The 115,520-nt window shown below is 51.7% G+C and overlaps 3 protein-coding genes, 1 long non-coding RNA gene and 1 other non-coding gene across 9 annotated transcripts; 1 reads left to right on the top strand and 4 right to left on the bottom strand.

Moving 5' to 3' along the window:
* Window positions 1–38,267: 38,267 nt before the first annotated feature.
* Window positions 38,268–73,154, bottom strand: ARHGAP27 (Rho GTPase activating protein 27). Of its 5 annotated transcripts, none has more exons than XM_032270020.1 (18): window positions 73,038–73,154; window positions 71,020–71,694; window positions 49,336–49,743; window positions 48,814–48,996; window positions 48,445–48,525; window positions 48,289–48,372; window positions 48,114–48,179; window positions 47,885–47,952; window positions 47,475–47,565; window positions 46,574–46,678; window positions 42,156–42,254; window positions 41,240–41,366; window positions 40,992–41,114; window positions 40,814–40,912; window positions 40,555–40,632; window positions 40,331–40,465; window positions 40,092–40,197; window positions 38,268–39,978 (listed from the first exon to the last, which is right to left on the bottom strand). In XM_032270020.1, the coding sequence occupies exons 2-18, from the start codon at window positions 71,674–71,676 to the stop codon at window positions 39,801–39,803; spliced, it is 2,688 nt and encodes an 895-aa protein (XP_032125911.1). In that variant the 5' UTR covers window positions 71,677–71,694; window positions 73,038–73,154; the 3' UTR covers window positions 38,268–39,800. The 5 variants fall into 5 exon arrangements, with proteins under 5 accessions (XP_032125911.1, XP_032125913.1, XP_032125914.1 ...); XM_032270022.1 differs by having other exon boundaries at window positions 41,240–41,351; XM_032270023.1 differs by lacking the exon at window positions 48,114–48,179.
* On the top strand, window positions 73,040–73,956 carry LOC116543968 (ubiquitin carboxyl-terminal hydrolase 51-like). Its single transcript, XM_032270027.1, has one exon. The coding sequence runs from the start codon at window positions 73,151–73,153 to the stop codon at window positions 73,880–73,882; it is 732 nt and encodes a 243-aa protein (XP_032125918.1). The 5' UTR covers window positions 73,040–73,150; the 3' UTR covers window positions 73,883–73,956.
* Window positions 73,957–75,398: 1,442 nt separating this feature from the next.
* Window positions 75,399–75,460, bottom strand: LOC116543976. The gene has a single exon (XR_004265772.1). It is a non-coding gene; the product is annotated as a U7 small nuclear RNA (small nuclear RNA).
* Window positions 75,461–76,717: 1,257 nt separating this feature from the next.
* PLEKHM1 (pleckstrin homology and RUN domain containing M1) lies at window positions 76,718–110,927 on the bottom strand (the record flags this gene model as incomplete). Its single annotated transcript, XM_032270026.1, has 8 exons — window positions 76,718–78,782; window positions 79,970–80,127; window positions 80,648–80,711; window positions 85,762–85,955; window positions 90,293–90,438; window positions 93,032–93,952; window positions 97,870–98,140; window positions 110,377–110,927. Coding segments are annotated over 8 exons (2,417 nt in total), but the record flags the coding sequence as incomplete, so codon positions are not given.
* LOC116543969 lies at window positions 88,959–89,891 on the bottom strand. Its single transcript, XR_004265768.1, has 3 exons — window positions 89,879–89,891; window positions 89,593–89,628; window positions 88,959–89,460 (listed from the first exon to the last, which is right to left on the bottom strand). It is a non-coding gene; the product is annotated as an uncharacterized LOC116543969 (long non-coding RNA).
* Window positions 110,928–115,520: the final 4,593 nt, after the last annotated feature.

Here is a 115,520-nt window from a genome sequence, read left to right as displayed (position 1 = left end):
CGCCCGGCCCTATAAAACTCTTTAAAAGAAAACAAGGGGTTAATCTTTATGACCTTGAATTAGTCCATGATTTCTTAGATATGATAATAAAACCACAAGCAGCAGCTACAAAAAATAGATAAGTTAGACTTCATCAACATTGAAAACTTCAGTGCTTCAAAGGATACCATCAAGAAAGTGAAAGGCAATCCACAGAATGGGAGAAAGTATTTGCAATTCATGTATCTGATAAGGGCCTACTAGCCAGAATATATAAAGAACTCTTACAACTCAATAAAAAATAACCTGATTTAAAAATGAGTAGAGAATCTAAAAAGACATTTCCCCAAAGAAGACATACAAAGGGCCAGTAAACACGTGAAAAGATGCTCACCATCATTAGCCATCAGGGAAATGTAAATTAAAACCATAATGGAATATCATTTCACACCTACTTGGATGGCTGATATTAAAAAGACCAAAACAAACAATAACAACTGTTGTCAAGGATATGGGGGAGAAAACATGATGAGGGGAACATACAACAGTGCATCTGCTTTGGGAAACAGACTAGGAGCTCCTCAAAAGGTTAAGCACAGAGTTGTGTGATCCAGCAATTCCGCTCCAGGTTATGTACCTACCCAAGATAATGAAAAATATACAGACACAAGAACACTTGAATGTGACTGTTCATAGCAGTATTATTCATAATAGCCAAAAATAGTGGAATCAACCCAAATGCCCATCAATTGATGAATAGATGAACAAAATGTGATATATTTATACGAAGTTATCATTTTAGCCTTGCAGAGGAATGAGATCCTGTTACATGCTATAACCTGGGTGAACAGCATGCTAAGTGAAAGAAGCCAGGTACAAAAGGCCATGTATTGTATAATCTCATTTATCTGAAAAGTTCAGAAGACGTTAAAATCTACGGAGATGGAAAGTAGATTAATGATTGCTTAGGATCAAAGCGAGGGTTGGGGAAGCGGGGCATGACCGTTAAAGGACATGGGGTTTCCTTTTCAGGTGATAAAAATGTTCTAAAACTGATTGTAGCCATGATTGCCCAACTCTGTGAGTGTACTAAAAATAATGAAATTGTACACTTTGTTGTTTTATTTTTGATTTAATTTTAATTTTTTTTTGAGATCTTGCTCTGTTGCCCAGGTTGGGGTACAGTGGGGTGATTATGGCTCACTGCGTCTTCAACCTCCCAGGCTCTCAGTCTCCCAAGTAGCTGGGAGACTGGGACTATAGGCATGTGCCATCATACTGGGCTAATGTTTAAAAAATTTTTTTTGAGATGGAGTCTTACTCTGTCGCCCAGGCTGGAGTGAGTGCAATTCAGCTCACTGCAACCTCTGCCTCCCAGATTCAAGCGATTCTTCTGCCTCAGCCTCCCAAGAAGCTTGGACTGCAGGTACTCACCACCCCACCCAGCTAATTTTTGTATTTTTAGTTGAGATGGGATTTCACCATATTGGTCAGACTGATCTTGAACTCCTGACCTTGTGATCTGCCTGCCTCGGCCTCCCAAAGTGCTTGGATTACAGGCATGAGCCACTGTGCCCAGCCTAATATTTTAAATTTTTTGTAGAGATGGGGTCTCATTATGTTGTCCAGGTTTGTCCCAAACTCCTGGCCTCAAGTGATCCTCCTGCCTCAGCCTCCCAAAGTGCTGGGATTATAGGCAAGAGCCACTGTGCCTAGCTGAATTGTACACTGCAGATGGGTGAATTGTATGGTATGTGAATTATATCTCAATAAAACTGTAAGAAAAGAAACCTAGGGATGGAACTCCAGTTGCACCCCCTGACCAATAAAGCTCATCAGCCTCCACACACCCGGAGACCAAGCATGACTCATTACCTCCACCTCTCACTTCCTCTTCCCTCTCAGTGTGTTTCCCCTTGCCTTCCCCATCCCACACGTGACCACACTTATCCACAGAACAGAGGAATACTGGCAGCTAACGTGCTGGCAGCTAATCCTGGCTGGTGCTCAGCGTGGGTCCTCTGTCTTCTAGATTGAGGCTTCTGCCTGCTTTTCAAGATCTCATTTATCCCAACAAGCATTTACTTAGAACCTACGTTCTGCAAGGCACTTGAAGAAAATAAATACCTTTGCCCTCAATGCCAAAGGCATTGCCCTCAAGTTGCTTGCGGTCTAGTAGGAGAGATAAGATCTATCATTGAAGATTCAGTTGACATCAGAGCAAACCCCAAATAGCAATGACTTAAGTGAGATAAAAGTTATTTCCCTTACACAAAATGGAAGCCTGGAAGTAGGTAGTAGGTAGTCCTGGGCTGGTTCTGTAGTTCCTTGGGGTCACTGGGAATCCAGGCTTTTTATGTCTCTCTATGAGGTCCTAGCACGTGATTTTCATGGACCAAGAAGGCTGCTGAAGTAGGTCGAAGAATGAATGGGGACTGGGTGTGGTGGCTCACGCCTGTAATCTCAGCACTTTGGGAGGCCCAGGTGGGCGGATCACTTGAGGTCAGGAGTTTGAGACCAGCCTGGCCAACATGGCGAAACCCCACCTCTACTAAAAAAAAAAAAAAATACAAAAAACAAAACAAAACAAAACAAAAAAATAGCTAGGGGTGGTGGCATGCACCTGTAGTCTCAACTACTCCAGAGGCTGAGGCAGGAGAATTGCTTGAACCCGGGAGGCGGAGGTTGCAGTGAGCAGAGATCATGTCACTGCACTCCAGTCTGGGCAACAGAGTGAGACTCTGTCTCAAAAAAAAAAAAAAAAAAAAGGATAGGAATTGAGGCAGAGAAGCACAGCAATGGCACAGTAGTTTCATGTGCACATGGGTCAGGAGAGAAACTTTAAAAGATGGAAGACAGTCGAGGCAAATGAAATATCTTTTTTTTTTTTTTTTAACAGAATCTCACTGTCGCCCAGGCTGGAGTACAGTGGCGTGATCTTGGCTCACTGCAACCTCTGCCTCCCAGGCTCAAGTGATTCTCCTGCCTCAGCCTCCCAGGTAACTGGGATTACAGGTGTGCATCACCACACCTGGCTCATTTTTTTTTAAATTTATTTTTTAGCAGAGACAAGGTTTCACCATGTTGGCCAAGCTGATCTGGAACTCCTGAGCTGAAATTATCCACCTGCCTCGGCCTCCCAAAGTGCTGGGATTGCAGACATGAGCCACCACACCTGACCAAAACGATCTAATTCAGAGAGAGAGACTGGTGATGGCAGAGGAGGGAGAACATCTTAGGAGTCCAACCAGTTCTTAAGGAGGTGAGAGGAGACAGCATCTACTGCACTTGTGGAGCAAATGGTCTTGGAGAGGAGCAGGGATATGCTTCTAATTGTCACAAGGAAGAGAACATGGCACCGATGGAGAGGTGGGAAGGAAAGGGCATTCCTGAGGAGGGACGGCTTCTGTTTTTTAATTAAAGGTGGCCTTCCTTCCTTCCTGCCTTCCCTCTCTCACACTTTCCTTCAACAAGCATTTATTAAGCACCTACTGCATGCCATGGCACTGGTCTAGACACTGAGATTATAGCAGCAAGTAAACAGACAAAATCCCCTACCCTCCTCAAGCACACATTCTATTGGGTGGAGAGCGTCAACTAGTGAAATGAATAAGTCAGTTTCATTGATGTTAGAAGGTGGCCAACGCTACAGAGAAAACTAAAGCAAGCAAGAGGGTAGGGCATTTTGGTGGGAAGAAGAAAACAAGGGAAAGATTGTGGAGGAAAAGCGGTGGGGTGGTGGGATTGGAGCTCTCCTCACTCAGAACACTGGTACAGTGGGGAATAAGAACCAGAAGGAAGGGTGATGGTGTCCACGTGTGGGGTCCTGAAATCAGGATGTCAGAGGTGGGACGAGGTCCACAGTGTGCTGCGCAAACGGGTGGCTGAGTTGGAGTGCAGCAAGAGGTCTTTGGAGGTGAGTAGGTCAAGTGACTGAGAAGTCAGGATATTGAAGTTCACACATGTGGATGGTGAGGTCACAAGAATGTTGACAGGGCGTGTGGCTGGCGTGGAGACAGTGCCTGGAGCTAAAGTCCATGATGAACAAGGAGGCTGGGCAGGAGGCAGGTGGATGCACTGGGGAGAGGTACAGCGTGGTTCAGCCTGTTCGTGGCACTTCAAAGGAACGAGGGCTTTTTTGAGACAGAGTCCCGCTCTGTCACCAGGCTGCCTGGAGAGCACTGGTGCGATCTCAGCTCACTGCAACCTTGGCCTCCCAGGTTCAAGCAATTCTCGTGCCTCAACTTCCCGAGTAGCTAAGATTACAGGTGTGTGCCACCCTGCCTGGCTAATTTTGTACTTTTTTTTTTTTTGAGACGGAGTTTCACTCATGTTACCCAGGCTGGAGTGCAATGGCACGATCTCAGCTCACCGCAACCTCCGCCTCCTGGGTTCAGGCAATTCTCCTGCCTCAGCCTCCTGAGTAGCTGGGATTACAGGCACATGCCACCATGCCCAGCTAATTTTTTGTATTTTTAGTAGAGACGGAGTTTCACCATGTTGACCAGGATGGTCTCGATCTCTTGATCTCGTGATCCACCCGCCTCGGCCTCCCAAAGTGCTGGGATTACAGGCTTGAGCCACCGCGCCCAGCCTAATTTTGTACTTTTAGTAGAGATGAAGTTTCACCGATTATAATGGAAAAAATATTTGTTCTTCTGTTGATAGTTACTGGAACTACTTCTAGTTTTTGGCAATTATGAATGAAGCAGCTTTGAAAATTCTTTTATGAGTCTTTCTGTGACATATATTTTCAGTCCTCTTATGTAAATACCTAGACATAAAATTGCTGGGTCATAGATAGGTTTCATTTTATAAGAAACTACTTCTTTACCCAAGATGGTTGTACCATTTTACATTCTTACTAATAATGTGCGAGAGTTCCAATTGCTCCACATCCTTGTCAACATTTGATGCTGTCTGTCTTTAATTTTAGCTTTCCTGGTGGGTGTATGTTGGTGTCTCATTATGGTTTTATTTTATTTTCCTGATGACTAATGATGTTGAGCACTTTTTCATGTGTTTCTTGGCCATCTGTGTGTCTTCTTTTGTGAAGTGTCTGTTCAAATATTTTGCCTATTTGTAAAATTTAGGTATTTATCTTTTATTGTTGAGTTGTAGGTATCCTTTAAATATTCTGCTTATAAATCCATTGTCAGATATGTTTTGCAAATATTTTCTCCCTGTCTGAGGCTTGCATGTAATTTTGTTAATGGTGTCTTTTGATGAGCAGAAATTTTTAATTTTGATGAAGTCCAATTTACGAGTCTTAAAATAAAAAAACAATTATTGCTTTCTGTGTGATCTGTTTTAAGATACCTTACCTATTCCCAAGTTCCAAAGATATTCTCCTAATGTTCACTTCTAGAAATGTTAACATTTTAACTTAAAAAAATAATTTTAGCTTTTGATTGATTTCTATGATCTATTCAAAATCAATTTTTGTGAATGACGTGAGGGAGGAGGGGTTGAAGTTTATTTTTTTCCAGGCCAGGCACAGTGGCTCACGCCTGTAATCCCAACACTTTGGGAGCCAAGGCAGGTGGATAACTTGATCTCAGGAGTTCAAGACAAGCCTGAGCAAAATGGCAAAACCCCGTCTCTTCAAAAAAAGACAAAAATCAGCCAAGTGTGCCGGTGAGTGCCTATGGTCCCATCTACTCAAGAGGCTTAGGTGGAGGAATTGCTCAAGCCCAGGAGATAGAGGCTGCAACATAGGGAGAGCCCATCTCTACAAAAAGTTTTAACAATTAGCCAGGTATGGTGTGAAACACCAGGAAAAAATATTTTTTAAAAAATGTTTATTTTTAATTTTGAAACGGAATTTTGCTCTTGTTGCCCAGGCTGGAATGCAGTGGCGCAATCTCACCTCATTGCAATCTCTGCCTCCCGGGTTCATTCCTCCCTCCTGTAATCCTAGCTACTCAGGAGGCTGAGCCAGGAGGGTTGCTTGAGTGTGGGAGGCCCAGGCTGCTGTGAGCTATGGTTACACTACCGCACGCCTGTTTGGGTGACAGGGCAAGATTCTGTCTCAAAAAAAAAAAAGTCCTGAAGTCAGACAGGATAAATCCTTTAACTTTGTTCATTTTCAAGGTGGTTTGGATATTCTAGGTCCTTTGTTTGCATTTCCATAAAAATTGTAGAATCAACACATTCAATTTTGACAAAAGAGTCTACTAGGATTATGACTGAAATTGAGTTGAATCTAGAGATCATGTTGGAGAGAATTGTCATCCCAGCAATATTGAGTCTTCCAATCCGTGAACATTTATTTAGGTCTTGAATTTCTCTCAGTAATATTTTGTAATCTTCAGTGTACAGGTCTTACATATCTTTTGTGAAATTTATTCCTAAGTATTTCATGGTTTTATAAAGAGCTATTGAAGATGGAATTTTAAGAACATTATATTTTAGACAGTCTTACTGTCGCCCAGGTTGGAGTGCAGTGGTGTCATCACTCACTGCAGCTGCAACCTCTCAGCCTCAAGCAATCCTCCTGCCCTAGCTTCCTGAGTAGCTGGAACTATAGGTGTGCACCACCATGCTGAGTTAATTTTTAAATTTTTGTAGAGATGAGGTCTCGCTATGTTGCCTAGGGTGATCTCAAGCGCCTGGGTTCAAGTCATCCTCCTGCCTCTACTTCTCAAAGTGCTGGGATTATAGGCATGAGCCACTGTGCCCAGCAGGAATTACTATTTTTTTTTCTTTTCTTTCTTTTTTTTTTTTTTAAGATGGTCTTGCTCTTGTCACCTAGGCTGGAGTGCAGTGGTGCAATCTCGGCTCACTGCAACATCTGCCTCCCGGGTTCAAGCAATTTTCCTGGTTCAGCCTCCTGAGTAGCTGGGGTTACAGGCATGCTTCACCATGCTTGGCTAATTTTTTGTATTTTTAGTAGAGACAGAGTTTCGCTATGTTGGGCAGGCTGGTCTTGAACTCCTGACCTCAGGTGATCTGCCCACCTCGGCCTTTCAAAGTGCTGGGATTACAGGCGTGAGCCACCATGCCCAGCCAGGAAATTTTTAAAATTTCATTTTCTCTTGACAGTAGCAGAGGTGAACGCAAGAAAAGGCAGTCCATCGGGATATCCTCAGTGTGGGGAAGTCGGGTGGAGGAGCAGCACTTATTTGCAGATGGCCGTGCAGGGTCTGGGACTGTGGGAAAGAAAGGCGGCCATGTGATGAGGGGAGTCAGATGCATAACACTTCAGGGAAGCGTGACTGCCTTTCTCTGCCCTGTTCCTAAGAAGGAATGTTCTTTCTCAACACTCTCCTTGGAGGTGAGGGCAGGGCGATGCCAAGGGCCCTTGGGAAGGTGGTCCGGTTCCCGGCGCCTTCCAAGTTGCATCATTCAGCCACCTCTCTGTGAGGGCTGTTGCCAACGTGGCCTGAGATGAGCATGGTCCTCTAGGAGCACTATTTGGGGGACAGATGTGCCCCTCTCGCATCTGCTCGTAATGTTTGGTATCTTCAACAGAGCACCAAGGTTTTCACCCCACGATCAACACCAAGACTTCAGACGCATGTACCCAACACTAAGACTTCAGATACATGTACCCTGGGGGAGGGGGCAGATCTCACACACAGGGAAATGGATGACTGGGGGGGTCCTTATAAGTCCTTGCAGAAAGGAGGGAAGGACAGCAAGGGGGCCCTGGGCAGGGGCAGACAAGGGAGCCAGCTATTGAAAGGGAGGCTTCAGCTCTATTTTTCAATCAGCTTTATTTTTCAGTCAAATGTTGAGCATCTCTGACTTTTTCTAAACAAACAGACTAATCAAATAGTGTCTGCTTATTAAGCGCTGATATGGTTTGGCTGTGTCCTCAACCAAATCTCATCTTGAATTGTAGCTTCCATGATTCCCACGTGATGCAGAAGGGACCCGGTGGGAGATAACTGAATCATGGGGGCGGTTTTCCCCATGCTGTTCTCATGGCAGTGAATAAGTTTCATGGGATCTGTTGGTTGTATAAGGGGAAACCCCTCTCGCTTGATTCTCTCATTCTCTTTTTGCCTGCCACCATGTAAGACATGCCTTTCGCCTTCTGTCATGATTGTGAGGCCTCCCCAGCCATGTGGAACCGTGAGTCCATTAAACCTCTTTTTCTTTATAAATTACCCAGTCTTGGATATGCCTTTATTAGCAGCGTGGAAACAGACGAATACAAATGCCAACCACGTGCTGAGCACCACTAGCCCTGTATATAAGCATGGTCTGATTTATCTTCCCACAACCTAATGAGGTAGGAACTCTTATTTTATCCCCATTTGGCATAGGAGAAAAGCAAGGCTCAGAGAAATTTAGTAATTTTCCCAAGGTCACAAAGCTTCTAGTCATTCTAGAAAAGCTTGGGTTTGAACCTAGGTATCCAACCTCAAAGTCCACCTCTGTCTCCTTTTCCCCTGGGACACCCAGCATGGCAGAGACATTCAATGCTCACTGATTACCCATGTCCTCCTCCACACTTCCCAGCCTTCCGTGCAGTCAGGCCGGGGTCATGTGACAAACTCTGACTAATAGGCTGTGAATGGAAGCGACAGGTGTCATTTCTGGACCGAAACACTGAAGTGCTGATGTCCATCCCTCCTGTTCTCTCTTGGCCTTTAGTGGCAACCACAGGAGCCATGGTTTGAAATGATAGAGCCACTAGAAGGAAGTAGCCAGTACAAAGGACAGCTGACCTGGACAGTTACCCAACCTACAGCAGTTTTGTGTGAACGAGAAAAATGCACCTTTGTTGCGTCAAGAAGCCTCTGAGATTTGGAGGTAAATGTTTATCTCGGTACACCATGGCCTCTCCTGACCAATACGCCAGAACAGGACACCAGGTAGAGCAGGGTTTCACCCAGTTCGTTATTGGCAAGGTGGTGCTCTCAGGCATTTTGTTTTGTAAACGGTACTGTGATCCAGAGTAAGAATGGAACTGAGGGACTTTCTAAAACGCAAGTTCCCAGCCGGGCACGGTGGCTCATGCCTGCATTCCCAGCACTTTGGGAGGCCAAGGTGGGCAGACCACTTGAAGTCAAGAGATCGAGACCATCCTGGTCAACATGGTGAAACCCCGTCTCTACTAAAAATACAAAACATTAGCTGGGCATGGTGGTTCATGCCTGTAATCCCAGCTACTCAGGAGGCTGAGGCAGGAGAATTGCCTGAACCCAGGAGGCGGAGGTTGCGGTGAGCCGAGATCGTGCCATTGCACTCCAGCCTGGGTAACGAGAGCGAAACTCCGTCCCAAAAAAAAAAAAAAAAAAAAAAAATTAGCCAGGTGTGGTTGTGGGCACCTGTAGCCCCATCTACTTGGGAGGCTGAGGCAGGAGAATCACTTGAACCTGGGAGGTGGAGGTTTCAGTGAGCTGAGATTGTACCACTGCACTCCAGCCTGGCGAAAGAGCAAGACTGCCTCAAAACAAAACAAAACACCAAAACACAAACAACACAAACACAAGCAACAAAAACACAGCAAACTCCCATATGCAGGTGGGAGAACACCGAGGGTCTTATTAGCCTCCTGGGGAGCAGGAGCCCCTGGCCCAGCCTCGTCTCCCAGCTTCCGCTCTGCTCTGCATCAAACTTCTCCCTGTTACTGGTATCTAGCGCTGTCCCCGTCTGGCACAGCCCTTCTGTTTCCACCCCCAGCAGCAGGCTTCCAGAAGCTAAGTCCCAGACGCCACTGGCCCCTCCCGGGATGGATGCCGCCACAGTGCCTGGAAGTCTCCCCACGCCTCACATTGTCATTGCCTCACATTGTCTTTCAGATGAGTCCCTGAGGACTCAGAGCGCTAGCGATTCTGCCATCTGATCCTGCAATCCAGGAAATCACTACTTTCTGGCTCCTGCTGCCTGGAGAGCTAGTGTGGTAGGCAGGAAGCTCCAGTCTGGGCTGTCCACTGCCAGGTCAGGTCTGGGGAGAAGGTGGAGAGTCCAGGGCCTGGGATGGCCTCCTGGCTGGGGAGTGGAGGGCCAGGACAGCGAGTGTGTTCGCTCCTCCCACAGATGGTTCTGCAAACCCTCACAGAAGCTCTCTGTGTGCCTGGCCCTGTACTTGGTGCTGTGGGAGCACAAAGCCAAGAGATCATGCCACCTGCCTTCCAAGAGCCCCCATCTTGCTGGCCCAAGTAGGACTTTAGCCACAGAGAAAGAGAGCAAAGGGAAAAATATTAGTCAGGGAATTTTCACTTGCAAGTGATGTGAACCCAGGGCCAGAGTAAGATCTATAGAGAGCCGGGGGGCAGTGGCTCATGCCTATAATCCCAGTACGTTGAGAAACCGAGGTGGGTAGATCACTTGAGGTCAGGAGTTTGAGACCAGCCTGGCCAACATGGCGAAAACCTGTGCTACTAAAAATACAAAAATTAGCTGGGCGTGGTGGCGCACCCCTGTAATCCCAGCTACTCTGGAGACTGAGGCAGGAGAATTGCTGGAACCTGGGAGGCGGAGGTTGCAGTGAGATCACGCCACTGCACTCTAAGCGACAAAGCACGACTCTGTCTAGAAAGAGAAAGAAAGAAGGAAGGAAGGAAAGAAAGAAAGAGAAAGAAAGAAAGAAAGTGGGAGAGAAAGAAAGAGAGGCCCTGATAGTTCTGGCTCTGATTGGGTCACAGCCCATGCCTGAACAGAACCCATAGCAAGCATGGGGCTCGAGAGTGGAGAGGGTGGGAGAAAAGATGGGCTACTCTACTGTGAGGCTTCATGGAGGAGGAAGCATCTGGGTTAGGCCTTGAAGGATGACCAGAGTTTGAGCGTTGGATCTGGTAGGATGGGAGGAAAGGGCATTGTGGGCATAGGGAACATGAGCCAAAATCTGGATGTAAGCCCAGAGAAGAGCAGGGGCTGAAGCTGGAGGAAGGAAAGGCCTTGAATGCCAAGCTAAGGAGTACGGATTGAATTTGCAGAGCCAGCAATGGGATCATCAGATCTGAGCTCCTGGAAACGCATGCTACCCGCTCAGGGGCCCTGCTCCCCACCCTCGCCCCTGGCCTGCTCTGGGTGCCCACAGATCCCTTTTTCTTTGGTTCAGCTCAGACAAGTCTGGAGTTTTCCAATAGAAATGCTTACTCAGAAATGGAGGAAAACTGAAAACAGAAAGTGTGATTACAGACCTTAGCTTTCTCCTCCCAAAGTAGAGAAGCTTGGGTACCTGTGACAGTCCCTATGCTCTGGGCTTAACCTCCCCTCTTCCCTCTGCCTGCTGAGCCCCAGGCTGGGTGGGGGCTGTGCTGGGAGTAGACAGTGTGCTCTCCCTGTAGGACCCTCAGGCTCTCCAGGGTCCTCTCCTGCCTTGCCCTGAATAGTACTGCCCTGGCTCAGGGCAACGGGGGGGCACCCTCCATTCTCACCCCCTAAATTACCCCCCTCACCCTGGAGCCACACTGCTCTTATGTCACTGGGAGATTTTTCCAAAACGTCTGCCAAGAATCTGATGAAAATCAGCTGAAGGCTGAGTCTGCACTAGTTCTCAGCCCCTGAAGTGTGGGTAGGGCCATGTCCCAGTCAAAGGTATGGACTTTGGATTCCACCTCTGTCCCTAAGATGGGATAGAGAAGTCACGTAGCCTCCCAGAGCCTCAGTTTTCCCTTCTGCAATAGAGAACTAATAAGCTCCAGCTCACAGGATTGGCTGGAGGATTAAACAGGATCCTGGATGTCACTTACAGGCATGGGACATGTCTGCAATAAGCGGTGACGATGATGGAGAAGAAGATGATGGAGATGAAGGAACCACCAGGAAGGAGGACATGGACCAGCAGGGTCTTTCCCTGTGGATTGCTCTGAGCCGACACTGGGTGTGTGTGAGTCCACGTGCCAGGCTGGGCAGATGGATGGGCGGGAGGGCAGGGCACAGCACAGGGCTGAGGGCTGCACCGTCCCAAGCTACACTCCTGGGCTCTGAGCTCGCCTCACGCTGCTGGACTCAGACAACCTCAGCATGAACACTCATCATGTCCTCTAGCCTGGAGCTTCCCAAATTAAGGAAGGGGTGGCTTCTGGGTCATGCCAGAAAGCCCTAGAATTCAGACCGTGCTGACGTTACCCTGGGTGGACTCCCTCTGAGCCTCGGTGCCCCCCATCAGTAAGGGGATCCCAATCAGGCTTTTTGGAGGTCAGAGCCTGCCAGAGGAGAGGGCTTTTAACAAGGTTTCTACAAACCTTGAGATTGCTAGAATGGGCCTGAGGGATGGGGTGGGGAAGGCGGGGAGAGGAGGAGGGGGAGGAAGGCTCCGGCCAGAGATCACCAGGCTTAAATGATCCCCTCTCAGCAAACTAACTTGAGGATGTATTCCAATTGTATTTACTTATTTATGCCAGAAACATAAACTATTACATCAATATAGTATGCTCATTATGAAAATATGTATGAAATGAAAAATGTAAGAGATAGCAATAGGAAACAAGTTAAACAAATGACATCCCATCCATACAATCAACTATGACTGACCTATTTTTTTTTTTTTTAATGGAGTCTCGCTTTGTGGCCAGGCTGGAGTGCAGTGGCGCAATCTCAGCTCACTGCAACCTCCTCCTCCTGGGTACAAGTGATTCTCCTGCCTCAGCCTACCGAATAGCTGGGATTACAGGCACGTGCCACCACGCCCAGCTAATTTTTGCATTTTTAGTAGAGATGGGGTTTTACCATGTTGGCCAGGATAGTCTTGATCTCTTGACCTCATGATCTGTCCGCCTTGGCCTCCCAAAGTGCTGGGATTACAAGTGTGAGCCACCGTGCCTGGGAGACTAACCTATTTTTAAAAATGATGTCTTATAACTTGATAATAAGAAGACAAAGAACTAAATGTAAAAATGGGAAAAACAGGCCAGGCGTGGTGGCTCACGCCTATAATCCCAGCACTTTGGGAGGCCGAGACAGGTGGACTGCTTGAGGGCAGGAGTTCGACACCAGCCCAGGCAACAGGGTGAAACTCTGTCTCTACTAAAATTACAAAAACTTACTGGGTGTGATGGAGGGTGCCTGTAATCCCAGCTACTTGGGAGGCTGAGGCAGGAGAATCATTTGAACATAGGAGGTGGAGGTTGCCTCCTGTTCCACTACCCTCCAGCCTGGGCAACAGAGCGAGACTCCCCGCTTCCCGTAAAACAATGGACAAAAGACTCTAATAGACATTTTTTCAAAAAAGATATATGGGCTGGTATAGCAGCATACTGTGGCTCATGCCTGTAATCCCAGCACTTTAGGGGCCGAGGCGGGGGGATCACATGAGGCCAGGAGTTTGAGACCAGCCTGGGCAATATAGCAAAACCCCATCTCTAACAACAACAACAACAACAAAAAGCAGCCAACATAGTGGTGTGTATCTATAGTCCGAGCTCTTCAAGAGGCTGAGGCAGGAGGCTCTCTTGGGCTAAGGAGTTCAAGGCTGCAATGAGCTATGATCGTGCCACTGCACTCCAGCCTGGGTGACAGCAAAATCCTGTCTCTCTCCTAAAGAAAAAAAAAAAAAAGAATGGTTAATAAGCACAAAAAAGTGTTCAAATTCATTTGTTATTAGAAAAATGCAAATGAAAACTGCAATGAGATACCATTTCAGACCCACCAGGATGGCTATAATCAGAGAGACAGATAATAGTAACAAGCGTGGTAGAGAATGTGAAGAGACTGGAGCCCTCGTCCATTGTAACATGATGCAGCCATTGTGGAAAACAGCTTGGCAATTTCTTAAAAAGTTAAACAGAAACTACCCAAGAGAGGTAGAAACATGTGACCACACGAAGATGTGTACATGAATGTTGATAGCAGCATTATGCTACGAAACCCTGTAAACATCCAAAAGTGCAAAAACTTGTCACTGGATAAACAAAATGTGAAAGATCCATTCAGTGGAATACTACTCAGCAATAAAAAGGAACAAACTGGCCAGGTGCAGTGGCTCACATTTGTTCCCAGCTTTTTGGGATGCCTAGGTGGGTGAATCACCTGAGGCCAGAAGTTCGAGACCATCCTGGCCAACATGGTGAAACCCTCTCTCTACTAAAAATACAAAAATTAGCCAGACAGGGTGGCACGCACCTGTAGTCCCAGCTACGAGGGAGGCTGAGGCACAAGAATTGCTTGAATCCAGGAGGTGGAAGTTGCAGTGAGCTGAGATCGTACTACTGCACTCCAGCCTGGGCAACAGAATGAAACTCCGTTAAAAAAAAAAAAAAAAGGAACAGACTTCTTAAATGAGCTACGAAATAGATGAACTTACAAAATATTATGCTCAGTGAAAGAAGCTAGACACAGAAGACCACATATTGTATACTTCCATTTACATGACATTTCCAGAAAAGGTGCATCTGTAGAGAAAGCAAATCCATCATTGCTGGAGCTGGGATGGGTGTGAGGATTCCTGCAGATGGATCCAACAAGACTTTGGGAGATGACGGCAATGTTCTAAAACTGACTTTTGGTGATAGTTGCCCACCTCTATACATTAAAAAAAACTGTTGAGGCCGGGCACGGTGGCTCAAGCCTGTAATCCCAGCACTTTGGGAGGCCGAGGTGGGTGGATCACGAGGTCAAGAGATCGAGACCATCCTGGTCAACATGGTGAAACCCCGTCTCTACTAAAAATACAAAAAATTAGCTGGGCATGGTGGTGCGTGCCTGTAATCCCAGCTATTCAGGAGGCTGAGGCAGGAGAATTGCCTGAACCCAGGAGGCGGAGGTTGCGGTGAGCCGAGATCGCGCCATTGCACTCCAGCCTGGGTAACATGAGTGAAACTCCGTCTCAAAAAAAAAAAAACAAAAAAAAACTGTTGAACAGTACACTTACAATGGATGTGTTTTATGTAAATTATGTCATATCTAAATAAAGTTGTTTAAGAAAAACAAAATGAGGAAGCTTGTTAGGTACTGGTTTAGAAAGGTCTCCAAGAATTTTTTTTTTTTTTTGAGACAGAGTCTTGCTCTTTTGCCCAGGTTGGAGTGCAATGGCACGATCTCCGCTCACTGCAATCTCTGCCTCCTGGGTTCAAGTGATTCTCCTGCCTCAGCCTCCCCAGTAGCTGGGATTACAGGTACCTGCCACCACACCCAGATAGTTTTTGTATTTTTAGCAGAGATGGGGTTTCACCATGTTGATCAGGCTGGTCTCGAACTCCTGACCTCAGGTGATCCACCTGTCTCAGCCTCCCAAAGTGCTGGGATTACAGGTGTGAACCATCGTGCCTGGCCTCCAAGGTGTATTTTTAAATGGAAAAACAAAGCACAGAATACGCTACCGTTGTGTTGCGTTTTGTTTTGTTGAGACAGAGTTTCGCTCTTCCACCCAGGCTGGAGTGAAGTGGCGCAATCTTGGTTTGCTGCAACCTCCATCCCTGAGTTGGATTCTCCTGCCTCACCCTCCCAAGTAGCTAGGATTATAGGCACGCACTACCACCCAGATAATTTTTGTGTTTTTAATAGAGACAGGGTTTCACCATGTTGGCCAGGCTGGTCTCAAACTCCTGACCTCAGGTGATCTGCCTGCCTCGGCCTCCCAGAGTGCTAGGATTACATGTGTGAGCCACTGCACCCAGCTCCATTGTGTTGTTTAAAGAGGAACAGGCGTGTGTATACATATACATATATACTTTTATACAAATTTATATTTATGTGTTTATACTTATACATGTCTATATGGATTTGCATAGACGTTCTGAAAACTGGTGAGACTAGGTGTTTCGAGTGAAGGAAGCGGACGGCTTGCAGGCCAGGAGGGGGAGTGACTTTTCTACCTTTACATGTTTTCCTTTTAATTGTGGTAAAATACACATAACAAAATTTACCATCTTAGCCGTTTTTAAGCGTACAGTTCAGTGGTGCTAAGAACATTCACCTTTTGGCATAACCATCACCACCATCCATTTCCAGAGCTCCTTCCATCTTGCGAAACTGAAACTCTGTACCCGTAAAAGAACTCCAGCTCCCTTCTCCCTAGGTTCCTGGCAACTCCCATTTCTCTGTGAAGAAGCCTGCTCCGGACACCTCACATAGCGGAATCACACCGTGTTTGTCTTTCTGTGACGAGCTGATTTCACGGAGCATGGTGTCCTCAAGGTTCACCCACGTTGTAGCCTGTGTCGGAACGCCTTCCCTTTTAAGGCTGGATAATCTATGTGTGGGCCACGTTGTATTTATCCATTCATCTCTCCATAGATATTTGGGTTGCTTCCACCTTTTAGCCAATGTGAATAGTGCTGTCACGAACATGGGTGTACAAATATCTCTTCCCGATCTTTCTATCTTTTATTATTATTATTATTATTTGTAGAGATGTTGCCCAGACTGCCCTCAAACTCCTGGTCTCAGGCGATCCTCCTGCCTCAGCCTCCCAAAGTGCCGGGATTACAGGCGTGAGGCACCCGGCCGCTTTACATTTTTAAAGCATATGAAGGCACTACCTATTTGAAAATAAATTTAACTGTAAAAGGATGAAATACAAACAAACACAAATGGAAGCCATACAGTTTCTTCCCGTATTCCCTACCAAGGCTCCTGCACCGCCCTTGGGGACCAGCGGGGGCGTCCCCCGCAGGGCAGCAGCCGGCTCGCGGGGGCAGGGGCCGCGCAGGGGGTCCTGCTGAGTCAAGCGCAGCGGCTCAGCCGGGAGGTGCCCTCGCCTGCCCGCCGCCCACCCGCTCCCTGCCGATTGGCCGGGCCGCATTCCTGCGCGCGGCCCGAGGCAGCCCCGGTGAGTCACGGCGCAGGCAGCCCAGGAACGCCCGCTCGCGGCATGAGGCTGCGGCTCGCCTGACCACGTCCTGAGGCCTGCAGCCGCCGGTTTTCCTATTTGGAAACTCCTAAGACGCCTCCGCTTCCAACAAGCTGGTTTCCTCCCTGGCACCCGGCAGTGGGGGAAGCCTGGGGACGAAGCGCCCTCTCTCTCTGTGCCGGGGTTCGCAGGCCTGATCCCCTAAGGAACCGCGTTCCCCTCTCCTCAATTCCAGAATACTCAAATGCCTGAAAACCAAACGGACAGCGGCGAAATCCGGCCCGAGCCAACCTGAGACTAAGTTGCAGACTTTACTTACCTGGCTGCACGTGAATATTCATGTTTGCGGAGTGGGGTGGAAAAGAAAAAAAAGTATGTATACGCACACCAAGTTTTGTTTCTAAAATCTGAAGAATTCTGAATTCCAAAGCACCCCTGGCCCCAGGATTTTAAGTAAGAGACTGTGGGTCCGTGTTATACCCATTTTACAGAGCAGTCCAGGCCCAGAGAGGGCAAGTCACAGCTGGGAACAAGCCAGTGGGTCTAAGTTTGAGTTCCTGTCTTCCTCGCGGGGCTGTCCACCCTGTCTGTCCACCCTGTCTGTCCCACCCCCTCTCCTGTCCTTCTTCTGGGAAGCTCTCCTTGTCCGCTACAACCAAAGACATTATCCTTCTTGGCAAATGACCAAGGGGAACTCTTGAGTCGCAGAGCCCAGCCCAGTACCCACCACTTATGGGCACTCGTTGGGAGACAAGACATCGTGGTGACTAAGCCCAGACTCAGGGCTCCAGCTCCCTAGGCCCTAGCCTTGGCTTGGCCACTTTTCAGCTCTGTGACCCTGGGCAGGTTACCTAGCCCTTCTGTGCCTGTTCCTGCATCCATACAGGGGTATAATGATATCTCCAGCCAGGAGCGGTGGCTCACAGCTGTAATCCCAGCACTTTGGGAGGCTGAGGGAGGTGGATCACTTGAGGTCAGGAGTTCGAGACCAGTCTGGCTAACATGGTGAAACCCCATCTCTACTAAAAATACAAAAATTAGCTGAGTGTGGTGGTGTACACCTGTAACCCCAGCTTCTCGGGAGGCTGAGGCAGAAGAATTGCTTGAACCGGGGAGGCAGAGGTTGCAGTGAGCCAAGATCATGCCACTGCACTTCAGCCTGGATGACAGTGCCAGACTCTGTCACACACACACACACACACACACACACACGATACCCCCGTCATAGGTTTGGTGTGAAGATTAGAGCATGTGGCCTGGCACAGGGCTGCCAGATAAGACACGGGACACTCATATTGCATGGGACATACTTATGGGAAAATTGACTCATTATCTGAAATTCAGATTTAACTGAGCATCCTGTGTCTTTATTTCTTAAATCTGGCCACTTTAGCCATGCACAGGGTTAATCCCTGGTATATGTTAGCTGGTATGTTAATAATAAATGTTCAAGCGGGCATGGTGGCTCTTGCCTGTAGTCCCAGCTACTTGGGAGGCTGAAACAGGAGGATCACTTGAGCCCAGGAGGTTGAGGCTGCAGTGAGCCTTGACTGTGTCACAACACTCCAGTCTGGGTAACAGAGTGAGACCTTGTCTCTAAATAATAATAATAATAATAGTAATAATTAGTGTTCAATAACATGGAAGGCTTTTTATCATTGTATTGGTACGTGCCTAAACTTTCCCACTAGGTTAAAAATGATTCAAGAGCATTCATTCATTCCCTTAAATTATTTATTGGGCACCTCCTACATGCAAGTCACAGCTCCCAGCCTTAGAGATACAGTAGCAAACCAGACCTGGTCCTGCCTTCATGGAGCTTCCCGTCTGGCAAGGAAGGTGAACATTAGACACCAGTTACCCCAAATGATTAATTACCATTGTTATTGTACTAACTGCAATGATGGTCCATGAAGGTGGCCTAGCCTGGCACCATGGTTCACACTTGTAATCCCAGCACTTTGGGAGACTGAGGCAGGTGGATCACCTGAGGTCAGGAGTTTGAGACCAGCCTGGCTAACATGGTGAAACCCCATCTCTACTAAAAATGTAAAAATTAGCCGGGTGTGGTGGTGCATGCATATAATCCCAGCTACTTCAGAGACTGAGACAGGAGAATCACTTGAACCTGGGAGGCAGAGGTTGCAGTGAGCCAAGATCATGACATTGCACTCCAGCCTGGGCAACAGAGCGAGACTTTGTCTCGAAAAAAAATAAAGAAGGAGGGGGCCTGAGCCCAGCCCAAGACACCCACACTCTCTTCCCATCTCGCCTGTGAATGGAGCAAGTTGGGAGGTGGCAGGTCTAGCTTCGGAGAGGCCCAGCCTGAGGTCATGGTGGATCCGGGCTGACCCCACACTCTCACCTTTAAGAACACCTCTTGTGCATTCATCCAGCCAGGAGGCCATTGTTGGGGGCTAAGAGAAAGAGCTTGGGGTGAACAATCTCTCTGCTGATGTCAGGGGAGGAGAGGACCTTCAAGATCGCCTGACCTGACATTTGATGGATGAGAAAACTGAATACTCAGGAGGGAAGTGACCTATGAGAGTCACAGAAACCTTTCCTGGTGGAGCAGCTACCAAAAGTCAGGCCAGAGTCCCTGCCACACCCCCAACCCACCCCCTGGGGATGGTGTTAAAGGAGAAGAACCTAGTGAATTCAGGCCCTGGGAGTTCATAGCCCTCCCTACTACCCAACTGGGAATCCCCACAGGGAGGGGGGGTGTCATCTGGGAGCCTGAGGCCTCCTTTCTCCCACATCCCCCATGCAAGTTTCAGTGTGTTTCAGGCCCTGGGCTAGGGGCACCATGCCTCTGTCTGCCTCTCTAAGCAGGAGAGCCACTGAACGTCAACCTGAAACAAATGAGAAAGCTGGCCTTGAACAAGTTTCACTTCCCCTGAGCTGTGGTGGCTACAAGCTGGGCAGCCTGCATCCCCAGTGCTCCCTCGCCAGCTCCTTGCAAAACCCAGCCAGGCTCACTGAATGCAGGACCCTCTTCCTCTCTCTCCCTGGCCCCAGGAGACTGATCCAGGGCCCTCATCGGGGGAGAAGGGGCTCCTTGAGTATGTACATCTCCAGCACCCAGAGTTCCCCTTCCAACCCAGCAGTCCCCCAGCCTCTGCATGCCCAGGCTGGGGCGTTCCTGCAGATAGGACAACACTTTGACATTCCTAGCATGTCTCCTCTCCGTTCCATCTCCATCCACACATCCACTGCTTTAGCAAAGACCCTCTCCTCTCTTTCCCTGCAGCCTGGCAGCGTGTCGAGTCCTAGTGTGTAGACTCTGTCATCAGACACCCCTGGTTCACCTTCTGATGCCACCAATCCTAGCTGTTTGGCAGTTCTAAATGTCTGCAAATTATCTGGCTCTCCTCCCATCAAGGACTGAAGTCTGGCTGGGTGCACTGGGTCACGCCTGTAGGCTGGAGTGCAGTGGCGCTATATCGGCTCACTGCAAGCCCTGCCTCCCGGGTTCAAGCAATTCTCCTGCCTCAGCCTCCTGAGTAGCTGGGATCACAGGCATGCGCCACCACACCCGGCTAATTTTTGTACTTTTTGTAGGACAGGGTTTTGCTGTGTTGCACAGGCTGGTCTTGAACTCTTGACCTCAAGTAATCTGCCCACTCTGGCCTCCCAAAGTGCTGGGATTACAGGCGTGAGCCACTGTGCCTGGCAGTCTGTGATGTTAGACCACGCCAGCACTTTTTACTACTTAGCTCTTGCCTCAGTAGAGTGAGCTCCATGAAGGCAGGGAGGTTTCTTTGTATTGTAATCTGCTGCATCCTCATTGCCTACAACAGTGCCTGGCACATAGTAGGCGCTTAATAACCATTCCCAGAAGGCATAAGTGAATGGATCAATAACATGCCCACTACTGTGGGGCCAAAACCAGCTGTAGACTAGGCACTGCTCTCTCCTCTGTGAAATGGAAGCTGCGGCACTGCCTCCCATCAGGGGTGTGGGGAGGTCACTGGAAAGGGTGACCTAATACGTTGCTAATGCTCAGATGGGGACTGCTGGGACTGTTGCCTTTGTCAGTTGTCACAGGGCCACTAGGCGAGTCCCTCCATCTGGAAAGACAAATTCAGGCTTCTTGTTGCCCCTGGCCCAGACTCCATGAAGACACCCTGTGAGCTTCCTTAGAGATCCCACACTCCCTTCCCATTTATACCCCAATTCCAGCTCTGGCCCACTGATCACTTGTTGAAATCCTGGAGTTTTAGGACCAGGCCTCATCCCTTGCATCCCAGGGTCTAGCCCCGCTGCTGCCCGGTGCTGGAGAATGAACAGCGTTGTTTGGAGCATCCCCTGACATCACCTGATACTCTCCCGTCCATCAGACTTTTCCCCGAAAAACCATTGCCTCTCTCTCTCACACAGGAAGGTTTACTCTTCTGCACCAGCCATGACGTTGGACCATGGGGCCAAAAGTCTCCCCACTTCCTGCCCAGAAGGGAGAATCTCCTGCAGAGCCTATCAGGACAAACGAGAGGATGAGGTGGCGGTGGCCCTCTGGAAGACATCTGCTTCCTCCTCAAACAGAGCAGAGACCGAGGGGCTCCTGGTGGATAATCTAGAGCCCCAGGCTCCCCCAACCCTCCTGGTGGTCGAAAAACAGTTTCTGTGCCATTAGGTGGTGCCTCTGTGGTGCCGGCAGAGATTATCTACGAAGGGGCAGGGCTGAGGAGATGGGGCCTGTCCCCGTGCCCTTCAGCTGTTTACACCTGGGTCTGTCCCGGAGTACGGAGGAAGGCAGTGAACTGGGGGAGACAAGTGTTGTTGACCTGGAAAGACCTGGGTAAAAACCTCAATTTGAACAGTTTGGAGGTTCAAGGCCGTCCTGGAAAACTTGAGTAGCCTGCGCGAACAGCTAGTTAACTTTTACCCTCCTGGGGACCCTCCCTCCCCCCGTTGCTGTCTGCCACCTACAACTCACCATCTGCACACTCTTCTCTTGCCCCCACCTCCTACTCTTGTCCCTGGGGGAAGACGTCTTAGCAGCCCTGCTCAGGAAGCATCCCTGTTCCCCTCTTGCTCCAATTCCACACTCCTCTTCCTTCAACGCTTGGTTTCTTTTCTTGTTTTAAGAGGCAGGTCTTGCTCTGTCACCTAGGCTGGAGTGCAGTGGGGCGATCAGAGCTCGCTGCAGCCTTGAACTCCTGGGCTCAAGCAGTCCTCCTACCTCAGCCTCCTGTGGTAGGATTACAGGCACATGCCACCATACTTACCTAATTTTCAAACTTTGTGTAGAGGCGGGGGTCTTACTATGCTGCCAAGGCTGGTCTCGAACTTCTGCCTCCAGCGATCCTTCCACCTCCGCCTCTCAAAGTGCTTGGATTACAGGTGTAAGCCAACTCACCCGGCCCCTGGGTTCCTCAGAACACACATCAATCACCTATGCCCCTGCCAGTGCTGGTGCCCACCCTCCCGGTCACTCCCCTTCACTGGGATGCCTTTAGTCCACCCAGCCTCATTCAAAATGACTCCCACGTCCACACAGTGCCTCATCCGCATCCTGACCGCCTCACCTCCAGACATTACTTTCTCCCTGCGCCCAGCTGTCGGCTCCCACGGCCACACCCTAGACCTTGTCCCCTTTGCTCACAGCACCATCCCTGGATTTTTACCCTGACCACGCCACTTAGCCTTCCAACTCACTTTCTCTGGGGCAGGTTCCTTCTAAAGTCCTACTTTTTCTCTGGCCATCACCCCTTCTTTCCCTCCTTTCCCACCGTAAGGCCCATGGTCTACCATGTTGATTATTGTCACGCAGCAGTCCCAGCTCTGGTTTCCTGCTCCCTTTGTCACCTTCACCTGGCAGAACCTCACTGTGGCAAAGCCCGCTGTGCCCTTTTCCCCCAGTGGCACCAGGGAAGCCCAAATTGCTGAGCCCAGCCCACGGCCAGGCTGCCTGGGTGCACCTGAACCTGAAATGTGTGCATGGCACTGCCTGGAAGCTGTTCTGCCTTCTTGCTGGCCACTGACAGAACTGATGGAATGTAAGAGGTGAAAGGAAGGAAGGATGCAGAAATGAGAAATTTCTGTCTGGGGCAGTAGGGTTGCAGTGGTTTCATTTTCTGAAATGATGGGGAGAAAGAGGTTTGCAAGAGAATCAATGGCTTCTGCAGTTGGTTCTGGAGTTTTACCTCCTGCAGAGACCCTAAGCTAATGCCAGTCTTTCCACCTCTTTTAACTCCAGCTTGGCCGCGTGGTCTTGTTAAAATGTCAACTGGATGCATCCCTTGCCTCTGCAGAGGCTCTCTCAATTTGCATCTCACTGCAGAATTAATCCAGATGTCTGCAGGCCTTCCCCAGCCTAGCCGCTGGCTCCTACCTCGAACCTTCCACTTCCCACTTCATTCCATCAAACATTTCCATTACCTGTGGACACTGAGCACCTCCGTCACCTGCTCCAGTGCCTGAGCACTGTCCCTCACAGGACCTTTGCATCTGCTGTGTTCCCTGCCTGTCATTGATTTCGTGAATAAATGGATGTGTGGATGGACAGATCCCTTTCTCTAGGGATGCGGGTACTGGATGGAAAATCACTCTGGAAACTGCCCCACGTGGCATCACTGTAGGTGTTTTGCCCTGGCACGACACCTGGCACGCAGTAGGTGCTCAGTAAGTGCTGATAAATGACCTTCTGTTACACGAGGCAGGATTTAGGGTGTGAAGGAAGTGTACACAAAGGGCCGGGGCAGTGGGGTCTCGGAATAGGAAGGGGGTGGAGGGCGAGGGTTCCTACTGTCCTGCCCTGCCCGGCCTGCTGGGTTCTCCAGCCTTTGCCTGTCCACTCCGACTGCCTCTCATCCCCCTCACACATCCTACTCGTCCCCCCGCCAGGCCTCTGCTCACCAAGGGCCTCTCTCCTAGAATGCCTTCTGAATGGCCAGCTTTCACGGAGCCCTCCAAATCTAGCTCAGCAATTACCCAATGCCTTTGCAGTTGCTGATTAAACACCTCCTATATGCTGACCATGGTCCTGAGCATTCATAAGTGGGGAACCAGCTGAGGACAAGGTGGGGGACCCTGCCCTCAAGGAGCTCATATTCTGGTGGGATAGAGCAAACTCACCAGCAATTAAAACATCAACCTCCTCCAGGAAGCCTTCCCTACTCCTGTCCCCAAATCTCTGGTCTCCCCCAGGTCCTGTGCCCCTCCCCCGCAACACGCACCACCCTGTGCTGTGAATTTCCATCTGTATCTGACTCTGCGTGGGAGATAAGAAGACCAGGGTTCTTGCAGATTCCATCTCACTCTGACCAGCATAAGGCCAGCACTTGGTGGTAACTGTACCTGTGGGCTGAGTCAACAGGTAGAAAAGGTGGGGCTGAGGGACGGGCGTGGCCACAGCCAGGTGCTGTGTAAGTGCTGCATATTTGGGGAGAGCAAGGGGTGCAGGGGAGTGGGGTGAAGTGACCAGCTCGTTGTGTCGCCAGGTCTTGGAGGGCAGCCCAGGTTTCAAAGGGGTTCTATGGCACTCTCCTTGTTAAAGGAATATGGCCCAATTTATCAGACCATCAAGGGAACTGTGGACTCAGTCATATGCGAAGTCATATCAGAACAAGATGCCCTTCTCTTCCCCTTGCCCTGCTGATGACTTGTAAAAGTTTAAAATAAAGCGCTGGGCGCAGCAGCTCACTCTTGTAATCCCAGCACTTTGGGAGGCCGAGGAGGGTGGATCACTTGAGGTCAGGAGTTTGAGACCAGCCTGTCCAATATGGTGAAAGCCCGTCTCTACTAAAAATACAAAAATTAGCCGGGTGTGGTGGCGTGCACCTGTAATTCCAGCTACTCAGGAGGCTGAGGCAGGAGAATCGTTTGAACCCGGGAAGCGGAGGTTTCAGTGAGCCCAGATGGCGCCACGGCACTCCAGCCAGGGAGATGGAACATGACTCCGTCTCAAAAAATAAAAAAATAAACATCCCTTTCTTATGCAGCAAGTGCCTGGCTTAGGGAACCTGTTACCCTTCTGCAATGAAGTAGAAGTTGGAGGTGTTCTTATGGGTGACCTATCCATATAGGGTGCTAAAGGGAACTGGGATGACTTGGGGACATCCCTAACATTTAAGGCTGACGTCATGGCGATAACCACTCACCCACAACACATCTCGTGGTACCAGTTCTCCATAGATGGATAAGGTCCGTAATGCAGGGCTGCATGCGTGATATTCTCACGAGCACCCAAAAGGAACCAGGCCCTCCCTGCCAGGAAGCTGTAGGGAAATTAGAATCATTTGAAGAGTTGTCCATTTTTCATTTGGCTAGTAAGTAGGTACTGAAAGCCTCCTCCTAGGAACCGAGACCGGTGCCAGCTGCTACAGGAATAGCAAACCATATAAATAACCCAAATAGGATATAATTAGCATCGGGCGTGCGCATGTCACGGGTGGAATGGTGCAGAGCGGGTGGAGTTAACCCCACCTGGGACTGGCATGGGAGGAGGCGCTTGAGCTAGGCATGGAAGGATGAGCAGTGTGACGGCCAGGTGGAGAGGCATTCCGGGGAACAGCATGTACAAACACCTGGGGGTGCGAAGAGGTGTGTGTGAAACAGCAGGGCTGGTCAGGGAGCGGCAGGCAGCTGCGTGTGGCTGCAACTCTCCCACTCACCCAGTGTGTTCAGTGCTGTGCCTCTTCATTCCACTGAGCAAGCCCATCATCCTCTAAGGTGATTGATAGGCGAGGAAGCTGATGCTCAGACACACTGGGTAACTTGCCTAAAGCCCCACAGTCCGTGTCACAGCGGATTCAAAGTCAAGTTTGATAGCTTTACAAAGCTGAGCTCTTTTTTTTTTTAAGCTCTCCTTTCCCAAATCTGTGCTCTTAACCACCAAGCAGTACTGCCTTTATAACAGGCTGCAGGACCCCATAAGCCAGGCATGGCAATTCGGACTTGATCCAAGGCAGAGCTCCCCCAAATACCTGCCATTTGCACTGTACCTTCAAGATAAAGCTGTTAGACCTAGAACTTTCATTTTCTTTTCTTTTCTTTTCTTTATTTATTTATTTTTGAGACAGAGTTTCACTCTTGTCGCCCAGGCTGGAGTGGAGTGGCATGATCTCGGCTCACTGTAACCTCCCCCTCGCAGGTTCAAGCGATTCTCCTGCCTCAGCCTCCCAAGTAGCTGGGATTACAGGTGCCCACTACCATGCCCAGCTATTTTTTTTGTATTTTTAGTAGAGATGGGGTTTCGCCATGTTGGGCAGCCTAGTCTCAAACTCCTGACCTCAGGTGATCTGCCAGCCTTGGCCTTCCAAAGTGCTGGAATTACAGGCGTGAGCCACTGCCCCTGGCCTCATTTTCTTAATGTTTGTCTTTAAATGTTTCACATTAAAAAAAAAAACAAAAAAAAAAACTTACACTTAAGTGATTTTGGTCGTGCACGGTGGTTTACCACCATGGCAAACCCACAACTTTGGGAGACTAAAGCGGGAGGATCACTTTGGGCCAGGAGTTCAAGATCAGCCTGGGCAACAAAGTGAGACTCCCATCTCTACAAAGAATCAAATAATTTGCTGGGTGTGATGATGTTAGCCTCTGGTCCCAGCTACATGGGAGGCAGAGGCAGGAGAATTGCCTGAGCTCAGGAGGTCGAGGCTGCAGTAAACTGTGATAGCATCACTGCACTCCAGCCTGGGCAACAGAGCAAGACTCTGTCTCAAAAAAATTTAAGTAATTTTTTCTTGATGCGTAACATACATATGAAAGAGTACACTAATCAATTATTTTTCATTTGTGTAAGAACACGGTACTTTTTCATCCAAGTCAAAAACAGAATATTATGCGTCTTCAGCAGCCTCCTTCCAGGAACAGCTCCACAGGGCAACCACTCTTCGAGTTTTTTTTTTTTGTTGTTTTTGTTTTTTTTTTTTGAGAAGGAGTTTCGCTCTTGTTACCCAGGCTGGAGTGCAATGGTGCGATCTCGGCTCATCGCAACCTCCGCCTCCTGGGTTCAGGCAATTCTCCTGCCTCAGCCTCCTGAGTAGCTGGGATTACAGGCACGCGCCACCATGCCCAGCTAATTTTTTGTATTTTTAGTAGAGACGGGGTTTCACCGTGTTGACCAGGATGGTCTCGATCTCTTGAGCTCGTGATCCACCCGCCTCGGCCTCCCAAAGTGCTGGGATTACAGGCGTAAGCCACCGCGCCCGGCGTCACTCTTCGAGTTTCAGCAGCATAGATTAATTGCCTGCTTTTGCACTCTATATTAAATGGAACCGTAACCACTGTTCTTTTTCACGCCTGGCTTCTTTTGCTCAACATTTGTGTAGTTATTTCATTTTCACTTTATACAGTATACTATTATGTGAATAACCACATGTAGTTACCCATTCTGCTGGTGAACATACAGGTTATTTTGCATTTTTGGCTGTGATGATAAAGCTGCTATGAACATGCCAAGGCAGGACTTTGGTGAATGCTGTGCACTCATTTCTGCTGGAATTATACCCAGGCATTGAATTCCTGGGTCATAAGGTAGTGTAGATACGTTTAGCTTCAATAGATGTGGCCAGTTTCCAAAGTAGTTGTTACAGTTTATATCACCTCCACTAGAAGTAAATCAGACTTCCAATTGTCCCACACCCCTGCCAACATTTGCTACTGTCTTTTTCACTTTAGCCCTGTGGGTGTATAGTGATATCATGCTGTGGGTTTGCACATCTCTGATAACTAATGAAATTGATCACGTTTCATGTTTATTGGCCACTCACATGTCCTCTTTTGTTAAGTATTAAGGCATTTACCCGTTTTTATATTTGATTTTTTATTTCTATTGATTTTTTAATTGATAAATAAGAGTTCTTTTTTTTCTTGTTTTTTTTCAGACAGGGTCTCACTCTGTCACCCAGGCTGGAGCACAGTGGTACGATCTCAGTTCACTGCAACCTCCACCTCCCGGGCTCAAGTGATTCTTGTGCCTCAGCCTTCTGCGTAGCTGGAATTACGGGCGTGCACCACCATGCCCAGCTAATTTTTGTATTTTTAGTAGAGATGGCGTTTTGTCACGTTGGCCAAGCTTGTCTTGAACTCCTGGCCTCAAGTAATCCGCCAGCCTCAGCCTCCTGAAGTGCTGGGATTACAGGCATGAGCCATCATGCCCCACCAAGAGTTCTTGATATATTTAGGATGATAGTTCTTTGATGGATATGCAATTTGCAATATTTTCTCTTAAATAAATTTATTTTATGAAACATTACTACCATAACTAGAGGCCCCTACTATATGTTACATATAGTAGGTAACTGTAAAGTAAATAAAATTAAGACCATGTTATCTTTCCATTCTAATTAAATATCTTGCCATGGGTGGTTGTGGCCAGGATACTGATCCCTGCAAAAAGGAGAGATTAGCAAGAGAAAAACAGAGTGAAGGACAACAGGGAGACTCACCTTGGCATAATCAATAGGCTGGACAGAGTTAGAGAAGAAACAAGATTCTCCAGGGCTGGGCGCAGTGGCTCACACCTGTAATCCCAGCACTTTGGGAGGCCGAGGTGGGTGGATCACGAGGTCAAGAGATTGAGACCACTCTGGTCAACATGGTGAAACCCCATCTCTACTAAAAATACAAAAAAAATTAGTTGGGCATGGTGGCATGTGCCTGTAATCTCAGCTACTAAAAAAAAAAAAAAAAAAGAAAGAAAGAAACAAGTTTCTCTTGTCGCAACTACTAGAGATCACCCCAGTGCACCACTGGTACATGGTATGGAAGCTCCTTGAACCTCCTAGAATCACGCCATGTGCCACTCACTCTGTGAACCCTCCACTTAGGGAAACACAACTTATGGGATGTGGATGCAACGAGGTTGTTAAGCTGGGCTTGCCGTAATAACAGTGATATTTTAGAGAAATCAAGTGGCAATAAGCACAGAAGTGAAGGTGGAGGAGGGGACCCAAGGGAGGAGCAGTGGAGGAGATCCAGGTGGCAAGTGGGGAGTGTCTAAACCAGGAGTGAGCCAGGCGCTGGGGTGGGGTGGGGTGGGAAAGACTGGAGCTAGAATCTGGGAAAGCAGTGACTGGTTGATGGGTTGATGTGTTAAGTGAGGAAAGGGAGCCATCTGGGGTGACACTGGAATTTCTAAACTGGGGAACCGGGAAGAGAGAAGTAACAAAGACAGGAGAAGGAAATTATGGGAAGAGAGGAGACGACAAAACCAATCTGGGACATGTTGAATTGGAAGTGTTTACAGGACCTCAGAGGGAGATTGACTGAGTGATTCATTCATTCATATTTACCGAGCATGTGCTGGCACCGGGGAGCGGCCGGCCACCAGACAGACAAGAGTCCTGCTCTGATGGAGGTTAACATTTGTGGGAAAGACAGACAAGGGGAAGGAGAGGCAAAGACACGCTAATAAAGTGGTGGGAGGTATGCCTGGGGCTGGGGACTCTGGGCTGTGGGGTGATTTGGGGCCTGGCAGCAGAAGGCCAGCAGTTACAGCTGGGTGGGTGGGTAAGCTTGCCTAGGGAAGGGGCAAAGTGAGCTGAACAGAGGGGAGGGGGGCCTGCCGGCATTAACGGGCTGCAGAGGAAGGAGTGCCCACAAGGAAAACCACCAAGGAGCAATCAGAGGGGGAGCCGGTCACAGGAGGAGGGTTTCAAAGATATGACAACTGGCACATTCACTCATTTATTCGATCCAACTTTACTTGACCCTTTCCATGTGCCAGGCCCCGGGTGAAGCCTCTGGGGGCGGCAGGTGTGTTGTGTGCCAGTGACAAGCCCAGGCCACATGAAGGAGATTCTGTTACGAAGTCCACACGCCATGCATTGTGGGGGCACAGAGGATGGAGGCTCACATTTTTTAAGTGTGATATGTGCAAGGCCCTGGGGAAGGCTTCATGGAAGTGCAGCAGAGGGCAGAGAATGGGGGCGAGGGCATGGCGGTGAGACCTGCAGGGCTGACGTGGACAGCAGAGGCATCGCGGAAGGCTGGGCACAGGCGTGAGAGCAGAGAGTCAGCCAGAGGACAAGGAGCTGAGGATGGGGTGAAGATTGCACAGAGAGCTCGGGCTGAGCTCCGAAGGGCATGAGGGACTGTGCAGGGTTTCAGGAGAGTACCTGCTGCTCAGGAATGTTCCACCAAGAAAACAGGACTCAGGGCGGCTGAATGCCAAGGCCCTTAGGATGCTGGGGACAGGGCATCCCTTCCTGGCTCCCAGCAGTTAGCAGGTGCCAGAGCTCAGTAAGTGCCCACTCTATGCCCTGCACAAGTGCGGGATCCACGCAGCCCAGAGCATGCTGGGTAAGGCCCTGAGTGGGGGGCGGCGGGGGCATCTGGAAAGGCATCTTTCAGGGAGGCAAGAGCCTGGTATGGAGCCCGAGAGCAAAGAGGGGCTATCACACACTCCAGGGTCTGGGAAAACTTATGTTGGGAGAGGGATTATCTTGGGAGAATCCTTGGTTGCTGAGGATGGGAAGAGTGGGCGAGGCAAAGGTGCCAAGGCCCGGCCCAGTGGCCTGAGCCCAGATCTGCCCTCTAATGGGGAACCCCAGGCCCACGGGACCCCCTCTCTGCCTGACCCCAGACCGCCTCCTCCTGGTCCACGCCTCACTTCGCCTTCTCCTCCTCCTCGACTACATACTATCAACCTCATCCCTCAGCCTCAAAGCTCAGGGCTGGCCGGAAACATGGGGGCTGGGGTCAAGAGAGGGCCAAGACGTCAGGGTTCTCTTGGTCCTGATGCACAACAGTGCAAAGCTCCGTCTCAGCCTCCCTGCTGTTCTCTCTCGGAATCGCCCCTTGGGCAAACGGCCTCTGGCGCCCCCTACTGGCAGCTCAGCTTCAAGACTCCCAAACCCCCTTCTGCTTCAACCCTGACTGAAGTGAGGGCCAGCCTGAGCACATCTAGGGCCAGTTCCAGGCTGCAGAGAGGTGGTGTGGGGCGGGGCTAGGATGGAAGTCTTGTGATATTTACCCGAACACAAGCAGCTTCCTAAATGGTCCCCTCCCTCCCTCCTTCAGCCACAGCTGGGAGAGTCTCTTTAAAACCATATTTGTAGAATACCACTAGGCAGTAACAGGTAATGAACTCTTGATACCCACAATGACTTGAGTGGATCCTGAGGGCATTATGCTGAATGCAAAATGGCCTTGCAAGGTTGCATACTGTCTATTTCCATCCATTAACATTCTCAAAATGAGCAAATTATAGAGATGGATAAAGACAAGGTTGCCAGGGACTGGGGAAGACACAGAAAGATGTGAGAGGAAAGGGGAAGCATAAGGAGTTTCTTCTGAGGTAATGGAACATTCTGTATCTTGGTTGCTGCGGTGCTGGCTATACGAATCTATGCATGTGATAAAATGTCATGAAATTATACGCAAAGACAAACAAAAATGAGTGCATGCAAAGAATGGTGAAATCAAGCAAGGTCTATAGTTAGTTACATCACTCTCCTGGTTTTGATAAGGCACAATGGTTACGTAAGATGGCACCACCAGGGGAAGCCAGGTGCCAGATGCACCAGACCTCTCTGTACTATTTATGTCACTTCTTGTGAGTCAATAATCCTTTCAAAATAAAAAGTTTGTAAAAAGGGAAAAGCATCCCTGGTATATTGCCCACCTGATCATCCCCTGGTGGCACCACTGGGCTATTGAGGATGAAGTCCATTCTCCAGCAGGGCCCAGGCGTCCTTCATGGCCTGGCCCCTTCTTGTGGAATGAAATTTGCCATGTCCCTTAATACACCAAGCCCTGCTCTGGGGGCTGGCAACCAAAGAAGAATATCCACTCCTGGAGGACACAGGGGCTGGACCTCACTCACAGCTCCAATTCTACTTGGCAGGGCCTCTCCTATGGAAGCCAGTGGGTCCCCTCCTGTACTGGCCTGAGGGGATGTGATGCTTCCGCTTCTGATGCTCTTGCCCAAACCAGACAAAAGTACGCTTCCCCACAACACTGCTGGGCTGAAGTCTTGGAAAAGGACGGCTCCAGTGCTCTGAAAACAAAAGAGTCACTGGCCCAATGTGCTGTACTGTCCACCAGGAGATCTGGCTGCACCCCAGGGGCTCCTCCACAGTCCTTCTGCATCTGGTCCCATCACAGAGGCTGTCTCATCCCAGGACCCAGGACTATCCTTGGGCCTGAGGAACAAAGACTATCAAGACTTTGTAAATGTTCATGCACCCGGTGCTGGGCCATGCGTGTTACACATGTCTCGTTTTATAATCGTGAGCAGTTTCTGAGGTAGGTGTGAATGTCCTAACTTTACAGATGAGCACACTGAAGTGAACCATTGCCCAAGATCACTCGATAGGAAATGGCAGAGCTGGAGATTGAACTCCAGCTGTCTTCCTTTTCATGTATCAGCTCATTAATGGGTATCTCTTGAACATGTGTTATGTGCCAGGCACTGTGCTAGGGGCTTGGCATATGACGGTGAGCAACAACAGAGTCCCCCCATCCTGGGCTTACAGTGTCATGGCATGGAGGTGCAAACAGCAATAAATAATCGTGATATATGAATGTAAAAAGACACATTTAGATTAGAGAAGCATATGGGTCTCTGATGGTGTGACGCTGACCTAGCTGGGCATTGGGAGGAGCTGCGGGAAGAAGTCACCTAAGCACAGTGCTAAAAGGATGACTAAGCAAGGGAGAAGAGAACTACAAAGAGGGCACAGCACATGCAAAGGTCCTGGGGCAGAGGGGAGTGTGAAACATTTGTGAAGTCCATGGGAGGCCATTGCAGCTGCAGTGCAGAAACCAAAGAGCACGTAAGGCACGGGACCCAGCAAGTGTTTACTGCAGCCAGACCGTGTTCTCAGGACCTTGTGAGTATCATCACACGACATCTTCACAACCACCTGCGAGGTTAGTGCTGCTATTGCCTCCCCATTCTCCAGATGAAAATATGGGGCACAAAGGAGTGAGTCAATTATCCAGAACAATCTGGCAGGGGCAACATGGAGCTCAGATTTGAATCTAGGCAGCCTGACTCGAGAGCCCATGCTCTGAGCCACTGTCTCACACTGGTTCACGAGAGAAACTGAGGAGCGGGCAGGTGCCAGCCCAGGCAGGCCGTGCTGAAGCTTGGTCTTTTCCTTAGATGAGTGGAAAGGATTTTAGGCAGGGTGATAATTTAATCAGATGTGTGTTTTGAAATGAGGCTGGATGTGGTGGGGGCAATGAGGAAGCGGGACAGGGAAGGGGGCTGGGAGCTGCTGCAGGGTCCATGTGGGAGATATTAGCCCCTTAGACCAGGGAGAGGCCCTAGTGATGGAGGCGAGTGGATCAGAGAGAAAGAACTGACAAGACTCGGATCAGTTATGGAGGCGGGAGAGAGAGAGGAGATGGAGGGAGTAGCCACATTCCCAGGTTTCTGGCTCACCTGGCTCGGGGGATGATGGAGCCTTTGCCTGGGACAGGTAAAACCCTGGAGGAGTACAAGGTTTGGGGAAAATCGTGAATCCATTCTTGGGCTGAGGACCATCCCAGAGCAGATGTCAGGTTGTCAGAGGGCACCAGGGTTGGGAGCCTAGAGAGCAGTCAGGCCTGGTACTATGCATCAGTGAGTTGCTGATGCCGAGGTGTAGACACTTTCATCCAGGGAGGGAGGATGGTGAGAGGAGGGGCCGGCCCCAAGGCCTCTGCCTGTACTGGCTGGTGCAGCAGAGAATGAGATGCATGGCCAGAGGTGGGAGGAAAACGAGGAGAATGTGCAAACCAAGAGAAAGGGAACATTTCCAAGGATGGGGTGGTCAGCAGAGGACAGGGTGCCCCGAAAAGGCAATTAAGATACAGACCTCCAAATATCCAGCAGCGATTGATGAGAAATCATCAGTGAGTTTAGGCGAAAAAACTCAGTTTTCCGATGTGTGTGGGGGGTGGGGTTGGGGAGCAAACAGGAGAAGCAGGTGGATACAGTGAGTGCGGACGACGTCTGAGAAGTCTGGCTGCAGAGGGGAGGAGGAGGAGGAGGAGGAGGATGGCAGCAGCTGCAGAGATGTGGGTTGAGGGGGCTTTTCAGAGAGAGGCTCTTCAGCATGTTCCGTGGTCAGGTGATGCAGCAGGTACATGGGCGCTGCTCAGATGCCCTCCCCAGGACTGAGCATGGGTTTCCCAAAGGGCAGGGAGGGGCAGCGGCCAATAGCACTCATCCTCGCCTCTCTCCAGGATGTGCCCTGGGCTGAAGACAGCCCTCTGCTCAAATCCATGCCCTCCCTTCTCCTACATGACAGGGCAGCCCCCATCCAGTGGCCTGGCCCCCTGGCCATAATGGGGCACAAGGCTGTGGCTGTCCCAGCTCCAGAGCTACCCGTGGGGTGCCTGAGGCCGTGGATGGGCCTGGGCCCCAGCTCTGCTCCTCCCTCGGACGTTCCTACTGCCTCCACCCTGCAGGCACTGGTCCCGCGGGCACACCCAGCAAGCCCCTGCCAGCGTCTCTGTTTCCTGGGACATTCAACCTGAGACAGCAGATGAATAGTAAGAAGAGGGGCCAGTGATAGTGGATATTTCCTGAAAAAACAGAGATGAACCGTGCCCTGGAGAAGCGTCTGCCCTGAGGTACCGAGAAAAGGAGGCCAGGGAGGCCGTGGTGGGGGCGGGCTGAGCCTCGAGGTGGGATGTTAAGTGTGTCCGCCGTTCTGTGAGGTGGAGGCGGGTCACCTGTTAAGAGAGAGGAAAGGTCGGGAGGGCCAGGGGATGGAGGGAATGAAGAGCTGAAACGGTTGTTGCAGAAGGAAGCGGAGAGGCGAGCGGAGGCAGAAACCCTCAGACACGGCTGGTGGGAGACTGTGCAGCTGCAGAAAACAATTCGACGGTTCCTCAAAAGGTGAAAGCTGGGGTTACCTTTTAATCCAGCACACTCCTGGGAATCCCACAGGAGAATTAAAACATGAGTCATAGACTGAGGGTTTGTGCCTCCCACCCCGTGACTATGTTGAAGCCCTAACCCTCCATGTGATGGTATCGAGGTGGGGCTCTGGGAGGCGATTCGGTTCAGATGAGGCCATAAAGGTGAGATCGGCATCCTTGTAATAAATGGAGGTGACTGGAGCTCGATCTGTCTGTGCCACATGAGAACACAGTGAGAAGGCGGCTGTCTGCAAGCCCGGCAGAGAGCCCTCGTCAGAACCCGACCCTACTGGCAGCTTGCTCGAAATTCCAGCCTCCAGAACTGTGAGAAATCCATCTCTGCTGTTTTAGCCACCCAGTCTAGGGTAATTTGTTACGGTAGCAATGGCTGACTGAGATGCTGCGTCCACAGAAAAACCTGAGTGTTCATGGCAGCATTATTCATATTAGCCAAAAAGTGGAAACAACTCAAATGTCCATCAGCTGACACGTGGATAAACAAAATGTGACATATCCATAAATGGAATGTTATTTGACAATAAAAAAGAATGAGGGCTTGGTGTGGTGGCTCACGCCTCCAATCACAGCACGTTGAGAGGCGGAGGTGGGAGGAGTTCAGGGCCAGGCTGGATAACATGGTAAGACCTTGTCTCTACAAACAGTACAAAAGTTAGCCAGGTGTGGTGGTGCACGCTTGTAGTCCCAGCCACTTGGGAGGCTGAGATGGAAAGATTGCTTGAGCCGGGGAGGTAGAGGTTGCAGTGAACCGAGATTGCGCCACTACACTCCAGCCTGGGTGACAGAGTGAGACTCTGTCTCAAAAATAAATAAAATAAAATAATAAATAATAAATAAAATAATAAGAAAAAGTAATGATGCAGGCTACACCCTGGATGAAACTTGGGAACTTGTGCCAGCCCACAGCCCAGTGGGGACACCTGGCCACGGAGGCACAAGTGTTTCCAGTGAGCTAAGTGTGATGAGAGAGATACACTGGGAGAACTGAGGAGGGTGTGGGAGGCAGGTGTGAGCTGAGGCTTGGAGGAGGAGGAGGAACTGGCCAGGGGAAAGGGAAGGAGGCAGGGGAACTGTTGGCCCAGAGCTATTAAAGCAAGCAGCAGCCTGGAGTGTACCGGGGCAGCAGGCACAGGCACAGCTGGTGTACAGAAGGGGGAGAGGTGACTGCTGGGTGGAGGACTGAATGGGGAGGGGAGACGCCCATTCAGAGGCCACTGTGATCATCCAGATAAGGGAGACCAAGGGGAGATGGGACATATCTAGGAGTAGAAGATTGGGACTCTGGGGACTGGAGGTGCCATGCTCAGAGACAGGGAGCAGGGCTGCTTTGAGCTTTGTTGCAGATGGGTTGCATGTCCAGTATCTGGCAGTTATCCACATGGAAGTGTGCCTTAAGCAGGTAAATTTTGCACGTGGGACTCGGGAGAGAGCACTTCACGCTGGTGCCAGGGATTTGGGGGACACGGGTGCAGGCTTGGTAGCTGTCTGCAGGGTGGAATGGTTGAGGGATGGTGGAAGGGGAGAGCACAATCTGGGGGTAGGGCATCACCATTTACAGGGCAAGCAGAGCACACAGGGAGCTGAGGAAGGGAGGAGTGGGGTGGTGGAGACTCACGTAAGCCAGGCACAGTGGCTCATACTGTAATCCCAGTGCTTTGGGAGGCTGAGGCAGGAGAATCACTAGAGGCCAGGAGTTTGAGACCAGCCTGGGTAACATAGTGAGATCTCATCTCTACAAAGTCAAAAATTAGTCAGCATGGTGGTGTGTGCCGACAGTCCCAGCTGCTCGGGAGGCTGAGGCAAGAGGATGGCTTGAGCCTGGGAGGCCGAGGCCACAGTGAGCTATAATCGCACCACTGCACTCCAGCCTGGGCAGCAGAGTGAGACCTTGTCTCAAAAAAATAAAAAAAGAAAAGAAAAGGGTGGGGCGTGGTGGCTCACGCCTATAATCCCAGCACTTTGGGAGGCCGAGGCGGGTGGATCACTTGTCTGACCAACATGGTGAAACCCCGTCTCTACTAAAAATACAAAAAATTAGCTGGATGTGGTGGCAGGCACTTGTAATCCCAGCTACTCAAGAGGCTGAGGCAGGAGAATTGCTTGAACCCAGGAGGTGGAGGTTGCAGTGAGCCCATATTGCACCACTGCACTCCAGCCTGGGCGACAAGAGAAAAACTCCGCCTCAAAAAAAGAACCAAAAACAAACAAAACCCCCAAAAAACCAACCAACCAACCAACCAACCAAACAACAAAAAAAAGAAAATGAAAACCCCATGTTGCTGCAGGCAAAGGAACAGTGCGTCTCAAGGAGGACGGCAGGCAGTCCACGCGTTCATTCGCACAGGATTGGGCAACCAAGTGGGCACCATGGCCTTTCTGAGAGTAGTCAGGGGCAGACCTGTAGGCTGCAGGAGGACTCAAGGGCGTCTGCTGAGAGGTGGTGGCTTGGGGAGATTTCCCCGAGGCAGCTGTGCTGCTGTCTCTCCTTTTCATTTTTCTCCCCCGGCCAGACGGAGCTTCAGGAGGGAAGACATTTCTACATATCCTTGTATTTCTGAACACAATCCAATTCGTTCCCAGCCTATTTGATGTGCACCCACAGTGCTTACCATTCGTGTGCTCAGGGCTGGGGCTGCGTGACTGAGCCTTGGGCTTCTGGTGGGGGACACGGTAAGTCCCCAGACTGTGCAAATGAAGCTCTAGGCCAGGCTCTGCCACCAGCCAGCCATGTGACTGCAGGTGACTTACGTTCTCTCTAGAGGTCTCCTCATTGGTGGTGGGTAATTTCTGACACTCCTCCTTGAGGAAAAAATGTGGTAATTCTAGGAACTCTCTGCCTACTGCTATATTATTTGCCCTCTGAGGACTTGGCAGGGTCAGAAGCCTGGGGTGGTGAAGGAGGTGGGGAGCTCCCTGAGTTTCGGCTCCTTGTCCTGGGGCCCCAATGTCTTTGGCACAGGCCCCCTACTCAGGTGATCCCTAAGGCCCCACAGGCTCTGTCCCTTACAGCTCTCCAGCCTCACCTCACACCCATACCCCTTGGCTTTCTGGGCCACGGTCACAATGCTCTTCTCTCAGATTTTGCTCTCCCCACAAGCGTTCCTGCCCCATAGCCTTGGCACGTGCCACTGCCACCAACTAGCACCCTTTCCTTACCCCCTCGCCTGGTCGACTACTCTTCATTCTTTACTGCTTCTCTCAAATGTGGCTTCTGCGAGGCGTCTCGGATCCCTGGGCAACACTCACACCCCGTGACACACCGTCTGAGCATCTACGCTTCTTCCAGCTCTTGTACAAATGTGGTAACCAAGTAATTAGCTGGTGTCCGTCTGTCTAGTTTCACCTTGGACTCAAATGAGAGTGGTCCCTGCCATGGGTCCTCTGCTGGAGAAGGCTCCAGTCCAGACCTGTGTCTGTGGCTCTCCTCACAGGAGGAGGAATCTGGGGGGCTCTCTTGAAGCCTGGATCCTCCCTTTAGACCATGCTTCTGACACTTGGGGCCCAGCATGCCTTGCCCAAAAAGCTCCAGGCACACTCCCTCAAGGGTGGACGACATCACCAGTGGGGTCGCCAAGCAGCAGCTGGCTGCAGGGGGTACGGGCAGTTTGCACACATGGACTACAGTGTCCATGTATGTGCCTGAGAGCCTCTGCTTGGGGGAGGAGGGCTCTGCGGTGCCACCACATTCCACATTTGGGCATGGAACTTGGAAAAATCAAAGAAGTTTAAATTAGAACCTGGCCTGCCAGGTCATTATCAAAGCACATTTGTTAAAGTAGGAGAATAGAACATATTTTATTTAACAGTTGTTAGCTTGATTGATAACTTTTAAATATTTAGACATATGGTATGAGGCCTCCGTGTGTGTACTCTTGCCCTGGCCCTGCTGGCAATGGGGTGGGCTTGGGTCAGCCTCACCCATCAGACCATAAGCTCCACCAGGGCGGGCGGCCCTCGACGTGCCCCTGCCCAGAGCACAGTGCCTGGCACAGAAGAGCAGACAATAAATACCGGCTGTGAGAAACAAATGGGATAATCCAGGCAAAATGCTTGGCACGATGCAAATTCCAATAAATATCAGCTGTCATTGTCTGCTGCATAAATGAACAGGTGGGTGGGTGGGGCTGGGGGCCAAGAGCCGCAAGCTGAGGTGGCTTGTGTCTGAGGAGGTGGCTTGTGTCTGAGGGGGCTGCTGCCCCCTGGGGTTCACGCTTCCTTTTTTGAGGTTGTATCCACCTTCCCCACACCCTGCAGGCCTGCCCAGCTCTTCATGGCAAAGTGGGCCCCACATGGGCATACCTGACTGTCAGAGTGCCAAGAGGGGCTAGCTCCTGCTGGGGCTCTGTCCCCTTCCCCCAGGACAAGACAGCTGTGGCAGGCTCCTTTTTTGCCTTCAGGGGCCTCCTCGGGTCCAGAGGGAACACACCCAGTTTAGTTCTGGCATAGGCCCAAAGGTCAGAGGGGTGGTATCTGAAAGGACTGATTTCCCCTTATCCAGGCTGCACTCTGGTGTGGGAGGAGCCTTTTCTGGGGAGTGAGATCACTCACTGGGCCTTGAGCAAGCCACAGTGTCGCTCCAGGCCTCAGTGTCCCCGTCTGTAAAACGGGATTGTGTGTGGAACTGGCCATGTCGAGCAGGACGCCAGGTGTGCATGTGGTGAACAGGATGAAGCCTTGTGCAGAACTCCAGTGGGTCAGGGGCAGCAGAGGCCCAGGACCCCCAACAGGAAAGCAGATGAAACTGGCCCACAGCCAGCCTGCCAGAGGCCCAGGCAGGAGGTCATCCCTGAGGCCTAAGAAGGGCAGGTTCAGCCGCCCGCTGGAGGCTAGGTCAGTCCTGATTCTACAGTGGGGCAGTGGTCACAGCTGCCCCATAACTGGCACAGTGCCCGCACAGGGCCAGGACCCACAGGGTCTCTGCGAAGGCCTCCATGAGGTGCCCACCAGAAGCAGCCAGGAAGCCCCCCACCAAGCTCCTCCTCCCAGCACCCACCATTCCAGAACAAACTCTCACCCCCACACACGCTATCGCACACGCACAGTAGGCGCGATGCCACAGAAAAAAAAACCTAATTAATCCCAAAACAGGACGTGCGGAGCGGGGTCGGGGGTGGGGTGTAAATCACATTTTGCGAAGTGCCCACTAGGGGTCACCGTACCCTCAGAATCGAGGGTACAGAAGTCACATCGGCCTGCGGCAGTGCGCTGGGGGAGGGTCCCAGAGAGAAGGAGGCCCGGCTCGCGGCCTCCGCCGCCCAGCTGGTGTGGCAGGACTGCGGCCGCCGCCCCAGTCCCAGGCCCGCCGTCAGTGCGGCGGGAAGATGTCGGAGCACTGCTGCAGGATGAGCTCCACCACCTGGTTCTGGAAGACCATGGTCATGGGCATGCTGGTCTCTTCCACCTCGGGCCGCAGCAGCGTGGGCCCGAACACAATGGCCACGCTCTGAACCGACATGCGGTTCTGCTCGCCGTGCTCGATCACCCTGCGGCGAGGGTGGGTGGGATCAGGGCTTGGAACTGCTGGGACACGCAGGGGTTGAGGGGGTGCTCCAGCCTGGACCTGCCTCCCCCTTCCCGCGCAGCCCGCCCGGCTCACCGGCAGAGGTGCTGGAAGAGAAGCCGCAATGTGTCGTGGTTGGGGGCGGGCAGCGAGCGCACCAGGTCGCGTACACAGCGGCTGCGCTGGGCCTGGTCCTGCAACTCTGGTTGAGCGAAGGGTCGGAGGGAGGGAGTCGGACAGGGAGATAGGGGGTGTCGGCCAGGCAAGGGGAGCCTGCCAAAAGGGTGGCCTGCCGCGCGCCTACCCCACCCGCCCCACCTGCCCCAGGTGCTCACTGATGGCGGCAATGAACTGGCGGAAGTGCGAGAAGGGGAAGAGGGGCTCGGGCAGCTCCCGAAAGAAGAGCTTCAGGGCACCGGTGATAACGTGGACGTCCTCCCAGCGCCCATCGTCCAAGTCGAGGCGCTCATCTGTGGCGGAGGAAGGGAAAGGGGCCGAAGGAAGTCAGTACCCCTCGAGCCTTAAGGCACTGGGGCAGGGGAATGGGGACGGGCCTCACCGTGGTCCACTTTATAGCGCAGCTTCTGGATGGTGGCCAGGTTTCCACTAATGCGGTACAGCCCGTCGATGTCCAGACCTGGGGCAGAGGGAGGCACTGACCCCAGGTTCGAGGGGTAGGGTGGGGATACGGGCCACTACTATGAATCCCACTCGGGGCTCCCGTTCTTTTCCCCAGACCCGGTGTCCATCCAGGGGTCTCCAGCTTGCGGTCCTGGCACCCCCAATGCCTGCCTCCCTCACCCCCGCAGCGCACGTACCGCGGGCCTCGACGGCGCGGATGCATTGCTGCACGAAGCGCGGCACTCGGCTCCTCTCACGCTCACACAGCGCGGCCAGCGCGCAGCCGAACACCTGGTCTAGGGCAGAGGCTCGTCAGCGCCCGCCCGGCCTGCGCCACCCCGTCCCCAGTCCCCGTTCCCCGCAGGCCTCGGGTACCTTTGATGTAGCCCTTCTCCCGCAGCGACTGCAGTGTGGGCCGCCTCTGGAGGAACTTGCGGAGCTTGTGCCGGACCTTGCTCAAGTCGCTCTCCAGAACCCCGGGGCCCAGGGCGGGCGCAGCTGCGGCGGAGGAGAACAGGGCTGAGTCAGGAGGCGGCGCCGGGGTAGGCTGGGCAGGTCCCAGCAGTGGTCACCCCCGGGAGAGGCCTCCTGGGAGGCTCCAGCCCATCCCGCCTTGCGCACACCTGCACTCGGCCGCGCGTCTTCCTCTTTCTCCTGCCAGCTTCCCAGGCGCTCACTCGACCCGAAGTCCACGCTGCTGCTCTCGCTCTCCTCCTCAGGAGGCAGCTCTGCGGACTGGATTTCCGCAGCCTCAGAGAGGCGGGGCCTTGAGCCAGCTGCGGGTCCTTCCAGGATGGGGCAAGGGACGAGAAATGCCCTCCCAAAAGGCGTAGCCTGGAGACCCTCAGCGAAGAGTCCTCTCCCCCTAACCCGGTTAACTCCCCTCACCTCCACCAGTGAGCCTGAGAACATTCACTTCCTTTAGCTGCATGGAGCCCTTAAGGTGCAGAGACCTCATTTTCCTCAGCTCCTCTAACTAGGTCAGCATTCCTCAATATGTGGCTCCCAGTTCTGACCCAGTACCTCCAGCTGTGGCCGGACCACTGCCCACAACTGCACCAACGTCACCTCTCTGGCTCTGGAGTCCTACCTCTATTAATACAGCCAAAACTGCACTCGGTGTTGGCTCATAGGGGATTAAGGGTCAAAAAGCCCCAGGTCATTTCCAGGTCAATAGTTGTGAGAGGGGCCCTGTCCTATCCTGTACTTATGCAATTGGTATTTTGAACCTTAAAAAAAATGGTTGACTATTGAAATCAATCCTTTAAAATTTTATCTGTTAGCTTCAGTCTGCCATCGGTTGGCTTGCGGAGTGTATATTTGGCCTCCTGCCTCCTGTGAAATGGGAAATTCCTCTAGTGTGCCCCTGCCCTCACCTGGAGAGTCTTCCTGTAGGGCCAACCCCAGGGCTGGATTCACAGACTTAGGAAGGCAGTTTCCTCAGCGGCCTACCCTGCCATCCCAGCCTAAGTGGGGGACTGCATTTGCACAGTGGCCACCCTCTCCCCATCGCCCCTAGCAGCCCCAGGCTCTGCTTACCAGCTCCTGGATGCCCTGGGCAATGGCCTTGTGCCAGGTGCTGATGATGGCCTCCGAGTCATGCTGGATCAGGTACTCTGAGCCATCTCGGCTCCGCAGCTGGAGGGACACATGTCACTGGGTCATCTCTGGTACCCTGGGTCTGCCCTGGAGGTTAGCCCCAGTTGGGGGTAGGTACAGAGATAGAGGTGACCTGTTTTTGCCCCCAGGCACTCAGAGCTTAACGGGGCAAGGGCCTCATCCCAGGCCAAGTTTTGGGTTTTCTGCGTCACTTAAAGCAGTGGGTGACTGCATCTCTGTATTACAGATGAGCAAACAGGCTCAGCAAGTTTTAGCTGCTTCCTCATGGGCACACAGCTAGTGAGTGATGAGTGCAGAGCTGCGGGGCTCAATTGTCTGGTATACTTTCCCTCCCCCAGCCTGCCTCCCTCCAAGCCACAGAACATGGCAGGCCTCATGCAGAGCACTGGCCTGCAAACTAGGTGAAAGAAACTTCCTAGGTGAGGCCGGGTGCAGTGGCTCACGCCTGGAATCCCAGCACTTTGGGAGGCTGAGGCAGGTGGATCACTTGAGGTCAGGAGTTTGAAACCAGCCTGGCCAACATGGTGAAACCCTGTCTCTACTAAAAATACAAAAATTAGCTGGGCTTGGAGGTGGGCACCTGTAATCCCAGCTACTTGGGAGGCTAAGACAGGAGAATTGCTTGAACCCAGGAGCGGAGATTGCAGTGAGCTGAGATCATGCCACTGCACCATTGCACTTCAGCCTGGGCAAGAGAGCAAGGCTCCATCTCAAAAAAAAGAAAAAAAAAAGAAACTTCCTATGTGAGACCCCTGTCTACTAGACACAACAGTGAATATAGGGAGAGGGGATTTGAAAGCAGATCATGGCTGATTCCAGAGAAAGCAAGGTTTCCCCTTGTCCCTCCCCATATACACACTGAGGACCCAGGAGCATTGTCCCACCTTCTGCAGCCAGGAGTAACTACCACCTCCCACACTCTAGCCTGGGCAACACATCTGATAGCCCACTTCATCACGAAGCATAAATTAAACAAAATGCCAGAGGGAAACTTGCCACTGCAGGACTGACGCTCAGAGTCCTTTCTGAGTTGGATGACAGCGTAGATGGATCTCTCACCCGCCTCTGGCTCTGAGGACCCAGTGTTCCAGGTGAATGTGAATGTTTGGTTGCTGCAGCTCACACCAACCCTGCCCTTTCGGTTCAGCGAGAATCAGAGGCAGCAGAAACTGTCTCAGACCCCAGGGAACAACTTCTAGAATTAGCGTGGAGTGTCTTTGGCTGTCCTTTTAAACTTATACTTGAAGACTATTTAAACTTCTTAAAAAAGAAAGAACGAAAGAAAGAAAAGTGGCATATCCCACCCCCTAGCCTTCCCCTGCAAAGGCTAGAGAACCTTCAAGACGCAGGTAACACAGCCTCACTCTAATCAAAGCAGACGAGAGCCCTGCTCAAGATTATCCCAGAGGATGGCTTGACAGCACTTCTAAAACAACAGCCATGATTGTTGGCAGCTCTCTCAAAACATAATCAGTTCATATTTGCAAGTTTCATGTAGAAGGCAAAGTGTATCATTACACAGCAATGTATTTCACAAAATATTCACCCCCAGCCAGGTGTGACAGCTCATCCCTGTAATCCTAGTGCTTTGGGAGGGTAAGGTGGGAGGAGTCCCTGAGACCAGGAATTCAAGCCTGGGCAATAGAGTGAGACCTATCTCTAAAAAAAAGTTTTAAAAATTAGCCAGGCATGCTGGTGTGCACCTGTAGTTCCAGCTACTCAGGAGGCTGAAGCAGGAGCATCACTTGAGCCCAGGAATTGGAAGCTGCAATGAGCTACAATTAAGCCACTGCACTCCAGCCTGGGCAACACAGTCAGACCCTATCTGTAAGAATAAACAAAACATTTATCCTGTTGAATGCACAGGCAAATGCTAGCAACTCTTGGGGTACTGTTGCTGAAGTTTTCTGTGACTTTGGGGTGACTAGGAAGACCTGCTGTGAAAATTTCCTGGACCCAACAAAGCCATCCATCCTCAATGATATAAAATTTGGGGCTATCTCTTGAGGAAAACCCTGGAGCTGCCTACAGGCTGCCCTGCACAGAGGGAGGATGGCCAGCAGCCAACCAGGAGACAGGGGCTGGTGATTTCCACTAAGGCTTGCCCACCTTCCCACTGGCCTGAACAGCACCTGCCTTCTAGTCCTCGTCAGCAAAGACAACCCAGAAAGTCCTATTCTGAAACTTTCATCAAAAGCCTGTCAGAGGTGACCTTCATCGAGAACTGTTTCAAGGATATCCCTACCCCTCAAAGTCAGGGGAGAAACATGCCTAGCAAAGGTGATGTCTCAGGCTGGGCATGGTGGCTCACACCGTAATCTCAGCACTTTGGGAGGCCAAGGTGGGTAGATCATCTGAGGCCAGGAGTTTGAGACCAGGCTGGCCAACATGGTGAAACCCCATCTTTACTAAATACAAAGAAATTAGCCAGGCATGCTGGCAGGCACATGTAGTCCCAGCCACTCGGGAGACTGAGGCAGGAGAATAGCTTGAACCCAGGAGGCGGAGTTGCCGTAAGCTGAGATTGCACCACTGCACTCCAGCCTGGGTGACAGAGCAAGACTCCATCTCAAATAATTAATAATAATAAAAGTGGTGTCTTTTCTCAATTGAACACCATGGCAGATATTGTTAGTTGATCACAGAACTCTACCTTGTCGAGCCCAGAGAAGGCTTCAGAATTCTTCTCAAGGAGGCTCCAGGCTGGGCACAGTGGCTCATGCCTGTAATCCCAACACTTTGGGAGGCTGAGACTGGAGGATCACTTAAGGCCATCAGTTTGAGACCAGCCCAGGCAACACAGTCAGACCCCATCTCCATAAAAACTAAAATTAGCCAGCTATGATGGAACACGCCTATAGTCCTAGCTTCTCGGAAGGAAGCCTTAGGTGGGAGGATCAGTTGAGCACCGAGACTTGTGGCTTCAGTGAGCTATGACCGCACCGCTGCACTTCAGCCTGGGTGACAGAGCAAGACCCTGTCTCTAAAAACAAAAACAAAAAACAAAACCTCAGAAGACTCCAGACCTACTCATCAGAATAGCTCATGAGATGAAACCAGTTTTCCAACTTTGCTTTGTAGAGATCCTGGTTCTAGAACTGAATGGAGCTTGGTGAATAATTAGGAAACTACACACTCAGGTTCCGTGCAGAACTGCGTTTTCTGGGCTCAGACACGAGGTCATGCTGTTGGCCTTCATCATAATAAAGCTGCCTGAAGCAGCCTAGATCCTGAATTAAGCCTCCCTGGAGCTGTTTTGCAGAGTAACTGCCTCGTCCTTCTAGATCCATGTTCAAGGAGCTACACACAATAAATTTAAGAGTGAAGGGTTAGGAAAAAGCTTTGATTCCCTCAACATCTGGCTATGTTTTATTAGCTTTTCAACGACAAAGAGACATGCACCTGATAGGCCTTCTCTTTTCACCTTACCCAGCAGGAAAGTCGGAGCTGAGTTTTCTTTCGCAACCACTTTAGCACCCGTACGTCGTCTGCCCCCCCATTCCTCTCCATCTTGAGCCCCATCTCTAACTTGTTTTTCATGGTCCTGGCTTTTCAGTGAATTTGCCAGCTCACCACATGTGTTTCTGTTGTGATCTGCCTCAAACCTTCTAGGGACTGAGGTCAGGGTAAAAGTAGTTTAAAAACCAGACAACACATGGATGGTGAAGGCTGTGGCCCTGGGAGGACCCTTCTGGGTCTTCTCTTCCTTCCGGTGGTGGTAGCCTGGTAGTCTTGCCCACTGCCCCAGTTTATTCACTGGGGATGCAGTCCAGTTGGAAATGGGGCTCTGGCTCAGGGGCAGGGAAGGGGACCTAGGGAGAAAGAGGTTTCCCAACCAGACCTGTCACAGTAAGCAGCCAGGGACAGGGAGCCTCCTGTCTTTCTCAGGCGGGGTTGAGGGCTGCCATTCCAGACATGAGAATTTCCTCTCCCAGAGGCCTTACTCCTCACCACCCTCCAGGACAAGGATTATTATTAACTCAGCTCCTGGAGAGGGAACTGCAGAATCTGTGATGCTAGAAACACAGGACAGGTCCCCTGGGGGAGGGGGACAGTATTGGTCTTGAGCCCCGAGAATGGTAGCCCCAATTTTTCCCAGGTCCTCCTTCTTGGGGCTTGCCTATAGTAAGGGTCCCAGAGCACTGCCCACAGCTGCACCAATGTCACCTCTCTAGCTCTGGAGTCCTACCTCTATTAATACAGCCAAAAGCTGCACTCAGTGTTGGATCACAGGGAATTAAGGGTCAAAAAGCTCCAGGTCATTTCCAGATGGTTATCAGAGGGCTGGCAGGCATCACTAAGCCCCTTCCCTCCTTCTCCCCACCACCACCACTCACCTCGAGCACATTCTTCTTACTGGATTTGTCTTTGGGGGCCCAGGAGAGAGAGGCCCCCCTCAGCTCCACTGTGTACTCAGGGGTGGAAAACTTGGAAGGCTGCCTCTGTGGGAGGAGAAGGAAGGTCACAGGCAGCCCTTAGCTCAGATGTGTCTGCTGTGGCACTCTGGCTCTAGGAATAGGATAGGGTCACTGGCATGGCCAGGAAACAACTCTGGGGGAAAGAGCCCCAAGGGTTCCTGGGCCCAGAGACCCTGATGCTTCTTAACCACAGAGCCTGCTGGCTGGCATGTCCACTGCTGCTCGCCCTCCCAGGGAGGACAGGAAAAGAGCACAGCCTGCATCCCCACAAGCAGGTGCATCCGCCCCCAGCCTCTCTGCCCTCCAGGCTGGAGCTGGCCACCCTCAAGACTGTTCCCCATCTCCCAGGGGCTGAATCTGCTTGTCTTGGAGTGAATCTGCCAGCATCACCCCTTCTCTGCCAAGGCCCAGCTCCTCTAACTCATGGACCACTCTCTCAGACCTGGTCATCTCCTAGCCAGATTAAATAGAGCAGATAGGGGCTGGGCACAGTGGTTTATGCCTGTAATCCCAGCCCTTTGGGAGGCCAAGGTGGGTGGATCACCTGAGGTCAGGAGTCCAGGACCAGCCTGGCCAACATAGTGAAATCTTGTCTCCACTAAAAATACAAATACTAGCCAGGCATGGTGGCACATCCCTGTAGTCCCAGCTACTCGAGAAGCTAAGGAAGGAGAACTCAGGAGGCAGAGGTTGCAGTGAGCTGAGATCACACCACTGCATTCCAGCCTGGGTGACAGAGTGAGACTCCATCTCAACAAAAAAAAAAAAAAAAAGAGAGAGAGAAAACAGGATGGTCCCTGCCCTGGGGACCTGGCCTCACCAGGCCGCCTGCAGCCGAGGTCTTTGAGTCCTTGAAGAATGTCAGGACGCCACCCTCCAGCACCGTCCAGGAGGCACTCCAGTGCTTCTTCCTAGGTGGGGGTGGGGAAGTGGGGGTGGCAGGACTTAGATTTGATCCTGGGCTGAGGGCCTCCTCCCACCCCAGGAACAAGCCAGAGCTTAGGAACACAGGCTGGGCACCCCACTATGAGGGCCGGAATCCTGACTCTAACACCTAGCAGCCATGGGACCTCGAACAAGTTGCTTTATCTTGCAGTGCCTCAGTGTCCACAGAGGACCACTCACAAAGTTGATGTGAGGATTAATAAGAGCCTGGCATACAGGAAGTACTCAGTGAACATCATCGCCAGGGCCCACCCTGCCCCAGCCTGGGTGTAGACAGGCTCTCACCGGAGCCGCTTTCCTTTGTCTGCCGTCTTGGTGCGATGGAGCACCCCTGCCTTGTCCAAGGTCTTGGTCTAAGAGAGAGAAGGGGTTAATTAAGGAGTGAGCTATGGGGAGCAGACGCTGGTGTCCTGCTCAGCTGTCACTTTTTATGGTCTGGGCCTGTCTCCACTGAACTCTCCTCGTCAGCCCCACCACCTGGCTGGGGGTGGGGGGTGGGGGCGGTGATGCCTACCCTCACAGCAGCTGTGGCAGGAGAGATTTCCTCCCAGTTCCCAACCTCATCCAACTCTGCTGGGACCTATGAGGGAGACAGATATATTCCACCCAGTTCCTCCTCCCAGGACCTCCAGAAGCCCCCAACTGATTCTGAGGTGGTCCTGCCAGGACCTGAATGCCTCCTCCCCTACCTTCTCCTCTGGAGGGCTGGCCTGGGCTGGGGTATCACTGTCCTGGTTAGATTTATGGATGCTTCGAGGGGCAGGGACAGGGACCTGGGGAGAAAGACACAATCATATGTGATCCCTTCCTCTCTCCCCAGCACCCGCCTTTCCCCAGGTTGTTACCTGGGGCAGCTCCCATCGAACGGAGGAGTCCTCTGGGTTGTAGAAGTATGGCTTCCCATGGGGGTCCTCCAGCCTCACCCACTGTGGGGAGAGGAACTATCAGGGCTCCCAGCCTGGCTCATGAGAGGGAAGGAAAAGGTTCCCTCTAACCAGGTTCCAAGACAGCACCAGGGAATCTGGAGGCGGAAGTGCAGGCGACTGCATTTGGCTGGTTTGCGCTGCAGTTTAGAGCACTAAGGCGAGCTATTAGTGAGGAAGGACTCCGAGTTTAGAGCAGTTTAGAGCACTAAGGCGAGCTATTAGTGAGGAAGGACTCCGAGTTTAGAGCAGTTTAGAGCACTAAGGCGAGCTACTAGTGAGGACTCCTACCTGCTCCTGGGTGAAGTGGTTGGTGTAGACCGTCTGCTTGTCCTGGCTGACGTGACATGACCAGCCGGGGGGTGTGGACAAGGGAGAAGTGGGGCCGGGCTCACTGAAGGAGCCCACGGGAGAATAGTCCTCCTCAGGGTAACTGGTCAGCGACTCGGGGTAGTCAGTCTCGGGGGTGGGGGGCTGCGGGGAGCAGAAGATGGAGTCAGAGGCTCTGAGTGTCAATACTGCCTGCTGGCCCTGCCCTTTTGGACCAGACACACCCCCTTGCCCTCTAGTCCCTGAGGCTGTGGGAGCAGGAGGCAGGGTCAGAGGCAGAGGTAGCCCCGCCCACCCAGGCCCCGCCCCTTATTCTCTGCTCCCTGGGTCTGCGGGAGCAAGAGACGAGGTCACAGGTATTCAGACGTAGCCCCGCCCACCAAGTCCCGCCCCTCACCAGTGTGTCCCGGGGCCTCTGGGAGCAGGAGGCGGGGTCAGAGGCGGTCAGAGGGCAGCCCCGCCCACTCCAGCCCCGCCCCTCACCCGTGGGTTCCCAGGGCTGCCAGGGCTCAGGCCCGGCTGCATCTCCAGCTCCTCCTCGGGCTCGTCTTCGGCCTCGTCTTCCCAGGCCGTCTCGCCCGTCAGCGGGTTGTAGAAGAACACCCTGCGGCTCTCCTCATCCCAGTACTGGCCCCACTCGGTCTCGAAGCTCACGTGGCTGCCCACTGAGGCAGGGGAGGTGGCCGGGCTGGCAGCGCCCTCGGCAGCCTCAAAGGGCGACTCCCAGGTGGTAACGCCTGTGTCCGGGTTGTAGTAGTAAGGGCGCCCGGTGCCCGCGTCCGTGTGCGTCTCCCACACCGGGCTGGGAAGAGGGGCCGCTGAGGCGCCCGGCGAAGTGGCCCGGGGCTGCCTTTCTATGTTCGCGTACACGGGCTCCGGGGGGTCGTCCACCTGCGGGAGGAGAAAGCCTTTGTGTTTTCAGAAGCCTTCCAAAATGCTCACAGAGGTCCCATCTGGGCAGTGCGATTATAGGGGTTTATTTGTTTTTGTTTTGTTTTGTTTTATTTAAGCTTTCCTGCAGCCTCAAAATTTTGTACAATAAAGCTTTTTAAAAATCAGAAGTTCCAAAAGAAAAAACAAAAGACGTTAAAAAAAAAAATCAGAAGTTCCTCTGCTGACTATGACACCGTCATTAAGCTGTAAACTCCTTGAAAGGGGAAGCACCTGTTCAAAGTGGCCTCTCACTGAACGTTAGCCCCTTGGGTGACCTTCAGAAAGTCACACTACTTCTCTGCCTCAGTTTCCTGGGTGTGAAATGTCTACTCTGCCCATTTCAGAAATTGTAATGAAGAGTAAATGAGGAAATGTTATTGAAAGTGCTTCGTAACGTATTTAGTGCCCCAGATGGGTGGGTCAATTCCATTAATTAAATTTATCAACAATAATAAAACATCGATAACCTGGTTCTCACAGAGGCAAGTCAGAGGTTGGGTAGGAACTGAGAAGTTGCCTGGGGTGTGCCCATTAATGGTGCCCATTCAAGGCCATGCTGCATTCTTCCAGCCCCACTGAGAGCTCCCACCCCACCTCCCTGCCAGCCCAGAAAGCTCTGGCAACTTTCCAAGGTGAACTTTGCAGGTGTCAGATTCAATTCCAGACAAGAGAGGGAGAGAGGACAGCCAGATGGGCTGGAGAACGGAGGGGCAAAGAGATGTGAATCGTTTTCCCCCACCCCAAAGGAGAGCGAGGGCAGCTGGGGGTTCCATCACATAGAATATAAACCTGGCCATGCTTAAGTCTCCCAGAACAGAGGCTCTCCTGATTCACACCTCAGAGCTCCCTGCTAGTTGCAGGGCAAAGTCTAAGTAAGCCCTTAACCAGACACAAGAGACAGTCCCTCACTGGCCCGCACTTCCACTATTATTTCCTGCCACTCCTTGCCCCTTGCCTTGAACTTTAAGCTCCAGTAGCACCACTGTGTACTCGGGGGTGATCCCCACCCTCCCTGCTGCATTTCCTCAGGCAGAGGCTCATCTGCGGCCTGCCCAGGCCTGCCTGCCTCCACCCCTTTTTTGCCTGGTCGACTCTGATTCCTTCTTCAGGACTCAGTTCAGGTGCCAGGTTCCAGCCTTTTCCCAAGATTCCCCTTGTCCCTGTGCCTCACATTCAGCCCAGTACCCCTAGCCCTGCAGAGGGACAGATGACTACATTCTCAGACCCCAGGCAGCAGCATGGCATTTAGGGATTACTACTATTTTCTAAGCATACACAACGCTTCAAGGGGAAAGCGGATTTCCAAATTTTAATTTTGTATTTTTGGAAACCTTCCAGAATGCTACCAAAGGTCCCCTCTGAGCACTGTGATGATAGGGGTTTATTTGTTTTTGTTTTGTTTTCTTTGAACTTTTCTGCAGCCTTAACATTTTCTACTACAAAACTCTAAAAAATCACAGAAGTTCCTCTGCTGACTGTGACACCGTCACTAAGCCGTAAACTCCTAGAAAGAGGAAGCACCTGCTCAAGGTGGCCTCTCCCTGAGCCTTAGTCAGATGCCTGAACAAACAAAACAAAAAAACACATTCATTTTTCATCAAACTGATGCTAAAAAAGCAAAGCAAACCAAACCAACAAAAAGAAGGAAAGAAGAACATTCATGCACCCAACACAGATTCATCACCTGCTCTGTGCCAGGCATGGTTGGAGGCACAGGGAATACAGCAGTGAACAAAGGGACACTAATCCCTACCCCGCCGGGCTGGCGCTCAAGTGCACCTGCGTGTCAGTGTCGGCGATGACAACATGGACAGCATGTCAGTGCTGGTCACTGCTAAGCAAGAAATGAAAACACTGTCAAAGAAGAGAATGGTACAGTTTTAGACAGGGTGATGATCCCCAGGTGCCTGGGGGCTGAGAGAGCTGGGGATGGAAGTCCATCAGTTCTTTGCTGCTCTCCACTTCCTCCAGGCTCCTGTGCGGCTGAGAGGGGACCCTCCACCCTTCTCCTTTTGTAGAGGTCACCACAGCCCTCATGTGGCAACCTGTAGTCCAAGCACAGCAGGCCTCTCACCAGCCCTCAACACAAAAGGCATCCTCCCACCTCCATGCCTGTGCTCCAGCTGTTCCCTCAGCCTGGAATTCCCTCCTCTGGTTCTCTGCCTACCCAAACCCTGCTCTCCCGTGGTGCTCAGCTGAGAAGCCTCTCCAGGGAGAGGTCAAACCTGCTGGCTCTCTGCTCACTGCTCTGTTAGGGCCCAATGGCGTTCTGCTGTGGTGGGCAGCCAGTTGTCCAGCCATCTGCCCACCTTCTGTGCCCCAAAAGGCAGGATTTTCTTGAGAGCAAGACTAAGGATAATGTAGTTGATTCCATTTGCCCCCCAGCAGCTGGGCCGACACCCTGAAGCACACAGCAGGTCTGCTACAAACACTTACTGCTTGAGTACACAAGTCTAACCCATGCCAAACCTCAGCAACAAACACGCCTGATGCTACAGGAGAGCCTGGAATGAGCTGGAACTTTCTGAAGAGAAGGGCTGAAACCAGGAAATTCCTGGGGAGGGCCGGATGGAAGCAGGGGCAAGAGGAAGGCAGAGGAACTGGACACACCTCCCATCCTCCCAGCTGAACCCACTGGGGCAGGGTTGAAAGGCCCCACCAGGGGTGGAAGAGCGGATGAAGGAGCAGGAATTCCTCCTTGGGGCAGGAATTTCTACTTGGCAGGCTGCGGGCCATGGCTCTGAGTCCATGAGGAGTCCCAGGCCAGTGAGGCTCAGGGGGTCCCCACACAAAGGAATATCCCCAGCAGGGACAGAGGAGATTTGGGAGGTAGAAGTTTAGGTCCCCAGCATGACAGAGCTGTCACAAGGAAGAGAAGATGTGGCATCACGCTTCAGGGGCAGAGCAGTGCTCCTCTGAAGGAAGCATTCTGGGGACTGGGGCCCCCAGACACACAGGCTGCCTTTGGAGGTAGAGGGGCCCTCACTGGAGGTGACTGAGCAGAGTCCACTCCTGGTTAGGGAAGCGACAGCGCTGTGGTGGGCGTCGAACTGCAGCATCCTTCAGGTCCCTTCAAACTCTAGAGCTCTCCACAGAGCCCCGCATCGCTGAGCTAGAGACACATTCCTCTCCCTGCAGGGCCTCAGCTGGGTTCTCACCAGCTCCTGGGGCAGGGGTGGTCACGCTCTCCACATCTGCTGGCCTTCAAGGACTTACAGCAGCGCCTGCCACCCCTACCCTCCTCCTTGCTCCTGCTCATGGGGGCCCAGACAAGACCCAGAGGCAGCTCATAAGCAGGGCCTGATTATGGAACCAATGGCTCGAGTTGTATCCTAGAGACAAGAAGTGGCCTTCCCACCGCAGGCCAGAGGAGGAGCCAAGAGGCCCTGGCTCTCAGGCCCCAGCTGCCCAGCACCCTGGCACTTCCTTGCAGAGGTTCACCCCTTGTCTCCAATTCCCTCCCTGTCTACAAGCAGGTGGCAGCCCTGCCGCTCTTGCCACTTCTTGGACTGGCAGGGCCTCTGAGAAGGAAAGAGAAAAGGAAGGATGAACCCCAACTTCCAAGAGGCTCACTGCTCTGAGCCCCAGCTCACCCAGCTCCTAACAGGGCTTGGGGTGGAGGCTCACCCGGCACCCCTTGACCCCAGCATCCCCTACCTGTGCCCGCAAGGCTTGACTCTGCCTCCTGGTCACTTTGGCGATCATGTCCACCATCCTGGCCCCTCTGAGTCAGGACAGAGCCCTGGGAAGGTTTTGGGGGTGGAGCCCAGGGGCACTACCCCAGTGCTGGCACAGGGCAAGAGGGAAACAAGAAGTTGCCTTGAGATGGCGGGAGGCTGAGACTCCAGCCCATTTCCTGTCAGGGCAGCGGAAGTGCTGCCTGAGTCAGGGGGGTGGGGTGGAGGGGCCTCAGGTTGGGGGTATTTTTATGCTTCTAGAAACACCGCTGGCTGCCCCACTCAGTGCTCTAATGACCTGTGAGTTGCATCCCAGGCCCAGACACAGCCATGGCGTGGGCTGCACAGGGGAAGATTACCCCCCAGATGCAGCCGTAGTGCGGGATTCACAGAGAGAATCAAGCTGGGCCTGTGGGGGACGGGCGCACCAAACAGGCAGGGCGGACAGAGGGAGCGCTGAGCGCTGGGGGCCTGGCTGGCCTGGAGTAGCTCCTGGGGCGGAAACAGGACAATGAGTGGTAGTCTACTCCCTCCAGGCCCAGGGAGGACGTGATGGGAAAGAGGAAGCTCGTGGGGGGGAGGGGAAGGCTTCCCAAAGAGGAAGGGGTCTGGGCCGATGTGATATCAGAAGGAGCTGGTGTCTGGGCTGTGCCAGCCCCAAGGAGGACAGGAAGGATTCTGACCACCCCACAATCTGGCCGCCTGACCACCTGGGTCTGTCTCCTTCAGACTTGGTCACCAAGATGCATGTACCTTCCCATGCCTGCGTGCCCACATCCACCCACTCCCACCTGCGTGTCCACATACGTGTACAAGTGTGCCCGTGCCTGTCCCCTGGTCTCCAAGGACCCAGAGAAGAGGGCCAGGCATCATCTTCTTCCAGGAGGAAGGTTAGATCTTCCTCCTGGCCTCTCTTCCCTTCACCCCCTCATGTGGGGGTGTCAGACCCCAGCCACGCACATTGTACGCAGCCCTGAGTGAGAAGCTCCAGCACCTCCTCTGAGCCCAGGGTCCCATCTCGTCTTCTCTCCTCCCTTAGAATTGCTTCATCCCCAGAATTAAGAGCCAGACAACACCAAGCCCACCAGCCCACCCCTGCCGAAGCCCACCTCCCTTCCAGGTCAGGCTCTGACTCCCCCCTCCCACCCTATGCCCATTCTTCCTCCTCTGGCCCCCACCCTGGCTCTCTTTTCTCCCCTGCCATGTCCCTCAGCCCCTCCTCTCCTGTACCTACTGTGGGCTGGGGACAAGGACCCCATGCAGAGACAGGGACGGTGTGAATGTGGGGCACGAGACACTTGGAGAGATCACACTGGGAGCAAGACTGGGCCCCATGCCCTGCTCTGCCCACTGAGCTCTCCTACCACTGCCCTATCCCCTGGGCCTGACTCAGAAGACCAGACCCCAGGGGTGGGCTAATCCCCTCCTCCCTGCCAAGGTGGAGGGCAGCGGGAATCACGGAAGCCCGGAGGCCGCATGCTCATCACACGCCTGACCCATTTTACTGTCCCCATCCTGAGGCAGGGATGCGAACACACACACACACACACACACACACACACACACACACACACACTCACACCACACACATGCAGTTGCCTATGACAGGTCACCAAGGGATATGCAACCAGGCCCCAGAGACAGGAAGAGCCTGTAAATTCCAGAGAGGCCAGAAACTCTGAGCCACCAGGGAGAAGCTGGGTGGGGATCGGAGAGAGGAGGACAGGTGTGGAATCCAGGTCCTCAGCACTGCCCTGAAGGTAGAGCAGGAGGGAGGGCAGGGACTCCCTGTGGGAGGGGCCAGGAGTGTCAGTGTCAGGGCTGGGACTGCAGAACGTGCAGCCAGCAGCTTGCCTGGCATCTCACCTGCTTCTCTTACCCAGTAGGAAGCTGGGCCCCCATGATGGGGATGTCCCGGGAGGATCCCGCCCCAAACTATAGGGACTGAGGAAACCCACACAGTTCCTGCCTGTTCTTGGTTGGCTCTCAGGCTCTGTTTGGGCTTTCCTTCCCCCAGCAAGAGGAGGTGATGACCACAGTGGCTCCCCTGTGGGGTCTACCTCCCTCCACCACATGCTCACACCTCTGAGAGGCACAGGGGGAGGGTGAGGAGAGGTTCTAGAACAAACCAGCTGCACAGCACCCATCCTCTCCCTGCCTGACCTTGCTCTTCCCTCCCAAACCCTCATAGGAAATGCTGGAGCAGGAGCAGGTGCACTAGGAAGACCCAGTCCTCTGAGGCTAGAGGCAAGGTAAACACCTCTAAAGCAGGACTTAGCTCAGGAACTGGCTCGGGGGCTGGTAAGGGGACATGGTGTCCTTTGTTGACTCAGTGAGTCTGCTCTGTGCCACCCAGGCCAGGTGGAGGGAGAGCCGGAAGGAATGGTGATCTTCACCTCACGGAGCTCAACCGTGTCCACACGACAGGTCCCTCCCCTGATCACATGGTCTCCAGGTCAGACACTGGGTCTCCCTTTACCCATCCTGGCCCGGCCCAGAGTTGCACATCCAGGGGCAGTATCAAGGGAGCTGGGGGTGACCCGCAGGATCCTGGACCTTGGGCCTCAGTAGCTTTTGGGGAACTGTATGTAGCTCAGCCCTCTGAGATTCTGATGGAAGTGGTTTGGGCTGGGGCCTGGGCAAAGCTTTTAATTTTAAGACTCCTCGGGTGATTTGACTGTGCCGCTGGTGAGGCGCTATGGCTCAGTATAATCTTTCCTTTTTTTTTTTATTGATATGGAGTCTTACTCTGTCACCCAGACTGGAGTGCAGTGGCTCGATCTCAGCTCACTGCGATCTCTGCCTCCCAGGTTCAAGTGATTCTCCTGCCTCAGCCTCCTGAGTAGCTGGGATTACAGGTGTCTACCACCATGCCCAGCTAATTTTTGTATTTTTAGTAGAGATGGGGTTTCATCATGTTGGCCAGGCTGGTCTGGAACTTCTGACCTCAAGCAATCTGCCCACCTCGGTCTCCTAAAGTGCTGGGATTAGAGGCGTGAGCAGCCTGGCTGGCTCAACGTCATCTTATTGCATGAATGCGGGGTGAGATTCCAAACGTAACGGTTTCAGGTGAGACTCTTTTCTTGGGCATGGGGCAGAAGCTTCCATTGATTCAAAGGGAAAAAGAGTGTAGAGCCGGAGTCCAGAACTCGAGCTCTTGTCTAGATTCTACTTCAGCTTCTTGCTGAGCAGCCGCTTGAATTTCTGGGCCTCAGTTTCCTCATCTGTAGAACAGAGCTGTCAACCCTGCCCCATCACAGGGCTGGCTCTGTGAAAGAGCCGAGCCGACCACGGGGTCCCACCCCGTGGGGCTGGGGGAAAGCAGGCCTGCACTTCTGCTTTTCTGACTTTGGGTTTTGATTGAGTGCCCTCGGCTCTGGACTCAGTCCCCAAACTCTGGGTGACCTCATGGGGCTGCCTGCCTGGCCTGCTCCTCCAGGGCGGGGTGGGAGCTGGGGTGGGGCCTCCCCAGGGCTCACATGGCCTGTGCTCTAAGTAAGGCTGGCAGAGACCTAGCAGGGCCGCTGGTGCCAGGAGGGATCAGAAATGGTCCATGAGGTGCCAGGTTCGGTGGCTCACGCCTGGAATCCCAGCACTGCGGGAGGCTGAGGCAGGCGGATCACCTGAGGTCAGAAGTTTGAGACCAGCCTGGCCAACATGGAGAAACCCTGTCTCTACTAAAAATACAAAAATTGGCTGGGCGTGGTGGCATCTGCCGGTAATCTCAGGTACTTGGGAGGCTGAGGCAGGAGAATCACTTGAAGCTGGGAGGTGGAGGTTGCAGTGAGCCAAGGTCAAGCCATTGCACTCCAATCTGGATGACAGAACAAGACTCTGTCAAGAAAAGAAAGAAAGAGAGAGAGAGAGGAAGGAAGGAAGGAAGGAAGGAAGGAAGGAAGGAAGGAAGGAAAGAAAGGGAGGGAAAATGAGACCAAGGAGTGGTCACCTTCTGCCCACTCCCTCAAACATATCTGTGTTTGCATCCACCATTCCTTCGCCCTCCCCCAGTGGAAGGCACAGGGGCCTGCCGGCCAGGCCAGCCTCCCCAGCCCAGACCTGAAGGACCCACATAGCCTCCCCCTTGCTCGGAAGTGGTCTCACCTCAAATCTCCAACCCTTCCCTTCTGACTACCTTTGTCCCTTTCTCATTTCAACAAACTCAAGTCCTCTGCATCTTTTTTTTTTTTTTTTCTTTAAGACAGGGTCTTGCTCTGTCACCAGGCTGGAGGGCACTGGCACAATCACGATTCACTGCAGCTTTGACTTCTTGGGCTCAAGCAATCCTTCCACCTCAGCCTCCCAAGTAGCTGGCACTACAGGCCTACACCACCATGCCCGGATAAGTTTTTATTTTAATTTTTTAGAGACAGGGTCTCACTATGTTGTCCAGGGTGGTCTTGAACTCCTGGGCTCAAAAAATCCTCCCACCTCAGCCTCCCAAAGTGCTGGGATTACAGGCGTGAGCCACCGTGCCTGGCCAACATTTTCTTTTTAACATGTAGAAATCAACTGGGTGCAGTGGCTCACACCTGTAATCCCAGCACTTTGGGAGGCTGAGGCAGATGGATCGCTTGAGATCAGGAGCTCGAGACCAGCCTATGCAACATGGTAAAACCCCATTCTACTAAAATTAAAAAAAAAAAAAAAAAAAAAAAAAAAAAAATTAGCTGGGTGTGGTGGTGGGCACCTGTAGTCCCAGCTGTTTGGGAGGCTGAGGCAGGAGAACTGCTTGAACCCCAGAGGCAAAGGTTGCAGCAAGCAAGATCACACCATTGTTCTCCAGCCTGGGCTACACAGAGAGACTCTGTCTCATAAAAAAAAAAAAAAAAAAGTTTGTTCTGAGGACCCAGCTCTGCATTCCCTTTTTACAACTGATTTCTTTTTCTCTTCCTCCTTTTCGAGCCAACTTCTCTGTCCCCTCACTTAGCCAACCAGCCCACCGCTCAGAGGCCTTCCACCACTTCCTTGATGACAGATCTGGTCCTCCCTGGCCTGACTTCTCTCCAGTGTTTCCTCGTTAAAATCCTCTCCTTCTTGGGCTTCCTCGGGCCAGGCCTCCTGGTTTTCCTTTTCCTTCTCTGCTACTGCTCAGCAGTCGGGCCCCAGGCTCCATCTCCTCTGCCACAGCCTCAAGCTGGGCATTTCACCTGGGTTCCCACTCCACCTCACTGGGAGAGCCCTGCTGGCTGTAGATCAGCACTCACAGCACGGTCTCCAGGCTCATGTCTCCCTGCCATCAGGATGTGCTTTGTACATGTCGAAAGCTGTGTCCCAAATCAAATCTGTCCTCTCCCTCCTTCTTCCCCTGTCTCAGCATCTGAGTGACGTCTACCTCTGTCACTCAAAGTAAAATCATTCTTGCCTCCTGCTTGCTTTGCCTCACCTGTCGCTGAGCCCCATTGATCCGATCAGCCCAAGCCTTGCAGACCTGCCTACCCGGGTTAGAGGAACACGGAAATGGCGGCAAGGAAGCAAACAGACACCTGGCAGGCAGGGCAACAAGTCAGGGTCGAGGCAGAAGTAAAGGGTGGGGCTCTTCAAGAGAGATTTAAGAGACAGCTGGATGTAAGCCATGGCCTTGGACGGGCTCCTGAACCAAATGAATCAGCTGCGAGAGAGATGTTTAGGATAAAGCGGACATCCAATGATGGCTTAGCTTACATTAAGGAATTATTGTTATTTTTGCCAGGTATAACCATGGTAGAGTGTTTATGGAGAAAGACATCACTTTTCAGACATGCATGCTGAAGTTTTCAGGGGTGAAATATGATGCCTAGAATTTATAATTCATCAGCAATAAATAAATAAAAAATAAATAAAAACAAACATGGCAAATATTTTTTTTTTCTCTTGTCTTCTTCCTTTTTAAAAACTAGTAGAGTAGCTAGAAGGGAGCACATATTGTTAAATATAGGCAGTAGGTAATTGTATTCATTTAAAACATATTCTTTTTGGCTGGGCACAGTGGCTTATGCCTGTAATCCCAGGACTTAGGGAGGCTGAGGCGGGAGGATCACCTGAGGTCAGGCATTGGAGACCAGCCTGGCCAACATGGTGAAAGCCCTCCTCTACTAAAAATACAAAAATTAGTGGGGCATGGTGGCGTATGCCTGTAATCCCAGCTACTCGGGAGGCTGAAGCAGGAGAATCACTTGAACCTGGGAGGCGAAAGTTGCAGTAAGATGAGATCACGCCATTGCACTCCAGCCTGGGTGACAGAGCAAGACTTGGTCTCAAAAAAAAAAATTCTTTTTGGCTGAGCATGTTGGCTCACAACTGTAATCTCAGCAGAGCACTTGAGATCGGGAGTTCAAGACCAGCCTGGCCAACATGGTGAAACTGTGTCTCGACTTAAAATACAAAAATTAGCCAGGCCTGGTAGCACGCGCCTGTCCTACCTGTTTGGCCCTCCTCAGCTCTTGGGGCAAGGGTGCAAGAGCCATCCTGCCTTCTCCCGGGTTCCCATGATGGGGCAGCCTGCCCCAGGTTTTCCCTGGGAGCCCCCATCTCAGACACAGCCTCTTACCTGTGCCAGCCAGGTCCCACCTACCCACTGCCCCAGCCTATGCCTGACTCAGGCAGTAGCAGGTCACATTTGGGAGCAGAGAGGAAACGGTGTGTTTAAGTGGCCTTATTCTCAGAATCCCAGTTTCCAGAGCTGTGTCTGACAGGGACAGGAACTCCTTCATCTGTGACACATGGTGCGGGGGGTGAGTGGGAAGGGGAGCTGGGAGGGCAAGTCTGTTTCCAGATGAGAAGAAATGAACAACTTTTTTTTCTTTTCCTTTTTTGAGACGGTCTCGCTCTGTCACCCAGGCTGGAGTGCAGTGGTGCGATCACAGCTCACTGCAGCCTCAACCTCTTGGGCTCAAGGAATCCTCCTACCTCGTCCTCCCACGTAGCTGAGACCACAGGCTTATATGGTAGTGACAGTGAGGATGGTGAATAGTAAAAAAGTGTGAAGGAAATGTTCAAACAGGCTGGGCCTGGTGGCTCACACCTGTAATCCCAGCACTTTGGGAGGCCAAAGCATGAGGATTGCTTGAACTCAGGAGTTTGAGACCAGCCCGAACAACACAGTGAGAGCCCACCTTTATGTTAAAAATAAGTAAATAAATTTAAAACTTAAAAAAATAAAATGTCCAACATGAAGAAAAGTAAAAATAAATTTTTTTTGAGACAGACGCTTGCTCTGTCACCCAGGCTGCAAGGCTGTTGCACCATCTCAGCTCACTGCAATCTCCACCTTCCAGGTTCAAGTGATTCTCATGTCTCAGCTTTCCAGGTAGCTGGAATTACAGGCACAGGCCACCACACCTGGCTAATTTTTGTATTTTTAGTAGAGATGGTGCCAAGGAGGCAGGGAACAGGGAGAATTCCTGCTGATGTTTTGACCTCATGGATGTCCCACGCCCACAGGCCCACTGGCAGAAACCACCATCCCTTCTCCCTTTAGGGTCCCCCACCAAGTGGGGTACTCCTGCAGCCCGACCCCAGCTCTGGGGAACAGACATGTAAACTCACTCTGTGACAGCTCAGCAGGGGGAACAGACAGAACTACCAAACCAGCACTTGACCCCAGCACCACTGGGACGCAGGACCCGCTAAACCAGCCTTGGCCACCAGACCCCAGCACCGCCGGGACCCAGGACCCAGTAAACCAGCCTTGGCCACCAGACCCCAGCACCGCCGGGACCCAGGACCCAGTAAACCAGCCGCCGCCACCAGACCCCAGCACCGCCGGGACCCGGGACCCACTAAACCAGCCGCCGCCACCAGACCCCAGCACCGCCAGGACCCAGGATGCACTAAAGATGCCATCATAAGTCATAGGGAAAGACAAACTTGTCAGTGAAAGGTCACAGGACACCTGGCTGGCCATCCAGAGATAAACAAATAAACAATTATATAAACAAGGAAGGCTCCACATCTCACTCTTTCCATCCTCATTAACCCTCAAAGGATTAAAGATTTAAAATTTTTAAAATGAAGGCATGAAAATAATCAAAGAAGAAAACAAAATCCAATATGCTGTACATATATACATAAGCCTATATATTATATATATATGTCTATGTATAAAACACTTCAATATGCTGTATGTGTATATATATATATATAAATATATAATATGCTGTGTGTATATATATATATATATATATGTGACTTCAATATGCTGTGTGTGTATATATATAAAAGACTTTGTAACAAACACTCAAAATATAAAAGCCATAAAATAAACGATTGCTACACTGGACTACTTAAGTGTGTTTTAAGAAACTTGCCTGGCAAAATGATGCTATTAGCACAGTCAAAAGACAAGCTCAGGGTGGGGGAGGGAATTCCGACTCATGTCATAATAGACAAAGGGCAATTTTCCCTAGTATAGAAAAAGCTACCAGAACTCAACAAGAAAAAACCCAATAACCCAATACACAAACAGCCAAAGGATATAAATAGACCATTCACAGAAAATAAAAAGGTGAAATGGGGGAACAAACAGATCTTAAGTATATGAAAAATACTCTTACTGGAAAGAGAAATGCAAATTTAAAGTATCTTAAGATAATACATTTTATGGTCAGATTGGCAGAAAACAAAAGTTTGACATTAGTCAGTTGACCAGGCCGTGGGGAATAGACACCCTCGTTTGTGTTGGTGAAGGCAAATTGGTATACGCCTCACGGGATATACTCATCAAATATCTATTATTTACCTTTTGACCCCAAAATCCCACTTCTGGAATTTTTCCTACATCTACATGTACATATATAAAAGGGTATATAAAAGAACATTGATTATGGTATTGTTGTGATAGCAAAAAATGGGAAGTGTTCCAAGTGTCTGTTACTAGAGACTGGTAAAATGGATTATTCGTAGTGGTAGGGAAGGAGATACAGTCTCTCTAGATCCAATCTCCACGATACATTGTCAAAGAAATAAATAAAACAAAAAGTAAACAAGTTTTTTTATCTTGTTTTACGCACAGGGCGGTGTGCAATTTTACTTACCATAAAATGTATTATCTTAAGGTACTACCTTTTCTTAAGAGAGAGAGAGGAAACTAAGTGATCAGATATGTAGTTATACTAGTTTGTACTCAGAAACTCTGGAAGAAGGAAGAAAGAATGAATGAAAGGGGTGACTTTTGAGTTGATGGAGGACAGAGCAGGGAAACGGGGTACATGTGAGATTTTTACTACAGACTTTAAAATATTGCTTTGATTTAAAAAAAAAAAAAAACCTAGCAAAATAAACTCAAGGCTATTGGCAAAATAGAGGGACTAGAGAATGCAATCACACCTGGAATATAAACTCTTAAGGACACTCGAATCAAACAGAGTTCTAAAAGACGACTGATTTTTAGAACTGAAAATATCTCATTGGACTAGTGGAAGGAGAAGAAATACACCCCTGAGATTCGGATTTGCAGCCTGGAAGGTCAAGAAGAAATATCAACCCTCAGAGCAAAAGTACACCAAGATTGAAACGAAATAGAGGCCAAAGATGACCTGGGAGGGCCCAGTCCGGAGTGCTCACAGGTAAAGGAAGGAAAAGGTGAAAAACAGCAACCAAGCAGCAGGCCAGGCACGGTGGCTCACGCCAGCAATCCCAGAACTTTGGGAGGCTGAGGCAGGTGGAACACTTAAGGTCAGGAGTTTGAGACCAGCCTGACCAACGTAGTGAAACCCTTACATCTTGACTAAAAATATAAAAATCAGCTGGGCATGGTGGCATGTGCTGTAATCCCAGTAACTCAGGAGGCTGAGGCAGGAGAATCACTTGAATCTGGGAGGCGGAGGTTGCAGTTTGCCGAGATCGCACCACTGCACACCAGCCTGAGTGACAGAGCAAGACTCCATCTCAAAAAACAAATGTCAGGCGAGGTGGCTCTGGGAGGCGGAGGTTGCAGTTTGCTGAGATCGCACCACTGCACACCAGCCTGAGTGACAGAGCAAGACTCTGTCTCAAAAAACAAATGTCAGGCGAGGTGGCTTGTGCCTGTAATCCCAGCACTTTGGGAGGCTGAGGCGGGCAGATCACAAGGTCAGAAATTTGAGATCAGCCTGGCCAATGTGGTGACACCCTGTCTCTACTAAAAATACAAAAATTAGCCAGCCATGGTGGCATGCACCACCATAAATAAATAACTCAGGAAGTTGAGGCAGGAGAATCACTTGAACCCAGGAGGTGGAGGTTGCAGTGAGCAGAAATCGAGCCATTGCACTCCAGCCTGGGCAAGAAGAGGGAAACTCAGACTCAAAAGAAAAAAGAAAGATAATGGAGAAAAAAAAGAATGCTAAGCAAGTGCAAAAAAACACACAAAAAGTATAAGGAGTGGTCATATTAACAATAGAAGGGTGAAATTTAAGGTTAAGCTGTATAATGGAATAAAGAGAGACATCATGTAATGCTAGACGGGCACAATTTGAAACAACAGAACACTGGAAATCTGCATGCGTAGGAAATATAGACAGCAAAAACGAGTAAAAGCAACAGAAGAGCTTTATAGAGAAAAATTGAGTGGAGTGTTTAACACATTTCTAACTGAATTACAGTGAAAGACCCCCGCCCCCAAGCACCAAAGGCTATAAAGGAAATTAAAGTGTGAATAATATAATCAATAAACTTGAGTTGGTGCAGATAGGACCTTCATCCCTTAAGTAGAAAACATGCATTTTTCCAGCCAGGCGAGGTGGCTCACACCTGTAATCCCAGAATTTTGGGAGGCTGAGGGGGGTGGATCACTTGAGGTCAGGAGTTCCAGACCAGCCTTGCCAACATGGCAAAACACCCTCTCTATTAAAAATGCAAAAAGCCAAGTGTGGTGGTGCACATCTGTAATCCCAGCTACTTGGAGGGCTGAGGCAGGAGAATCGCTTGAACCCAGGAGTTGGAGGTTGTGGTGAGCCGAGATAGCGCCACTGCACTCCAGCCTGGGTAACAGGGTAAAACTCCGTCTCAAAAAAATAAAATAAAATAAATAAATAAAATAAAATATGCATTTTTCTTATATGTCCTATGAAAAACTTAGAAAAATCATTTACTTGGTCACAAAGAAATGCATAATAATATTTAAAAGTGGAGAGTTTACACATCTGGTGAAAATGAATGCTTTTCTAGTAAAATGTAAAATGGCCAAAAAAAGTGAGTAGAAACTTGAATAAACTAATTACCACTGATGAGGAAAAAAAAAAAAAAATCTGCCACTGAAAAAAGCACTGGGTCCAGAGGGTTTCATGAGAGGGAACTGTAGAAACCTTTTGAATTCATCTCTGTCAATACCTTCCTCCTCCAAGAAGCACTCCTGGATTCCCCTCTTGCCAACAAGATTCTGGGAGGGCGGCTCCTCCAACATGCCCCCATCAGTTCTTTGCAAATTCATCATATATCATATCATATCATATAATATCATATCATATTTGCCATATCATAACTGCCATGCCATACCATATCATAACTGGATCTGCTGTTCAATTTCTCCTGGACAGTAAGCTACGTGAGGGCAGGAACATCCTTTATTTTTCATTGCTCCCTAGTGTCTAGTACAGCAGCTGACACTCACTGACTAGGTGAATCTGCTAAATGAAAAAGCCAAAGGCACAATCGTCATTTACGATGTGCTGTCTCTACAGGAACTGCCTAAGACATCCACGTAAGAAGGCAGAATAAATGGGAAAAAACCAACATGATAGCAGTCATTTGATTGAGATTTCCTCCTGTTATCCAAATATTTGTAATGGAATTAAGCTCTTTTTATAGGGAGGGAATAGCAATTTGCACATTTAACTGGGCCAAGGAAGAGAAAGGAAGGGGGAGGCTGGGAGGGTTCTGCAGGCAGGCCCTTCTGCTACCTTTGCTTCCTGTCTGTAGCCCAGCCCCTAGACAGACACAGAGGTCTGGACAGGGGCCCCTGCCCCACTCCCTTCATGCCCCACAGGGGACCCCCAGCCAGGAGAAGGCAAGGAGGCAGGGTGGGCACCCACAGGAAACTCAGCTGGACAGAAAGGTCCCGCAGGCCTCACCCAGCAGCTCTGGAAGTTCCCTCAACACCAGAATCCTTCTGCAATCTGGAAACAGAACTTCCCAAAAGTTAGCAAGAGCGCCTGTGCCCCTGTGCCCCTGTCCCCCAGAGCCCTAGTCCTGGCAGCCCCATTTCCCCTCAATATGCTCCAACACCGCTGAGCTCCCACTCCCCGGCACAGATCCAGCTCCGAATCTCCCTAACATTCAGGCAGGGAGCCCGACCACATTCCTGGTCATCGGCTACTCCCTGGTCATGATCATGGACTCTCCCATTTCCCAGGGCCTGGCACGGACCACCTGCCCAGGCTGGCATTCCGTACTGATGCCCACCCCTCCCTCTACTGGACACAGTCAGCTCTAAGAAGGGCAGAGAAAATGGGTCTATGGGAGCTAAGCTATGAGGACACAAAGGCCTAAGAGTGAGACTATGGACTTCGGGGACTTGGGAGTGGAGGAAGCGTGGGAGGGGTGAGGGTTAAAAGGCTAGGCTTTGGGTACAGTGCACACCACTCGGGTGACATGTGCACCAGAATCTCAGAAATCACCACTAAAGAACTTATTCATGTAACCAAACACCACCTGCTCACCAAAACTATTGAAATAAAATTAACATTAAAAAAAAAATAGGTCTAGAGTGTGGTCAACTGCTGGGGCTTGGGAAGGAAGTGAGGGGGCAGGTGGGCTTGTCCTGGGGCCCATTTCAGGCTCCTGGGGGATCAAGGGGGCCAGAGACTAAGAGGTGAGAACCAGGCACAGGCTCCAGGGAGACCCCCGGAGACCATGGGGCCTGCAGGGGATGGGGGCGGGGGGCAGGGAGATCTCTGGGTGGACAGCAATGTGAGGTGAGGGTGAGAGGGGGACCCAAGAAGCTGCTGTCTCCTAAGTCCTAGGCAGGCAGAGGGGCTCCTGGGCCAGCCTGGGGCTGCAGGTGACTCACTGGGAGGGAACTGGGTCAGGTGCAAAGAAACCAGCAGAGCCACCCCAGGGCAGCCGCCCCAGTGGGGGTTGGGGGTGGGCGTTGCTGGAGGAGGGAGTACAGGCAAGGGGCTACCTGGAGTCCCCTCAGCTTGGCCTCAGCTTCCTGCTGTTACCAAGGCCCGTTGCCAAAAGCTCCCTGGCTGGCCCCGAGGTAGGACAGATGGGTCTGCCCCGAGGCCAGTTCCTTTCTCTCAATCACAGCGGCCACGGGCTGCCCTCGGGGTTTGTCCTAGGAAGTGGGTGCTGGGCCTGGATCCAGAGCGGAGGGGCCCCCAGGTGGGTTTTAGGGTTTGGGGAAGGGAGGGGAGAGAGTGGGGAAACTGCTGGGGCCACCATCTTGTCCCCCAGGGGCAACAGCTCACTTACAATTCCCAGCGCAGGAGGAGGAAGGAGGGCCCTGGGCTCCGTCCAGTTGGGGCTGCCAGCTCAGGTGCGGCCTCCAGGGCTACTTGTAGAAGAAGGTGCAGCGGCTGGGCTGGAGTCTCCCTCCCAGCGGCCAGTGCCCCAGCAGCACGGCCGGCTCTGGCTCCACCTGCCCGGGCCTTCCCACCTCTGGGCGGGTTTGGTGACCGCACCCTGAAATTCCAGAGTCAGAACCACAGCCACGGGGTCCCTTTATTGCACCGCCTTTGGCCTGGCTTCCCAGGGCTCCCGGAGTGGCCTCTTTGGGGGAGGGGAGGAGTCATCCCTGCTTACCTCCCCCAGTCTCCCTCTCTCCCCTCTCAGAAGGGTTTGCTTCTGCCCTCTCCTGGGCAGCAAGAGAACAGGAGACGTCCCTCTTCTGGGGCATCATCAACTTTCCCACAACAGGGCTGGACACACAGGATGCTCAGAAGAAGGAACGCATGCCTGCCTTCGGCTTGGACTGTTCCTGCCAAGGGAAACGGGGTGGCCAACCTTAAAGGCCACCTGGCTGAAACTGAACCTGGTGGCCAGGGTGGGGCTGGGGGTCAGTGGGCCTGGAACTGTCCTAGACACAGCCACTTCCTGGCTGTGTGACATTCGTCCTGTCACTAAACCTCTCTGAACTTCTGTTTGTACTCAAGGTAAATGGAGGTGCTTATGGCTGCCCTCTGGGCTGCTGGGAGCTTAACCCTGGGTACAGGCTTTTGAGCCAGAGCCCACAGGACTGTTAGCCCCTTTGGGACTGTGTCTTCCCACACTTTGTCCCCAGTGTCCCCCATGGTGACCAGCACACACCAAGTGCTCAATATGTGCAAGGAGAGTGCATGGGGGCAACAAGGCTGTAAAACACCGTCCAAGGAAGGAGCTCCTCTGTTCTGGGGGTGCCTGGCCCTGCCAGTAGCCTGCCCTAAGCCCTGAGCCGCTGCCTGACAGGCAGGCGTCCCCACACACTCCCCAGGGCCCCTGTGCCACTGCCGTCCCCACATCCTGCCCTCTGTTCCACACCCACCACTCCTTTCTTCCAAGATCCCTTCTCAGCACCAAGCCCCTCCCCACCTTTAGCCTCCCCATCTCCTGCCCACCCCCCTGAACTTGGGGACGTTTCCATCCATGACCCTACACCCACTCTGGACACACTGTGTCTCTCTCCTTCTGCCTATTGTCCACACTCTCAGTTCACACCCTCGCTTCACTCCTGACCCACTGCCGGCTGCCTTCAGCAACCCCTGGCCAGCTGAGCCTCTGGCGGCCACCTGGGTAACTGTTAGATGGCCTTTCTCTCACATGACTTCCTGTGCATCCTTCTAGACACTTCTTGGCCTCTGAGCCAGCACTTCGATGCTTCTCTTCCCTTTGCCTGGCATCTAAATCCAGGCGGGTCCCATCTTTTCCCCACCCCAATCCTCCCTAAGTCGCCCCCTCAATAAGCAGCACCACGGTCTGCCCACGAGTGCCAGCTGGGAATCTAGAACCCAGCCTGAGTTCCCTCCCAGCTCCCTCAGCCCCTGACCCTGCCCATCTACCTCCCAAACCTCCTGTCACTGCCACATGCCCACAAGACCACCAAGAGCTTTGGCCATTTTTGAAGCCCTGGCCATAGGGATTTTTTTCTCAGTCCCACTCCTGTCTCTACTGAAAGCCTTAGAGTGGCTGCAGGATAACGTGCATATTCCTGCAAGGGCCCAGGAGGCCCTGCCCAGGTGGGGCACACTCCACTCCTGAGCCCCAGCCTCAGGTCTTCTCTTGCTGGCCTCCTATCCAAGAGGGGCGAATCCCGCAGGACCATGGCTGTGCCTCAGTCCTCTCTAGATCTGGAGGCTCACCAGGGCTTGGCAGGTATTCAGTTAGTTCATGCCGAATGAATGAGTGAAAGGTCCTGGAGGATCACGGTGGGAAAATGCCTGCTGGGAGAACTAAGAGCAGGGGTGGGGTTCCCTTGGCGGGGGCAGGACCAACTCCCTACCCTGGACTTTGTTGGGGGTGGAGCGCCAGGGAGACCCACAGCTGCCTCTTGAATAAAGCACCATGGCAGGGAAGGTGGTATTATTGCACCCATGGCACAGGGAAGGAAACAGGACTGGAGTTGCAAAGTGACTTGTGGAGGTAACAGCGAATTAGGGCCACGAGTGAGGCCAGGGAGCAGCCTGTCTCTGGCCAATGTCCTAGTTCCTAGCTGGGTAAGTCCCCTGCCCCCATCATCTGTGCCCCTCCCCCCATATGCCCCTGCAACTGGGAACCTGCTGGGAGCTGGAGGAAGGATGGGCAGATGGGCCACCTGGCAGGCGCCCTGGCTGTGGGGGTCATCTGTCTTCTCAGGAGATGTCAGGACCTGGGCAGTCTCCTTCCTTTTTGGTTCTGGGCCCTGGGGTGGTGGCCCTTGGGCAGACCTAAAGAACCCTGGCTCATAGGTAAAGGGCTCATAGGTAAAGGCCGCTCCTCTGCCCTCCCCAACACACACTCTCTGTGCACTCTGAGCCAGACCCTGGGCCAGATGCGAGGTTCAAAGGGCGAGGCTATTCCCACACCTTCAGGGGCTCCGCTCAGACGGGCAGGCACCCTCCCACCGTCACCAGGACAGAGAATGTGGAGAGGCCCGGAGGTGCGCCACCGAGAGCTGCGCAGGAAACGGAGGGACGCCGGGAAGGAAGAGCGCTGGCATCCAGCCACCCATCTCAGAGAATCTGCCTGACCCGCTGGCAGGGGCGTAAGACAGAAGACAGGAACCTGCCGCGGTCCCCAGCCCCGCCCGCCGGGTGCCGTTCTCCACCCTGGCCACAAGGCGGCGGGCTGCCGCTGCAGGAGCCCGAGTGAAGGCGGCGCAGACCCACGGAAGCCGATCCAGGACGACCCAGACCGTCTGGGTGGACCCCCGGCTTCTGCCGAGCGCTTCGAAGCCTTACCTCGTTTACAACGCTTACGACGCTTACAAGGCTTACAGCGCTAATCCTTAGGTATTGTGCTTACACCCGAGGACGCTGGGCCTGGGGGAGCGTCCTCGGGTGTAAGCTAAGTGGCTGTCAGCAGCTGGCAGGTGACCCAGCAGAGTCCAGTTCGCCTTTCCCTAGCCTCAAAACCTGAGCTCTGCATTGTAACGAGATGGGCGGATGGAAGACCCAGCAGCGGGCCTACGGGGACGTGCCTCCTTCGTCTGGGCATTCCGGACTCAGTCCTGGCACATGATAGGCATCAATGTTCGTGGTAACGACATCAAGTACAGCGAAATAAATCAGGGGCTCCCAAGGTTCAGAGGTCATCCGTCCACTCCCTCCCTTTAGGCTAAAGAACAAACCGAGACCCTGAGAGAGGAAGAGAACCGGCCCTAGATCGTCACACAACCAGTGGCAGATGGAAGAACGGTTCTGAGCACACTTTTCCCCCCCTCGGGGTGCCCCTCCCTTTAAAGCTCCTAAAGTTCAAAATGTCAGGGTCGCCCAGAGTGTTCTGAGAATGTAAGGGTGTTTTTAAACGTGCTCTATTTTCGATTTCCCAGATTAACACAACTGGATTCTGAAGAGGGGAATAAACAACCTCACCATAACCGGATTTCTTTCTGAAACAAACCCATCAAGAGTTCTTTTAAAAAAGGAACTAAAATGCTGGAAGCACCCTCAGAGAGAAGCAGACGCCTGACTTTCACATCCACCCTCTCATCTGACCCCAGGGAGACAGGCAAGGCGGTTGAGCAGGCTGTAGGCCCGCGATACCCCCCTTCCGTGCCCAGATGCGCTTCTGAATACGGAACAGCTGGGATTTGGAAAGATAATATTGGGCACACACCTGCTGTAGGTTACATAACCTCCCAGCAGGGCTTGGGGCAGCAGCCGACCATCGAGCTCATTTGCATTTCTGCAGCAAAACCTGAATATTCACACAAGCGCGATAAATAAAGACCATTAACAGCCTCACATCAGTTCAAGCGCAAAACCTTTGGATTTCCAGGGAGCTTTGGAGACTAGGAATAGCACATGAGGGACTGGGGGTCTCCACCGCTCCCGTTTCCCTGTTGGGGAGAGAAGCTCATCCGAAGTCTTCGGACAGAGGTGGGCGTCGTGCCCGACGCTGAGCGGAGCGGGTCTCCTGGTTTCCCTGCTCCGTGCTGACGTGGTCCCCAGCTCGCCTCCCCGCCTCTGCGCCCCGGGGGTCGTACCTGCTCCGCGCTCTTCTCCCGCGGCGGGCCGCGCACGTCCTGGATGGCCTCGTAGATGTTCTCTGAGTCGCTGCGCGCCAGGGGCCGCGGGCACACCCAGGAGCCCGCCACGCTGCAGGCCTTGAAGCTGCCGCTGCTTCCAAGGAGGCCGGCAGGAGGCGAGACGGCTGTGCGCGCCAGGTCGTCCAGGGACTGCGCGGGCCGCACGGGCGCTGCGGGCCGCAGGTACAGGCAGGCTGGCAGGCCCGGCGCCAGGCTGCTGCGCTGGGTCGCAGTGCAGCGTTGCGCAGGGCCGCACAGGGAGCTGGCGCGGCCTCGGGGCTCCGCTGGGGCGCCGTTGGGGTCCCCGGCCCCCGCCGCGCTCAAGAACCGGTAGTCATAGGCCAGCGGCTCGGGGGCAGCGGGGCCCGGGTAGGGACCTGGAGGCGGGGCGACGGCAGGGTTGCCCAGCGCGGGCAGCTCGCGGACGTACTGTGCGGGCAGGTAGAAGGGGCGGCCACCGGGCTCGCGCCGCACGTGCCACCAGTGCTCGGTGCTGCGCCGCAGCAGCCGGTAGCGCTCATTGGGCCGGATGGCCACGCGGCGCCCGTCCTTGCCGGTGTACTCGAAGGGGTGCTCCACCAGCACGTACACGTCCCCCTCCACGTCCGCCGCCATCGCGGCCCCGGCGTTTTCCTGTGGGCAACAAGGAGGAGGGCCGCGGAGGTCAAGACCACCGAGCCCGGAATAGCCCGGAACTCGAGGACAGACTTGGGTTTGAGTCCCGATCCTGCACTCGCCGTTCGCCTTCGGGCCTCAGTTTTCCCATCTCTAAAATGGGGACTTGCATAAAATCACATCTAAGGCTTCTATTCTTACACTCGCATCTAAGGCATCCATTCTTAAACTCAGTGCTGGAATTAGGACAACCCCTTCGTTCCGTGGGGTTATTTATAAGATTTGAGCCTCGCTTCAGACCTGCGGTGGGAGATTATGGCTAGTCTTGGTCCAAATAGACTGTAAGAGAAGCCTTGGCTTTAAAACGAGGGGTGATTGTCCTCTCTAAGGCCGACACCACGCTTGCTTATTAATAGTTGACTGAGCCTTAGTTTTCCCGTCAGTCAAGTGGGAAGACAATCCTGCCGCTTCCCGGGCCTGTCCTGCCTGGAGGCCTCCCGCCCGCAGAGAATCCGCAAAGGGTCCGGTGGCACCGCCTCCCTCCAGGAGCCTGCGCTCCCGCCCCAGGTCAGGGTTGGGATGCGGGCTCTGCAGGCGGCCGGGCCAACAACTCTGTCTGGGGGCTGTCCCTGCCCCGCTTAGTCCAAGGGCCTTGGTGTAGGGGCCTCCGCTGCCAAGGCGGGGTAACCGGTTCTCTGGGTTTCTCTTTCCTTACCCAGCGGCTTCACCGCAGACTTGAGCCGGAGCCCGGCCCGCCCAGCCCGGCCCGCACCGCCCCCTGCTCTCCTGCTCTCAGGCCGCCTCCAAGAAAGGCCCCGCCCTTGCGGCCTGCCCACCTGCCCTGTGACCTCTATAGTGTCCCCACGAGAGTGGCCCCTGGAGAATGCACTCTGAGACAGTGACTATCCGTGCGGAGTCCCAGAGCAGGGGCCCTCAAAGCTCTCCCGAGTGGTCACAAGCCCCGCTCCCGCCCCGGCTCCGGTGTGTTAGGGATGAGGAAGGGCCTAAGTAAATGGGCCTGCGCCCCTCCACCAAAGCCACGAGTCGGTGCCTGGGCCCGCCAAACTCCCACACTGACCACACCTCCTCCTTCCCCCTAAAGTGGCCCGGGCCAGGGGACCGGAGACCACCGCTTGCCGAGGCTGAGGGACCGAAGGAGCAGTGTCCAACGGTGGTCCCCACAGGGCTCCTCCTTCGCCACTTTCTCAAGCGTTCCTCGACGAGGAAAGGGTGTAAACTGAGTCACTAAGCACACCGGACCCCGGAGGCGGGGCCATCGAGCTGCCCAGAGGTGGGCCAACAAACCCCAAGGAGGACACTCCCCCGGCGCCCTTTCCCCCTGGACCCCGCGGCGCACTCACGTCGGCTGTGGGGGCCTCAGGGAGCCCATGGGCTGGGTGGGAGGAGCCGGTGGTGGCGGCAGGTTAGGCCCCTACCATTGCCGTGGGCGGGGCTTCCAGGGGCGAGGCCGGAGATGCTGCGCGGAACCGGAGCTGGCAAAGGGAGCGAAGAGGGACAGGGACGCTCAGGCGTGCAGTCACCGATACCCAAAGCAGCTGTGTCTGGGCAGGGCAAGGAGGAGCCTGAATGCCTCTGCTGGGGACCTTGGGGGGCATTGGGACAAGGCCCGGAGCAGAAGGCCAGGTGGGCTGCGACTGAAGCTGCGCTGGCCGGTCACGAGCGGAAGCCATGGAGAGTGGGGCCGCCCCTGCCCCGCCTTCCCCCAACCCCCCCGGCGATTTGCTGTCCACGCGTCCCTCCGGCGCGCGAGTCTGGGAATGCCGGGCTGGGGCTGGTTGACTCGTCCGGGCGTTCCCGTTCTCGGGGAGGTAATTTGCACCCGGAATCACCTACTGAGAGCCCTTCCAACTGGATTGCAGACCCGCCCGCTCCGGGCCCACCTTCTCCCTCACCAGGGCCTTTCCGGGCGCAGCCCGGCCCGGCCTGGAAAAACTCCGAGCGGGATTCCCACGCAGGGACGACCACCGGAGCGCAGCGTCTTAGGCTAGATAAGAAGGGGACTGGGCCTTGCTCCTTCCCCGACCCTGGGGAAACACAGAGAAGGGGAAGGATTCGGGGAGCCTGGAGGAGCACTGGATCGCGAGAACGCACCCGTCGCCAGGTCCCTTGCGTCCACTGCCCAGGCGACGCAAGCTACAGGGGCGTCAACGCCTGGGTCGGCGCTGAGGGCCTGGGCCGGCGCTGAGGGCCTGGGCCTGCTCGCTTCCCGCCCCCAGATAGAGGGCAGCCCTTCGCCTACCTTCTCCTCCCCGTGGGATGCGGCCCGCGCAGCTCCCGCCCCAGCGCGGAAACAAGGGGAGCAGGCGCGCCGAGCTCCCGGGTGCGGACCCGCCACCTGCCGCACCCTTCCCTCCCCCACCCTGCCCCTTTCCCCACCCTCACCCCACCTCCCACCCCAACCCCCGCTCGGCTCCCCACTCCCGACCCTGCCTGCCCGGGCACCTCGGGGCGTCTGCTCACCAGCGTCGCCTCCACTTGTCCCGGCAGGCGCGCGTGGGATCGCCGTCCCGCGCTCCCTCCTAGACCGCGCGGCTCCCGCGCTACCCGGTTTCCTGTTCAACAATATCACCAGGGAGGCACCGGCGGAGAGCGCCCAGCAGAACTTCCTCCCGGACTGGGGCTGGGCTGAGGTTGCGAGAGACAATCCCCGGTGTCCTGGCTTCCTGTCCCCTCTGGGCCGGGCCGGCGCCTAAGAAGCGAAGACGCCACCCCCTCCCCTGCACTTCCCGGGATCCTGGGCCACACCTGGCTGTCTCCAGGGAGGAGGAGGCCACAGGGCTGAGATGGTGGGACTGGGGAGGGCGGGAGCCAGCCCCAAAGCTTCTTCTGGCCAGATTGCCCTCCCACCATCCCCCACCCCCTCTTGATCCTCGTCGGGAAGGAGGGCCACCCTCCAATCCGTCCTCAGGGTAAGCTCAGAATCCAGCCCCAGGGCCGTCTGCCTTGGGGTCTTCTGTTTGGAACTTATCTGCCTCTCTGGACAGGCAGCCTGGCCCCTCTGCCCTGACCCTGCACTCACTCCAGATATCACAAGCCCCAGCCCCAGCAGACCCCCTACCCTCAGGGGCCCCAAGGATGAAGTTGTGCCTGTGGACCTAGCTGTGTGTGCTGAGAGCTGTCTGAGTCAGGCCCGTGTTCTGGGAGGAAGATGGGCTGCACCCCAGGCCATGGCCCCTCTTGACACCACCTCCTGGGGGTCCAGGGTTGGTTGGGAAGCTGAATCTGGCTATGCTCCTTCTGGAACTCCCTTACTCCTGCATCTTTGCCCCTGCTAGGCATTGCCCACCCGTGAGTCCACACTTCCTCTGAGAATCTCAGTTTGTCTGAGGCCTGGTGGCATCTGGGGATCCTCCAGGAACTCAGCATTGGTCTTTGGTGCCCGACATGCTTAGAAAATAAGTTACTGGAGGAATCTTCTTTCCACTCACTTCACTGGAAGATTAAATGAGGTCCACTAAGCAGTGCTTACCACATGCCCCAGTGCACACAATATATCAGCTTTTTTTTTTTTTTTTTTGGGAACACAGTCACTGTTGCCCAGACGAGAGGGCAGTGGTGCAACAACGGCTCACTGCGACCTCCGCCTCTGGGTTCAAGTGATTCTCCTGCCTCAGCTTCCTGGGTACCAGCCATCATGCCCAGCTAATTTTTGTATTTTTGGTTTTTTAAAAATTATTTGATTTTTTTTGTGGGGGGGGGGGGACGGGTTTCTGGCAAAAACCGGAAAGCCTGCTAGACAAATTCTAAAAGAACTACTGCACTAATTTTTGTATTTTTGTAGAGACAGGGTTTCACCATGTTGGCCAGGCTGGTCTTGAACTCCTGACCTCAGGTGATCCGACCGCCTCCAACTCCCAAAATGCTGGGATACAGGCGTGAGCCACTGCGCCCAGCTATATCAGCTATTATAACTGCTTATATTATGTGATGAGCTCTTAGGGGTTGGATTGGTATTTCCAAAACGCCTGTCCTCCTTCAGGCAGAAAAGAAGTGGAAGTCCCAGGTACTCAGAAGGCTGAGGCAGGAGGATTGAACCTAGGAGGCAGAGGCTGCAACGAGCTGAGATCATGCCACTGCACTCCAGCCTGGGCAACAGAGTGAGACTCTGTCTCAAAAAAAAAAAAAAAAAAAAAGAGGTAGGGGAGAAGGGGAAACAATAGAAGCGCTTTGCTGAGGATGGAGAGGGGCTGAGCTGCCGGCAGGGCAGCACCAGGTTGTGCTGTGGTCCTCCACTGGGCCTCCTCCCCAAGTTTCTCTTCTCTTCTCTGGGCCTACCATCTACTGTACTGGAGGGAGGTGAGGCCCTTGGGGGAAGCTAGGGCAGAGGGTGCTACCCTATCTGCTGAAAGGGGCCTTCAAGGACAGGAAATTACAAACCTGAATGTTGTCTGTTTCTACCCCATTTCACTGCAACCTGATTTCCCTGAGAATTAGTCTGTTTCCTGCTCCTGTTCTTACAATGGACAGTGGTGTGGGCCTCCCCTAGGAGGGGTCCTCTGGGCTTCTCCTGGAACTTCTGAGGAAGATCAGCAGCCAAGTAAGTCATTTTGAGCCCTAAAACTATGACCCCTGAATTGGTGGCTCTGCTTAGATAACCAGTCCTTCCCGAGCCCTCTCTCTCCTTTATTTCTCCGCTGAGAAATGTCCCCTGTATTCCTGAGGTTTCACATGATCCAGTGTCAAGGGTCTGTGCTTTGACATTTAAGTCACAGGAAAAGAAGCCACCAGTGTGGGATCTGCTTGAGTCGTTATATAAGTGTGAGTCCACCTCCCAGAGATCCTGAGTTCCTACCCCAGGGAGACCCCAACTGCTGGGCGTGGCAAGGTGGCTTTCTCACTCTCCCTGCCCACTCCTGGCATGCAAGCTCTCTGCCTACAACTGTTTGCCACCGACCTCCCAAGCCCTCCCCTGTGCCAGGGACTGACTAACAGGAGGGTGGGGGGCCCTGTCAGATAGTAATGCATGGCTGGTGGTCTTCCCCCAGGAAGTGGCAGTGTTAGAATTCAGAAGTCAGACCAGTGATGAGAAAGATCAGGCCTTTACTGCAAAATCATTCAAAACTCACACGGCAGTAATTCCTTCAACACATTGCAAAGACTCCTCAGGGCCAGAGCCCTACTCACTATGAACAGTGTATTGCATAAAATAACATTTTAAAAATAGTGTGGGCACTACCTTTTGCAGGGGGGAAGAGTCAGCGCATCTGAAAGCACTGGCCTCTTCTGGGGAACCGGCCCCCCAGGGCCTCATCCCTGCTGCCTCTGAGGGCACCTTCGGGAAGAATCTGCACAGGCCCAAGCCCTCCCACGTCAGGCTCCTGCCCACTCAGGGATGGGGCAGTGAGGGCTCTGATCAGGCCGGGCTTGTGTTGGAGCATTATGTGGGCCATGGCGGGTGCATAACCCAGCTCCCAGCTTAGGAGGCGTTGGTGTCTGGGCACAGGTGCGCGCCATGACCGGGAGAAGTTGTGTGCAGCCTCCACCTGCCTGCCACCACTGCCTCTGTTCTGCTGCACAGGCATCTAGCTCCAAGGCTGGGTGGGTGACTCAGCAGCTGATCGCCCCCAAGGAGGGGTGGGCGTGGGCTCATCTCTGACAGTGACAGGTGGATCTCCACCTGAGGCCTCAGACTCCAAGCTGAGCACAGGCAAGACAGCCAGACGAGGGCCTGCTGGGGCCTGCTGGGTCCAGGAGACGTGAGGGAAGGTGACAGATCAGCAAACCCACATTTCTCTGAAACCTGGAGGGTCTGAACATCACTTTGCAAACAATTCCAGGCTCCCACCCCAGCCCCAAGGCGCCTTCAAAGGCAATCCTGCTCCAGGAAGTGCTGTCTCCAGTGTCCTGGCTGGGCAAGTTCAGTGATGCTTTGGGAATTCATGGCTTTGTGAGGCCGAGGCTGCATCCGCAGGGCAGCTCCCCACATGCCCTGAACAGCTTAGGGCGATGGACCGGGTCACTTCACAGTGCAGGGCCCGGCTACCTGACATCTCTGGGGTCCTGCCTATTTGTGTTCTGGCAGGGGTCAGTCAGGCAGAGAGTGTGACCCTGAGCGCCCACCAAGGTGGGCCTGGAGCATCTGCGGCAGCGCCCTTGTCTGTAGAGGGGTGAGGACGGCACGGGGATCGGGGGTGGGCAAGGCGGCATCCTCCCTAAACCCAGGAGGGCTCAAAGTGCTGACAGTGCTGGTTTCAGTCATTTCTCCTTCTCCTAATGGGGCCAAGGCCCCAGGCTAGAGAAGAGCTAGGGGCTCCCACGCTGAGAAAGGGATGGGCTCAGAAGGCAAGACGCAGTGGGGTGGGGAGTAAAGAGGAGACAGAAGAGAAGCTGGGTTACCAGGACTGGCCCTGCCCTGCCAACAAGATGTTTGGCACTGGCAGTGAGGGCTAAGGAAAGGCACCGGGTGGGCCCACAGGCCCTGTCCCAGCAGTGGCCTGCCCGCCAGCCACCCACTGCCTCCGGGCCAGGCCTGAGTGGCTCCTGTGCATCCGCTGGGAGTGAGAATGTCTGGATTTCTTGGGTGACTCGTGTAGGGTCAAGAATAAAAAAATACTTTCTATTGAAATATGGATGGGAAAAACCCACCTTAAAAAACTAGACCTTTTAAATCAGAAATGTGGAATTGAAAATGCTCCCAAGTCTCCATTCCACAGTGTGTAAGCGGCCCTAACGGAGGCGCCGGGACACTGGTGAGCCAGGGCCTGGTAAGTAAAAGGCCCGTCTCCCCCGAGACAGGGAGCATCTGGTGGTGTCCTCGCCTCCTGCAGCAGAGGGGTGGTGGGAGGGCCAGGGCACATCACGGGGGTTTCCTGGGCTTTCTCTGGGAGGCCGGTGCTCTGGTCACATCTGAGGGTCTTCCTGACAAGGGGACACAGCTGTGACATGGTGAGTATCCTGAGCTGATGGCAAAACCAGCTGGGATGGCTGAGCCGCACTCACCCCCGGCCTTCAGAGCAGGGTCTGCAGATGGGCATCAGGTGAAAACGTTTTGTTCCTGGTACTTGCGCCGGCGGGCACATCGGGGGCAGCCCTTCTTCACCACAGCCTGGCAGCTCTGGTGGAAGACGGTCTTGCACTCAGCACACCTGGGGAGAGAGCAGCACGCCTGCTGGTGCCGGCTGGGCTGGAGATTACGTTGTGGCCACACTGGCCAGCGCTTTTGACCAGAACCCATGATACAGCTGTGATGTACTGTGTGACCCACGCACGTGCACTGTGCCTCTCCGTCCTGGAACTGGAGAGTCTCGAAACAGTGCTACTCATACATCACACAATGCATACAGATATTCTCTGTCCTACTGCATTTTTCATAAATGCTGATTGAGATTCATTAAAGATTTCTTGCCTATATTTAAAAACATTTACTTACTTGATTGATTGTTGAGGCAGAGTCTTGCTCTGTTGCCCAGCCTGGAGTGCAGTGGCAGAATCTTGGCTCACTGCAACCTCTGCAAGGATTCAAGCAATTCTTCTGCCTCAGCCTCCCAAGTAGCTGGGATTACAGGTGCCCACCACCACACCTGGCTTACTTTTGTGTTTTTAGAGGAGATGGGGTTTCACCATATTGGCCAGGCTGGTCTCGAACTCCTGACCTCAAGTGATCCACCCACCTCGGCCTCCCAAAGTGCTGGGATTACAGGCATGAGCCACTGCATCCAGCCAAGACTGTAAGTTTAGAAACTCAGCCCCAGGCCCATTCAGGGCTGAATCCTGACCAGTGAACACAAAAAGAATGAACGCTCCCAGTTCAGTTCTCCACTCCTACATGGGATGCAGGAAGGTCTGGATGAATTTTTCCATTGAGAGGTTGCTGATAATGAGCAATAATTGGTAACAAGAGGGATCATTTCAACAACAGAGGCAGTGGCAGTGGCAGGTACTACCCACCAGGTGCCCACTTTGTGCCTAGTCTCACACCAACAGTTCAGGGTAGTAACTCATACAACCCTCCTCAACCCATGCATACACTGAGGTGCCAGGAGGTACTACTCAGAGAGCCAGTAGCCACCTCTTCTTTAGGAAGACATGGTTCTGCAGAGGCAGCGGAGTCCTGGGAGGGCTTGTCTGTCCCCTGAGCTGGATCAGAGCTGGCCATGACTGCCCAGGGCATGGGCTGCCCTGAAGAACTGCACCATTCCTTGGCATGGCACAAAGCAGATGTTCAACATACTCCTGCCCAAAGATCAAGGCCTGCTGCCCTGCGTGCTTGGGCCTGGTTATAGGCATGGGGGAGGGTGAGGCTGGAAGGCGGCTGGCTGGGTATCCCTCATACCTGACTGTGGTGTCAAACTCAAAGGGAAAGATGATGTCGTGGTGGTGGCAGATCTGGCAGATGAAGCCGCGCTGGGTGCACAGGTCGCAGTGGTAGACATGCTGGGAGGCAAATTCGATCAGGGCCTTGAGGAATCCTTCATATACCCCGTCTGCGATCTGCGGAGGGCAAGTAGGAATCCTTCATACACCCCGTCTGTGATCTGCGGAGGGCTGGTAAACTGGGGCACCAGGCCTTTCAAACAGCTGCACTGAGGCGTCATGGTTCTCCCTGCCTGGAGAACTTCTGCCCCCAGTTTCCACGCGGGCAAGGAAAGAAAACCTCCCTGAATCAGGCTGAGCATCCAGCCCGTGGGTGCCAAGGTCGCTGGGGGCTTATGGGATTTATAGATGAGACCCAAATCCACTGTGCTCTCCCCTTGGGGAAAGGAGTATTCCAGACTCTCTTCCCTGTGATCCTGGGATTGCTGGAGTGCTTGTTTATTACAGGGGTGCTAGGGGTATCCGTCCCTGCCCAGGAAGCTGGGGTGGCAGGGCAACCCATCCTAAGCTGCAGAGAAGCTAAAGACTGAGGTCTTATTCAGCAAACCACAGACACCCCTGTCCCATCTTCCTTGCTGATTTCTCCTAGAATGAAGTCTCTCTAGAGTTCTGGGCAGGGGAAGCATGACACTCTCACCTGCTGGAGGTCAGCAACGCTGAACCTATGTGGAGACTCCAAGAGATAATTCCTGTGGTTGAGCCTTCAAACAAAACACAAATGATTCTTTAGAAAGGTTTCCAAGACCTGGGCCAGCCTGTACTGTTTGTTTTCATTCCCCTGGCGCTGCTTACCAGGCAGACACCTCCCGCCTGGGTGGGGCAGGGGCTAGGAGTGCAATTTGGCCTGCCTAGGCTTGGGACCTGGTCTTCAAGGTAACGAACTAGCTGGTGGTACCTTGGGCAAGTTACTTAACCCCTCCGAACCTTGGGTTTCCCTCCCTGGGAAATGGAGTTGTCTGGGTTAAGTAACTTATTTAAAGCATTTGGCTTGGTGCCAGGCTCACAGTAAACACGTAATCATGAGGAGGAGGATGGGTTCTGACACCTGGGACCAGGAACTGGCTATTCATTCATTTGATCCTCACAATAATCCTGCGAGGCTGGTACTATCACAACCCCAATTCTGAGAAGAGGAAACAGGTGAAATCACTTGGCTGAGGTCACGCAGCTAGTAGGTGGAGAGCTGGGGTTTGAACCCAGGGGCCTGGCTGCAGAGCCTGCACCTTTGTCCACCTGGTGAATGGCAGAGATGTAGGCTGTTGTCATGACTGCCACCATTACATACCAGGGACAAGGCTGGGGACAGTAATGCACAGGATGTGGCCTCTGCCCTGCTGTGGCCCCTGGCTTGGCTGAGGGACAGACATTCAAGTGTTTGGTTTCAGTGCTACATGAGCAAGTGAGACGTGTCCTAGGTACAGCTCACTTCAGAGCAGATCCCATTTCAGAGGTGGCGGCGGGAGCAGAGGACAAGGGCTGAGCCACCAATATGGCTCTGGTTTCCACCACACCAATGGCAGGGATCCAGTGGGCCCCATCCTGAGAGATGGAGAGGAAGTAGCTGCAGAAGGTCCCCTGGTACAAAACCTGCCTGGCCTTGCTGTGTTTGTGTGGGTACTGGGGGTGAGGGGTTACTCCAAGTCAGAGGACGCTTGGGAACCTGCCCTAGGATGCCCCAGACATCTGGGGACAGGATGGTGCCAGCCCTGGGTCTGGGCCTCCTGGGTGCAAGCTGTGAAGCATCAGGAATGGGGGTGTTTGGCCTTGTCCCAGCTGGTGGCCTCAGCTGTACTCCAGGGGAGCCCAATCCGGGGTGGAGACGGTAAGTCCCACCAAGCAGCCACGCAGGCCAAGATGCCAACTGGCCCCTCAGTTTACCATGCTGGTATCCACAGTAAACTTTCTACATTCTAGGAAGGGGAGCTGCCATTTGTTGCCGAGAAATCATGGGACACAGCAGGCAGTGGGAGGGGGACACAGGTCGGGCCTGAGCTGGCAGGAGGGTGGGCTAATCTGGATACAGAATTAGCTTTGCCATCTGTCCTCTGACCACATTGTGGGAGCCCCTGTGCCCCGGGCCTGTCACCCTCTCAGCAAGGGCTTGCAACTGGCTTCTCCACAGCACTCAGCAAGGCCAGAAGGGAGAGAGCGCTGGCTCAAGAGTGAGAGGTCACTTCCGCTCCTGGCTTCCAGGAGAGAAACTCATGCACTGGGGCACAGCCAGGCCTACTCAGGGCCTCATTTTCTCCACCCATACAACGAGGAGTACCCTCTTTGTCCTCTGGCATGAGGCTGGCTAGCTGGGAAAGAGAACAGAGGAATCTGGAGGGCTTTTCGGGAGAGAGGAAGATGAGGGGAGAGGTCGAATCTTAGCTCCTGGAACTGATGAAGTGATGGGAAAGGAAAGGGCCAGGCAAGGGCTGGAAGATCAGGGGGACATGGGTAAGGGACCTGGGTGCCACCTGTCTCCTGAGCCCTGGATCCTCCTCTGCCCACCCCTTCCTGGCTGTTGGGAGGGACACTGAGGTCTGGTGGGTGGACAGTGCATGAGGCATTTTGTGATGGCTTTCTCTCAAGAGCTGAAGAAGACACTCTCAGGGGCTTCTCTGGCCCTTGGAGACATGTCCCAGGTCTGCTGGAGAGAACTCGGCCAGGCAGCTGCTGCTAGTGCAGGCCAGCTCCTCCCTGACTTCCTGTCCCACACCCAAGACCTGCCCGTGCCTCAGCCCTCTCAACCTCTCCTGTGGCTGACTCGGTCCAAACCCAGTTCCCTAGGTTAATTACTAACACCAGCCGCCACCCAGGGCTCTCCCCTTCACAAACTTTGTTTTTGAGACAGAGTCTCACTCTGTCTTCCAGGCTGGAGGGCAGTGGCAATGATCTTGGCTCACTGCAACCTCCGCCTTCTGGGTTCAAGCAATTCTCCTGCCTCAGCCTCCCGAGTAACTGGGATTACAGGCATCTACCACCACGCCCTGCTAAGTTTTGTATTTTTGGTAGAGAAAGGGTTTCACCATGTTGGCCAGGCTGGTCTTGAACTCCTGACCTCAGGTGATCCACCTGCCTCAGCCTCCCAAAGTGCTGGGATTACAGGCATGAACACCTCGCCCAGTCTTTTCAGAGTGGTCTTTTCTAAGCTGCTGATCAGAAGTGACAGCCCCATGCTCAAAACCCTTCAATGGTTGCCCACAGGTGGCAGATCAAATCCAAAGGCCCTGCACCTGCAGCCCACTGCCCAGAACCCCTCAAGGTCCTCAGTGAGCTGTACTCCTGCCTGCCTGCTACTGGTCCCTTAGCCAGGAAAGCCAGTTCTCCCCTGCCCTTTCTGCTCTTCCTCATTATTCTAAGCCCCAGTTCAATAGACACACAATACCACTGGTGTTGTGGCAGCACGCATGTGTGGACGGAGTGCCGTGCAGAAGCAGGGGTGGTGGGCTCTGACAAGGGCTAACTGAATGGTCTGCTTTATTCCCTTTCATAAATGCCTCTCCCTTGGAAGACTGACCTTTGTAAAGAAGAAAAACATTTTAGAAGAAAAAAGGAAAATAACTCTGCACGCCCTCAGCTCGGATGGCATCTCCTCCGGGAGCTCCTCTGGCCCCTGCCAAGGCTGGATCAGGTGCCCACAGGGCACATATTATGCTGGCCCAGGGCCATCTGTGGCCCAGACTCTGGGTCCCTCATGCAGCCCTTACCACTGCTCAGGAGGCCACAGGAATGGAGGAATCACTGGCCCATTTTATAGATGGGAAAGCTGGACCCAGAGAAGTGAAGCAACTTTCCTGACTCACAGTGCATGAGGGGCTAGGCAGGGGCTGCTCCCATGCTCTTTCCTCTGCCCCATGCTGTTTCCGTGGGACTTCCACAGGCACGGCCCTGCCCTCTTGCAGGCTGAGCGCATAGCAGGAGTACAGTGCTGCTGCCCAAGGACAGAGCAGGAGGGCCAGGGAGAGGCAGACAGGGCTGCCCCTGGTGCCCACAGAGACAGGTTGGTAAAGCTGATGAACAAACTCTCTCAGCAGGGCAGGGACGGGTGAATGGGGCTGGGGCCCACAACCCAGCCCACAGGCCGCTGGTCTACACAGGTCTGCAGGCCTCTGCAGGCTCCTTGACCAGGGAGGGTAATGAGGCCCCACTGACCCCAGAGATTTCCGCCACCTGGTTAGGTGGGCTGCAGGGTAGTCTCTCTGGAGCCCTGGGTCATGGGCTCTCAGAGGTAGGGAGTGAGTCAGCGCTCTCCAAGAGGTGGAGACCCAGTCACCCACAGATGCTTGGGATGGACAGAGCCTCCTGGGACAAAGCCTTCGAGGGTCTAGGGTCCTATAGGGTGGCCCCCAGAGGGCTTTCTGTTCTTCCAGGCCCTGCAGAGGAGACCAAGGGCTCAGCTGGCAGCTGTGGGGCCAGGGTCTCCTCTTTCCCTAGGGGAGAGCACCTTGCAGCACCCCTTGAGAGCCCCAGGGGACCTGCTTGGGGCACACGCTGGCCCTGAGGAGGCCCAGCTCTGGGAGCACTACAGCCAGGATGGAGGAGGCGGCCTTCAGAGAGGCGCTCTCTGGGACAGCCCTGTGGGGAGGGAAGGCCCAAGCTGGTCGCTGCCCGCAGAAACCCAGCAGAGGCGGACTTGAAGCCCATGCTGGGCAGTAGGCACAAGCAGGCTTCTCCACCTGAAGTCTGCCATCCTGAGGGCGAGGGAGAACAGAGCCCTGGGAAGGCTGCGGCCCGGGCTGTGACCTGAGGACTAGGACACATTTATGACAGGCTTGGAGAAGCCCAGCATCACATCCCATCCCCAAGCGCCAAAGGCCCCAGGCCCTGGGTAAGAGAAGTTTCCTGAAGGGCATCCTGAGGGCTCTGCCCCGATTACATCATCTTTGGAGAATTTCAGGAGGGAGGCTGCCGTGGGACAGAGAAGAGGCGGGAACATCTGGCCCTTGTCTGCTCTTGCCACACTCCCCACTTCCCTCCTAGCTGTGGCCAAAGTTCTCCTTGGGCTTTCCACGGATGGTGACTTTGCTCATGGCCTATTCGTGCTGTTCCTTCTGTCTGGAACACTCTTAACGCTTGGCTTCCCCTTTCTAATTCTTCTTCATTTTTCAGGTCTCACCTAAGAAGTCACTTCCTCCAGGAAGTCCTTCCTGCTTTGTCCTCCTCTGATCTGGGCTGGATGTCAAGCCTCTGTGCTTCCAGGATGTCCTGCCTCTCACCCTCACCCTGGATAGAGTTGCTGGCTTTCCCACCTGTCTTCCCTCTCACCCTCACCCTGGATGGAGTTGCTGGCTTTCCCACCTGTCTTCCTTGCCAGGCCAGAGGCTTCTGGAGGGCCGGCCCTGGCTCTGCCCTGCTCAGTGTTGAAGCCCACACACCTTGCCAGGTGTGCAGTACTTAGCATGTTCTGTCTATGTTTTGGAGTGAACAAATGGATACATGAACAAAACCCCAAAATCACTCCCAAAAGATGTGATCGTTTCCCAGGCCAAATAGGAAGATCTCTGCCCAGGTTTCCTCCAGGGGGACGCCTTGCCTTGGGCACTGCCCCCTGTGTGTGTGTGTGTGTGTGTGTGTGTGTGTGTGTGTGTGCGCGCGCGCGCGCACGAGTGCCTGCATGTGTGTACATCTGTGTGCACGTGCACGTGTGCATGTCTGTGCATTTGTGTGCACATTCATGTGTGTGTATGTGTTTGTGCGCATGGGCATATGTGCATGTGTGTCTGTGTGTACATATTTGTGTGCATGCACGTAGAGGGTGCTCACCTCTTGCTGAGCTCCTTCAGGGCACCGCTCCGGCACAGACCCAGGTAATCCCCCAGGAGCTTCAGCTGCTCCCGGCTTCTCCCAATGAGGTGCATCCGCTCCACATGCTCGTACAAAGACGGGTTCACCTTCTGCAGGTTGATGAGGGGCTGGGCCCGGATCTGTGTCAGGAACTTCAGGGCCTGCCTGCAGATCTAGGGGTATCGCCAGGCATTGGGGGTGGGAAGGAATGGCTGTTCAGTGAGCACTGCCCGGCCAGGTGCCACACGACCTGCTCACTTACCTGAGGGGCTAGCTTCATTTTACAGATGGGGAAACTGAGGCTCAGGGAGATGAGGGGATTTGGCCAAGGTCACCCAGCTTGTCAATGGTACAGTCAAGCTCTGAACCCAGTTTATCTGACTCCCAAACCCACTCTCCCTCTAATGGCAAGGGTTGCTGCCCCCTCCCCAACCATGCTAAGATGAGGAAGGGACTGCTCTTGTTGCCCTGGTTAATGCCCCGCTTGGCCTCACAGATCCTTTCCTGTCCTCCCAGCCCCTACTTCCCCCGACTAAGGAAACAGGCACTCCCCTCTGTGCCCTGACTCAGGAACCAGGTGACTGGCTGAGTCAGGCTCCAGCCACAGGAAGCCACAGATCAGACACAGCCCAACAACAGGCTTCCCCGAGCTTCCTCGGCTCACACCAGCAGCAACACCAGGGCTCCGTGTGCAGCTGAGTGATCCATCTCAATCTGTCCTGGCTGACAGGGTGTTGAAGGTTCTACCCTCAGCCCTGATCCTAATACCAATGCCAACAATTGAGTGCTTGCTATTTGCAAAACACTGGGCCAGGAACTTGACCACATCCCTCCTTCATCCTCAGAAGGACCCGTTAGGGAGGGTGTCCCGTCCCCATTTTCTTAGGTGAGGAAACGGAGGCTTAGAGCAGCTAACATGGCTTATAAAACCTGCCTGCAGAATCTGCCAGGTCTGAGCTCAGGTGTCATCTCTGAATACCAGGCTGCTACACTCACCAGAAGCCCCTTCCCCTGCATTCTTTTTTTTTTTTGAGATGGAGTCTCACTTTGTCACCCAGGCTGGAGTACAATGACAGCTCACTGCAACCTCAGCCTTCTGGGTTCAAGCGATTCTCCTGCCTCGGCCTCCTAAGTAGCTAGGATTACAGGTATGTGCCACCACGCCTGGCTAATTTTTTGTATTTTTGGTAGAGATGGGGTTTCACTGTGTTAGCCAGTATGGTCTTGATCTCCTGACCTCGTAATCTGCCTGCCTTGGCCTCCCAAAGTGCTGAGATTACAGGCGAGAGCCAACTCGCCTGGCCCCGATCTTTAACATCTTAGTTAGTCCTCTCTTTACATATTTTGTTTTATTTCTGGTGGCTTTGTTTTTGACATTATTACCTTTTAAAATAGTAATTTGTTTGCTGATATATAGAAATGAAATTGATTTATTTGACTGTTGTATCCAGCAACCTTTCAAATTCTAATAAATTGTGTAGGGAAAAAAAGTCTGGCTTTGGAGTCAGAACTGAATTGAATCCTGCCTCCACCACTTTCTACCTATATGACCTGGTGAAACTCATCCCTCTCTGTGACTCAGTTTCCTCATCTGTAAAGTGGGGAAAATGAAAGCAACTAAGGTCCATGGGTCTGGAGCCTTTTCGTTTGCTGCTGCTGCTGCTGTAGTGCTGAGGCCTGGCACTCGGCACGATGTCAGCCAGGACTAGGGCTTCTTTCTCATGGGTTTATTTTGAATTTAGATTAAAAGAGGTATTCCAGGAGAGCTCCTGGCACAGGGTCTGGCAGGTGGCACATCCTCAGTAAATGTGAGCCTGCTATCAGCTGCTGTATGAGTGCCTGGTATGGCTCTGTTGTCCCCTTGAGGGTTGGAGGACCGAATGGGCCCTCAGGAGACTTGCCCCTGTATTCAGGGGTTGGAAGGACCTCTGACCTCCTGTCTCCCAGCTCCACCAGCATCTCTCACCTCCCCCAGCAGGGGAACCCCTTCTTTTCCTGTAGCCTAGGGCCCTGAGGTACCAGCCCCTCACCCCTCCCCACCCAGCCTAGGGACAGCCCAATGGCAAACTCCTGGTGACTTGGGTCAAACTTTTATTCTCCAACCCTAACTCAGCTCTTCCCATGACTTGGCCCCAATCCTTAGGTGAGGCTCTGATGAAATAACACACAGGAATGTGCACTGAACACTGCCAAGTGCTGCAGATGGGCAGGGGCTTTGTGCTCCTCAGTGACTGTTCCTATCCTGTGGGAATGGAGGAGACAGACAAAGAGAGAAGCCCCACTCTTGGGCTGACATCCTGCCAGTGCCAGCCAGGCCTCAGCACAAAGGGGTCAGCCAGAACAGCAATGGCAAACAATAAGGCCCCAAACCCGTGGGCCAGCCACTTTCTATCTTGAATTTTCCTGTCTTTCCTAGGCCAGCAATCTTCGAGAGGGAGAGTAAGCTGAGGACTTCCTGATTTCAGATATTCCTAGAGAAGGATTGTAATTTTCTAGTTAGAAAAGAAAGTGAAAAGGAAGTGGCACAAGGATGAGGGCAGTGAATAAGGAGATGGCTCAATGGAAGTATCAGGGTCCTCTAAACAGTGAATGTGTTTTATGGTCAAAGGGTTCTCTGCATTTTTGGTGATTTTGAGGTTTAATTTCCTCTATGTAGTTAGTTAAATATTTAACACTGAGAGCAGGGGTGGGGATAAGGCAAACAACAAAAAAAACCACAATGAAGGAGGTGGAAGCTGAGGTTGAACTGACTCAGAGAGTCACCCTCTCTGCACTATGATGAAGACACATCCACACATCAGGACTACACAGCTGCCAGGCCTGGCTCTCCAGAGAAGCAAACAGCTTCTTCCTTGTGTTTCTGTATCTGTCCTAGTAGAAATCTGTGCCCTTGGAAGAAAACCAAGTTTGCACCCCTTGAGGCAGACACTGACCAAGTGAATGAGACAGACGGGTGGATAGGCAGATGGCCCAGGGCAGGAGGTATGACAGGCCCCGGGGAGGGAAAGGACCCTGTTCTGACAGGCACACACTGCCACACCTGCCCGCCCAACAACCCCGACACAGACACTGTTGTTAACCCTCCCCTTATAGATGAGGAAATTGAAGTTAATTTGCTTGTGGTGACACAGCTAGAAAACTGGCTAAGTTCAGCTGCAGAAAAGGAAAATTCTGAGACTTTAGGATACATTTTATTCAAAAGCATGTGGTGAACTTAAAAAAGTGTCCAAGGTATAATATTAAGTGAACTAATCTTGTTATAAAGCAGTATGAGTCCTGTCTGAGCTCAACTTTACAAAAAATAGACGCATGTGTCAATAAATGCACAGAGAAGGGTATACCCCGAAATGTTAATAATGGTGATCGCTGAGTTATGACACAGAATTTTGATTGGTCTTTGGGCTTTTCTGTAATTTTAAAATGTTAAACAATAACTATGTATTATCTTAATAATGGGGGAGGCACAGAAAAAGTGCTTTTCAAAAGCATGAAATAAATAAGCCCATGCAGGGCCTGCAGGGATGCAGTCACCTGGGCCTCATAAGGCTGGCAAAGGCAAGGATGACTGCTCTAAGGTATAGCCAGCTCACTGGCCAGCCCATCTACCCATCCACCTACCTATTCACCCATCTGCCCACCCATTTACCCATCCATCAACCCATCTATCTACCCATCCACCTACCCACCAACCCATCCACTCATCCACCTACTCATGTATCCATCCACTAATCTACCCATCCACCTATCCACCAGCCCATCCAGTCATCCACCTACCCATGTACCCATCCACCTACCCATGTACCCATCCACCTACCCATCCACCCATCCACCAATCTACCCATCCATCTACAAACCAACACATCCAGTCATCCACCTACCCATGTATCCATCCACCAACCCATCCACCCATCCACTAATCTACCCATCCATCTACAAATCAGACATCCACTCATCCACCTACCTATGTATCCATCCACCTACCCATCCACCCATCTACCTACCATCCACCTACCCACCAACCCATCCACCCATCCACCTACCCATCCACCTAACCACCTGCCCATCTACCTACCAACCTTCCCATCCACCTACCTACCTACCCATCCACCTAGCCATGCATCCATCCTCTCTCTCTCTCTCTCTCTCTCTCTCTCTCTCTGTCTATCTATCTATCTATCTATCTATCTATCTATCTATCTATCTATCTATCATTTATCTGCTGGTGCCTTAAGCAGTTATGTTTGTAGCTGCAGGAAATCATCTTCAGATTCCCCCCTGGGGACCAAGACAGCCACCGATGGAACTCTGCCCAGGTCTGTGTACAGGCACCAAGCTTTTCTCTTGGTTAGCCACCCCCACATCACAGTGCCTGAACCAGTGACCCTGGCTTCCCTTGTTAAGAGGAGCCAAATTCCTCTAAACAGATGAACAGCAGCAGCAAAGAGGAGTGAACACCCCTCTGGCTCTCAGCAGCCCTGAATGGCTATGACAGGCTGGGTTCGAGACTTACCGGGCGCTTGGTGAGGTCCCAGTTGTGGATGATCCTGGCTGGAATCACTGAGGCATCGTCTTGGTGGCAGATGTCACAGTAATAGAGGCCAGAGAAGGCACAGAGCTTGGGTCGTACAAAGGAGAAGCCGATCTGCCGGGAGCAGCCTGGGGAGACGGGCAGAGAGTGAGTGGTGTGGCCAGAGTCAGCTCCTAGTAACTTGGGAGCTGCTGCGGTGGAAAGGATCTGCCAGTTAATTTTTTTTTTAAAGGTAAATACAAAGATAAGAATAACCACCACTCGTATTTCCACCACTCAGAACCACCCCCATTCATTAATCTTTAAAACACACTGTTAAGAACTATCATTATTTTACAGCTGAAGAAATAGATGCTCAGAGAGGTCACACAGTGATGAAGTGGCATGGCTGGCATTCGGATCTGGGTTTGGCTGGTTCCAGAGCCTGCATTCAGTTCCACTACCCCTTGCTGCCTGTGTCCAGTGTCCCCACTGCTGGCTCGCCAATGGCAGCCTCCTGTAGGTCCACCCCTCCACTGGGTCCCAGAATGGAAGCAGCAGAGTAGGGGGCTTGGTGAGCAGTGAAGTCAGGAGTGGAGTGGGGCAGGGGCTGGGGTCAGGGCTGGCCACAGGGAGCGGAGGGGCAGCCAGCAGGGGGCAGGGCAGTCTGCACAGTGTCTGATGCCTCAGGACTGTGGGGCAGGGCTGGCTCCGGCCCCTCAGTTGGAGGTGTCTCCACAGCTGGGGCCAGTGGGAGTTGGGAGTGGGGTTTGCCCTGGGCAAAAAGCAAAGGCCCTGACTCAAATCCTGAACATGTGCCCTACCTCCCCCAGGGGCAGGCAGAAGGGTCCCTGGGCCTTGGGACCTGAGGGCAGGCTCTGCTGCTCACCAGCTGCCTCACTCTGACCTTCACCTAATTTCTTCAAGGTTCCATTTCAGCGTCTGTAAAATTCAATGACTACCAGCTATTTTGTGGGGTTATTACAAAGCTTAAATGAGACAAGGTTCTGCAAAAGTGCCCTGCAAATTATGAAATACAACCCAGATGCCAGTGGTTGGTGTCTGCCACTGAGCCATGCCTGCTGGGTAGAAAGGAAACCCAAACTCCCTGGTGGCACAGTCCCACTCGCAGGCTGGTGGGTGGCAGCCATGGTGAGAGCTGCCCCTGTAACATTCACACCCACAGGCAAGAAACCCTTTCTCACAAGCCCCAGAGTCCTGGCCCCCTCAGAGCCTGGCCCCCACAGGCTGAAGAGCAAAATGTGAGAGCTGGGGCAGGCAGGGGAGAGGCCAAGTGAGGCTTGCAGGTGTTTTCTGTAGTAAGCTCTGCTCTGCCTAGTTTCTCCTATCCTTCTGGGGCCAACCACAGACCACTTCCTTTCAGATGCTTGAAGCAGGCTTCCCTCTAGTCCACGCCAACAGGATAGCTTCCAAACCAAGGCTCAGCTTCTTGTTCTGGCCTTCTGCAGCAGGGCAACCCCCTCACAGGTCACCTGAGGGCCCCATGGTGATGGGATGCCATCTGCCCCTGGATGGCGGGGGTAGTGGGAGGAGCTAACAATGGAACGTGGGCAATCGGACATCACGCAGCCTTGAATAATACCCTAGAGGGATGCCCTCTAGGGTCTTGTCTATGAGCACAGACTCTGGAACCCTATTCATTAGTCTTTACAATACACTGTAAGAGCTATCATTATTTTATAAATCTGCCTCTGGCCAGGCATGGTTGCTGACACCTGTAATCCCAGCACTTCGGGAGGCTAAAGCAGGAGAATCACTTGAGCCTAGGAGTTCAAGACCAGCTTGAGCAACATGGGGAGACCCCCATCTCTACTAAAACAAGCAAGCAAACAAACAAACAAACAAACAAAAAAGGAAAATTCTGCCTCTGTCACTTACTAGCTATGTGAGCCAGAGACCAGGTACTTACCAGCTCTGTGCCTCGGTTCCCCCCCATCAACAGAGATGATCATAGTAGCACCTATCTCTACAGGGTTGTTATGAGACTTAAACGAGATAATCCAAATAAAGCAGCTGGCCCAGTGCCCAGCACAGAAGTATTAGATTTGATGATGAGGAAGACCCAGCAGATGTACTGATTTGGAATAACATCCACAATGTAGGAAAAAAGCAAGTTGTAGAACAATATATACAGCATTCAACACAGCAGCCACAAGCCCCGTGCGCCCCCTTTAAATGTAGGTGAATTTAAATGGAAAATTCAGTTGCTTAACTAAACTAGCCACATGGTAGCAACACGTGGCTCGTAGCTACAGCACTGGACACACAGACCTAGGATATTTTCATCGTCACAGAAAGTTCTATTGGACAGCACTGAATAGCACGAGCCCATTTTTGTAATTAAAAAAACACTTATAAAAGCAGCAGCAATCTTTGGAAGGATACCCTGCTCTGAAAGAATGGGACAGCGGAGCAAGAAGAAAATGAAGGGGGCTGGGACTCCCTGAGCAGGGCAGTGAGCAGCCAGCCTGCCACCCGTCAGCGGGAGGTGGCAGGAGAGGGAGGGGGAGAGCTAGGCCCCCTGCCTATGAGCCGGGCACTGGACCCAGTGGGGGCTAGCGAGGAGCAGAAGCTGCAGGGCAAGCCTCATCTGTGGCCTCACCCCTAGGGGAAGGATGGGGCATTTGTGGGGAAGCAGAAGGGTGGGGAGCCTAAATCAGGAACCCGCAGGAGGCAGAATGAGGCTGACAGGCTGGGGGTGGCAGCAGAGCAAGTTGGCACCTGCGCAGAAGCAGCCTTGGGAGTCGAGGCCTTTCTCTGTGGGGATGGCCACCAGGTATTGCAGCAGGAAGCCGTTCTCCCGGTTGGCAAATTTCAGCACCTCCTGACAGTTTTCATCCAGGCTCCCGCCCAGGGTCACCGCCTCCTCAGCCGTCTCTAAGTAGGATGCCAGGACTTTGCGGACCAGGTTCCTCCATAGGGCGGCCTCCTCAGCGTTCCCGGCCTGCAGCTTCAGGACGGCCTTGGCCGTGATGATTTTGAAGAAGGACGGGCCCCCAAGGCTCGTGTCCGGCAGGATGTCCCGTATGGTCTCCACACCGTGGCTGTCACTCAGCATCTTCTCATTGTTCCTGACGCGAAAGCATTTCAGAGCCTCCAAGGACAGGGAAAAAATATAGGGCATCCAGGTCCTGTCCATGTACAAGTACAGCAGGGACTCCTTGATGGCGTCTGGCTCTGGAACCTGGGCAGATGACCAGTCAAACTGTGTGCCCTGGAGGGCCACAGGCTCTGAGAGCAGGTACGACTGAGAGGGGCAGCCAGCCTGGGGCGCCTCGGGGGGGTCCTCCGGCTGGTCTGGGTACTGCACGTTCACCCACTCATCCTCCTGCTGAGGCCGGACCTTCTGCAAGGCCTCCCGCACCCGGTCCAGCCAGTCCTCGGCTTCGTCCTGGGAGGAGGCACGCAGGGCCAGCTTCTTGCCAGAGAAGATCAGCTCGAAGCGCCCGTCGCTGTGGGCCGGCCCCACAGACTCACAACGCAGCAGGGAGCAGTTCTCCACACAGGTGCGCTCCTCGTTGCTCAGGTAGAGGCGGAACTCCAGTGGGGAGAGCTCACAGAAGAGCTCCTTCCAGATGCCCATCGCCCCCCGCCGCTCCACGGTGCCCAGCTTCATGAGACCCCGGAACGGGTTAGACAGTCCTGGAGGCAGAGGCAAAAAGGGGCACATTAGACAGTGGGCCTGTCTCTGTCCTGCTCAAGGCAACCTCTACTGCCTGATGCCCTGCAGTGCATGTGGACGGTGACTGTCCCCAGAACACAGGCCAGCCACGGGGCACTGTCACATGGGACCCTGAAAACTGGATGGGAACATCCCCATTCGCACCCTCCCCTGTTGCTCTTGCATCCTGTATTTCACTGAGAAAATAAAAGCAACCAAAAGATCACCTCCACACGCCCTGCTCCCTCCACCCGCCCCTTCCCTCCTGTTGCCAGGGATGAACCGAGTGTGCTTCTTTCTGTGAGGCCAAACCCACCATTTGTGTAGGAGGTCCTCCCTCTGCCACCTACTCAAGGACAAGGACATCTCTCCAGCAGTCCCCCCTCCTCTGTCGCTGCTTTCTTCCTTGTCTGTGGGGTGACTCCCACTGGCACACACGCATGCTGTTCTTTCTCCCATCTTTAGAAACACCTCTCGTCTCCACCCACTTCCCTAATGACCACCATGTTTCTTGGGCCCCTTTATGGAAAAAAGGGAGTTATCAAAACTCTTGGAGCTATCAAAACTCTTGGTCTTGACCGGGCACGGTGGCTCACACCTGTAATGCCAGTACTTTGGGAGGCTGAGGTGGGTGGATCACTTGAGGTACGAGTTCGAGACCAGCATGGCCAACATGGTGAAACCCTGTCTCTACTAAAAATACAAAAATTAGCCAGGTGTAGTGGTGAGCACCTGTAATCCCAGCTACTGTGGAGGCTGAGGCAGGAGAATCATTTGAACCCGGGAGTCGGAGGTTGCAGTGAGCTGAGATCGCTCCATTGCACTCCAGTCTGGGCAACTGAGGAGTGAGACTCCGTCTGCCAAAAAACAAAAACACTTTTGGTCTCTAGTTTCCCTGCTCCCATTCCTTCTGAAAACTGCTCCAAGTAGGCTTCTGCCCCCTCATTCCACTGAATGTCTCATTCCGCTGCTTCTGAGACAGCCGACTTCCTCCTTGTTGCCAACCCCCAAGGCTACTCCTCAGCCCTCATCCCTACCCTTCTGTCTCTGTGGCTCATTCCTCCCCATGGCCTCTCAGGTTGAAGTGCCCAGAGCTCAGTCCCAGGTCCTGGTCTCTTCTCTGTGGGCGCCACTTTCTCAATAATCTACCTGCTCTCAGGCTTTAGCTCCCAATTTTTATCGCCAGCCTGGCCCTTGATCTTGAAATCCAGATTCATATATCCATCTGTGCCATGCGTGTCCACTAGGATCTCAGCTGACAAGCCCTGGATGAATTTCTGCTGCCAACCTGCTTCTTCCTGAATGGTCCTCATCTCATCAAATGGCAAAATTCATCTTTCCAGTTACTTGGTCTAAAAACCTTGGTGTTGGCCAGGCGCGGTGGCTCAGGCCTGTAATCCCAGCACTTTGGGAGGCCAGGGCGGGTGGATTATGAGGTCAAGAGATTGAGACCATCCTGGCCAACATGGTGAAACCCCATCTCTACTAAAAATACAAAAATTATCTGGGCGTGGTGGTGTGCGCCTGTAGTCTCAGCTACTCGGGACGCTGAGGCAGAAGAATTGCTTGAACTTGGGAGCAGTGAACCAAGATTGTGCCACTGCACTCCAGCCTGGCACCTGGCGACAGAGTGAGACTCTGTCTCAAAAAAAAAAAACAAACCTTGGTGTTACCCTAGGTTTTCTTTCTTTCACAGCCTATGTCAGCAAATCCTGTTGGCTCTGCCTTCCGCACACATCTGGAATCCCCGCCTTTCCCCAGCCGCACCCCACTCACTGTCACCTCTGGCCTGGCTTGTGATGACAACCTCCTCTCCTTCTCCCCCACAGTCCCTCAACATAGGAGCCATAATGACCTGTTTAAAGGGAAGTCAGAGTATGTCTCTCTGCCCCAAAACTCCACAGTGGCTGCTATCTCCCTTAGCAGAAGCCAGAGCTTCGGGTGGCCCACAGACCTCATCAGGTTGACCTCATCGCTCGCCACCCCGCTCCCATCTCCTCTCTCCTGACACTCTGGTCTCCACTGTCACTGGACAAGTCAAGTGCAGCCCTGGTGCAGGGTCACTTTGTATTTGTTCTCCTTGCCTGAAACATGTTCATACCTCATGCCTCCTTCCCTCCCTCCCAAGTCTCCTCAAACCTCCCCTTATTGGTGAGAGCTTCTCTGGCTATCTTATATGCAATGGTCCACTCTGTACCTCCGCAGAGAGGGAGAGATTTACTGTCCTCCATAGCACTTATTACCACCTGACCATGCACTATGCTTACTGGTTAATTTTATTTCCCATCTCCCCTACTAGAATCTAAATCCCATGAAGAGAGGGACATTGCTTTGCTTCCTGCTATGTCCCCAGCACCTAGAACAGTGTCTGGCACAGCACAGAGGCTCAATAATATTTGCTGAATGAATGAGCGGGTGAGCACCTATGTATCCCAGGCTGCCCAAAGCTCCCTCTCCCTGGGGTGTGACAACAATCAGGGCGTCCAAAGGACATACAATTCTCACTCCACCAACTTGGAACAGGCTTGGAAATTTCACACTATTGTAAAGGGGTTTCCCATCCTTTAGGAAACTTGATGGCCTAGACCTAAAGTACAGCTTCGTTGGCAGGTTAGAGATCACAGCCATCACACAGGCTGATAAACAAAACAGAAGCCAGCCAGAGATCATACTCTACCCACATGACTCACACCAGGACTACCCATGCCAGGGCCCCCTAAGCTGGGCAGGATTCTCTGCCAACAGAAAATGAGGAGAGAGAGAGACAGATTCTGGAGCGTACCTTTTTTGTTTGTTTGTTTTGAAGAGGAAACCCATCATGAGGGTTACAGAAAAATTTGGTTATGGTTATTTAAGGCTTTCTGAAATTTCACAGTGTGTGGAGATCAAGCTGGCCTTGCTGTAAAAGCAGTGGAGAGGCCGGGTGTGGCGGCTCACACCTGTAATCCCAGCACTTTGGGAGGCCAAGGTAGGTGGATCACATGAGGCCAAGAGTTCAAGACCAGCCTGGCCAACATGGCAAAACCCTATCTCTACTGGAAATATAAAAATCAGCTGGGTGTGGCAGTACACTTCTATAATCCCAGCTCCTGGGGAGGCTGAGGCACTTGGGCCGGGAGGTGGAGGCTGTGGTGAGTTGAGATCATACCACTGTACTCCAACCTGGGTGAAAGAGCAAGACTCTGTCTCAAAAAAAAAAAAAAAAAAAAAAAAAAAAAAGGAAGCGCTGGAGGACATTAAACAAATAGCAGATAGCCTGGCCAACACGGAAAAACCCCATGTCTACTAAAAATACAAAAATTAGCCAGGCGTCATGGTGGGCACCTGTAATCTTAGCTGCTCGGGAGGCTGAGACAGGAAAATCCCTTGAACCCAGGAGGGTGAGGTTGCAGTGGGCCAAGACTATGCTACGGCACTCCAGCCTGGGCAACAAAGGGAGATTCCATCTCAAACAAAGAAACAAACAAAACAAACAGCAGATCTGATCAATCCCCCCAGAGCTGTTACATAAACCAACTACTGAGAGTAAAGACCTTTGGAAGGCCCATTTAAAACACCTGGGGCTTCATGGGGCCAGATTTGCTCTGAGCTACAGGTGGAATCAAGAGTTCTCTATAATCATAAATTGCACACAGTAGCTTTCAGGGAAAATATTTTCCTATTTGACAGGTGAAACAATATTTTTGTCCGTGTAGGCAGTTTTGAGACAATATAGTACTTTTCCTGAAATGCTTCCCTGAATGACTGAGCACGATTATAATGACATTCTACAATGAGGTTTTACAATACTGTGGAACATACTGCCCCTTTGGCAATGGAAAACAGGACTTCACAGCTGCCTTCTGAAAGGCCTGGTCCCTGCCCATGGGCCCCACCTGGGACCCTCCTGGTCACCTACCCATCTGCCTGCGGTGAACCACCCGGAAGCTCTTATGGCCCTGTGCCGGGGCTGCCTTGGCTTGCCTGCTTCCTGAGGAAGGCACACACACTTGGTCTAATGCTCCCAGGGAGCAGCTTTTTCTTGGTCCTTGAGAAAAATGCCTGTGGAGACCAGGCCTTGATTCTCGAGTCCCCTTGGAAGAAGCTACGGGGTGGTCTGAAGCACTCTCCAGGGGCTGCTCCTGGGAAGGCCGGTAGAAGTCATCTTCTGAGATCCAGCTCTTGTTTTTCTGTTAGGAAAGAAGTTATTTGTTTAAAAATTTGTTTTGTTTTTTTGAAACAGAGTCTTGCTCTGTTGTCCAGGCTGGAGTGCAATGGTGCAATCATGGCTTACTGCAACTTCTGCCTTTAGGGTTCAAACGATGCTCCTGCCTCAGCCTCACGAGTAGCTGGGATTATAGGCACCTGCCACCACGCCCAGCTAATTTTTGTATTTTTAGTAGAGAAGGGGTTTCACCATGTTGGCCAAGCTGGTCTCAAACTCCTGATCTCAGGTGAGCCACCTGCCTCGGCCTCCCAAAGTGCTGGGATCACAGGTGTAAGCCACTGTGACCAGCCTAAAAAACTTTTTTTTAGTCTTTATTTAGATATGGCTCATATATCCTAAAATTAAACCACTTAAAGTATATAATTTGGCCAGGCATGCTGGCTCACACCTGTAACCCCAGCTCTTTGGGAGGCCAAGGTGGGAGGATCACCTGGGCCCAGGAGTTTGAGACCAGCCTGGGCAACATAGTGAGTACCCATCTCTACCAAAAATAACTAGCGGGGCGTGATGGCACACCTGTAGTCTCAGCTACTGAGGACGCTGAGGAGGGAGAATTGCTTGAGCCTGCGAGGTCCAGGCTGCGGTGAGCCGTGATCGCGCCACTGCCCTCAAGTGCTTACATCTGGGGCAACAGAATGAGACCCCATCTCTAAAAATAAATAAATAAAGTATCCAATTCAAGCATTTTGGCTTAGTCACAGAGTTGTGCAATCATTGCCACCACCTAAGTTGAGCAAATTTTCCTCACCCAGGAAGGAAACCCCATACCCATTAGCCGTTGTCATCTCCCCCAGCCGCTCCCAGCTCTAGGCAACCACTCATCTACTGTCGGTCCCTATAGATCTGCCTGTTCTGGACATCTCACAGGGATGGAACCATACAACATGTGACCTTTTGTGCCTGGCTTCTTTCTCTTAGTGGAAGAGAAAAGAAGGTGCATCCATGTTATATAAGCATGTATAAGTGTTCATTCCTTTTTATTGCCAAATAATATTCCATTGTCTGGATCCACCACATTTGGCTTATTCACTCATCAGCTGATGGACGTTGGGTTTTTTCTTCTTTTTGTCTATTATTAATAGTGCTGCTACAATCACTTATACACAAGTTTTTGTGTGGACATATGTTTCATTGTCTTGGGTGTATACTTAGGAGTAGACTTGCTGGGTCATGTGTAACTCTGTTTCCCTTCTTGAGGAATTACCAAGCTGTTTTCCAAAGAGGCTGCACCATTTTATATTCCCACCAGCAATGTATGAGGGTTCCAATTTCTCTCCTTTAGAAATCTAATCAAATCCATTCAAATCTACTCAAATCCATTGTCTGTCTTAAAATGGGGCTTTTTGTTGTTGAATTGTGTTGTGCTGTGGGTTGAATTGTGGCCCCCCCAAAAGAACATGTTGAAATTCTACCCCCTAGTACCTCAGAATGTGACCTTATTTGGAAATAGAGTCTTTGCAGAAGTCATTAGTTAAGATGAGGTCATGCTGGAGTGGAATGGGCTCTTCATCAAGTATGACTGGTGTCTTTATAAGAGGAGGAGAAAAGACACGCAAAGAGAGGAGAACACCAAGTGAAGACAGAGACACGGAGGAAGACCATGTGTGACAGTGGAGAGAGAAGACCGGAGTGACACGTCTACAAGCCAAGGAATGCAAACAAGCGCCTGTAACACCAAAACCCAGGAGAAAGGCGAGAACAGAGTCTTCCTTAGACTCTCCAGAAGGAGCCGCCAGAACTATCAGAGAATAAATATCAGTTTTGTTTTGTTTTGGTTTTGAGACAGAATGTTGCTCAGTCACCCAGGATGGAGTGCAATGGTGCAATCTCGGTTCACTGCAACCTCCACCTCCCGGGTTCAAGCAATTCTCCTGCCTTGGCCTCCCGAGTAGCTGGGATTACAGGAGCGCACCACCATGCCCGGCTAATTTTTGTATTTTTAGTTGAGACAGGGTTTCACCATGTTGCCCAGGCTGGTCTTGAACTCCTGACCTCAGGTGATCCACCTGCCTTGGCCTCCCAAAGTGTTGGGATTACAGGTGTGAGCCATGGCACCTGGCCTGTTTTATTTTGTTTTGAGGCAGGGTCTTGCCCTTTGCCCAGGCTGGAGTATAGTGGTAATCCTCCCACTTCAGGCCCGCTGAGTAGCTGAGACTACAGGCATACGCCAGCACGCCCAGCTAGTATTTTACATTTTTAGTAGAGATGAGTTTCACCACATTGCCCAGGCTAGTTTTGAACCCTTGGACTCAAGTGATCCACACACCTTGGCCTCCCGAAGTGCTAAGATCACAGGTGTGAGCTACCCGCCCAGCAATGTGTGTTGTTTTAAACCATCGCATGTATGGTACTTTGTTATGCTGGCCCTAGGAACTAATCTAAGTTGTAAGGTGCTTTATGTATTCTGAATATGAGACCCTTATCAGATTTATGATTTGCAAATATTTTCTCCCAATTCTGTGATGTGCTTTCACTTTTCTGCTGGTGCCCTCTGGAGCACATACATTGTTACTTTTGATGAAGTCCAGGTTTTGTTGAAGTCTATTTTTGTTGTTTGTGATTCTGGTGTTGTATCTTAAAAAACCTTTGCCTACGCCAGTATCACAAAGATTTACTTCTGTGTTTTCTGCCAAGAGCTGTGAAGTTTAGCTCTTATATTTAGGTTTCTGATCCATTTTGAGTTAGTTTTGGTGTAAGGTGTGAGGAAGGGGTGTTATTATTTTGCATGTGGGTATCTAGCTGTCCCAGTATGCAGGGTTTCTAAGCCCTGCTTTCAGGTCTGAGATGAGGGAGGCCTGGCGAGTAGGTCTCAGGGTCCTCACTGGCTGCCTCTGCCACTCACTTCTGCGCAGGGTCCTGCAACCCCAGGCAGCCTGGCCCTGCCCCATCCCTTCGTTGTTCTCTTTTGAATCTGAAGCTGCTCACTGGCTGGGAGAGATGGGGTTGCGGGGAGCACCTGGGGTGAATGGGCTTGTGGGAGTGGATTCTAGTTCCTTTTCTCCAGTATTTCAATTCCTCCCTGGCCTTCTGTGTCTGAACATGGAAGAGCAGAGGCAAGGAAGCTGGCTGGGCTATGCTAAGTGGCTGTGTACACAGAGGAACTGAGTCACACAGTGGTACGACCAGCCCTCCTGTTTTGTTAAGTGCCACTAACCTGACCCTGACACTGCTCTTTCCAGTCCCTGAATCAAGACTGCATACCTGCTTTGTAATCAGGGGAGGGCTGGTTTGGACAGTTGGATCCATTTGGATGCTACACAACTCCTCAAGCCAAGGGTGGCAAGTTCTGACTCAGGCACTTGAGCAGGGGGCAGCTCACAGAACTAGGTCCCCAGGGCCTCCTCCATGGGGCCTTCAGAACTGGCAGGTGCTTCCCCCCTCCCAGTGGCAGATGATGTGTCAGTCAAGGCACTGGGGACTAGATACTGAGCAAAGCCTGCATAGGTCATCAAGACCTGGGGGACCTCCCTGAGGAAAATAGGCAGGAGAAACAGCTCCCCAGCAACCATGTGGCTATCTGGGCAGCCTCACATATACCTGGGAAGTCATGTGATCTCCAGCCCCTGCGAATGGCCCTGACAGGAGATAGTACTATCCCTGAAGACTCAGCTCTGGGGACAACCATCACCTCTGCCTGGAAGCTTCTCTCACCCAGCCTCCGCCCTTCCCATCCCTAGCTGGGTTAGGCCCCGACTGGGATCCCACGATATTCTGTGCTTATCCTGCTTCTAGTACCTATAAGGCTGTTTAGAATGGTTCTTTTTCTTGGTATCTCCAACAAGTGCTTGGCCCAAGGTCGTACAAGATGAGGGTATAAATCAAAACCACCCCAATGTCTTTAACATAAAATAACAAAGGTGTGCCAAGGGGCCTGGAACGAAGGAGACAAATGTGAAATTTAAGATTATGGATGTTCAGGCTGGGCATGGTGGCTCATGCCTGTAATCCCAGCACTTTGGTAGGACAAGGCAGGAAAATTGTTTGAGGCCAAGAGTTTGAGACCAGCCTGGACAATATGGTGAAACCCCATCTCTACTAAAAATATAAAAATTAGCTGGGTGTGGTAGTGCATGCCTGTAATCTCAGCTACTTGGGAGGTGGAGGCATGAGAATTGCTTGAGACTGGGAGGCAGGGGTTGCAGTGAGCTGAGATCGATGGAGCTATTGCACTCTAGCCTGGGTAACAGAGCAAGAGTCTGTCTCAAAAACAAACAAAAAATGGACATTCAGTGGGGAGGGCTTCTCTTTCCTGTGAGTAAAGAGACTACTAGGACATGTTCAGACACAGTCTGTTGATCACAGCTGCCAGGAAATGAAACTAGGAAACACCTTTTGCTTTCTTTCTTTCTTTTTTTTTTTTTTTTTTTGCCCTTCTCCTGATTGTAGCCTTTTGCTTTCTCAAGCAACAGGGAAAAACAGTGAGAATGCAGGTTCCTCGGAGCTTCTGCATATGGGCCTGGACAGAGCTCTGAGGCTGTGTGCCCCAGGTGGGTGGGGAGAGGAGAGAGGGTATGAGAGAGAGTACACGCATGAACACCATTGTTTCTCTCTTCTCTCCTTTCTTCTTTTTTTTGAGATGGAGTCTTATTCTGTCACCCAGGCTGGACTGCAGTGGTATGATCTTGGCTCACTGCAACTTTTACCTCCCAGGTTCAACCAATTCTCCTGCCTCAGCCTCCTGAGTAGCTAGGATTACAGGCACCCACCACCACACCCAGCTAATTTTTATGTTTTTAGTAGAGACAGGGTTTCACCATGTTGGCCAGGCTGGTCTCGAACTCCCGACCTCAGGTGATCAGCCTGCCTCAGCCTCCCAAAGTGTTGGGATTACAGGCGTGAGCCACGGCACCTGGCTTCCTTCTCTCCTTTTTTTTCCACCACGTTCCTACAACCTGCTCACTCAGGGACCATGTCTGGCCAGTACCCTGCCCTTTAACAGTAGAGGGAAATCATCATCGACTAAGGATCTATAGCACAGCCATGACCGTCACCAGGTACCCAAGACAAAAGAATGCCACCTTGCATTACTAAAGGCTTCATGACACCATATATAACACCTGAATCCCAGAGAGGAGTGTGGCTGAGGAGTGAGACACATGGTCTCTGGGCCACTTTCAGAAGGATGAGACTTTGTCCAGCTTGTCCTCATTACGCCAGGCAAAGGAACTGCCTGTACTCATAACTGTGGGAGTGGAACCAAGTACCATGGGCAGGTGGTCCATGGGGACAGTGATGAAGACCAAGTCCTAGAACTCACACTGCCCCCTGGGAGTTAAACTGAAACGAACTCATAGCCCCCAGATCCCAGACATGTGTCACCCCTGAGAGCCCCCTACTCCCTGCACCTTTCCTTCCCAGGGCTTAGCACAAGTGTAATTATGATGCAGATAATCATTTGTCTAATCTAATATCTGTCCCTAAAGGGCTCTTGTCTGTCCTGTTGTATCACTCTACCCCTAGCACTTAACATGGTGCTTGGCTTATAGTAGGTGCTTTGTGTTCAATGAATTAAAAATCAATTTTTTAAAGAGAAAGACTGAATGGGTCTCTGTACCATAAAACCTGACGGTGACCACAACACCTCCCCCAAAATAACGTCAAATAAAAAGCACATGGCTAATTGACAGAAGCATAGAAAGATGAGGACCACAGGGGTAGACATGCAGGGCACAGCCTGGCACTGTCCACAGGCCAGGAGCCCAGCAGGTCCACGTAAGCTGGCAGGCTATATAGTGGTACCTGGTGACTACCTACTGAATGAGCAGTGAATGCATCCACAACTCCCCTGTGAGATGGACACAGGACGGCAGCAGGACCCGAGGTTCTCACATCAGACTCAGCACCAAGTGCTTACATGTGACATTCCCTAAGCAACCTTCCAGCAATCAGAGTTCCCTGTAGCTGGCACAGAGGCAGAGCCTGCTATGATCACACCAACCTGACCACTCTGTCCGCTTGACGATACACTTCGATGGCCTGCTTTGGCTTCCCAAAGTGCTGGGATTACAGGCGTGAGCCATCATGCCCAGCCTGAACGTCCACAATCTTAAAATTCACATTTGTCTCCTTCCTTCCAGGCCCCTTGATTCACCTTTGTTATTTTATATTAAAGATATTGGGATGGTCATGATTTAATCCCTCATCTTATATGATTCTGGGCCAGGCACTTGCCGGACATACCAAGAAAAAGAACCATTCCAAACAGCCTTATACTGGGATGGGGAAACAAAATAAACTTAGAAGTTGGTATCTCAAGAATCTCTTGGGAGTTTGAGGACTATTCACCGATGCCTACTCTCTCCCAGGTCCAGTGCTTGGTGCTGACAATACAAAAGTGAACAGGCCTGGTGCTCTGTATCATAGAGCTAATATTCTAGTAAGGAAGACAGAAAATAAACAAGGAGACAAAAAGATAATATACTGTAATTATGAGTGTTATAAGCAAAGTCAAGCAGATGAATGAGACACAGCGTCACTGGGGATGGCTTTTGAGCTATGGGGGTCCGGTCAGGAAAGGCTGAGACAACAATGTAGCAAGTTGGGAAAGAAGGAACAGCAAACATAAAAGCCTGAGGCTGGGCCAGGTATGGTGGCTCATGCCTGTAATCCCAGCACTTTGGGAGGCTGAGGCAGGTAGATCACTTGAGGCCAGGAGTTTGAGACCAGCCTGATCAACATGGTGAAACCCCATCTCTACTAAAAACACAAAAATTAGCTGGGCGTGGTGGGGGGCATCTGTAATCCCAGCTACTTGGGAGGCTGATGCATGAGAGGTACTTGAACCTGGGAGGCGAAAGTTTCAGTGAGCTGAGATCGCGCCACTGTACTTCAGCTTAGGTGACAGAGTGAGCCTCTGCCTCAAAAAAAAATTTAAATAAAGAAGCCTGAGGTTGGAAGGAGCTCGCTTGGACTCCTTCCAACCTCAGGCTGCAAGGAGGCCAGTGGATCAGAGCTTAGTGAGCAAAGATGTTACCCTGTCCCATCAGCTTTGAGGCCTTGGCAAGATAGGATGCCTGAGCCTGTAAAGCAGAAGCTAGACCCTGGGCAGGAGTGAACTCAACCTGGTCAGTGCCGCTCTGTGGAGCCCCGTGGGGCACACAGCCAGCATCGAGGCAGGTTGTCACTCTGCCTCCAGCTCAAGGCAGGCACTACAGAGCTTTTCTCTTCAACCTTCAGCATGGGTTGGTAGGTGCGCAGTCACAACCTTCAGGGTCCTAGAGCATTCATTTTCAGGAAGTAAATATTCAGGATGTACTGAAGCATCTTCAGAAAAGCAAATACAAAGAGTCTGACCCACACTGACCGTTCTGTGATTTACATGGTCATATCCAAGAAACAGAGTGAGGCCAATCAGATATTCATATAGAAAAATATGAGCTTTGACTTTTTTTTTTTTTTGAGACAGAGGTTGTCACCCAGACTGAAGTGCAGTAGCACGATCTTGGCTCACAGCAACCTCTGCCTCCTGGGTATTCTCCTGCCTCAGCCTCCCGAGTAGCTGAAACTACAGGTGCGTGCCACCACACCCAGCTAATTTTTTTGTATTTTTGTAGAGATGGGGTTTCACCGTGTTAACCAGGATGGTCTCGATTTCCTGACCTCGTGATCCGCCTGCCTCGGCCTCCCAAAGTGCTGGGATTACACGTGTGATCCACTGCACCCAGTTAGAAGTCACCCAGTGTGACTTCTAACTCACACCACATACAAAAATCAATCCCAGAGGCTGGGCATGGTGGCTCATGCCTGTAATCCCAGCACTTTGGGAGGCCGAGGTGGGTGGATCACGAGGTCAGGAGTTCAAGACCAGCCTGCTGACCAACATGGTAAAACCCCATCTCTAAAAAAATAAATAAATAAATATCAATCAGTCCCAGAAAGATCACAAGCCTAATTGTGAAACATAAATCACTAAAACTTCTAGAAGATAATATAAACAAATACCTTCAGATCCTTGGTGGAGATGAGTATCTCTTAAATGGGGCAAACCATAAACAAAAAGACTGATAAACTGCACATCATTAAAAGAATCGCTGGTGAATAAAAATACCATTAGGAGATTTAAAAGTCTAATCCTATAGACTAGAAAAAGATACTTGATATATATATTATTTTTGCCCAATAAAAGATTTAAATCTATAATATATAAAGAGCTCCTACAAATCAATATAGACACATACAACTAAATGTAAGACTGGGATGACAGCTTGGACAGACATTCTATAAAAGAGGATTGACTGGCCGATAAGCAAATGAAAAAGTATCACCTTTAGTCATCAAAGAAATGAAAATTAAAACCACTACACATCTACCAGAGTGGCTAAAATTAAAAAGATTGGTGACACCATTGGCAAGAATAAAGAGCAACTAGAATGCTCATTTGTTGCCAATATGAGTATAAATTAGCACAACACTTCAGAAAACTGTTTGGTGGTGCTAATTATTAAAGTTAAACATGCTGTGCACGGTGGCTCACACCTGTAATCCCAGCACTTTGGGAGGCGGAGGTGGGCGGATCACAAGGTCAGGAGATCGAGACCATCCTGTCTAACACAGTGAAACCCTGACTCTATTAAAAATACAAAAAATTAGCCAGACATGGTGGCATACGCCTGTAGTCCCAGCTACTCATGAGGCTGAGGCAAAAGAATCGCTTGGACCCAGGAGGCGGAGGTTGCAGTAAGCTGAGATTGCGCTATTGCGCTCCAGCCTGGGCAATGATCGAGACTCAGTCTCAAAACAAAAAACAAAAAACAAAGCTAAACATTTGCCACCCTAGGACCTAGTAATTCCATTCCCAGGTATATACCCACAGAAATAAGCACCAAGGCTCTCCAAAAGCACGTACAAGAATGTTCACTACAGCTTTCTTCAGAATAGTCAAAATCTGCAAACAACCCAAATGTTCATTAACAGGAGAATGGATAATAGGTTGTGATATATTTTTACAATGGAATACTATAGAACAATGGAAAAGAACAAACCATAGCCTCATACTATATGTACAGCTGAAGCTCACAGACGTAGTGTTCAGTGAAAGAAACCAGACACGAAAGAATACATACTGAGGCCGGGCCCAGTGGCTCATGCCTATAATCCCAGCACTTTGGGAGGCTGAGGCAGGTGGATCATGAGGTCAAGAGATCGAGACCAGTCTGGCCAACATGGTGAAACCCGTCTCTACTAAAAATACAAAAATTAGCCAGGCGTGGTGGCATGTGCCTGTAGCCCTAGCTACTCGGGGGGCTGAGGCAGGAAAATCGCTTGAATCCGTGAGGCGGAGGTTGTAGTGAGCTGAGATCGTGCCATTGCACTCCAGCTTGGGCGACAGAGTGAGACTCTGTCTCAAAAAAAAAAACAAAAAACAAAAAACATACTGCATGATTCCATTTAGAGGCATGAGGTTCAACAACAGAAAAAAACTAACGCAAGGTGCTAAAAGTCAGAATGGTGGTTTTCAAGGGGCATAATGACTGGGAGAATGTCCACAGGAGCCCCTGGTGGGCTAGACACTGTCTATATCTTGATCTAGATGGTGGTCACAGGATGCACATCATAAGTAAATACTCACCAACGTAGACACTGAAGATCTGGTACTTTACATACATCATTGCTCAAAAATTTTTTAAAGGAGAAAATGGGGCAATTCCTCAGGGAAAGGATGGCCTTTTCAACAAATGGTGCTGGTTCTGTTGGGTACCTACATCCTTCATACACAAAAGTTAACTCAAGATGGACCACAGAGTCACATGTAAGAGCTAAAATGATAACATTCTAAGAAGAAATCATGGAGGTAAGTCTTTGTGACTTTGGATCAGGTAATGGGTACTTAGATGCTAACACCAAAAGGACAAGTAACAAAAGAAAAACTAGATAAATTGGACTACATCAAAATTAAAAGCTTTTATGCTGCCAACAATATCACTGAAAGAGTGAACAGGCAACCCACAGAATGGAGAAAATATTTGTAAATAATGTATCGGTAAGGGACTAGAATCCAGAATATACACTATTTAAAGAACCAGCCTGGGCAACATGGTGAAACCTCATTTCTATAAAAAATACAAAAAAATTAGCCAAGCATGGTGGTATGAGCCTGTCATCCCAGCTACTAAGGAGGCGAAGGCAGGAGGAGCACCTGAGTCCCGGAAGTTGAGGCTGCGGTGAGCCAAGATTGCACCACTATACTCCATCCAGCCTGGGCAACAACGAGACTCCACTTCCAAAAAAAAAAAAAAAAAAAAAAAACTAGACTGTACAAACTGTTGGTGAGGATATGGGGAATACAAAATGGGCAGCTGCTTTGGAAAACAGTTTGGCAGTTCCTCAAAAGGTTAAATATACTTATATGATCCGAAAATTCTACTCCTAGTTATGCATCCAGGAGAATCAAAAACATATGCCCACACAAAAACTTACACATGAATATTTGTAGCAGTATTATTTATAATAGCCTAAAGTGGAAGTAACTCAAATGTCCATCAGTTGATGCAACCATACATAAAAAGGGACATGGCCATACAGTGAAATATACAATGGGAGACTACTCAGCTATAAAAAGGAATGATGTATTCATACATGCCACAACATGGATGAACCTCAAAAACACATGCTACATGAAAGAAGCCGGACACAAAAGGTCACACATTACATAATCTCATTTCTATAAAATGGCTAGAATGGACAAATCTATAAAGATAGAAAGCAAATTAGTGGTGACCTGGGGTTGAAGGGAGAGAGATGGAAGTGATTGCTAATGGATAGAAGATTTCTTCCATAGGGGATAAAAGTGTTCTACAATTAGACCGTGGTGATGATTACACAACTGTATGAATATACTAAAAAACATGGTATTATACTTTAACAGGTGAATTGTATAGTATTTGAATTCTGTCTCAATAAAGCCGTTAAAAAAAAAGGGGGTGGGGTGCCTCTGCCTGTCTATTCCATGGCTCTGGCCCCATCCTGAGTCATACGATTTACAGCAAGCTTGTCCAACCCACAGCCCAGAGGCACATGCGGCCCAGGATAGCTTTCAATGTGGCCCAACACAAATTCGTAAACTTTCTTAAAATATTATGAGATTTTTGTGGAGACGGAATTTCACTTTGTTGGCCGAGGCTGGTTTCCAACTCCTGGGCTCAAGCAATCCTAGTCCCCAAATATTTTCATTCTAACACGCAATCCATTAAGAAGGGAGATTTTTCTTTTTTTTTTTAAGACAGGGTTTCACCATGTTGGTCAGGCTGGTCTTGAACTCCCAACCTCCGGTGATCCACCTGTCTTGGCCTCCAAAGTGCTTGGATTACAGGCGTGAGCCACCACGCCCAGCCTAAAAAGGGAGATTTTCTATTCTTTTATCATGCTACGTTGCAGAAATCCAGCACTTATTTCACATGGCACATCTCCACGTGGACTTGCTACATTTTAAGTGTTTAACAGCCACAAGTGGCTAGGTGCCATATTGGACAGTACAGCTCTAAAACCTGGGTCATGCTGCAAAGTGAGTATGTTCAAGGCCCAGTATTTTATAAAAATATTAATTTAATAGGCTGAGTGCACTGGCTCATGCCTGTAATCCCAGCACTTTGGGAGGCCGAGGCAAGTGGATTGAGACCAGCCTGGTCAACCTGGTGAAACCCCATCTCTACTAAAAATACAAAAATTAGCTGGGCATGGTGGTGGGCGCCTGTAATCCCAGCTACTTAGGAGGCTGAGGCAGGAGAATCACTTGAACCCAGGAGGCGAAGGTGGCAGTGGGCAGAGATTGTGCCACTGCACTCTAGCCTAGGCAACAGAGCAAGACTCCATCTCAAAAAAAAAAAAAATTAATAATAACGAGTACTAAGGAGGAAATGAAGGTTCAGAGAGCTGAAGTGGCTTGCCCAAGGACTTATGCTGGTGAGTGGTAGTGGTTAAAGAGCTGAGACTGTGGTCAGATGAGAATGATCTTCACAGAGTGACATGAAAATGACAAGAGATACAAATGGGAAGTGATCAGCCCAGTGCCTGGCTTACATCTACAGCTCACACATCAAGAAACATGAGCCCCACCATCACGATGCTATTAACACTATCACCACACAGGGAGAGGAAGGCTAACAGGGAGAAGGCAGAGACCACTCGGGGTCACTAGCTGGGGAAATCCTGTGTCAGCTGACTTTTCCCAAGACCGCCCCCGAAATGGCTTGCACCACTCACCGGACTGGTGGGTGAGGAAACTACCAGCTTCGGTCCAGCTCTATCATGTGCCAGGGCCTTCTGCGGGCCATTCCCTGGGCCCACTGCTCCGGCTGTCTCGCTGACAGTACTAGAAGGCTGCTGGCCTGAGGCGCTCTCTGCAGGGGCAGCTTGGGCAGTGCCCAGCTGCTCTAAGTCCAGGGTGCTGGGCGACTGGGGATGAGGCTCCTGCGGGTGGACATCATCTTGAGTTCCAGAGGCTGCCTGGGCAGGAAGGGGCTCTGCAGGTGCCTCACGGTGCGCGTGTGTGCTAGTGTCGAGGCCACGGAGGGAGAGAGTGGCCTGTGGTGTGGGGATCTCCGTTTCTTGGCTCAGTCCGTTGGTTGGCACAGAGTTCACCTGGGCTTTGCTGAATTCCAACAATACCCTAGAAGTTTTTAAACAAAGAAACCTGTGTGACAGGTTGTTGTGACAATGCCCAAGGCTACTGGGGTAGAGGAAAGAAGGTAAAACTGCTGTTTTGTGATTTAAAACAACCCACACCCTCTTAATTATCCACTGCACTGCCCTCACTCAGTCCTCCTCTGACACTCCCACCACTTTCTTCCTGGCCAGGATTTAGGCAGACTGTGTGAACAGGTGATTTGTGGAGCCCAGGATATCAGGTGAAGAAGCTCCCACAGCAGACAGAAGACTTGGTGTGAACGGGGACTTACTGGCATTCTGAGTAGGCTAGCTGTGGGCCTGGAGAGCTTGCTCAGCCAAACACACAGTTGTGTGGGCCATCCTTTCCCCAAACACAGTCTGCAGCAGAGCCTCCGGGGACAGAGAGTCTCAGAACAGGCCTCCTCCGCAGCACAGGGAGCTGAGGCGCCAGGACTCTGTGCCCTGTAGCAGGGACTAGGAGAAGCGAGGGCTAACAGGTTTCCTAAGCGAGGTCATCCTTTGTTCCTAGGCAAGCACTGGGACAGCAGAGCTGGAGGAGGCGCAAGGGCTGGTCCCCTCAGAGCTGGACTGGGTGTGGAGACAGCAAAGCCTCACATCCCCAGAAACTGCTGCTGGAGCTCAGTGTGCAGCAGGTGTGTGAGGGTGGATGTGAGTACACACAAGATGTGCTCCTGCTCACTCTCCGTGGTGGGACTGCCACTCCCTATCTCCTCCGTGTGCTTCCTGGGGCCGCAGGGAGCAATGTTACTGCCTTGGTATATGTGCGTGTACACACACACTCACACATAAACACTGCACAGAAACATGCTCTGGGCCTTCTGGAATGTGCACTGACTAGCAACTGCTCCTCCCTCTCCTGAGGCTTCTGAGGAGCCAAGCCCCATTTTGAAAATAAACCTGTTTGCTATCTCTTCTGCTTATAAAACCAGTGGAGCACGTCATGGGCAAATGCAGGTTCAGACGGCCACAGGCTGTCTGAGCAAATGAAAATCAGCCTGAGCAAATGCAGGTTCTGACGGCCACAGGCTGTTTGAGGCTCAAAAGCCTGCATGCATCTGCCCTGATGGCTTGGACTGGGTCCAGAAGACACATGAAGCTCCCCTTAATTTGGGCTTATGGAAATGAGGATTTTAGAATCCAAGTTGCTTACCTGATTTTCTTCCCAGTGAGCTCTGCTCTTACCTATACCATCTTAACCCCAAACAACATTTCAAGACATTATAGTCAAGAATAGGTGGCCAATCCATACATGTATAAGTAACTGATTTTGGCCAGGCTCGGTGGCTCACGCTTGTAATCCCAGCACTTTGGGAGGTCAAGGTGGGTGGATCACAAGGTCAGGAGTTCAAGACTAGCCTGGCCAAGATGGTGAAACCCTGTCTCTACTAAAAATACAAAAAGTAGCCAGGCATGGTGGTGGGCACCTGTAATCCCAGTTACTCAGGAGGCTGAGGCAGAGAATTGCTTGAATCTGGGAGAAGGAAGTTGCAGTGAGCCAAGATCACACCACTGCATTCCAGCCTGGGCGACAGAGGGAGACTCTATTTACAAAAAAAAAGTAACTGATTTTCAACATAGACACCAACACATTATAATGGGGGAGAGAATAGCCTTTTCAACAATGGTGCTGAGATAAGTGAGTGGGTCACATGCAAAAGAAAAAAGCTAGACTGCTATCTCACATTATATACAAAAATTAGCTCAAAATGGATTAAAGACCTAAATGTAAGAGCTAAAACCTTAAAGCTTTTAGAAGGAAAGAGAAGTATAAACTTCATGTCTTTGCATTAGGCAATGGTTTCTTAGAGGTGAGATCTACACCATAAGCAAGTAATAAAAAATAAATTGGCCAGTCACGGTGGCTCATGCCTATAATCTCAGCACTTTGGGAGGCCGAGGTGGGTGGATCACAAGGTCAGGAGTTCAACACCAGCCAGACCAACGTAGTGAAACCCTGTCTCTATTAATAATACAAAAAAAATTAGATAGGCGTGGTGGCGGGCACCTGTAGTCCCAGCTACTTGGGAGGCTGAGGCAGGAGAATTGCTTGAACCCAGGACGTGGAGGTTACAGTGAGCTGAGATCATACCACTGCACTCTAGCTTGGGTGACACTGCAAGACTCTGTCTAAATAAATAAATAAATAAATAAATTCATGTTATCCCAGCAGTTTGGGAGGCCAAGATGGGTGGATCACCTGAGGCCAAGAGTTTGAGACCAGCCTGGCCAACATGGTGAAACACCATCTCTACTAAAAATACTAAAATTAGCTAGGTGTGGTGGCACACACCTGTAATCCCAGCTACTTGGGGGGCTGAGGCAGGAGGATCGCTTGAACCCGGGAGGGAGAGACTGCAGTGAGCCAAGATTGTGCCACTGCACTCCAGACTGGGCAAGAGTAAGACTCTGTCTCAAAAAAAAAAAATAAAAAATGTTTGTGTTTTAAAGGATACTATCAAGAAGGTAAAAAACAAAAAACAAAAAAACAACTCACAAAATGGGGGGAAATATTTTTAATTATATAGAAGGGCCTATTAATCAGAATGTATACAGAACTCTTACAAATCAACAATAAAAAGATAAATAACCAAAATTTTTAATTTTTATTTATTTATTTTTTTAAAAGACGGGGTTTCACCATGTTGGTCAGGCTGGTCTTGAACTCCTGACCTCAGGTGATCTGCCCGCTTTGGCCTCCAAAGTGCTTGGATTATAGGCGTGAGCCACCATGCCCGGCTATAACCAAATTTTTAAATGGGCAAAGGATCTGAACATACATTTCTCCAAAGAAGATATTCAAATGTTCGATAAGCACATGAAAAAGATACTCAACATCATTAGTCAAAGAGAAATGCAAATCAAAACTACAATGAGATACTACTTTATACCCACTGGGATGGTTATAAAAAAAAGACAGAAAATAACAAGGGTTGGCAAAGATGTAGAAAAATTATAACTTGTAAATATTAGTGGTGAGAATGTAAAATGACATAACTACTGCAGAAAACAATTTGGTAGTTCCTCAAAAAGTTAAACATAGAGGTACATATGACCCAGCAATTCCACCCCTAGGTATATAACTAAGAGAATTAAAAACATATGGTGGGGCTTGGTGGCTCACGCCTGTAATCCTAGCACTTTGGGAGGCTGAGGTGGACAGATCACGAGGTCAGGAATTTGAGAACAGCCTGACCAACATGGTGAAATCCCGTCTCTACTAAAAATACAAAAAATTAGCTGGGCATGGTGGCAGCCACCTGTAATCCCAGCTACTCAGGAGGCTGAGGCAGAGCATTGCTTGAATCTGGGAGGTGAAATTGCAGTAAGCCAAGATCGCACCACTGCACTCCAGCCTGGGCAACAGAGCGAGACTCTGTCTCAAAAACAAAAAACAAAAAACCATATGTCTACCCAGCCTGGGTGCAGTGGCTCATGCCTGTAATCCCAGCACTTTGGGAGGCGGAGATGGGCGGATCACCTGAGGTCGGGAGTTCACCAGGCCAACATTAGTGAAACCCTTTCTCTATAAGTACAAAAATTAGCTGTGTGTGGTGTCGGGCACCTGTAATCCCAGCTACTTGGGAGCTGAGGGAGGAGAATTAATTGAACCCAGGAGGCAGAGGTTGCAGTGAGCTGAGATCATGCCACTACACTCTGGCCTGGGTGACAGCGAGACTTCATCTCAAATAAATAAATAAATAAAATTAAATAAGAACACAATAAAACACAACAATACCACTGATAGAGCACTATTGATGCCTATGCACCAGGGACCATTCTAAGTACTTAAAACTAAGTACTCAGACCCTCTAGACTATACCTACGCCACTCAGTGATTATTATAATACAGATCCAAGCCGGGCGCGGTGGCTCAAGCCTGTAATCCCAGCACTTTGGGAGGCCGAGGCGGGTGGATCACGAGGTCAAGAGATCGAGACCATCCTGGTCAACATGGTGAAACCCCGTCTCTACTAAAAATACAAAAAATTAGCTGGGCATGGTGGCACGTGCCTGTAATCCCAGCTACTCAGGAGGCTGAGGCAGGAGAATTGCCTGAACCCAGGAGGCGGAGGTTGCGGTGAGCCGAGATTGCGCCATTGCACTCCAGCCTGGGTAACATGAGTGAAACTCCGTCTCAAAAAAAAAAAAAAAAATAATAATAATAATAATAATAATAATAATACAGATCCAATCTGCACAGAAGAAGCTATTCAGGACAGTCAATCCTCTATTCACTAGGCAAACTGCAATTTGGTTTCTGCTAAACAGAAGCACTTTATATTAATAAATTTCATTTTGAATGTTGTGTCTTTTATACTTTCTTTACATTTAATTTGTGGATGTTTTGATTGTATACGTGTAATGATAGGCACAAGGAATTTATGTCTAATTTAAAGTTACAAGTATTTAAATAATGCAAAAACTTTAATGAACTCTTAGTGTCGGTGAGAACAGTTTACCCTTGAAATACACACTTCAAGAAATGCTGGTCTCTGTGGATGCTCAAGGACTAACTTCAAGGCCCAGCTTGATGAATGCTGGTGCTGGTTGTGTGTTTGTGCCTCTGTGTGTCTTACGTTTGCCAGTTCCTCATGCCACTGTCCAGTATGCGTCTATACATCCTGACCCTTTTCCCTCCAATTTCCCCATAATAGCCGGGACAACACTTCCTGCGCAGAGAGGATGGTTACTGATTCAGTGACCTTAAGCTGGAATTT

The sequence above is a fragment of the Sapajus apella genome, unplaced genomic scaffold (genome assembly GCF_009761245.1).
Source record: "Sapajus apella isolate SASKATOON/1434 unplaced genomic scaffold, GSC_monkey_1.0 scaffold201, whole genome shotgun sequence".
Classification (NCBI taxonomy): Eukaryota; Metazoa; Chordata; class Mammalia; order Primates; family Cebidae; genus Sapajus; species Sapajus apella.
The sequence above is the reverse complement of the archived record's forward strand: the minus strand, read 5'-3'. Positions and strand labels throughout refer to the sequence as shown.

Bases quoted from the DNA above. Each gene is read 5' to 3' on its own strand.
- ARHGAP27 (XM_032270020.1), bottom strand. From the start codon at position 71,676: ATGGCGGCGGACGTGGAGGGGGACGTGTACGTGCTGGTGGAGCACCCC. The intron at 46,679-47,474 runs GTGAGGCCAGGT...CTCCTCCCACAG, and splicing joins CCTCGGCTGCAGGCGGCCTG to AGGCAGCCTTCCAAGTTTTC. The intron at 39,979-40,091 runs GTGAGCCGGGCG...CCCTCGCCGCAG, and splicing joins CTCTTCCAGCACCTCTGCCG to GGTGATCGAGCACGGCGAGC.
- LOC116543968 (XM_032270027.1), top strand. From the start codon at position 73,151: ATGCTGCGCGGAACCGGAGCTGGCAAAGGGAGCGAAGAGGGACAGGGA.